This window comes from Caloenas nicobarica, chromosome 5, assembly GCF_036013445.1.
Source record: "Caloenas nicobarica isolate bCalNic1 chromosome 5, bCalNic1.hap1, whole genome shotgun sequence".
Lineage (NCBI taxonomy): Eukaryota > Metazoa > Chordata > Aves > Columbiformes > Columbidae > Caloenas > Caloenas nicobarica.
The window spans coordinates 12266718-12386672 of record NC_088249.1 but is presented as its reverse complement, the minus strand read 5'-3'; the positions used below and the strand labels follow the sequence as shown (position 1 = coordinate 12386672).

At 39.2% G+C, this 119955-nt stretch overlaps 3 protein-coding genes across 5 annotated transcripts; 2 read left to right on the top strand and 1 right to left on the bottom strand.

The window, feature by feature from the left end:
- The first annotated feature begins 7208 nt into the window (after positions 1 to 7208).
- On the top strand, positions 7209 to 16463 carry SLC25A47 (solute carrier family 25 member 47). Its single transcript, XM_065636610.1, has 6 exons — positions 7209 to 7369; positions 13114 to 13157; positions 13453 to 13524; positions 13785 to 13967; positions 15058 to 15331; positions 16177 to 16463. The coding sequence occupies exons 1-6, from the start codon at positions 7342 to 7344 to the stop codon at positions 16461 to 16463; spliced, it is 888 nt and encodes a 295-aa protein (XP_065492682.1). The 5' UTR covers positions 7209 to 7341.
- A 3434-nt stretch (positions 16464 to 19897) lies between these two features.
- On the bottom strand, positions 19898 to 39762 carry WARS1 (tryptophanyl-tRNA synthetase 1). 2 transcript variants are annotated; one of them, XM_065635412.1, is made up of 11 exons: positions 39710 to 39762; positions 35753 to 35968; positions 34464 to 34671; positions 33076 to 33184; positions 32092 to 32211; positions 30839 to 31021; positions 29472 to 29572; positions 28101 to 28213; positions 26856 to 27029; positions 23704 to 23844; positions 19898 to 22476 (listed from the first exon to the last, which is right to left on the bottom strand). In XM_065635412.1, exons 2-11 carry the CDS (start codon positions 35864 to 35866, stop codon positions 22318 to 22320), a joined length of 1422 nt encoding a protein of 473 aa, XP_065491484.1. In that variant the 5' UTR covers positions 35867 to 35968; positions 39710 to 39762; the 3' UTR covers positions 19898 to 22317. The 2 variants fall into 2 exon arrangements, with proteins under 2 accessions (XP_065491484.1, XP_065491485.1); XM_065635413.1 differs by having other exon boundaries at positions 39724 to 39762.
- Positions 39763 to 40026: 264 nt separating this feature from the next.
- On the top strand, positions 40027 to 102750 carry WDR25 (WD repeat domain 25). 2 transcript variants are annotated; one of them, XM_065636349.1, is made up of 7 exons: positions 40027 to 40071; positions 42642 to 43414; positions 74378 to 74525; positions 84221 to 84351; positions 98892 to 99062; positions 101357 to 101497; positions 101872 to 102750. In XM_065636349.1, the coding sequence occupies exons 2-7, from the start codon at positions 42698 to 42700 to the stop codon at positions 102091 to 102093; spliced, it is 1530 nt and encodes a 509-aa protein (XP_065492421.1). In that variant the 5' UTR covers positions 40027 to 40071; positions 42642 to 42697; the 3' UTR covers positions 102094 to 102750. The 2 variants fall into 2 exon arrangements, with proteins under 2 accessions (XP_065492421.1, XP_065492420.1); XM_065636348.1 differs by having other exon boundaries at positions 40071 to 40120.
- Positions 102751 to 119955: the final 17205 nt, after the last annotated feature.

Genomic DNA, 119955 nt, shown 5'->3' with positions numbered 1-119955 from the left:
GAGAGGAGGGTGGGCACTGAGTCCAGTTACCTGAATTAGTAGCTATCGACCAGCCCAGCAGCTTCGCCCATCTCCCTCTGCACATTACTCGATCACTCAACAAATTTACTTGTGACTGGTGACAGTGAGCAAAAAACTGTTGGGAAATCATTCAGGAAAGGAAGATAAAAACTCAGTAGCTGGCATCTTTATAGCATTTTCCAAGTCTGGATTTGCAGACAATATAGCCTAGGCCTCAGGCTGTTTGTGTGAAGTAAAAATATGCAGTTATGTCTATTTCATAGATAAGGAGATGGTAAAACTGATTTGTCAGGGAACAGGAGGAAGAGCTAGGAGGAAAACCTCCTCTGCCTGCTTCCTCTCTTCATTGTTAAGCTACCCTGTTCTTACAGGAACATTTCTGAGAGGCAAAGGATTTTTCACTGCCAACAGCTATACAAATATGCTTTCAACACCATTCATTTGAAATCCTCTGGCAAAGTTTGTATCCCTATGCAAAGTCAGGGACTGGGAGACCAGGTCTCCAGCTGAATCTGAATGCTAAGATATTCAACAGTGTAGACACACATTATAGTGCACCAGTCAGTAATGAATGAGGACAGCCAAAAAAGGCGGGAATATGTTGTGAGGCAATGCCACTAAGGTTTATGTACAGAGATATTTTTAATATCTTGGCCTGTCTTCAAGGCAGCTTCCTGCTGGGTCATATGTGGGCTTCCAGCTGTCACGTGAAGTATGTTTGTCATTGCATTAGTCATATAGAAAAGACACCCATTTGTTAGAAACTGAAAAACGGGCTTGGCAGCATGACTAATGCGCCTTTGCAGACACTTCTGAAGTGCTCTGCAAGACGAGTGCTCATACGCTCCTGAACTAAGGCCAGGGAAAGCAGAGAGTGATAAGTTAGGCTGTGAACTTCATATGATATTCAGAGACGGTCTCTGCTGTCAGTACTGGTGTCTGGGTATTCTTTGCTAGTGCTGGGGGTGCTAGTGAAAAAGCTATGGAAAGTTCTGGCTTAAACCCCATTTTTTTCTCCAGCTCAAGCCCATGGAAAAGGTCAGATTAATATTGGAGGCACAGAGTTGAAATTTTGCTGATGAAACAGGTCTATATTTCTACTAGAACTGTGTACACTGCTTACAAAGATTTATGGCAGAGATCCCTGAATTAGTATTGATCAAGTTAGAATGGGTATCAGTAACTCTTTGACCCCAATAGTATGGGGATCCTCACTGGAATGAAACTTGCTTCGTAGCAGAATTTTTAAGGGAGATGCTTTGTTTTTGCTTGAATGAATTTAGTAATTCAGTGTAATTTCACTTGTTTTCCACTCCTGCAAGATAAAAAAATCTTAAATTCTTTTGTGTAAATCCCCTCTTAACACAAGCTCATAATTACGCTGGTATTTTGAAAAAGTTCTGAACTCATTTGTGCCAAGATTGCCAGTTAAGTATCTTTATAACAATCTTTCCCACGTGATCTTAGCAGCTGATATCAAAGTCCTAAATAATAATGCTTTATAGTTCTAGAGCTGAGTTTTCTTCTAAATTGCCATGTAGCTCTGAGGTTGTTAAATCACATCAAAGAGAAGAAAGACTGTTGGCTAGTCAAAATGATGTAGCATCTTACACATTTTTTACTGGTGTACAGCAGAGATCTGAGGGTGACACAGTTTGAGAATATTGGAGAAAAAGCACTGATACTGCAACAGCATCACCAATGATTTGGGGCTTGTCACTGTACAGCTATGTTTCGTTGCTTAGTGCTTGAACTACTCCTGCTGAAAAGGCTGAGGGTTGTACATTAATATCATCACGACAAGTAAAGAGCACATTATTGCTTGGTGGGCAAGAGGAGGTGGGGAAGGTGAGTGCCTCCTTCTGCCCCTGGCTCTCCAAGCCTGCTGCCAGGTCACTGACTATGGCTGCTGTCCATTAAAGTGCAGAAAATGTGCAAGAGGTTGGAAAGAGGCTCAAAGTGCAACCAGAATGTCAATAAAAATTCTGTTATCCCCTTCCCCCATCACAGCCAGGAGTCCTCCTAAAGTGCTAGCAACATCAGCTGGCATAAAATCCTGTACAGGACCTGACTGAGGTGGTGCACAGGCACGTTCCTCTTATTGTAAAGACTAGGGTTTGTGGGGGAAAAAGTTACCACATGTTAAAAGAACCACGAGAGCATTTCCATTTTATATATATATATATACACACACATATATTTGTGTTTTTTCTTTTTTTTTTTTTTATTTTTTTTTTTTCCATGTGAGTGTTTATATAGGGTAGGTGCTGATGTTGTTGTTTCCACCTTTTCCCAGGATTTACTCCTGAACAGAGACTTCTGGCTCTCTGAGAAGTGCACTTCATGGCAGTGGACATAGAGCACACTGGTTGTGCTGATGAGATGATTAGGTATAGGGAGATTGAATGACTTGCCCAAAGCCAGAAAATCTGTGTTACTTCTTGAATTGCTGCAATCATCTTCAGTCCTTTTGGAAATGTATTATTTTCCCTTCCCTTGGAAATGCATGTAGAAACATTACAACGTTTTATCAGCTTTCCAGAGGTGAAATCACTGATCACTTATACCTGCCTAAAAGCAATGCAGTTGCCTGTGCTCAGAGTGGTTTCCTTACCTGTTTTATTTGTTCGTTGTGAAATTGCTGCTGCAAATGATTGAGTCCTTGGATTTTTTTTATTTAGTACCTGAAATGCAGGACAATGAGACACTTTGATGTGAAAATCCATAACACAGCTGGAGCCAGGAGGTTCCACCCCCCTTTCCACCCACCTCCACACAAGCCAAGCGCCTGGCTCTGCCAGCTCAATGTTGCTGGTGTCGCTCTTTCCAGTTCTGCTATGTGCAAACACCCAGGTGACGTAGTGGGGCAGTGCTGTTTGAACAGTCTCTTCAGTCAAGGATTTTTCTTAAATAAATTGGTCAGGAATTAATAGATATGCATGTGAGTATGATATTGCATAGCGTGAGGGGAATAGAAAATGCAGTCGGTTATGGCAGGAACATTTGGAACATATGAGGAGTGGCTAAAGACACTTGGTTTGTTCAGCCTGGAGGAGACTGAGGGGAGACCTCATTGTGGTCTACAGCTTCCTCACAAGGGGAGGAGGAAGTACAGGCAAGAAGATGTGCCAGGGGAGGTTTAGGTTGGACATTAGGAAAAGGTTCTTCACCCAGAGGGTGCTGGAGCCCTGGAACAGGCTCCCAGGGAGGCAGTCATGGCCCCAAGCCTGACAGTGTTCAAGAAGCAATTGGACAATGCCCTTAGACACATGGTGTGAATTTTGGGGTTGTCCTATGCAGGACAGGAGTTGGACTCAATGATCCTTGTGGGTCCCTTCCAACTTGGGACATTCTATGATTCTATGATTTTCTCAGCAAATCTGGCTTGACGAGCTAGCAGGTGGTGGCAGAGGCGAAAGAGGACAAGCTTCTCTTTCACTTTGCAGAGTGGATGGAATTGGTAACATCCTGGGAGTGATCTGTGGAAGGAGAGGGGTAAACAGATGCCCCTGCTTTTTTGCCTCACCTAAAAGATGTTATTTACAATTCATCACCTACCTAAAGTCTCTCTCTTCACCTTTGCCTTTACTCCATACACTTGTGCCAGTCCTCTGACCCCTCTGCCACTGTAGCCATGGAGCAGTTCTCTCTGCCTGGATGGGCAAACAGTTGCCTCCTCCCATGAAGCAAAAGCAATGTCTCATTCATCACGCGCTGTGCAAAATTAAGACATTCCTCACTTTTCTATCACTTAATTTCATAATTTCCAGATTGCTCAATATCATTAATTTCATAATTTCCAGATTGCTTAATATCATTGGTCTGTCTTTTCATCTGACAGCACCTTCCATGCTCTGCTTTCTCACAATCCCCTGTGAAATCCACTGATTTTGAACAAATTCCTCTTAAACAGTTCGCTACTGAAGGAAAGGACTTGTACATTATTCCTAGGGGAGTGCTATCCTTGTGGAGGCTCCAAGCATGCGGTTTGTGTATCAGACTTCCTAGAACATGCTTTGAGCAGACCGTCTAGGTGGAGACAAGGCACTTTCACTCATACCTTTGTAGACATGGACCATGGTGATTCTTTACAAGCTGGACTAGCCATGATGTCTGTCAGTCCTTGGACATTGTGTCAAAGGATGAGAGAAGTGACTTTGATCTGCTGAAAGCAGACCTTGAAGATCTTCCTGATAATTCAAGATTTCCTTGGGCTGTTTTTTTTCGGGCTGTCTCTCTTCACCTGTGTCATCGAGGGGCTAGGTTCTGGTGTTCCTAATGAGGCCAGTATCTGAGAGCTGGTGTATCTCTGAAACCTGAGGAAGAGGAGATGAAGGAGGAAGCTCCTTCAGCAAGGCATGAAGGACAGTGAGACCTTAAGGGCTCTGCGTCTCCAGGAGGACTCCTGGCAAGAGAGGCTGAATCTCTGCCTTGGGGAATCGCTACTCTTCCAGAAGCTCTGGCCTCACCACCATTGCGTGGTGGCCGGGCCGAGCGGGTCACACACAGCTGACGAGCACGGCATTGGATGTCATTTGCCTCTGAGTCCTGTCCAGACACCAGGAATGAAGGACTGAGGACAACAGTAGCGGTGACAGACAGTGTTTGCTTGGTTCTCATGTTACCCTGCTAAGCCCCTGTTGAGGCAAATGTCCCTGGAGTAGCTGTGCGCATGGATTCCTCCAGAGCTGGCTGGCCCTAATGACACCTTCATGGGTCGAGGCGAAATGTCTCAAGCACCAAAAGATTCTTCTTTCAGATGGCTGCCTTCTGAACGGCTTCTGTTTGCAGAGAAATTCCAGTCATGTGGAAAATGTGACTTCTCCCAGTATACCTCATCAAAAGGACTGAAAACATGATCGGAAGGTTATCAAAATGCTTGAATCTGGAATCAGCTTCATGCTATATAAAGCAAACTAATATTTTGATAGAAGCATTGGTGTGAATGAAGGTTAAAAAAAATTGAAAGGGTTAATTTTCTGTTGCATAAGGGAGGGGTTTGTGTGTTGTGGGGTTTTTTTGTGTGTGGGGGGGTTTGTTTGTTTGTTTGTTTTTATTTGTTGTTGTTGTTGTTGTTTTCCTACAATCTCAGAAGGTCTCATGAGGAAGATTCCCTTTGAAGTGTCCAGCTCAGATAGAGAAGACAGAAATTTTGCTTGGTCTTGCGCCATTTAGCGAGAAATACTGATTAGCCCTGACACATCAGTCATCCAGTGTGACATGCCAGCCAGTATCTATTTTCTTGCTGATATTGCACCAGCCACTGCAATATATAGAAAAATCCCACACAACACCCCTGGCCGTGTGGTGGAAGGGAACGCATGGCAACACGTTCATGTTGGGAATATAATGAGTTTCTTCACTTTTCCTGGAAGCAGCTCCCAGAAATGCAACATTAAACAGCAGTGTCCAAGCAGCGGTCCTGAAGGCACCAGTGACTGCTGCAGTGTGGGCTGGGGTGGCTCAGAAGGTCCCTGGTCCCTGCAGGAACCAGGAGGATTTAGGCTCCCGGGCTGGCCCTCCCGAGGGGACTGTGTCCTTGTCCCCCGTGTCACTGACACAGCAGGTTCCACACCCGGTCCTGCTGCTGGAGAGGTTCCGCAAGGACAGCAACCAGGAATGGCTGGTGGGAGAAGTGGAAACAGCACCTTTCCCTGCACTTGGCACATACAAGCTGTTGACGAACTGTTAATAACTCCTGTACAGTCACTAGGTGTGACAAGGAAAAGCTACTGAATAACCCGGTGTGCTTTAGCAGCTACATTGCTATCTCTCTAGATAATATTTTACTTCTGGTTTAAATTTTTGCTGTCCTTGCATGATGCTACACTGCAATAAACTGTTCTTTCCAGTGCAGAAAGTATTCAGGGAAGAACGTGTAAGAAATTATGGGAAGCAAGTTTCTAAAAATCCTTTAATGTTCAGTTCCTAGAAACTCTGAGCTTTGACAGTGAGCTGTGCTATACGTCACGGACACATCAGCCCATTCAAACTGTGCACTTCAGTGAGAAAGAGGTTCTTGTGAAATGTGTGAGAGACAGTACTGGGGATTAAAGTCCTCGCTCCTCTGTGAAGCTGACCCATGGGGGCAGCAGCCGTGAAATTTTCTTTTCACTTTACTGATGATGTGCCTTGGCTCTGACCCGCGGAAACCTCTTCAAGAGGAGTACAATTCAGGTCACGACTTGGCAAGCCCTTCACTGCATCGGGACTTTGGTTTCCAGGTTCACCCCTGGCAAAACTTAACCTCTCTGGTGTAGATGTGGCAGCCCTCTGGTGTGGGGCTGTTGTGCAAAAATAGGCAATATGGCATTTTCTAGCACTCTTCGTTCTCCTTGATCAGCAGGTCTCTCTCTGTGCTCTTCTCTTTTCTCTGCTGAGCTCACCACCCTGTGCTGGGTGTAAATTAGGAAGAAAAAAATTAAGTACTGGACCAACCTCCTGGCAAAATCCATCTCCTCTGCAGGGTGAAACACTGGAGCATGGGCAGCAGCAATAATGATTCCTACTCGGCCAATGAACTCAGCAAGGAGCCGACATTGGAAAGGGGGTTGGGAGGCTGAGTCAAAAGTGAAAAGCCGGAGCTCCTCTGGGCACTTGGGAAACTACCCTGCACCCTGAAAGGGAAACAAATGCTTTGTAGGTGGTTGAATTTATTTCTGGGCTTCACCACGTGTATACACAGTAGGTAATAATTTGTGGGGGTCTGGGCAAAGGTTTAGGGTCAACTGAGTGGGCTAGGAAAGCCAAGGAAAATTCCTTGGTAAGGGCTACAAGGAATTTTCCTTGCTGGGAAGGGGGTCTGCTCCATCAGAAGCAGGAAGGGTGCACTGGGATAGGGGAAAGAGGCATCTCATACACAGCCACCTGTGCCACATCTCCATGGTGCAGGGCAAAGGTGTCCTCTGGCAAACAAGGGTGTAAGGCTGTCTTCTGGGGTTAATAAGTGCAACGGGGAACGGCCCCATCACAGCTGGCATTACCCTGCAAGGCACGACTCCTCGTGATTTTCCAAGCAGAAAGGCATTGAGGACAGCAGCCCTGGCACAGCGTTGCTGGGTTTCACGGGATTACTTATTCACTGTGTTCCTGGAACAGCTCCAGGCTTCCCGTTTCCGCCTCGAGTGTACGAATTCATCCAGTATTCACAAGGCTTACAATCCCCAGAGGCAAGACAAGACAGTAGGAAGGTGCTTCATATTGCAAATCGCACTGTCTCCAAAGGACCTGCGGTGCTCTGGAAGGACCGAACCGGTATCCTCCTTTCTTCTACCTCCCTAACGCTTAATCAGGGTAATTAAGGCAGCAGACTCAGTCTGGATGGATTTCATTGCCGGAGCCGTTGGAGGTAAATACATGAAGTAGTGCTTGTTGATGAAAGCAGGTTGCTGTGTTTCTTTCTTGTTTAGCTAATGGGCAGGTCTCAATGGCAGAGCTGAGAGCTTTTCAATGGGGGCTGCTTGTTAAAAGTGCATTCTTCCTTATTAAATGGAAAATGTCATCAGAGCAGGTTCACAGAGCTACTGGAGAGGCAGAGCTGCAATTTTGTCGGCTGAGGTCATTGCCGCGCAATCTTCTCCAGCCTAATTGCCGCGGGACAGGACAAAACTCTGATAGGAAGACACTAAGTGGAATGCGTTGCTGCAGATACAAACTGGCGAGTAATGCCCAGACAGCAAAACTTCGCGTGTCTGGTGCCAGGGGGTTCTGGCAGGCTATCAGGTCACAGCTCTGGGGGGCTGAGAATGTGATTTGTGAGACGGGAGGGGTAGAGGCATGGCTTTTTGTAGTGAGGACAGTCTGAATGAACGACCTTTGGCTTAGTTTAGGTTGCAGCTGTGATGGTAATTTCAGTGCAGGCGAGCTGCGTAGCAGGCTTTGAGCTGGGAGAAAATAGGTTACTTATATATAAAAAAAGTAAAAGGAGAAAAATGTGATTTATTTCTAGACATTTTTAGGACATTTACCGCTCAAACCCAGCTTTGTTTTAAACAACAAAACTTAGTCACTGGTCTCATTTTTTTTCTGAAATCTTCCCAGACTTAACAGAGTATCGAATACCAAGACAAAAGCCTTGGAGTTGCCACTGCCAGAAAGGACAGGTAAACCTGCCAGATGGCTGAGACGCCCAGCCCAAGCTTGCACGTCAGATCTCACTTTGAGATCTTCTGGAATTTGGCAGTTTCCCTCACCAGGAGCAGCCTGTGGACCTGGTGCAGATGTGAATTCCCTGGGAAGAACCATGATGAGTTTTACACCCTTATTGCTCATCATGCAAAGTGTGCAAGTGGGGTGAGGTTCTGGCATCTCAGCGGCATCCAGCCCTGGAGGTGCCAGTTGCTCGGGGTGTTGAACTTCCCAGGGTGCTGGGGGACCCTGCTCAGGAAGGACCCTTCATGGGAGAGGGGAATCTAACCAGCAGCTCCATAGCAGCTTTCCCTTTCCCTCTTTCCTTTCTGACTTCAAAGTACCCAGTGGAGATGGTAGTCTTGTGCTGAGGCTAGCAACAGGACACCCATCCCAGAAGGATTCACCAAACCTCCTCTGAGACCTCCTGTTAATGACTGACCTCATCTCAGCAGGGCAGCAACAGTTGTGTTTGCTCCTTGGACTTCTTTCCTTTGTTGGCACAGTTGTGGTTAAGCTAGTTAAGGATAACCTTCTTTTGCAAGGGAATGTGGAGAGCTGAAAACACAGTTTCAAAGTGGCCATTCACCTTGGCCTTCAGCCTCAGCTCCCGTGCTAGGTCACGGTTTGTGTGATGCCTTGCTGTCGGGGTACCAGCGTCATGTGCCACCCTGCCATGCAGCAAGCATCTCCCGTGAATGCCCTGGAAACAGGCTGATCCTGGGAGGATGCAGGCTTGGGAGCTCCAGCTGGGACCAGAAATGTCTCTGCTTGTTTTAATGCACTTCACTTGTCCCAGGGAGTCAGAGAGCAAGATTTTCCATCCCGTCATCTGTGTCCAGCTTGGAGCTTTCCTAAGAGGGATAACGCGACTTTTCATTGGCAAACAGGGGTGTTTCGTGGCATGCTGTTCCCTGCTGGGAGCTTGCACATAGACATGTGCAAGGTACTTGGGCAGGGCTTCAGGGCCACGGTCCTTACCCCAAAATGAAGTGGATTCCAAGGGTGGGACCCTTAAAATTACCTGTGACAACTGGGGTAGTTTTGGTCCTGAGCTTATTTCATGGCTTGTGTTTGTTACAGTTGAAGCAGTTGTCGCTTTCCCAAGGAGGCTGCAAACTCAGCTGAAGTGCATCAGACAACTCAAGAAGCAGCATAAATAATAAGAGTTTCTGTTTAGTCAATTACATTCTTGTGACCTTGATCTGTTTTCAGAGTGTTTTGCACAAAACATGGCTTAAGCACCACAGAAAACCAGCAGAGTTGCTGCCCCTTTTGAATGTCATGGAATGATCCAGCCCAGCTCAGTCACCTGCACAAATATTGTGCATCTCCACTGAGTTATTGCTTCTGCGGCCATGGGACAAGCTCAGCATCTTCAGCCAGGGAAACAGTGATCTGCTGTGACTCCAGATGGAAACAACGTGAGAGAAACATGCTCAGTGACTGTGGAGACTTTCAGTAACTACTAAATGGGGCTGAATGTTGTGGAAAGCAGCTCTTCTGTAAGGATGTCCTTCTTGACCAATAAAGCTGAGCAGGAGATTGGACTAGAGACCTTCCGAGGTCCCTTCCAACTTGAATTTTCCTATGACCCCATATGTATTTTCTAGCCCTGCTACTACAGCAGCTCAGGCCATGGCAGGGGATGACTTGACTCTTGTGCGAGGTGTAGAGATTGGGGAAGGGGAAGCTGAGGTTCACCCAGCACTGACAAAACAGCAGGGTCTGCCTGGGCTTCTCCACATCTTACTGCAAGGTTGCACACCAGTCACACGCTGTTCAAGGACAGATAAAATAGTCCTCCTACAGAGAGAACATGCCGTCTCCTTGTCCTTACAGCTAAAGCAGCTTCTGCTGGCCACTGCCAGGGCTGTGTTACTGGATGGAGTTCAGATTGTTTAGGGTATGGGGCACTTCTTATGTTCCCAGCTCTTCACAAAGTAAAGGTCTTTGGAAGTTGCTGTCTCCCCATCCAGTGCAAGGGCTATGATTCCTGCTTCTCCCTGGGTCTCTCAACCAGGTGTTTGCCCACAGCCCAGAGCTGTTGAAGCCTGGTGGGCTCCACATGGCTGCGGCAAGCTCTCTGCTGTGACCATTGCAGTGGCCACGTTGCCAGGATCTCTCCATTTTTGAATTACCTGTTTGAAGTGTCCTGACTGGTGAAGAGACCGAGTATTCCAGTTTTGTCCTTGTACTCTGTGTGTGTGCAGGGGATGCTGCAACCACCGCACAATACCTGAGAATGTCTCCAATAAAGTAGGCATGAAAAATGGCTCACTACAACCCAACGAACATCATTCACCTGGTTTTGCCATTTACTTCCTAGTCACAGGGGATGCAGTGTTACTCAGCAGGAGTCTCACAAGATCCTTCTCCCATATTTCATGCCATGCTATACATTGCTGGCCTTGTTCGATTCTGCTGTGCAAATAGGGCATGTGTGGGTCATGCTATCTTTGTCTCAGGCTATTTATACTGTGTGACGTTGTGCAGAGCCCTTCTTCATCAGCCTTTGATGGACTTGGCTGAGCTCCTCAGCTCTGACAGCTTAACTCCTTGGAGTGCTTTGGCTCTTAAGGAGTGCAGTGCATGGCAGGCTGTGGTTGTTCAGAGGTTTGGAGTGGGAATAAAGTGGAAATGTTTGGTTCTTGGAGGACCTAAGGTGAGTGGGAGACTTTAGGACTGAGAAGCAATGGGAAATAGGATGTTTTTGGGCAAAACTGCTTTATTTTGTCTATGTTGCTGATGTTTCTGCATCTTAAAGTGTGAACAGGGCAATTTCTGTGGAAGGGAGGACACTTCTTGTCAAACACTGACCCAGATCAGCCTCGGTACCTGATGTGCACAAAACAAGGCTCCTACCTTTCTGAGCTGGTGGAACAAGCCAGGACTTAGCTGTGCAAGGCACATGGTTCCCCTGAGTCACCACGGTCTGCTCAGCTTGCATTTGCTGCCTCTAAGGTTCAGAAGTCTGAAACCCATGCGATGCCAAACTCTCTTGGCTGGGACAGGTTCTTGGGCCAGGGGACCTGGCCTCTGAGGTCAGCACGGTCACACTGACATTGACTTATGCGCTGCTCTTCGCCGGCTGGCGGGGCCCGTGTTTGCTGTCTGCCTCTGGCTGATGGCCGGGAATCTGGGACAGTGCAGGTGGCCCCGGGTGACTTTGTCCGTTGTCGCTCTCTGTTTGGACCAGAAGCATTTCTCCTTTGAGTCATATTACTCTGTGTGATCACTCTAGCTGTCTCTCTTCCAATCTGATCTCATTTTGGTTTTGAAATTCTTGGCCCCTTTTTAATCTTCATTGCTATTTATCTGGTGACAGATTTGATAGATGTTTTTACAGCAGAAACCTCATTTTTCTTCAAGCAAGAGGCTGCTGGTTCTTTTCTTCTGAGTAAAGCACCTTGAGATTGTCTCCTGGTGGCTCACACTAGCAGCTGCTGCTTTTTCCAGAAGGCAGTAGGGCTTTCCAGAGCTCCCAAGCAGCCGTGTAATCACACATGAACATGCCTAGCGAAGTGCTCACAGTGACTAATACATTTTTAAGTATCTTTTGCCTGGCTCCCTGAAGGGCTCATCCATCGCTTTTATGAGCTTGATCTCCATCTAAATAACTCACATGGATACAGCTCCATCATCCTCCAGCCTGATTTCGTCTCAGATGTCTTAAGCAGCAGATGTACTGGGAGGAAGTGAGCTAGTCAGCTCTTATCATCTGTTGTATCTGCCAACAGATGCATTTAGATTAGAGCTGAGAAATGCAGTGGACAGGCAGAGACAGTGGGTGATCTATCTGTTCCTTGGCCAAGAGAAGCCCATGTTTGAACTCTTTCACTCTCCATATCTGCCATCAAGGCATTAACTTTGATTGCATTTCCAACTCCAGCAGCTATTTTAAGGTTTCAAAACGAGCTTGGCTGTTGACAGAGGACCGACAACCCCCTCCATCAGGCTGGACATGCTGTCACTGCCGCAGGCAGGGAGTCGCGGTCAGCTGGCGCGCGGGGCGTGCTGCTGAGCATGCCGGCTTTGCGCGTGGCCATCGCTAATCCCTCGCTGCCCCGTAATCCTGCTGAGCCCCGAGCGGCAGAGGGCGAGTGGCCTCACTGCAGAGCAGCGCTGGTGGTTCTGCTGCACCCCAGTGTCACACCAGCCTGCCAGGGCTCAAAGAAACCTTCATTTTTGCTCCTTGTTCTGCTCTTGCAGCAGTCTGGTGCACGAAAGAGGTGCACCTTAGAGGCTTAGTCCAGCATGGTGCTGTGGGCCCTAACGCCCAATGAATTCTGCACCCAAGGCTCTAGATGTGCTTTGTAAAGTGCAGCCAGCATGTGTCCTGTCCCTGGAGTGCAGGATGCAGCAGAAGTACCTCTCTAGTCTTCAAGACTACAAGATTCAAGATTGCTGAGAGCCTGTAATGCCTGAGGACCACCTCTCTTTTACAGATGTCCTTGTGACTGCTGCTTTTATTCCTTAATATTTCCAAATCAAACATGGAGAACCAAAATTGCTCCAGAGGCCCTCTTGTGTGAATGGGGATGCTCTGCACCTCACATGAGGGTGCTTAGTCATAGTCCAAAGATATTTTACTGCTTCAGGTGAGAGAGGGAACAAAAACAGTCTGACATCATACAAGTCATCTTTTCAGCCTTCCTGCAGTGGTGTTCTCAGTGTTTCCCCAGTCCTGGCTTGTACTGGGGTGTTATTCCTCCTGATTAGTTTCCTGTGACACTTGGATTCCTCTCTGAGAGTGTCTTGGTCACAGAGAGAAATCTGAGCATTCTGCTTTGTCATTCTTGGCTCAAACTTCATTGCTGGAGCTTGAAAAAGGTCTGGTGCCAAGCATGGCAGGGCTCCGAAGCTGCATTTTTCTGCTGTTCCCCCAATGACTTCGCACAGTGGGGCAAAATGCTCTGTTGCAATGTGCCCTGTTAACCATCTCCAACACACTCTCTGTTTCAGGTGGTCTAAGCACAGCAGTGGGTTATCCGCTGGACACAGTGAAGGTATGGCATGGAGCTTTATTTCTTGACTACAGACTGAAAATGAACAGGCTCTTTTGCTTTCCCCTCCCCCTTTCTAGAAATCTAGTCCCATAGCAGTGCTTTCATCTTTGTTAAAATCAACATATTTCACTCTATTTGGTTGTGTTGTTTCTCTCTTAAAAAAAAAGTAAATCGCGTGGTCATGCTATTTTATGGTTAATTATCTGGTTTGCTCCTATGGCTTTTTTGTTTGTCTGTTTGTTTTGGTTTTTTTGAATCTAATATCTACATTTTAAAGTTGTCCCTATATTCCTAGGTGAGAATTCAGACCGAGAGGCATTACAATGGGATTTGGCACTGCATTCAGGAAACATACAGGACAGAAAAAGTAAGTGCCTTACATCAGAGTTGCTGACACCAGTTATGAATGACTTGCTGCAGAGAAGCAGAGCTGTTGGTGGGGGAGGATGGGCAGCAGTTACATACAACTATTTGTTGGGAGAAAAGTCAGGATGAAATTTAGCTTTGCCAGTGAACTGTAAGATGGAAATAAGTTTTGGCTCAGCAATGTAGGGACAGTGTTTTTGGGTAGATGCTTTGCATGCCATTCACTTTACAAAAAGTTGTTTTATCTCTGTTTCCAACTAGATTTGGGGATTTTACAAAGGTGTGTCTGCATCAGTCCTTGCAGTATCAGTGATTTCTTCTGTTTCGTTTGGCACGTACAAAAACTTCCTTTGTACCATCTGCAAGCTGCGATACGGGGCTGCAGACGCAAAGCCATCCAAGCTGGATGTTTCTCTTGCTGGAGGTGCTGCCGGTGCTGCCCGGGTAGGTCAACAGCCGAAAGGGAAAGCACAACAAGAGGTCTTGTTCACAAACATAGGAGCCTGGGAAAGCACTGAGTGTTTTCTGTCTGGGAGGCCACGGGGGAGCCTGCACAAACCCGGTGGGTTTGTTTTCAGAGGGGTCACACTCTGCCTGTGCTGCCCTCTCCCTTGTCGGCTCCACAGCGTGGCCACACTCTGCCAGGCAGCTCATGCCAGATCTGGTTTAGAGTTCCAAAACACTTAAGAACTCATTATTAAGAACGACATGGACCTTGGCAGCAAACACAGAAAAAGGAAGGAAAACAACCTGGGCAGCAAACTTTCCAAGTGGCTCTGACGATATATTTATATAAGAAAGACGTAACTCCGTGTGTTAGAGCTCAGGCTGGTGCTCTGACGGTGGCTGCACAAGCCCGGCACAGTGTTGCTGTAGCAATGGGCAGTACACAACGTTGCCTCGCCAGGACTCGAAACTCAGCGGGGCATCACTAAGAGGTGACGCTGCATGGCAAATGTGCATGATCCCAGAACAGGGAGGTGAGGCTGAATTCAGGAGCACTTTCTCATCAGCAGATGGATTTCTGTCAGCATCTGCAGGAGCTCAGCCCAGCACTCTGATGGCGTGCTGGGCAGAAACATGCACCCAGTCACAGGCAATCCTCTTACAGAGCAGTCCCGATGGTCACGTTTCTAGGTGTTTCCTAGCAGGCAATGACTCCATTTAACATAGGTTAATGTTTTTAAAGTCTTTATGGCCTTGGTTCCAAATACAGATAAATAGAAGAGCCTTGATGTATGCTACCCTGTAGCTAAGGACATTCCCTTTCCATGCTCACCTGGTTTAAAAAGTTGTTACAGGTGTTTAATATACCCTGCTGATTTCTGCCTTGCCTTCCACTCCTCACTGTGCATCTCACATAGGTGTCCTGTGGCTGCTGGGTGGGATTTAGCACAGACGGAGGGGAGGAGGCTGGAACTTGCAGGTTTCACGTAATATTTTTGCCTGAAAGTACGGGAGAGAAGGAATTTGCAGGAGAAGGATCAAAACACTGTTTAAACATGAAAGGTTAAAATATCGTCCTCTGTTACAGGTTTTGTTGATGACCCCAAGTGAAGTGGCTAAAGTTCGCATGCAGACTCAGAGGAACCCACATCCTTCCACTGCATCTCCCCAGTCTGTTTCCAAGCCCAAGTACCAAGGATCTCTGCACTGCCTGAAGGTGATTGCCAAGGAGGAAGGTTTCGGGGGTCTCTACAAGGGCTGCTCTGCATTACTCTGCAGGGATTGCTCCTCTTCTGCGATATATTTCCTTACCTATTCTGCTCTGTGCGACTGGCTCACCCCAGCTGGGAAAAATAAACCAGGTAGGTATTGGAAAGCATCTGGCCTTATCTGCAAAAATGGCTTATTTAGTACCACACTGAGGGAAACCAGGCTCTCAGCAAACATCACTCAGCACCTGTGAAACCTCACCCAGATGTGCTCCTCACGTGGGTTGCTGTGTGTTTGCTTCCTGGTGTCACGGGGCCGTTTGTGCCCTCCTGGCATGGGTGCCAGCAGCCTGGGAGTGCGAGCTGCGCAGCATGACCTGGTCCCTCAGCAGCTGCTCCTCTTCCTGTGGGAGGGGCGTTCATGGCACGCTCTGGTGCCTGGTATGTGGAAATGAAATCCTCTTCATGCAGAAAAAGGGTACGTAACTAGAAATGAAACACGGGAAAATCCTCCCAGGAGCCATCACGGAGCATGGATCAAGGTGAGTCCGGAGCTTGAGAATAAATCTCAAGTGCAGAATGTAACAACACTTAAGTTTCCTTGTTGTGATTTGGCTCCAAAAAACAATTATCCACTTTGAGAAAAGATCAAAGACATGACATTCAGAGAGAGCATCTTCCTGAGAATTATAAAAATAAGTAAACCCAGCTGGAGAAGGTGTGGGCGCTCTCAGGCTGCATCACATCTAGTTTGTGTGGTGTTAAATTAGATGCTGCCTCTGCACGAACCAGTATGATATGTGCAAAAATGAGCATGCTGTGAAACTGAGAGACCATGCAGTTTGTGTGAGCTCACTGAAAACCTCACAACTGCAAGAGCTGGACAAAATAACTGCTGAAAGACATGAAAGTTAACCCAGTTACTTAACAAATCTGAGACACCTGCAGTCGTATCAGTGCAAGGCTCGAGTTAACTGCTCCTCCCTTTGCTCCTGTAGGTTTCCTCGTTGTCCTGCTTTCTGGTGGCTTTGCTGGAGTCCTGGCCTGGGGATTAGCTACTCCCATGGATGTCATTAAATCAAGGATGCAAACAGATGAATCAGATCAGCATAAGTACAAAGGTCTCATCCACTGTGCTAGAGAAAGCGTGAGAAAGGAGGGTGCAAAAGTGCTTTTCAAAGGACTGGGGTTGAACTGCATTCGTGCCTTTCCTGTGAATATGATGGTGTTTGTAACGTATGAAGCTGTGCTGAGAGTTACAGATCATTATACAAACAAAAAATAACTTGTGCCACTCTGTTCAAGGGTGTATTTTGTTTACTTTGTTTTGTTGTAACACAATATCCACAATTGCTGAACGTTGTCTCCTTTGATGGGCAGTGTAAGAAGCATAGACATTTCAGCACAAAACTGGATGGCTGACGGCTTTGTTTTATTCTTATAGGATTACAAACTCATCAGGGAGTCTCAGACTTAGATACAACCTCCCTTTTATCTCATTAATATATTTAGACTGTAGCTGCTGCTCAGGCCCTTGAAACATTGGGAAATATTTATGTTCTAAAAAGCTGATAGTCTCACCAGAATTTTTGGTAGAGGATTCATTTTATTTTTTACTGGCACAGGAAATGATCTTCACAACCAAGGGAAGAGCTGGGGGAGCTTGTGTAAGATTTAACACCACCCAGTGCTATTTACACGTAATGCCTGTATTGCATTCCATGAGTAACTGAACAGATTTGCACTTTGGGCTGCAACTTTTCCTTCCCAGCTGTAATTTTCCCAAAGTACTCTACAATTATATCCCTTTGGTAGCCCCTGAAATATGAACCTCCTTGCTTTTTCCTGTCATTATTTAATGACTGGCAGACATAGTCTGTTTACCTAATCATGCTAACAGCCTCACGGAAAGTGAAACCAGGCAGGGGTTCTTGTAAACTGAGTGATTTTCTCAATGTGCAGCCCTGAGCCGCTCCCATCATCCGTCCCCTCCGGGAGGCTGAGGCACCGCGGCTCTCCGGAGCTGGGCACGGCTTGGCACGCAATCTGTTCTCACCCCAGAGGGAGGGGAGGAATAGATGCAAAACCTCTTTGCTTCTCAAAGGAAGGGCTGCCATAAAATCCATGCGCTGCGGGGTTAGGCAAGTTAAAGGAGAATTGCAAAGTTGTCCAGTTTAACTAAGATTTACTACTTTTAAAATGCATATACTCTTCTCACTTAAGTGTTAGGAGCAGCCAAAAGTTGTTTGTTTGTTTGTTTTCAAAGGTGCATTTTGATAGTTGTTAGGAGCATCAGAAATTCTATTTATTTTTCACAGAGGTACAAAGTTACATTAACATGTCAGTTAAAAAAACCCACGCCCACACTATTGCTTCAGAAGGAAAATCCCTAAAGCCAGAAATACTTTAATTTGCTCATCCTGCCTCAAGAGCAGCATAGATGTTTTCTATCTCCATTTTAATCCCTGGATGATGACATCTGGAGCAGACTAGATCCAGCCCCTGTCAGATTCTGTTGCAAGAGTGTCTTCTGGAGGTAGAGGAAGACTATATTTTTAAAGGAGTTCTTCAGGGTTGATCCCCATCTGGTCCACAGCCACGTTTACCAGTTGAAAGCAAGGCCTTCACTACACTGACAATAATTTTGCAGCAGACAGGACTTCTCAGCTACGCTGGACATATAAGAAAGGATCTTGTATTTAAATGACAGGTGCCGCTAGACAAGAATAAAGGGGACCTCTTCCACTCCAGAGAAAGACTGGTAAAAAGCTCCAGAACTGTCCTCCTGAAACCTAAGCCTTCAACTGGCTTTTAAAACGTGTTCACAGCCATGCTATCAAACCACCGTCATAATTTTTCTCTCAGGAGTCTATCCAACTCTTGCAGTTGAATCATGAGCAGGGTTAAAAGACCAGGCAGGTGCAGAGTATCTCACCTTAAAGGGGAGTGAAATGAAAGACCCAACGCTGAACTGGATTCTCTCCCAAAGTCCTTATGGCCTCAGCGACCTACCACCCACGGTTACGTCTTGGGGCATCAGCATCAAAGCATCAAACTTCCTTTAGTCAGAAAGTCCTTATAACAGAAGATTTAATTAAGTCCTCAAGATCTGGAATTCCTCTTAATACAGTCTACTACCCTCACCTCTTTCTACAAGGGACACATTTGACAGAGTGCTGTCCCAGCTGGGTAGTGATTTATCCTGGTTCTGCCTGGGTGTTTTCTGGAACCAAAGTCCTTCATGCTGTATTGTTCTCAGCCAACCTTGTTCTCGGGCATTACATCCTCTGAACAGAGGCAGTAAAAAATGCCTGCAAATCAGACTAAACAACCAGTTATCATTAGGCAGCATTGATACCATCCATGGTCAGCCCAAGGTTTGAAAATAAAGTAGCTCAGCTGTCCTAATAGGCTCATACATTCAGATGACTAAAAATGTCCCCTCCTGTGAGTGTAACTGAAATACAACTGGTTTGAAGAAACAGAATTACAGATGAATTGTAAAAATGAGTGGGAACAACTGCGAAGCCAGTGGAGAGGCTGAGAACTGTAAGCCTCAGGGTATTCAGCACCATGTAAAAGTAGGTTCTCATGTGGCCTGAACAAATGCTACATGAGAGGCAAGCTGTATCTTCAGGCAGCTTATTTCAGGAAGGTAACTGCTTTGCAATCCATCCTGTTCACAAGCCTTTACTGGAAATAACACATACACAGTATGTGGATGACAACCTGCCCTAGAGCAAGTATCCACAGTGAATTCCAACTGATACAAACTACCAACAGGTACAGGAATTGACTGGGTAAGTACTATAAACACAGGTACATAAATATGAACCATTTTTTGTTTAATAACATGACACATTGTACATATTAAGTACTTTACTACATACATACCAGGTTGGGTGTTTGGCTTCTGGATTTTAGAACGTGACTGCTTTATTTTCTGGTTTCTTTGTATTACCTTGACCTTCAGCTACTCTGATAATCACAAAACTATTTATTATGATAAATTAGCTAGCTGAAGGCCAGCTAACAGAATAAGACACCACATTTGCTGCGCTGATATTGGATTTATGTTGCTGTAGGGCCTGCAGCTTGTTGTATAGATTATTCCTTTCAGTAACAAAGTTGGTGGCCTTGGAAAAAAAGAAAGTTTTCTTTAGAAGGCATATTCTGCTTCGTGTTTTCATGTTGCTGATAATTTCTGTTTCCTCTGACAATGTTTATGAATATCCTAGTAGGCTTCAGCTTGCCTCTTGGTGACTGTGGAAGAGCCATGTAAAGCTGCTCAGAACCTGTGCTCTTCAGATAACAGCAATTGTGGAGTATCATGTTTCCACTTCAGTACCGGTCTTCAAGCCAAACCTACTGAAACATCATTGTAAATGGGTCACATTGACCTTTCCCTATTTCTGAGCTGCCTGCTGTATACTGGGAAATTCAACATCCAGTCTCGCCTGAGACCGGTTAATCTTCGGAAAACTGACCCTTACTAGCTTGCTTTGGGAGCAATCCAAAGTCCACCTGGCAGGACTGGGTAGAGTGGGTTACAGGGCACCTTGTGTCACTGCCTGAAAGGCACTGGACAGCAGAACAAGGACCAGCTCCATCAGATGACTAAATCAACATCTAAAAGGCTAAAAAGAGAGGTCAAAACCAGAGTATGTGTAAATTAAGCCTCTTAAAAATAAATTTTAAAAAAGAGTAAAATCAAATAGGTTTGAAGCAGACTTTTATCTACATTTTTATTACAGCAAGATGAACAAAATGCGAACAAATTGAGGAAAATGTAATGAACATTGCCTGATAACATTCATACACACTTCACACATGCTTTTGAAGAGTGCCTTGTCTTAATTTTTAAATACCGCTGGGACACGAACTATAATTACAACAGATTTAGGAATTTGCCAAGACTCCTCTGAGAAACTGTATCATTTCAGAGCACATTTGTAAGAAACTAAGGGAGTACTTGAGTAAGGTGCTTGCTCAGTAAACAAATACTGAATAATTTTGCTATCACTCTCCTTTCTAAATTTTCAAAACAGATTTTAATTACTGTCTTATAAAACTATTCCATATGATGCTTTGTTAGAATAGAACATATCACTGTTTCTCCTATAGCATGTCTCCCCTTTCCTGAATAAATAAAATAAGTCCTGCAGGACAGATCTGCATACAATATTTTAAAGAAGAAATTTGCATTACGAGTTTGCAAAAGCCCTTTAAAAGTCAATTTAAGTCTTGTATTTTATGTATAGCTTAAAGATGACAAAGAGTGAACTGCAAGAACAGCAAGGTCATCGTTAAAGTCTACAGTGAGCAAGAATTAGTTTACTATTGGATTTAAGAAGTAATTTTTCTAAGAATTGCTCCACCACTTAAAAAAAAATGTTTTCTACTGATTGTTAAAGGTTTGCTGGCACTGAGATACTACGTCTGTGGGTTATAGAGATATAGAGAGACAGCCGCTGGTAAACATTTACTTTAACATGCTTAAATCATTGGCGTTAGATTAGTGATGCCAGATCACGTAAACCATAAAGGAAAAAGTTAAGCATTGCTATTTGCAGCACAAGTTTGAAACGCCTGCAATTCAGTCTTTCCTTGGCACTTCACATGCCACTTGGCACACGGCGTTTCCATCTCAGCAGCGCGAGGTCACGGCCGGGACACACACGCGCTGCGTCACGGACCCGCTGCGGGTGGGGGGGCAGCGGCACCAGCTCCAGGCAGCACAAACTGCCCCGCACAGTCTCACGTGCCAACGGGATGGTCCGAGGGCTACCCAAGTCCATGAGGAGTCTCACCCTTGAAATGTCTCCCTCAACCCAAGTGTAATCAGCCGATTTCAAAAGTTTACAGTCAAATTAAAATTATTATTTTTTTAAACCAATGCTACGGTCATTATATGTCCACTAGGCCCCACAGTATAGAACTTGTTAAAGTTTAAATCTTTCACACCTCATTCAAGTGCCTTCTCTATATTTTTTAATGATTTGCAAAATACCACATATCAAGACCCACCTGTGCTATCAAAGGTGTTTTTATTTGATGTAGACAAGACTATGTTTGGGCTAGCAACTTTCCATTCCCCATAAATACAAGTCAGATCTAACAGTTTTCATTCAGCACTGCACATATTGAAACACATTAGCTGATCATTTGAATTTTTCTTCCATAAATCATAGCATAGACATTGAAGTTCTTTTTAAGAAAGGAGATAATTAAATATCACATGAGGTATTTTACAAAGTATATTTTCTCACTGGAATACATCTTAAAATAAGTACTCTTAGTTTCAATGACCTGGTGCAGCAAAACAGAACAGACAGTACCAGAAGTATCCCTGTGTGCAGCAGCAACTTCATTTTCACAGCATGATTTAACACTTGGCATTTTTTTCTAACTAGAAACTAAAATACACATTCCTGCACTATCTTGCACCTGAGAATATGAAGGAAGTTTACAACCTTGTGATAACCTCCTCCCTCCAGAGGAGTCAGACCAGTTGAATAGCTGCAGAAACAAAAGTACAGTGAGATTTCTGAGACTTGCCCTTAGGTCAAAGAGGAAGACAATAGCAAAACCAGCTTGATATTCCTTCTCCTGTGTTACAGATTTCCATTCTTTCAGTATTGATCCCAGGGCTAAGTCACTATGTAATCTGCTTTGTAACATTGATAATCTTTTCGTGTGCAGCATGTTCCCAGTAGCCCAAAAGGACATACAGTCTAGTAAACCAAGGTACACAGGGCAAAAGAAAACGGAACAACTAGTTATTACTTTGAGATATGACCTCTAATCGACGTATCTAAAACAATTTACAAGTTGGGCTTTATCATCAAAATGGAAGTTTTATTTATATTTTCAACATGAAATACAATAAAATACAGTGTTATGCTGACAGACATGCTTTTCTGCAAGATTGGGCAAGGCTGTCTTGTATACTCTGATTTTAAATAGATACAAGTCCTATTTTAAACTTTTCCTGTACTCTGACATTCATTGTAATTGACTCATCAAAAGCAATATTTATAAAGCACCGATTGCAGGCTGTACATAACTAGGGAGTGATGACATACAAGAGGAGACAACAATTGCTCAGTTTCGGTTTATCAAGTTCCAAATGTATTTCTTCAAAATTCAAAAGCTAGCTTCCGTGGAGTCATGAATTGCTTCACCATTTCATCTGTAACCTGCTTCCGTCGCTCTTGATGAGCTGCTATCAAGGGCTGCAATGTTTCAATAAGAACCTTCTTCAGCTCCCCCGTGAGCAACTCCCCACTTGTGTATGCCTGTCAAGAAAGTGTCGATTGCTAAATATGGTGCTATATGGAAAAGGACTCAGTGACAAGCATTTCCTTAAAAGCCTGGCCCTAGCAAATACAGATTTGGATGTCTTAAAAATAAGCATACGCCTTAGAAGCTCATGTGGTATCACACTGAAAATGTAACTTGCAAAATTGCTTGTTGCCTTTTAAAAGATTGAGGCAGTTGGGCAATTTTATTTGTGACAAGCTTGATGGACTGAATAAGCTGCATTCACAAGAACGTAACTGGGAAATCCTGTAACTATTTGCAGGAAACTGCAAATTTTTCTCCCCAGAATCCTGGTTCAAATAAATAGACACTCTAAGCTGTTTTTTGCAATGAGAGGTACAAATTCTCATATTTTTCTCTCCTTGCATTTGGGTAAGAGATAAGATGTGATTAAAATACCCTTTTCACAGCAAAGACACTCAGCATCTCCACTCCACAAGCAGTCATATTCACAGTCGGTAACTCACAGTATGCATGGGGATTAGCAGCTGCCCAGCCCTGCTCTTGGGTGGGAAAGAGTAGAAGGTTGGAGGAGAGGTTGCAGCTGTTCCCAGCAGGGGAAAGCTGATAAACCAGTGTGACGTGGGTACAATCAAATACAGACACGACCTTCCCAAGAACGTGTTTGCCTGGGATTGATGATGGTCACGTAGCTGAAGGAGTGAAATGTCTTTCTACCGCCCCCAGGGACAGAAGTCTGCCAGATAGTTTTAAGGAAAATGCAACTTATATGAAGCAGTTTTCACTTGGGACCAGTGAATCAGTTTCTCATAGCTATTGCATTTCTTGTGATGGTAAGAAAAAAAAAAACCAAGAACAAGCTTTTGGCATGAGCTTTTGGAGTTTTGCAGAGTATTTAGGTATCATAAAGAACAGGCAGAGTGTATTATACAATTAAAAACAACACTAATGCTACGGTGGTCTCATTTGAAAAGTAGGGCAGATATTGTCCTACACAGTGTTGGAAATCCTTATCAAAATAATAGAGAAATTTTTTTTTTTTTTAAAAAAAAGAAGAGACGATCTTTGAGAAAAAAGAACATTGAAACAAATGCAGAGGTCTTAATATTGAAACTTGTAAGGGATGGAGAGTGCAAGAATAACAGCACAATTACCTTCCTGGAGAAGGTTCACAGGAGGACTTAGTGCCAGCTTTGTCCTCACAGCAGGGAATTAATAATATCTTCAACTTGGCTACTCACCTGTTTCAGTTGTTCAAGCCTGTCATCATCTTCTAGGAAGAACGTCAGGTACATAAAAGACACGTCCACATCACAGTTACCTCCGTACTTCCTGTGCTCTTCAATGGTGTCTCTGCCTCCCGAGAAGGCATGCTTGTTAATCTGAAACAACATCATGATTTTGTGGTATAATTTCTACTAAATTCTGGTTCACTATATTGTAAACAGAGGTGTATCATGATCCTCTGAATTCTATATTAAGGACAAGCTGAAGGGTGAGCGGGGCAAGTTAATGCAGAGCCTCAGGACTGAAGCAGGGAGGCAAAAGGTGGTCATTAAAACCCGGCATGGAAAAATGGCTCTATACATACTACCCCAACTGCATAACCAGAACAAAAATGAAGCAAAAATTAAAAATAAACCACCCAAGATTCAGTCAAAAAAGTTGTAAGTCCCTTTTGCTGAAGCTGTTGTCTGTTGGACAGAATTCGTGCTTACAGGAAATGTATTCCATGTAAGAAAAAAGATAATCATCCCAAAAAAGAACGGTATGAAAATTTCGAGGAAATCCTAGAGAGAACCCAGGCTCCTCTTGTTTTCAGAGAAAAGAAAAAGAAGAGAAAGCAAAGTTAAAGATTAAAAAATTCTGGCTAGAATGGCTAAAATTAGACAAATGCCCAATTGTTCACTTTAAAAATTGAATACTCGCTGACTCACCGCCTCTTTTTAAGCACAGCTTCCTGTGGGGAGATGAACTGCACTGGGGAACACACCTACCTGCTCATCCCATTCCCAGTAAATTCAGCAGCCACCAGCCTATTTTAAAAATGTATACATGTGTAGAATTCTCAGAGCATACTAACCTTCCTACCAATCTAAACAAAATAAAATGCCAGGAAAAAAAAATTCTCAATCATTACCTGAGCTTTCATTTGGCTCTTGTATCTTTTCAGATATCACCATCAACCAGTCAAGAGACACACATGCATATAATGTAGATTTTTTTTTTTTTTTTTAGTTCTGGTATCTAGGAACTGTTAAATATTTACAATTTCTGAACATGCCTCTTATCTGTATAACTGTCTAGTGCTTTTCTGAATCTTTCAAACCACCATGTTACAGATGATATCTTGTGGCAATGAATTACATACAAAAATGATGCACTGCTGGATATCTTCAGAAAATAAACTGCCATCTGTCACATTACATCTATTCTTATATTGTAGGACAGGCTGAATAGCTGTGTCACTATCTGTAAAACTAAGTTTTTACACAGTGTTTTGCACTTCCCTTTACCTGTCTCCTTACTAGATTTTGAAAGTCTTTGTATGAAGTTTTTCCATGTTCCTCATCTCTACAGTTTGTCTTCTTACTAAGGTGAGAGGGACTAAACACAGTACGTCAGGTGAAGGCGCGTTACTGTTTATACAAAACACTTTCTATATGAATCTCATTGTTACATATTCTGGCACCTATTTGTTGACTGAGGGTTTCCATGATTTACCTATAGTGATGCACTGACCTGTTCCCTGAATTAGTACAGACTTAGAATCTAAATAACAGTTTCTAGGAAAACAAGTACATAACCGAGCTGTAATATGGTGCTGATAGGTGAAATAAGAACAGTTTATTATAATGTTGCCATTCATCTCCATGGATTTCCCAGAAGCTTCTCAGCCTTTCCCAATATCTAGCAATTTTTCATCTTCTATTACCTGTAAGTTTTGAAACTCATTACTTAGCAACGTACTAGTGATCTGAAAAACGTTGTAAGCGGTATTTTTTTTTGTGCAGCAGCAGCACTCTCTTTTTAACCTTCATCCATCACCACAAATCACCTTTCCTACTCTATTTTTTTATTTATTGGCCATAACAATATTTGTTCTTTCACTCAAGCTCTATTAACATAAAGTCTACTTTTCTGATGGGCTTCAGAAGCTGAAATAAGTCTCGGTTTGTCTTCCATTTCTCAATACTTTACAAGACGTTCAGAATTTTCTCTTATAGCTTTTATACTCCAAGTAGCTAGAATTATTTTGTTATTTTTCCAACTAGTTTAAGGATAGCAGAAATAAGACTTATTAACTGGACACAAGGCTTCTTGGATCTCTTTGCAGATTACTAGCTACTTGCCAGGAAAAAATGGAAGAATATTACCAATATTGCCACTAAGCATGCATCCTCTATTCTGAAATTTTAGGATTTTTTTTAAAAAACAGCAACTGTGTAACTGTGCGAATAAACTGGAATTATTATAATCCAAACACATGAAGAATTCCAATTTGTCAGACCAGTACTGTTTAATCAGCTTCTACATAAGATAATGAATCATTATGAGATGACTGCAGAAGAATCTGACCTATACACGGGTTTGTCGATCATAAGAGAACTAATCCAAGCCCACCCAGCAGAAATGACATATACATATTTTTTCTGGCTTTGACAGATAGTTGTTTCATGTCTGGTTATCATGCCTATAAATCCTTTTGCAAAGATTGATTTTTTTTTTTTTAATACTACAACACAAGTGAACTTTTGTTGAATTAAATGATCTGACACTGAGTAAGAGGGATTTTCTTTTGAGCTAGAAGGGGTGCTAGAAATATACCCAGATAGGAGAAAATGCCCCTTCTAAAACTTCTGTGAAATTCAACGTAACATTTATCTGTGAATGGAAGGGAGGAGTGCACAGCAGCAGCAGATCCCCAACCAGCAGCAAAAGTCTGACCTGTGTTGTAACCGACACTGCAATGCTTGGTGCTCCCGGCATTGAGAGGCAGTCAAGAGAAAGAGCTGTTTATTTGATTTACATCATGGACTGTCAGATTTCAAAACTATGGTAACATAATATTTATTTTTAGAGCATCAGCCTCCAGAGGTTTTGTTCTTTCACCAATGCTCTGCAGACATCAGATAAACAAACACAGTGTTTTGTACCTTATTCTAGCTAATATTTGTACTGTTAGACTAGCTGGCAAGGAAAAATATTATATTTGATAGTCTCGCTATATTTGCATAACTAAGTCAATTCCTGAAGCTGCTTTGCAATGAAAAATATGAAAAAAAGATGCAGATATGCTCAAAGAAAATATTAAAAAATTGCCATTGTAACCATGAGGACCACCACTCTTTGTCAAAAAAGCTTTGCACTCCCAAGTTTTGCAGGTTCTTACCTTTGTCTTGATTTGTTTGGGTGTATCGGTGAGGAAGATGGAGGAGTTCGGGTCACTAGCGCTCATTTTTGTCTGTGCTCCTTGCAGGGCTGGGAAGAAGACTGAGTGCAGTAAGGCTGGTTTAGGCTGCCCAATTCTAGGTGCTACATCTCGGGTCATTCTAAAATAAGGATCCTAGAACAACCATCAAGAAAAGCACAGAATAAAGTTGCAAAACGTGAATTAAAAGCTGATTAATGCTGACTTGTTCATGCCTTAACAGGTGGTCTCAAAAGACAAATGAAACCCAAACCCAAACAAACCCAAACCACAAAATGTTCCAGAAGCGACTTCCAATCCAGTTAATCCAGAGAAACAAACAAAATCCCTTTTTTCATTTCCATAGTTTTGCTGTATACTCCGATTCCCTCAATTAATAGCCATATTTACAAAGATTTCAAATAGTTGTGAAAATTATGCTTAGTAGGCCTGGAGATAGATGCAGATTTAAGATGCAAACTTCTTCCCAAACCATTTAACAACCAGCATAGAATCTGAATTAAATAAGTGATCAAGCTGGCAGTGCTGTGCTGCTGATCGGACTTAAACCAACTGCTATAATATTACTATGTAATTTTGTGGCTGATGAATGTACTTACATCATCTTTCAGTGACTGTCCCTGTGACTAAAAGAGCTAAAGATTCAGACAGTACAGAATCTGATTACTAGAAACAATGCTCATTCAAAGTAACGACACTACCACTGTCATTTGTAGCCGATGTTGTTCTTCCTTCATCTCTATATAGATGTGAATTGTTAAGGTTCTGCAGCCTTTCTGACAAATGCTTCTTTATGTTCTTCCTATGGTCCAACATAAATCTCTTGTGCCTCAAGTTAAGCTCATTACATCTTGTCCCAGTTACCATGGAGATGGCCAAAAGCTTCCTCCTACCCCCATGCCAGTAAACCTTTGCACAGATTTTACTGTCTTTGCTTTCACAGACACCAGCTCACTGTGAACTGGGTTGAGACCAAGACAGATCCAAGACTGGCAAGAACGAGTAAGGCATGAATACATGATTGTTGGGTTAAGCCTTCATAATTTTTAGGACTCTGCACAACACCCTTTTATCTCTTCCAGCTTCTGCCCAAGAGAGGTGCTTGCAGGAATGTTTTACAGATGTTCTGATACAACCATGAAGCTTGAATGGTACATTACAAAAACAAACCAGTGAAAACCAAGTTAAGTAAGATGATTTTCTTACCTGATCGATAGCACATGGGATAAGACACTGAATGTTCTCCTTGCCATTGAAGATCTGTGGAAATGACGAACTGAAGGATGGAGCAGCCTGAATAGCAGGAAAACTGATCTTTCCTAGAAAACATGTTTGGAAAAGCTGAAAAGCCAATATAAGCAATGATAAATAGAGGAAACTTTTCGAAACCCACAAAATGCACAAGTGAATCATTCAGATACTCACTTGAAGGCTAATATCTATCTTTATCAAGCACTGATGTCTTATCTGAGAAAACTTTATCTTTACCTTCTATGACATCAAACCTTCAAATAACACAGAAGCTAATGAAAGAAGGCAGGCTGTGATCACAAAGGTTCCAGAAAAGGTTCATCAGTCCATACTTTTTCATCACTGAACTATCTACCCATCCCAGAAATACAACTGACTATATCATCACTCTGAGCTGCTCATTTTTTCTCTCTTTGTGAGAGAATGACTACAGAGCTACTTATCAGGCAAGTTCCACTCCACGATCTTAGAATCATCGCTATATGTACGCCGTACTCCTGAAGCATCTCAGATGTGTCTAGTTTTCTGTTTTAATCATGGGGTCACCAATCTCCTTCCCTGATCAAAATCCTCCCAGAAGAGAAAGCAAATAGCAGATTTTTCCAAACATGTAATGAAACCATTAACACAACACCAATTTGTATCAGAGCACTGCTAAGTCAGAAGTAGGAATCTGTTCCTTGGTTACAGTGAAGGCTGAGAAGCTGTCACTGGCCCAATAAGTGGTCAAAGAATTATGTTACTGCCAGGAACACCAAGGTTTTAATGCCATCTTTGACGCAATGGTTTTTTTGGCTAATGCAACAGAAATCTGCAATTGCAGTAAAATAAATGGAAGACAGAGTTATCCAGCACCTTGATAATTAGGCTTTTGAATGCTCCTTAACTCTTTCATATATGTATATGCATGTGTGTATTAATGTAACTTTCTGAAGAGAAAAGCTTCTATATAATTTTGTCATAGAAATTTCTAGGAGGCATAGTTGACTATAGCTGCAATCACTATTTAAAAAAAAGGCAAAAACCAAACCAAACAATCCAAAAGACTACTTCTCTATCCTGGGCACTTCGATGTTGGTGTATTGTACTTTGCTGTTACTAAGGCAAAAAAGGTAGATATCATGCAAGAAATTCCACTGTAAAGTGTTTGTTATCCTGAAGGAGCCACAATAACATCCTTTTACAATCAGCCTAGAAACAAGGATCTTCTTGCTTTTTCTACTGGTTTCATGAGTGGCAGATACTTATCTTTTTAATTAACTACTTAAATAGTGCCATAGAGAGTAAAAGCAAGCATCACTTCTAGTAACTCATATTGTTTCCTACCAATGCAATCACTGTCTGTAAAGCCAAAGATTCCTTTCACTTGGTTAAATGTGACATGCTTCTGAACTTTGACAATGTTTTTGTAGAATCCAGTACTTGTCCTGTGACAAAGAAAGTGGAAAAATAAAAGAAGTCAAGAGCAGAAAAGTAGTTAGAAACATTCACTCCAAAAGCTGAGAATGTAAAAAAACTGCAGGATTAAATCTCAACATTTTTGTCTTTTTGTGGCCCAATAAGATGATAATTAGAGAATTATTTGCAAACAAGAATTTTATGTCTTGAAAGTTTAATTTATTCTTCTCTCCTCCCAAAATTTACTGCAAACATTTTTTGTCACAACTGTCTTAAACCCAGGAATATTTTAATCTGGAAACGGTGCTGAAATGCCTCATGGAGCCTGAAGTTCACTTATCCTTATGCTTCTCTGTGAACTCAGACAACCTGAATGAATCCTGTCTTCTGCATTGCTTGGTATCCCCAGTGTGTATCCCAATCCTCCAAATTCTCATTTTCTACAGACTAAATTCACTGGCTGGACTTTTTCTGTCACCAAATACAGCAGCAGCATTTCCAAATTGAAAATAGCTCAGCAACTTCTTCCTTTTTTTATTTCTGCTGAAGAGCCGAAGCAAAAGAAACAGCAGTTCTGACCTGCCCTTGTTCAGCCACAGGGCAGATGTGTGTTAATGCAACTTTTCAAGGCAGGAATGTCAGGGGAGTGAAAGGAGGAAAAACTGTAGGTTCCACATTCTGAGGGCTGTATATTATACAGTGCATCTCTAAAACATATTCTCTCATCCAAGTCTTTAAGGAAGCTCATCACGCCACATGGAGGAACAAAGCTCACAACTTCAGTTCTGAACTTTGTCATGAAACCTCTTCTTTCTGAGAAGGCACTTCCAACAGCAGTTTATTTTTCTTAAATCTTTAAACTCAAGTAATAATCTTTCATGCTGTACTGTTAAACTAATTCACTACAATAAGTTGCTGAAATGCCTTTTGTTAACACAGATAAAGTGTAAACACATCTCAAAGATTTTGATACCATCTTAAATCAACCTGGAGGTTTCTTGGTCTTTTAGGTATTTTTACAATTTAGCTCCTTCAATATATTTTTTCATAATTTAAACTTTAAGCATCACACACACAAGTATTTGTTCCTATGTTATACAGAAGAATGAAAATACGATATACATAAAATGTTAGACAGCAGAAAAATCAATAACTTTATATTTTAAGAGTTGCAAAACTTGTCTTGAAGCTTTCAAATTTAGATGCATTTATTAAAACACTGCTGGCTGTCAAAGTTGGAGAGAAAATACAGACACTATTTTTCATTGCAGTATCCTAAAAAGCTTTATACTTACCCCAAATAGTCTAAATCAGAAAATATAAAGGTTTTATTGACGTCAAAACCACATGCGATGATGTCTTTTGCATTTTCTCTAGCATATTCATGTGCCCTCTCAGTTGTCAGGTCCTTCCAAAGGTACTTCTCATCATCAGTTAACTGTATAACTAAGGGAACATCAAATACTTCTTGCAGCCACCTAATAAAAGCAGAAATATTTTATCTCTAAGTTAGTTAAAATGAAGACATAAGTCACGCAGCTAAAATACATTTAAGCAAAAGGATACAAAGAGATCCGTTTGTCTCTTCTTTGTATGCCTATGCAGTTATGTTTACATGAACAGAATAAACATTTCATATAGATGAAAACGGCAGCTGACCTGGAAACAAGACTCACACTTCTTATTTCCTGTATGTATGACAGCGGTCACCATTTGCAATGGAAAGAGAATTCAAAGAGACTTTCACAAAGACATTGAGGTGCTGGAGAGAGTGCAGAAGAGGGTGACAAAGCTGGTGAGGGTCTGGAGCACAAGTCTTACGAGGAGCGGTTGAGGGAACTGGGGCTGTTTAGTCTGGAGAAAAGGAGGCTGAGGGGAGACCTTATCGCTATCTGCAACTACCTGAAAGGAGGTTGTAGGATGGAGGGTGTTGGTCTCATCTCCCAAGTAGCAAGTGATAGGACAAGAGAAAATGGCCTTAAGTTGTGCCAGGGAAGGTTTAGACTGGATATTAGAAAAAAATTCTTCCTGGAAAGGGTTGTCAGGCATTGGAACAGGCTGTCCAGGGAAGTGGTGGAGTCACCATCCCTGCAGGTGTTTAAAAGGTGTTTAGACGAGGTTCTTAGGGACATGGTTTAGTGCTGGAGTTAGGTTATGGTTGGACTCGATGATCCTGAGGTTCTCTTCCAACCGAAACCATTCTATGATTCTATGATTCAGGTCTGAGTCCAATGTCTCTGTGTCCTGCTGCGGCAGGCACCGCATCATGGAGTCGTGTTACTGAGTCTCATCACAAACTTGTTTTTAAGAACAAAAATTCTAAGGAGTGCCACAGGGCTAAGGGTGCAAGGAAGAGGGCTTTATGGTGGCAATGCAGGGATTATAACTTTAGTGAAAAGGTAAGATTGCATTGTTTAAATTCATTAATATTCACCTCAAATAATCATAACTCCTTGCAATGTATCATTTTGGCAGTTACATAAACCACACCTGATATTTCCTTAGGAAAAAAATGTTTTGATTAATACAAATGGTAGAAATAACTTACTTTGTGAATATAAATGGGATAAGATGACCAACATGCAATGCCTGAGAGGATGGCCCTCTGCCTGTATAAAGGTAAAAGGACTTCTTATTTTCATAAGCATCAAGGATTTGGTCCATATCTCTAAAGACAAAACAGAGAAAACACGATGCAACTCTTTAGGAAGAAACATCATCAGCTAAAAGCTTCTATTCAAAATTTGAGTGCTTTTAAAGCCAAACATATTTATAAATAAAATATAGTATGTTAAGTGTCCTAGAAATAAAAATGTTTTGTTTGTTCATTTTTTTTAATTTAAGTGTCTCCTTCAGTCTCCAGGAAAATAACTCAAAGAAAAAATAAATTAAAAAAACAAAAACCAAAACCAAAATGTACAACTTTTAAAATTACTTAATTTGATCATAATTTCTAAGGCCCAGTAGAACAGAGCTTGGAATCATTTCCCAAACAGGTTCAGACAACCAGACTGGAATGGTTTCTGGTGGAGGTTGTGCCCTGAATCATGCTCAGGCACTTATTTGAAATGTGCCAGCTGCCTTAGTTCAAAATCCCACGTATGTTAACAATTCAATAGTGTAGATGACTGGCAGGCTGGTGCTTAAGATTATTCTCTGAGCCTTTTTTATGTAGCAATACAGATGAATAGGTCCACAGGTCACGTGGACCCTTGTTGAAATCACATGAGCTCTGGACCTCCTTGCCAGGCCACTTCCTCTGTTGGGCTGCTACCACAGCGTCAAAACAGAACCTGTACAAAGCAAAGACTCCCCACATTTCTTCAGTTTGGGATTAGTGAGGACATATCAGGAACTGATATAACCAAGGGTTTCAAATGTTGCTGTGGAAATCTGCAGTAGTTGCTAATTTCAGATGACACACTTGCTTTGCCTTGGTGGTCTTTTACTGGTCCTAGGTTTCTCCCAGTAATGCTCACAGAAAGTCTACCTAATCAGACCTGTTTGAATTTTAAAACATGAAAAAACTCACCTGTGAGAAAAAAAGATTCCTCTTCGTAGAAAGCGGTGAGGTTTTTGCCCAATAGCTCTTTCTATTCGATTAATCAGATCTGTGTCAATTTTACTGCTGCCAAACCGAACTACAATAATAAAACACAATAATAATAATAATTAAAAAAGCATAGCTGTTAGGCTTTAGCATGGCTTTAGAAAATTGATTTACATTGAAGTCATGCTAGTCATTATCAGAAGATCTTGAGATCGTGCCAACATAAGTACTGTACTCTTTCCACTTTTCTACAAGACTTAGAACTCCCCTCCTCCAGAAAATAAAAAACCTTCTCCATATCTCCTACACAAGTAACAAGATGAGAGATCTTGTCCATTTCTAGATTTTAACAATTCTCATTCTTCCTTCTCCCCTGCCAACATGTATCTTTCTTTGCTCACTTCTCCCTTTCCAACATTATCTTTCTCCTATTACCTTCTGCAGACTAAGCCAATATGCACATACATTTGACAGGATCTTATAAAAACATCACACTGAATTGAAAGAACTCTGACACTAGCAACTGACCTCTCAAAAGCAAATATATGGTTATTGACACAGAAGGGTATATGCTCTGCTGTGAGAAACAAGCTGCTAAGCTGACACCAACAATGTACAACAGTTAAAGAATCTTCACTGAGGTACTAAACGTGAATCGAAGATTTACAATAATTTAGAAAAAGCAAAATAGTAAAAATTAATAAATAGTTCTCTCGCCTATTTCTATGTTAGACCCAAGCAAGCTATAGAAAGTGGACTGTGAAACAAATAAGGAAATTAACTAACCCCCTGTTTCTTAAATTACAAAACTTCGCAAGTTTTGTAACATTCTTGTCTAAAATATTTTCCATTACATGCACATTTTTTGAATAAGCTGTATCTTTTTCATCCCAGCCAGCACATGGCTGCTTGATAGCGTGTCTTGCGAAGGAGTTATTACACTTAAAGATTTCTGCATTAGTTTGGATCAGCCCTGCTCTCCCTAATTTGCCACTCAAGGCAGCTGTGGGGAGATGGTATGAAGAATCCTACAGCCTGGTCAGAATGCTCTGGGCTCCAGCTGTTCTGCATCACAGCCACAGAAGATGCAGATACTCACTCACAGTGTTTTCATTAACATAACTTCTAATAATAGTTCTTATGCCAAAAACTAAACTGCGAGTAAAACTTTTACTTTAAACTGAAAAGTTCTTCGCAAAGTATTTAAGTCTTCCATAGGAGATCCCTGCCTGGGACATTTTCAATTTCTACAGCAAATTCTTTAAACATGCAAATGCTAAAATTAGACATAAATTGAATTATATCTATGATGTTTTTTATCAGGATCATTTGGCATAAATTTCTTAGTAGCAGTCAAGAAAGAGGTGTACCTATGAGTTTGTCATAATCCACGCCTTTAGCATTTGATGTCTGTACGGTCCAGGGGTCCACAAAATCCTCATCCTCTTCTTTAGTTGTACCGTTGTTTATTAGTACAAGATCTCTTGGAGGCAAGCCTGCCTGATAATCTTGCCCTGTTGTTGTTTTATATGACAGTTTTAATGACAATAGCATCCTCACTGCTGCATCAATTTCATCCTGAATAAAGGGAAAAAAAAAAAAAGAGCTGTTTGGCTTAACATACTTAATATAAACAATTACATTAATGTCCCAACACTTCAAAATCCTGCACCCATGCTTTGACTTGAATTGCGTTATTCATAAATTCTAAGTCTTTAGTTACATGTTTGCAGTATCACTGCCAAAGGTAAAAGAAAAGCAAATAACAGGTGACCGTTTCCTAACTGGCAGAATTTAGAGCATCATCATAGTTAAGATATTTAAAGCACTTCTGTCTCACTTGTCAGTTTCTGTCTGAGGAAAAAAAATGCTTGCCTGCTTTTCACAAATATAACAAGCTTAAAGGACAAATTTCTCAGATATATAAATATAATATGAATTATTATCTAATTTACAATGCTTTTAGTGGCTCACCTTAAAGTAATTGATTCATTACAATTCATTGACAGATTTGAAGACAAACTAGAACAAAAAGTTCTTTATGACTTTCATCGATATGACCTTTTCAATACAAAACTATTGTAACATCTCATGCAAGCAATAAATAGATCAACACTTTATTTGACTCCCAGTTTTCAAGGCTTACTCTCACAGGCAACACACTAAGCCCAAATTAAAACAGTGATGACAGAATAGGGAACTTGAAATTATGGCAAATTACTAAATTGCTTAAGGGAGATTAAGCAGGGACTGTCAGGACAGTTATAGGAAGACATATTCGCTAATATGTACAATAACACATGGAGGAAAAGATTTTAATGAAGCATCTAAAACCAGTGAAGAATGCAAGTGATAAAAATTTTACTTGAAAACCAAATCCCCCGGATCATGTCACAGAGCATGGCAACTAGCTGAGCCAGATTTCTAAGCCTATGACTCTCTGTTCTTACTTCATGAGTAAAAACTTTGCTCTTCCTAGTGACTACCTGGCTCCAGGTATGTTCCCAGTTCACAAAACTAGATATAAATATTTTTTAACAAGATTTTTTTCTTACTGCAATACAAAATAAACCTCAGGACAATCATATTCTTCAGCACTCTTAAAGAGAGACCTAACTTGAAAAGGGATGGGTTCAAAGCGTGAAATGGAAATAAATACCTTTGGTGCTTTTCCTGCTTTCAGTGCTCTGACTTTCTCTCCTTGTTCAGTTACTCTTTCAAACAGCTGAAGCGGACTCAGAGATTTCAAATCACAGTTCAGACTATCAGCCATTTTGCCAGACTTCAAAGGATCTGTTTATTTACAATGCAACTAAATTTAACGTCTTCAATTCTTTGGCTTGTAGATTCAAAACAGAAGCAACATCAAGGAGAACTGCAGGGCAAAAAATAGTGGTTTATTCTTTTGTGTATATCTTGAAGATTAGATGAACAGAATAAGAATACAAAAACGATACTGACCCCATACCTAATTCTACTCATATCAGATTGATAAATGTGGAGGCATTAACACAATGACCTTCAGTTTCATACAGGAATGGACTCAGACTGACAAGAGTACCAAATACATTTAGAGATCACTCTTAATGTTGTTCGTCTATGCATTTAACGCTCGAACACCTTCCCAAAGTCACGCTTCTGACAAAATTAAAAATAATTAAATATCTGCACGATTCAGAACATCTCAGAACAGTTGGTAGAGGTTATCTGATTCCTGATTTTAATGTTTTTGCTCTACTTGATACCCTGTCAAATTCTGAATCATTAGATTTTATAACTATCACAAGGAATTATATCTTAATATATGTACTACAGTACTTCAGCCCCAAAACATAAAAGAGAAAAGCTTAGTCATCTTCTTTACTGCTTTCCTGCAGAGGTTACAAATCACTGAGGATTAGTGAGAAATGCTGCTTTCTAAAGAACAATCAATCCTTGGGTAAGCAATAGGCTGTAAATGTAAGGAACTATTTGTTTCTCAGCAGTACTTAGGAAAAATAGCCCTGGGAGATGGCTTAGGATGATGAGAAAGCTGAGAATAATAACACAGCCGTCTTCCTATGTGCAACATGTACCTTGATCACTGGAGCCTCCTAGCACAGAGGGCACCTGTGCTTCCACAAATGGGCTTCTCTCCCAGGCTAACATCTATAACGTTGTATATATTAAGAATAACATCATCTGAAAGTTTCTTAGAAATCTATGCATTAACAGCAACTGAGGCTTTGGAAAACCACAACTGCACAGTGTACAGGATGCTAACACAGAAAGTACAGAAACTTAAATAATGCTGTTAAAATGCTAAGTAGGCATATACTGTCTGTTTTCAAATGCATTAAAATAGTTTTCACCCTACATAAGAAATATCTTGATCTTTGTACCATCAGTTATAATCTAAAATGTTATAAATAAGCTCTGCTGTACTTAATTTCAATGAATGCATTGACCACCTCTTGGTTATTTCCAAGGCAGGAAACGCCTGTAAAAGGGACTGCATTAAATTAATTCATACTTTACAACATATGCCTTGCATAAAGACGGCACAGCAATTAATGGTATCCCAGCAATTCCTTCCTCCAGTTTTTCTAAAATAACCTGATAAATTGTCTTCAGGTAATCTCTGATCTAAAACCAGAGTTTTATTTATGTCTAGGAAATCCAGTGAATCTGTTATCAACCTGCCATGAGTGAAAACTCATTTCAACTACAAAGGCAGAATTCCTTATTTTAAGAAATCCTTATTTTCAAAAAATTATTCATGCTCAGCAGCTCTCTGTACAAAATGATGAGGTCTTTAGAAGTACTTATGTTCCGAATATTTTTTTTTTTTTAAATTCAAGCATCATGCTGTTTAAATATTCAGAACTGAGGATAAAAAGACATCAATTTGATTTGGGAAGAGAGTTTTAAAACCATTATGGTTCTGATTATAGTAAGCTTGTCATATTTACATAGAAGAAAATAAGTGTTAAAAATGGGTAAGGAGGACACCATCTGTCAGAAAAACACCATTCTAAGTGAAACTGAATCTATATCAAATGAATCCATTTGGGATGAACATACCACAACAACAAGGTACACAGAGAAGCCGACAGAGAATTAGAAAATAATTTCATAAAACCTGAGGCTGTTAAAATGAGATAACAGTGCAGATCCTAATGACAAAAGTGAACTAAAGGTGAAGTAAATTTTCCATGAAAACCATCCTTACAACTTGGCCAGGGTTGCGAAGTGCTGCCTCACGATCTGATGCAGTCGATTTATGCAACCACCCAAGCTATTGTGTAGCTTTTCTGCTTGAGGAAAGTGATGTCATCTCATGCATAAGCTGATGCTTATTTTACATGCACTGTGTTCACATGTGACAGTGACAAATGCAATGCAAGCTGAAAGAGTAAATTAACTTCATACTGAGCTGCAAACAGTGGTGTGTTGGAAACACAACATTCACCCCAGGCATCCTCTGTCACCCTGCGCCCATGTCCACGAAGAAGAACTCTGTGCCCATGTAAAGTCCTACCGATTCGCAAAGGAATATGTTTCTCTGGAAAGTCTCCTCAGCATATTATTGATCCACTGCTACACATGGAGTGTGAATAGATTGAGATTACAAGATACACAAATAACTGAAGTGAATCATAAAAACTGTTAATAAAAAACATGTTCATTTGCCTCCCTTTTCTCAGAATTAAAAAAGAAGAAACAAAAGCATATAATAACGCATTAGCTGTTCAGCAGCATTTCAAAGCCTTCCTTCTACAAAATAATCAGCCTAATCATAACCTTGGTTATATTTACATAGTATATATTTAAACTGCCACAGTAAAAAGCCTTCACCTGCCTAGAAAACTTCAGAAGGTTGCTTTGGTAACTCGCTGGTTACCAAAACATATATATCATTGAGGCTTTATTTGTCAGACAGCTGCAATATTCCCAGATTTCAGCTTCAGTTGAATACCCTGAGAAAGCTGAGAAGTGTACAGATCTACTTGCTAATTTAATTCACTTAGTCTATTAGCCCTGATACTGTACTTAGATTACATAGGACATTTAGGATCAGAGTCTAAGATGAAGTTAAAAGCCATTAACTGTGTGCCTCTTCTATCTACACAATGCACGGTGACTTGTAATGGGTACTGCTCCAGCGACTGTTTCAGAATATTAAATCATCATGAGACAAAGCTCAAAAATAATCCTTGACATAGGTATCAGAAAAAAATTGTATTCTCTTTTCTTTCTAGCTGGATGACAAACACAGGAAACAGTGAAAATTATCATTGATCTATCTGCTTGCGTAAGTTAGAGACCTGAGAATCAAAGAACAGGGTTTCACAGCATGTTAAGAAGAGCTCTTTCATTACAAACATTGTGCGAATGTACACCAAGACTTCCAAAGCTAACACTAATACAAAAGTCACTCCCAAATTTTCATGAACAAATGAAAGAAGGTGAATTTAAGTCTAACACCACATACATTCCTGAAATCTGCTTTGTTTCCTGAAAATAAAACAAAAAAAGAGAAGTGAAATTAAAGTTAGCAGTATGCATACAGATGTAGGGTTAAACATGCCTTGAGGGGTACTCCAACATACGCTGCATTTTATAGCGGACGCACCTTCCTAGTCACGGTAATCATCAATTTATCTACGAAAATACACTCGAAGCATGCAAGATGATTCCCTGAGACGATAACATGACCACTCAACCACTCTCATGTGAAGAAAGTCCAATATGAATACTTCCTGTGCTACAGCTGTTAAGAGCTAAGCTCTTGTGCAGGAACTGTTATGCACAAAATTAACGAGAACGCTGATGTTTCCAACCCCGGGGCCCCGCCGCAGTCCGCGGGCAGGGCCGGGCAGAGCCACCCGCCAGCTCCGCACCGACCAGCGGCGGGACTGTCCCCGCACCACGCCCCGGGAAAAGGGCCTTTCTGTCCCGACGCACTGGCCTGGGAGCCACGGGGGCTGCGGCGCCTGGCAAAGGGCGAGAAAGAACGTGTCCAGCAGAGACCCCCCCAGCCCAGCGCCTCGCGGCGGCAACGGCCACTCAGCCAACCCCTCTCCCGCCCGGGGTCTCTCAGCGGCCCCGCCCGCCGAGGCCCTGCCCGGCTCACCCCGCTCTCCTCACCGCTCCGCTCTCACTGCCATTGCATCACTCTGCAGCCGGCACGGCGCTCACGACTCCCGGCTGGGAAACGCGTACCCCCCGGAACCATTGCTTCCCGCTGCTCTCCCTCCTCTCACAGCCACCAGCCCAACGAAGCGCCCCCAGACCGCCTGCAGCGCGGGAGGAAGAGCTCCTGCGCGCCCAGCGAGCCTCGGCCTGACCCTGCCCGTCCCTGCGGGAGGACGGTGGCACACGGAACTGTTGGAGCGGCACGCCTTGTTTCCACCCGGCGCGCTTGTGAAAGCGGAGCCGCCGCGGGCCGGCGAGTGAGTTCCGGGCTGCGCTGCCGGCGGCGGCTGAGCCGCGCAGGTACCTGCGGAACGGGCGGGGTCGGGGCGGCCCCGGTGCCGGGAGAGCGGTGAGCGGGGTGGAGGTGGCCCCGCGAGTGGCGTCGGTCGCCCGGGCGGGGAGCGCGCGTGGCTGGGGAGCGGCGATGTCCCCGCTGCCGGGGGAGGGGAGAAGGAAGCGGCCTCGGTGCCCGCGTCCTGCGGCGGGTCGGTTTGGAGTCCCCTCGCTGTGGCGCCGGGAGCGGCCCGGCGGAGCGTGTGGAATCCCGGCGGGGCGGCCGGCAGCGCTGCCCTGGGCCGTGTCGCAGCCCTGGTGACATTTACCGTCAGCGGGCGGGCGGCGGCGCTGTGCGTGCCGAGCTCAGCGCTCTTGGCTTTCATGCGCCCGCACGGAGCAGGCGTGTGAAAAGGAGATAAAACAAAAACCCCATAAACTTCCTTGTTAGCTTAGTACGTTGTAAACCATACCGTTAATAAGTTCACGATCTGGTATGTTTCCAGTGAAGTACATTGTGGTTTTTTTCCCCCTACGTTTTTCTTTAGTTAGGGCAGCGTAAGGAGGTTCAGGGTGGCGTTTCTTTAAAAACAGTCTTAAGATAGCAGAGATGCTTTGCTTTTACAAAACCACTAATGCTTATAGGCGATGCGTGTGATGGGATGGCCAAATTTAATGGTACAGTTTTTTTCCAGTATCCCATGGGAAACTTTTTTAGCCTGGTATGTGCAAGGCACCATCTTCCACCTACCCCTGAATCTCACCTTGTTGGTTTTTTTTTTTTTTTCGTGTTAAAACGAAGTAAAGTAACTTTGAAAGTCCAACCCAATCCACTTGTGTGTCTCCATTTATAGCTGTCAGCCAGAGGTTGAACTTCGTGCTGTGATTGCTCTTTGAACATCAGGCATTTTGGCTGGGGCCTGTTTTCAGCACTGCAATAACAAATAGGAACTGCTTGTTGCAATTATTGTCCATCAAAGTTATCATTTATTTGATAAGAGGTTTCAATTTACTGCTAAAAACCTCCATTTCCTGTTTTGGAATTGAATTGTTAAGTTTTCCTGAAATGCTACTTATTTTTTTCCTTGATGCTAAGCAAAATGCTGTATTATTAAAAAAAGAAATGTCTTCGCCCTCAGTTGCTGTCACTTACAGCTCTCACAAACTTCAGATAAAGGCAAATTGTACTCTAGGGGGAGATATTGATGCTTTTATGTGCTAAAATGTTAGTCACCTCGTTCCAGTTAAATGTCTTGATCACCGATTTTGGAAAGGATCTGTGATGATGAATGTGTATGTCTTGAAAGGAGCCCGCCTTCTGGATCTGTGCTTGGAAACTTCATTACAGAATACAGTGTAATGTAACACTTCTGTAGGTTAAATGAAATGTGCTTGTTTCAGTTCAAGAAGATATAATTCTGAAGTTAAGTGAGTAGTACTTACGAGTTCCAGTGTACTACTCCTGCAGTAGTATTTGATAGGACCTACATTTGTGGCATTAGTTCTGCACATGCTTACGTAGATACTGACTTTCACATAGCATTCTCATTTTAATCAACATGCTTTTGAGAGCGGTTTCTTCACTGACCTAAAGCAAGAATTTCAGCAGCTGATCTGAAAGTGGTGTGTGTTAAATCCCTGTAGCATGAGGAGTGCTAACAGCTGGGCAAGGAAACAACACAGAAATAAAATGTCTCATTTAATCAGTCTTGGCAATTGAAGGGTAGCAGTACTTTTTGACTATAAACAGCAGAGGCTGAAAGATTATTTTTGCAGACACATCAATTGTTTGAATGTAGTTAACCTTGCACTCCACATGCTCTGTCCAAATTGGTGGGATTGTTACGGTGGTGAGTTATTCAGCTTGTTATATATGCAGTCTCAGCATGAGATTTCTTTCTCACAAACACTTTGAAAAAGTTTATTACACAGTAAACAAGGCATCTGCGCTCTTATTTTTCTGTAAGTAAATGCAAACAGTGAATTCAGGGTAGCTTCTGGCACAAGCCTGTTCTGTAAAACTAAAGGCGGTGTGGGACTTTTTCTGTGGGAAGAGTTGGAAAATTTCCTCATGCTGCAAGACCACTGAATGGGTCAAAAATATATTTATTTTTTTAGTTGCCAGTTCAACCGCTTCATACTTCTTTCAAGTCATCTGTACTGTTAAGAAATAGACATTGTTAGACTGACTTCAAAATAGTTGTAGGATTTCTATTCTTGTTAATATACATACCCAAACACTGCATAATTAATTACCGTCTCTTCTGTGTGTGGGGAAGTGCTACTGCAAGTAAGGTTAAAGTGATTTGCAGTAGTTATGTTGCAAGTTTGTTTTCCTTTTCATACTCATTTCCATTGTTTTGTGGTATGCAAATGCTTCTCTGCAGTACATTAAAAATGTATGCAAAGCGCTTGGAGACAAATGGTGTTGCATAATTGAATGTACAGATGTGTTATAGTAGAAGAATAAATTCCATTAATAAACAGGAATTAAAGTTATGGATTTTGTTTAAGAAAAGCATATTTGAATCCTTAAGTTACTCAAACTGTAGACTCTGTAATAGATTGTGCTTTGAATAATCAATTCTTTATTGTAGATCATAATTTTGGAGGATTCCAGCACTGAGATTTCTGGAATTTGCTGTGTCTAATCATGAGTTCATCACTGGTCGCTTATGATGATTCAGACTCTGAGGCAGAACCTGAAAAGACTGAAGTCCCCAATACTTCCAGCAGACAATCAAGCCTTCCAAGTTCTTCTGTGGATCGTGTTCAGTACTTGGCACCTGGTAGTTCGGGTACAAAATCTACATATGAAATGCATCCTACTGAGAACGCTGGCAGTTCTGGCACAAGTGCTGTTGGTGAAGATCCCCCTGAGCATTATGCACAGAATAATAACACTGATTTGACATCTCCTTATTGTAGGAGAGCGTACTCCGGCCATACTGCGTTATGTGTGTCCTACAAAAACTATGAACAGACATCAAGCTCTTCAACAAACTCTGGAAATGGTGTTTCCCAGAAGAGAATACATAAAGACAGTACTGGTGCCATAAAAGGAATTAGACCATATATCCCTAAAAGGTTGCGTCAAGAAAACTCCAGTATGCCTGAAAAAAAAGAATCTGATCAGAGAGATAGGTCAGACTATGACGTTAAGCTAGACATATCAGGAGAGAAGACTTCGAGAAAGATCTCTGAATTTATTAAGCCGTATTTGGGATCCAAATATAAATTAACTGAAGTTCCCGAAAGCTTAATATTTTACATGTCAAAACACAGCGGCCCTGTTAATGAAATCCAGTGGTGTCCTGTGCGAGAACAAAGCCACATGCTTCTCTCTGCTTCTATGGATAAAACAATCAAGGTAATGTAAAATGAGATGCTTTGTGGAGCAATCATTGATGTATAACATCAATAAAATTTACTGCTCTCAATTACTTATCTTTTATTCTCTCAAGTTATAATAACTTCACTGGTTCTGTAGTCAGCATAACCTATCACACCATCAAAGTCTGAATCGTTTGAACTGTAGGTAATTCTCCCTTCATCATCTTTCCGAAGCTTTTTTTACATCTTTGTCTTAAAGATTAAATGGGGGAAAAAATACCTTTGTTTTTCTTTGCAAGCGTTCTTTAATATATTGAATAAGTTAAATTTTAGCTGCTACTTGAAGAACAGACTTAGAAGGAAAAGGCTAAGGTATGCGAAAAGTGCTGATGGATGTTTCTAGTCAGCAGCAATTTAAATTTGGATTGTACAAAATTTATCTGAATTTGACTTTTTGTCCTAAACTGTCACACCATATGCTTAATGTTTGATAACTGTCCCAGAGCCTCATTTTACTAATGAGTGAAACTATGGATGTGTTAAATTTGGTAAAACAATCTAAAATGAAAGTTGTCATTGCAATGTAAAAATTATTTAAAAATATAAATAATAGCCTGTCTGTTTTGTCTTCTAAGCAGAAAGAAAGATGAGTTTGTTTTCTAAAGCAGCGTTAATAGTCCCTGATTGGAAGCAGTCTTTAACAATAAAGCTGTTTTTTGAAGGAATCCAGTTGTTTTAGGTGCCCTAAACCATGTAAATTCAATATAAATATTACGTGTCGATGTTGGCAAAACTTCAGAGCATACGAATCTAAAACATTAATAATCATGGAACTGTTCCAGAGTATATTAAAACACACTCCCTTATTTTGGAAGGTGGCCCGTAGTGAAACACCTGTGGAGGGTTCTGGGGGCGGTTTGTCCCCGGCGCAGTCGCAGTCTGTCGCGATAGGAGCAGCAGCGTCTCTGTCGTGGGCCTTTCCCGCGCGTCCGCCTCGGGCCGGCAGGGGGCGCGCTGCGATCGGGGATTGACTCCCTGTCACCCAAGTGATGTCACTAATTTCACTGAGTTTCCAGGGTCACGAGCCCAGGCACCTCTAATGCCTGTGACAGCAGTAGTTTGTCTTCTGGGGATCTCTGGGCTCTCTGCCCTTGCCTGAAGTTCTCCATGAAGCAAATGATTGCGAACGCAGAGGCAGATGTACTGTTGGTTTTTTGGGTTTTTTTTGGTTGTTGTCATGGTGTTTTTTTTACCAATTCCGCAGCTTCCCTTTTCTGTTGTTTCTTCAAAAAACACCTGCTTGGAATTGCTAGTGCAAATCCAGGCAGTGGAAACGTGTCCTCTTTCCCTTTAACGGGAATATGCAGGCACCCGGGGTGTTTGAACTATTTACTTTGAACATCTGATTCAGATAAAACACAGAGCACAGTTAGAAGCCTAAAATCCCTGTATGATCAGAGAGAGCAGGCAATCCAAAGCCTCTAAACTCTGTACTTTCATTTAGTCATGTGAATAACTGTGACTGAATATTTTAATGTGTAAATATCTTGGATTCAGCCCTTACATGCAGCTTATACATTAAGACATTTATCTTTTGAAGAGCCCAATATTAGTGGAGATTTCTCAGAACTGAGGTTTCTGTCTAAGCAGATCTGACTGACTGCGATAGTTTAAGTTGTGCTTAAATCAAAAGATCTATAGCCATGTGTAATTTTTGTAGTATTTAGCCAAACCATTTTACAGCTTTTATCTGTTCTTATGTGCTTAAATATTTTCCTCCTAAATTTTTCATCACAAAGAATTCCCTTTCTGGGGAAGGATTTTTTTTTTTTTTTTTTTTGGTGGCATGGAGAAGGAAGAAATACTTGGTTTAGTTATCTTAATTTAGTGGTTTTAATTTCTTTAGTCACATCTACATTGTCTGTGTCACACAGGAATATATCTAAAAATGTATACATAGAACTGATTATGGGGTCTCTTTTTAACTGTGTGTTTGTATCCAGTTTAAATCAGGGGAAAAGAACAATCTTCATTTTGTGATCTCCCAGATTAACCAATGTGCACTTTACCATCTTCTGTATGAATCAGTGTAAGTCATACTAAAATCTGCAAAAAATGAGTTGATGTTTTCAGTTTGTGTTGACTGAAGAACAGCTTAGTGTCAGGAAAGGTCATCTGAAGCAGTTTTTATGGGTACCTCGTGTATTTAGGAAGGAATGCACCATTTCAGAGGTTTTTATATTTTTTACTAAAAGTATTTGCTCTTAATTTTTTCGGTATGGCTGCATTTTAAATAACCCAAACAGTTATCTAGTGGTACTGTTGAAAAAAACCATCAGTTATCAGCTAAGGGGTGTAATTCTTTAGAGAAACGCTTCTACCAGCAGATGGGGCTCCCCAACATCTTGGAAAGGGACAGTGACTAAACTCTGCCCCTAAAGACTGGAAGACTTCAATGTGTGCCTCCATGAGCATTAACAGAAGACTGTTTCATGCCAAATTTTAAATTTGTTAGGAATGGGGAAAAAAGTGCTTAGATTTAGGCTTTGGTATGTCTTTCACCCTCTATTTTCTTAGGATTTTGAGCTTCCCCTTTGGAAGGGGAGCTGATAGTACTTCCAGCCTTGGTAGCTGGAGAAAGGGGCAGGAACCCTGATTCAAGTTAGGGAAAGTGCTGTTGGGAGCTCATACTGTGGCACTGCTCTTCTTCACTATTACTGTATTATCAGTGGCTTATGTTTCTAGTTTAACTGTATTTTAAGGATTGTGAAACACGTTTGTCTGAACTGATTAAGTTTGTTTTCTTTGGGTAATACTTTTTCTCTGCCTTCTGTTTGAATAGCTGCTGTAAATGAAATTTAGGCTACTACTGCCATTTTTAGTTTTGCCTACTTAAACACTGAAATAGTGTTCATGATTTTAATATCTCGTCTAGTATTTTTTGCATAAATTTTGAGATTCAGCACTGTTATTAAAGTTGTGTGGTTTCTATAGTGTGGATATACAACACATTCAGAACATCAGACCTTGTTTAGGTGTTTCTGGTTTAGAACTCTGAATATAGAATCTGAAATCACAGTTTACCATTGAATACAGCTGTTTACCTTAGGTGGCAGGGTAGATAAAAAGTTATGTCTTGAAAGACATGGTTACCAACTGCAGAAATAGCTATACAGCATTCACAATGGCAGTCTCTTTTATTTGGAAGACCTTGTAATTGCGTAGAGCCACAGAGTTGTAAACATTTTCACTAGTTACTTATGCTTGACTTAGCTTTTTAACAATTATTCATGACTTCAAGCTTCTCCTACCGTTATTCTGTATTTCCTATTTTGTCTTAAAATTAACTCAAGGTAACGTCTTTATATAATCATCTGTAAACTTTTAATTCTGTGTTCCTGGTTTTCTATTTAGAGCATCACAGCAGGTATTCTGTTTGTTGCAAAGTATTTCTTCATTTTCAGCACTTTCGTGCTCTACTGATGAACAGGATCAAGGCAAGAAAGTACTGTGATTCTTCAGTATGCAAAATGTATATTAATAGCACTTTGGGATGACTTGTATTGTGACACATTGTTGGAAGTTTTTCTTACGCATTATTTTCCCTACTTGCCTAGTTGAACTGTATCTCCATTTAGTCATAGCTGAATCTATACAAGGAAAGTAAAAGTTTTTAAAATCAATTTAATAATGTCAGCCTGTTGAACAGAGGTGTTGCCTACTTCTCATGGTTAAGAACACAAGGACAGCTGTACGGGTTCAGACCAAGGCTCTGTCGAGCCCAGTGGTCAGTCTCTAGTAGTGTCTGTAAGCAGATCACCAGAGAAAGAACAAGTCAAAGGTGCCTTTAAGTCATCTTCTGGTATCTGCTTGTTTTCAAGTCTGGGGATTTCTGAGCTCCAAAGCAGTTCATCTTTGTAACTTGCTACCTCAAGAGATCTCTTCCAGATACTTCTCCAGTGTTATGAGACTCTCTTGTGATCATTAAATCTAGAGTGGTGTATGACTTATACTGGTCGAATTTAATGTACACATTTTGCTTCCTGGAGTATATCAAGTACTTCAAGAAATACCATTTTTATTCATATTTTCAGAATATTTTCCTGTTTTGTGGTTATGTGTTTGTTAGGAGAAAGATAACATAGTATATTCCAGGAATTTCTTACTGTTGATCATGTTGTATTGGGCTGAAAGCGATGGAAAATGGTAGCCTCCGTTCATCCATATAATGTGCATAGCAGCGATGGTAGCAATACAGATTTCATAGATACTGCTCTTACCCTGCCTCTTCCTAACAAACTAATGTTTCTGTTTTCAACCATTCTGCACACAATTCCCTTGAAATAGGCAGTGTTTCTTGTCATTTGGTCACATTCATGTCTGTTTATGAAGGAATGAATTGAAGCTGCCAGCAAGTTTCCTATAAACTCATGTGTAGCTGTCAGGTGGCGACAGCACTGTCACTGCTAGGCTAGATTCAAACTGTTCCCTATGCGGTATTAGGTAATGTGCTGCTAGTCCCAAGTATTGCAATTCTTAGATTCATTTTTAAAATCTAATTGTGGCAATGCTCCTTTAACTGTAGCTGATGCATAAGATGAGAATTTGGGGAGTCGTCCTATTTAATATGTATATTCCACTTTAATTGAAATGTTTTAAAAAAAATCTCTCTGATATTAGTACACTTTTAATATTGTATTTTAAAACTAACAAGAAGTTCTCATTACCTTGGAAGTGGCAAGGAGATGCTCATATTCTGGAGATTGTGTGCTGCCTACCTAGAAGTGTGAGAAAAGAACTGTCATTTTCTTGTTGAAGAGGCTACTAAATAGGCTACTCTGAAATAATGAAGCTGACTTTTCTTTACATGCCTTGCTCTGACCTTCCTGTGTCTATTTAGAGCTATGTGTATTTTTTTGCAAGGACTTTAAGCTTGCTGATTATTAAGACAGCAGTACACTTATTATTTAGTAGGTATATGCATAGTAATACCAATTTCCTGAGTGCTGAAAGGGCTTCTTTATATACCTTGATCTTTTTCTAACAAAACTGTTTCGTGTGCTTCAATGAGAAGTGTCCTCCATAATGCTTGTTTTGTAAGAAAAGGAACATCATGCAGGAAGGAATGTGCTTGACCATCAATGAAAGTTTCTGACTGTGCTTAGGCGTAGATGATAATAGGGGTCAGGATGTAATCGCCAGCTCTCACACCATTGTTCTGCAAAAGCCATTAGCACAAGTTGGCAAAGAACAGTTCACGAAGGTGGTGAATTTTAGTCTTTTCATCCGAAAGGTATGTGCAGGTAAGGGTTGTTCCACATTCAGTATGTTAATACCTAGATATGTTTAGAGATCACTGTTACATAGAGAGGTATTTTTTAAATTATTTTCTTGTTTCCAACAATGTTGTTGTCAAGGAAACAGAAATCCTTGTAATGCCTTTGTTAACTTTCTCACAATCCACAGCTGGAGATGACTTGTATAATTTTTATTATGTTCTTAGTAGTTGACACACTCTTGTGCCTGAAATGATTTTTTCAAAGAAATATGTTTCTTTGAGTATAAATGGCACCATCCTGATTTCTACGCAGTTTGATAGGCCATTGTTTTTGTTCCTTCTTCACTAACAAGAACTAAATTCAGTGCTGCTTTGGATTGGAATTTATCTTAACACTTGTGTGAAAACTGACAGTAAAAAAAAAAAAAAAAGTGGCAAAAATGCAGTGAACCTCTCAGCTTCTGGGGTAGGTTTTCAGTTCTGTAAGGGCATTAATTTTTCTTTACACTTGGAAATGTCTCCTGAATTAGGATCTCCTTAAAGAATACTAGAGTAGTATTGCAAAGCATTTTTGACTGCTTTATGGCCCTGTTACAGAATGCGGCTATGGGGAGAAGAGGGGGAGGAGATGGATATTTTGTGACACAGCTAACATACCTATGTTTCCCAACAAAATTGGGAATTGTTTAGAGAAAAATTCAGAAATTAAAGTTGTCCCAATAGCGGTAGAGTTAATGGAGCCTGGCTGTATCCTGAAGCGGGCTGTAGATCCTCTTCAATTTCTCCTTGGGGACTTCTGCAGTGTCTTTCCCTTTTATTCAGCTGCTTAGCTTGATTAAGTCTTGAGGGAAAAATACTGAGACCTCTGTGAAAGGTGGTTAACATTGACCAATAAGTGCGAAGTGGCCACATGTGAGATGCACAGAGAACATGGCTGTTGTGACAGTCTTATTTCACAAACCTCTCTGCAGAAATCCAAAAAGATGGAGAGTGACTTTTCTATATACCTACCAATGATGTGGAAGAAAGGATTCTATTTCCTCTTGCTACCTGAAAAGAGTTTTGGTTACTTGTGTCGTTACCTACAGAAATATCAAGAATATTAAGTGTTTATCTGACTTTTTTCTTAGAAACCCATCAGTCCTTCTTTCTACTGAGAACTCTTCCAGCTGTTTACTCAGTGTCTCTGAAGTAGCCTGTGGCAGAGAAATAAGCAACCTTGTCCTCCCCCCAGCACAGCCAGCCTACTAAGGAAGAAAAAGTCAGGGCTAGAGCTGTGAATGAAGTAGTGTATCTAATGAAGCTTAACGGATATAATCATAAATGAAGCCCTCCAATTCTGCATAGAGCCTGTGTGGGCAGCTGGTGTGCGGTGTCATGTTAGAATGAGATGGGAGAAATGTGTGGTGCTGTTACCCCCTTCTGGATGCTTCAGTAAGATTACTGGTGAAAAAGTCAAAATTTTGATACTTGGAAAAAAATGAGCTAGAGTAGTTTTAACTTCTTAAGTGACTGTAATATATTATGGGAATATCTCTCTCTTTTTTTTTTAATACAGTTGAGAAATGCTGCATATTTTTACTGTTTAAAAATGTAAATAACACCAGTCTAACTTTGCTTCTTTTCTAGAAGTCTAGCTTTCTAGATGCATCTCCTATACAGATATATATATGTATATTTAAAAACTGCTAACAAAGCTACAAGGCATCTTACGACTTCAATTCCTTACCTCTCTTGGTCTGCTGATGTTGTCAAGGAAACAAATTTTTGAGAAGCTTTGCTCTACTTTTTCATGTTCTATAGAGAGATAGATGACTTGTGTAAGATTTAGCCAGTATCAGGAGTAGAAACAATTTGCCTGAAGTTTCTATTCTTTTCAGTATGTTCATGTCCTTGCTTTTTAAAAGCAAATTTTATTTTTAGCATGTATGAAATAGCTGCATCTTTAAGGTCATAATATCAGTGAATCTACTAAAGATTTTTGACACTTGATCTTTAGATGAAGCCTGGTAGAAAGAACTTTAATGACATTTTGCTCTATATTTATGCTATAAAGACAACCGTTAGTTATAGATTCCTTTTACATTAAAGGGGAAAGAAACATTAAAAATACCCTTGTTCTTTAGAGGACTTGCTTCACTACTGTGGAACTAATGATTTACCATCCTTTATCAAACATCTCATATTTCATTGCAGTAATTGTCCCTCTTCAAAGAAAAAGCATTTTGTGGTTAGTCTGGGGCTGTGTTTGACGTCTTCCAGTATGTACACGGTTGACCTGCTGGTTGGGATATTAGGACTGAGCTTTATCTTCAATGAGCTTGTGGAGGCTTTTTATTTATTTATTAATTTAAATAAAACTGCTGATTTTCTTTTAGAACACATCTTAAAATGTAGTTGTAGAAACTTCTTTCTTTCTCAAATGTTTCACTTGGGTAATTGATTAAAGATATTGGGCATGACAGATAGTAAAGATTACATGTGCTTGTACATTATGCATGTGCCAACTGTGTAACACCTCTCTTCCCGAAGTCAGATTTTGGAATTGGTCCTGTTCTCTAGTCATCTCATCTTTTTCCATATTATAATTTCCTCATTAAAATATTTTTTCTTATTCTGAACATTGTGACTAGTGGCTGGAATTGTATATTGTTATATGCTGAGGAAGGAGCACAGCTGGTTCTCTATGGAAAGGGTGGCAGTTAGGGATGCAGGTGGTTGGGGATGATATAGTCATTATAAACATGTTAAAGCTTGGCAGATATGTTGAAGCTACTGCTATGTTAACAATGCAAAAGAAATTAAAGTTAATTAGGTAGTTCAGTCTTACTCTGCTTGCTAGTATTGAAATAGTACTGGTTATGAATGTCCTCATTGCCAGCAAAACACATAGCTGCTTGACATAGATTAATAATTTATTTTCTTAAATACATAGTTCTGCTCATGTTTCAGACTGGGTTATGTCACTGGCATCAGTGGGTTTAAGACTGCATTTATATTTTCCATAGCCTTGGATTTTTCTTTTTTTTTTTTTTGGTCAGTTATTTACATTCCAAATGGCCTTGGGAATAATAAAAATATTTTTTAGTTGAAAAAAATAAGAATTGTAAAGAAAATATTACTTACCCAGGCTCACTGATAAATGAATGCAAGATCGAGTAAAGCTTTTCAGATAGCTGTTCTAAATCACTAACTGTATTCTGGTCCTCATACTTAGATATTACTTCAAATCAGTGTGGGCAATAAGGCTGCAATAACTACTTCTTAAAATAAGAAAGCCACCTGGTTACTGTTGGGGATGGGACAGAATTTGCCCGTAAATTTGGCTTAGGTTAGTTCTTACAGACAGGAATTTGTCTGTAACTAAAACTGTTCACCATTATTTCTAGAACTGTGGTAGCAACGTGTCACTCTGTGCTATTGCACAAGTACTGCCAGTTGTGCACCCCATGGATAATGTGCAAGAACAAGGCAGCTTAAATTGCTTCTTTTTGTTTGTTGTGTTTGTACTTATTTGTTTTATTGACTGTATGAACAGAAGAGGTGGTTAGGTGATTTTATATATGCACATATATCAATATAACACTGTAAAGCACATGAGTGGCCTTAACTGATTCACAATTTTGTATTAAAAATATGATAATATTGAGGTGCAGTACAAATAGATATGTTTTGAACAGCCACTGTTTAACTGAAGCTTAAGGAAAAAAACCCCAATATCTTAGGAGTTCATCAGTGTTGTTTTTCTCCCTCCTGTTTTCAGAAATAAATTGTAGGTCAACAGCAAATAGATATACAGTGTTTCAGAGGCTGGGAAGTGCAGTTACTAAGACTGTACTTTATGTTCTGAATAGAACAGTGTTTCTTACTCTAGTAGTGGATGTTCAAAATCTGTGGGATGCAAGTATCTGTGAGATACATTTTTGTCATTATATCTATCCAGTCCTTAGTTACCTGTAGTAATTAAGGACACTTAAAACAATTTGCCTCCGAAGTGCTGTAAGTCTGAAATTGAGGTGTTTAACATGAGAAATCTCCTCTTAACAGAGTATAAATGTATGTGACTTGGGGAAGTGATTGATGCTAATGAACATGATACATAGAGGTGAAGGGAAAATCAGATTATTTAATAAATGGCTATAGTAATTTGGCCAATTATCTTCTGGGGAGTTGCAGTACATTTGAAGTTCTTCTCCTTTGCCTGCTGGTAAGATATTAAGTGTTTTTTGGGCACAAATACTAACTACTAGTAACCCTACTGTGATTGTGCTTTTAGGTGTTCTGAACATGTTTATGTCATCCTTAACACACTACTATTACACTATGAAGTTGATGAGAAACTGCCAAATATATGCCTTGTTATTATTCTCCCACATAGGTTCAGCAATAGAAAATTTAGCGTTTTTAAAGTAGTTCTTAATAGCTACCTGTCATTATATGTTGGTTTCTCTTGAATTACTTGAATATGTGCATCAAACTGCTCTGCTTTAACCGTGGCATCCCAAATATACCTAATACTGTCTATAAAGTAGGTAATTTATCTGAAGTAAATGATGGTGTATTCTTTTTCTCAAGCCAAATTTTAGTATATGTAGTATACAACCGGGGCAAGGATTTAAGTGTCTTTGCCATACTCGGCTTCACCTTCTGCTAAAATAATTATGGTTTTTCATATTGTACAACAAACCATAGCTTAAATCACTAACTGATTTATAAGTACACTGTAACTTCTTTTAATTTCTTAATATTCCAGTAACTTACCATTTGAGGTACATCCACAGGGTTAGCCATATTACAATGATTAGTCACAAAACACTTAAAGGTTAACTGCAAAGTAAGTGTGAATTCTTCCCTTTATTTTGGTGTGTGTGGGACGTTACTTCTCTTGCACTGTCTGCTCAGCATGTGTGTACAACTTCTATTTTGTAGGCACAGAAAAACTAGTCACACTCATGAATTTTAGCTGGCTGAAAATGTGATCTGTATGAGCATCTTCCTTAGAGTCAATGGTTTATGGGGAATTTGTGATTTGCATCAGGTGTGAATATCCCAGAATCTTTCTGCACAGTAAAAACCACACTATGTTAAAAGGTGGCAATTGATAGCAGAGACACTTTGCTGTTGAGAAGGACAGACTTGCTGATAACCGATGATTTTAAGTATCCTTTACCGGATATATATACTTACTTATAAATTGCCTTTTTGTGAGCTTTGCTTGTAATGTAAAGGTTGCTTGTCTTCAGAGTAAATAATAATACATATATATATAGTTCTCTTTTTTTCTCTTTCTTTTGTTTTTTTCTTCCCTTGGCAACTTGCCTTATTTTTCAGCATTTGGTAAGCAAGTATTGGGAATTAGCTAAAAATGATTGATTGGTACAGGTGACTAAAAGATCAGATAAAGTCTCTGATTGTATGTATCTTATTGTTTGGCCTGATTTGCCTCAATTGATCCTGTAACTGTTATTTGATATTTTGGCTGAGTATTTCTGATGTTTCACTTGGACTGCCTAGTACAGAAGGTGTTCAATTCTAGGCTGTGTTAGTACAGAACTCTGCAGTAATTCAGGGAATACTCATTTTGGATTTTAAAATGGTTTGAGAAGATAGCGTGGGTAATCTACATGTTCAGTAATGAAGTATATTATCTAATACCTTCATACTATCTCTGTAGGACAGATGAATTCGTTTGAAAAACATGTTTTAAAATGTCGTTTTCTTCTTAATTTTTCTGTAAGTTCAGTGATGAGCATCAGAAACATATATGTTTTTTCCCCTGAAATGTCAAAAGGCATTATCTTGTCATGCTTACACAGAAATAAAATAGAACAATACTAACGACATAGTTTTGCCTCTTATTTTTTCCTCCTATTCCCTGGTTGTGTCGTTCTAAAAAGCAGTACCCCTTGGAGAGTGCCCAGCTGCTCTGGAGGGATTAAAATCTGCAGTAGCTTTGAGGACATGTACCACAGCAGTTGGCCTTTAACTAATGACTCTTTGACAGCCTGGCTTGCTTTAGGACTAACCTTTCATGTTTGTTAACGTTGGTGTAATGTAACTTCTCACGGCCTGTTTTATTCTGCTGACCACTTTATATGGGGAACAGAAGTAGTTCTCGTGAAACTTTCCGAAAGTGACTACTACTGAATTTTGGCTGTAAGAAAGTGTTTCAGCAGTATTTTTGGTGTGCTTACACAGAATAAAGAGAGGGATAAGAAAGATCTATACTCTTTTACTCCTCCACTGTATTTCTTTTTTTTGGATAAGTAGGGTTTTTTGGGTTTTTTTTTGTTTTTTTTTTTTTGAAAGACGCCTTGAGCATTTGTTCCAACATCTGTGCTTTTATTGACTAGTTTGATTGAACATCACTTTTATCTGAACTTGTGTCTTTAGTAGGAGTTGAGCAACATGGTTGTAATTCCCACTGTTGTTCATCTCCAGAGACTTTCTAAACTTTTTTTTTTGCTTTCTCAGTTGACTTACAGTTTAAGAAAACAGATATTGGGGAAGGTGGTGTTAAGTAAGTTTCTTTTCCCTGAGTTTCCTGAAGCAGACTCAGCCATGGATTCCAGAAATTCTTATTAAATAAATAATTTATTTATAAGGTACAGCGTAGAAAGCAGCATGAGCTGGGTGCCTTCAGAAGGGGGACCTAGAATAAAGACAAGTTTGGGCAATTATACCCTTAAAATCTAAGATTCCCACCCCTTGCAGATCAGTTTGGGCCAATTATAAAAACAGAGTCTGGGGTCTTCCCATTCTTCACTGGATCCCTTCATTTTTTAAAAGGTAGGCCATTTCTTATCTCTGTGGATAACTGTTGGTCTTTTACTGACTATTGTAGATGTGAATCAAAGTCCTGACCTTCAGTTGCTATTTTCCACCTGCAGCTGGGGAAAAAGAATAAGTCATTGGCAATAAACAAAACATTCTTCTGTTTCTCGTCTTCTTTTAGATGTTCTGTTCCATTCCTTTACTTATCTCTAGGGATGTAGCTCCTGTTGATGATCAAAAGCTCCTTTATCTTTTGCTTGAACAAATTCTGGGGCCCTTTTTTGCTTAACAAGGCAGTAAGTTCAGAAGTTCACAGCTTGCGGCCTACGTTACTTATGCTAAGCCAGTTCTTCATAAGCAATTTCTAAACAAGTTCTATAAGAAACAGTAAAGCAAATAATTCCATGAGCTAAGGCAGTCTATTCCTTAACAGGGGGTAAGGTCTCTCGAGGAAGTTCTTCCCAAACCTGGAACTGGGAGTCAAGGATGTTTGTGCTGTTTGGGGTCAGGTATTGTCCTTTCACTGGTGACAGAAGGACCAGCGCTTGCTTGGAGGATGATGTCCTCCTGAGCGAGGTCCAGAGAGCTGCTGTTGTAAGCCAGGTACAGACTGGGGAGTTTATGACCCCCAGCACGAAGCGTCTCATCCCCTTCCCTGTTCTCCAGGCAGTCGGTGCTGCCAGCGCCCGCGATGCGCCTTTGACGCCGAGCACTAAGGGTGCACTGATGCAGCCAAACAGTAGCTCGCTCTGTCTTTTAGACAAAGTTAGGAGTTTCTTGCCACTATGAACTTTCAGAACATTTCATTTTTTAAAAAAATTTTTTTAGAAAGATTTCACCTCATTTTTGTCTCCGAAGATAATTCATGACAAAACTCTCATCAGCAGAGTATTTTCAGGGATAGCATAAAATGGCTAGTCAAACTGGGTTGCGAGATACAGACCAGTAAGACATCCTTACAGCATATAATTATTCACACTGTTATTTTGACTGATTAAAAGTCCTCTATGTCAAATAATTGGAGAGCAATACAGTAAACTTAATCTACTATACTTTAGAATGCTGTCTGTTTTTTCTCCATCTTGGAGCGCATTATTCATTAATCTATTTTCTAGTGGAAAGAAACTTTCTTTACTCTTAAAAGAATAACGGATAAAATACCAAGGCATGACTGTCTTGACACCCTGTTCTTGGGGTCAGTTTTTTCCTGTTTTCAGGGTTTATTTCTCCAAGAAGTCTTGATTGGAACCAAGAACAGTCTTGATGATCGAAGTCTCCTTCCTTCTGTGGAGACAGTAATGGTTATAACTTTTTTCCCTAAACAGAATCGTGTCAATACATTTTGTGTTTTTTTTCACATTTTTACATTATACATCGTATCTCATCCCTGTAATTTGGTTGAATTTTTCCTTTTGTAATGAATTTGACTTTTCTGCAAACAAGATGGAAGGAATAGGTATACAACCTCCTGTGGATAGTATCCATAGCATGCACAGTAGTGGTACCCTTGGCTTGATGACGAACACCTTTGAGCAATATCCCTCATGTCAGTCTTGTCACCTTGAGTTCAATTAAGGAAGCTCGGTCATTTTTTTTTTTTCCATCTGATGGTATGAGGAATTTATTTTTAACTGTCTCTTCTGAGAAAACAAACAGAATTAGTGGTGTTTTTGGTTTTTTTCCCTCAGCTTTTGACTGAAGGAGAGTTTCTTAACAAAAGCCATGTAGTTGCGTTTGAACACATACCCCTATATTAGCAGGTAAGCAAAGGTATCCAATTTTCCTGAGCAACAAAATACTTGATTACAGGTCTAATGATAGTTTAAGAGGTGTTTTCAGATGTGCTGAAATCAAGGACTTGAAGCAGATGAACTTAATTATCTTTGTGAATATTCACAATCACATTATGTGCTTTAAATGTCACATTTGGAAATAGTGCCTCATTGCTATTTAATTAACAATAATTACTCAAGGTAGTACTTATGTTTCTGGAATTTCTTACCTACTGTGAAAAATATACTTTGCTTCTAAACGTTTAGCAGTATAAAAACCAGATTTTACTGAACTCATTCTTAAAGTGCTACTGTTGCTTAGGCCATCTGTACTTTTTACTTGTAGCATTGGAGAATCAGTTATTCCATTCCATTTGCTCTGCTACATCTGGGCAGTATTTTTAACACCTGAATCGTGCTCTATATAATATCTTTTTCTTTTTTTTTTTTTTCTTAAGAGCAAGGAGTTGATTTTTTTCTTCAGCAGAATAAGAAGAGAGAAGCAGTAGCAAATTAGACTGGCAGTCTAGATCCATCATGAGGTGTTACAAAGGTGTGTTGACATCTTCAGCTAAAGAAATATGGCTTATGATAATACCAGAAGGGTTTTTCAGTTATAGCACCTATGCTCAGTGTGTTTTTCTCTCTGTAAGGATGATTTTTCTTGGCAAAGAGTATTACACAACCCAAGACAGCTTACACTGCAACCAAAAAAAACTCTCATATAATAGATCCTAGAAAATCCTGCCTGTGTTCTAGTTGCCAGCTTCCCTCCTCTTTCTTCTCTGCATTTATTGTAGAAAATTCATTGAAATGTCAAAGGATTCTCTTGAATTTTTTTCCCTTAAAAAATAAATCTTTCTTCAGCAATGATAGTCTCCTTGTTTGCAGCAGCACACTTTACATGTACTTGTGTGTGTATGTGTTTATATATATTAAAATATATATATTTATATATATAAAGAGCTTAAAATTATCAGAAAACCTATATTGTCAATTACTTGTACTTAGAAACTGGGTATTTTCTTTGCCATCACACTTCATTCACCTATGTGAATGAGGTGTCCATTGAAATCCTATAATAATGCATAACTTATATTTCATAATCATGTTTTCCTGTAAAGTACATTAAATGCTTTGCAATAAAGTTTTTAATTTTTGACAGCACTTACAACATACTAAACAATGTTTGACGTCTCAGACATCAATTTAAAGCTAATTCAGAGAACAGCAAGAAAAGCTACTAAATTTTAGAACCAGTCATGAAGATTAATTAAACTAATTATCTGTGCTTTGTGCAGTGGGAGTGGAGATAACTCCAAACAATATTCTTCACTTCCTTGGTTATGCCTTCATGTACCTGCAGTTATGTAATGATAATATTTTAGTGATCGCAACACAGATGGAAAAGAAGCCGAGTGATAGGAAGCTGACATAATAACATGAATCTGATTGTGGAAGGGTCTTCAATATGTTCTGTGAAAATAGTGTTGGAAGTGGTAAACACTTCATTGGGGAAACTTCCAAGAACAATTTTTCAGTTGTAGAATGACTTGGAGAAAAAAAGCTTTTCACAACTAAAAGTTTTTGTTTTAAGATTTAGAGAACATCATAGACCCATTCTAACTTAACGGTAATGTTCTGAATGTCAAAAAGCTTTCCCCTGTATGTCTGCTATGTCAAATGGGTTGAAACAAAATAACACTTCATGCTTATTTTTGTTTTCCACCTTTATACATGAAGGACTCTTCTCTTTTCTTTGGAAGGACTGATGAGAAATCTACTTTTGGCTATCTCAGTACAGAGCCTGGCTTAGCAAAAAAACTCGACAAAAGCTGCTGACATGATGATTGTTTATTTTAGAAATTGTTAGTGTTTATGTGCTTACATAGAAATTAAATGCTCCTGAAAAATATATTCAAAACTGGTCGCTAATCTCCTTACATTTTTGTTAATATGCAGAAGCCTGTAATACTACTAGAATTTTCAAGTAACCCAATCCCAAAATATTTGCATTAACTTTTAATTTTTAAATTATTCATTCTGTAGTTCTACAGTGATAGTGAAGTAAATGCAAAGAGATACTTCTAGCAGTGAAATAACACTTTCTCTAGGCGTGTCATACCGCAGTGAGAAATCCTGAACCAAACTCTGCCCGATTTGTGGTCGTATCGCTTTTATGTTTATCCTTGGGGATGAGCGTAATGGTGGGATGTCTCGTGGTACCACCGCGCTGGTGTGATGGCTGAATAGGTTTGCATTATCCGAATGTAATCAGCATCAGCCCCTACTAATAGAGTACAACAGTTATGCATTGTTGCTTGCTAAAATGAAACATGTTCATCAGGCTTTAGAAAAAAAAGCATGTAAGAGGGGCCGTGGTGTGTAATTTTATGAGTATCTAAATATTACATTTACTTAAATAGTTAAAAATAACTTAATTGGGTCTGATGTAAATGCCATGTAATGTTTGGGTCAGTATGTTCATATGTGCTCCTTGGTAACTCTGTCATTAATTCATAGTTTCACTTCAACATCCAAAGCTAACTTTTAACCTGGTGCTAGATTTTTAGCATGGAGTATCATTATTTTCATGTCTAGCTTCAAAGGTATGCTCTTACACCCCCTGCAAAATGAAAGTTAGTAACACTGTCTGCCTAGTATGACTAACCACAATTCTGCAACTTTGTTACTTAATTTCTAAACTGTTCCCATAGAGTAATATAGTAGATACTTTTTAACTTTTACAATTCTGAGTATTTACAGTGCTTTCCCTCGCACTTCTGCAACAGGATGTCTCACTTGAGCTGTACTCCTAGTTTAAATTAAAAAAAATAGTTACATCTGGAAAATAGCTTTGAAACACTTGGACTACAGTAATAATAATAATCCCTCTTTAAGGTACACCGTCTTGTATCTTTAATTGCTGTCATTTTTCTCACCATGTGATAGGTAGGTAAAGCAAATACGTATTTTTTAGATGCTTGTTAGCTTAAAGAAAAAAGTAATTTAAAAAAATGAATATTAAGGCTTTGTTTAATGTTGTTAAATCTATTATTAAACAGCCCTTTGATGCATTAATAAAGAAAATGCTATTTATGAAAGTCGTTTGGAGGATGTGAAAGAAATACCTAGCTGTTATTTCAAGGTTATTTTTTGAATCTTAAAATTTGATACAAACTGTTCTGATTTGTATTGATGAAAAATATAATCAAAGATCCATTGTTCAACTTCAGGTTGATTGTATCGCTGTACTACATTATAGGAATGTAAGCGAACATAGAAAACCCTCTGCTGACTAGATGTACATTAGATTTGCAAATTACCTCCCAATGCCCTTTGGGATAAAGGCCTCCATGAAATCATTGTCAATAACTTACTGTTCCATTGACTTATGTAATAAGTTGTTCTTCAAGATTTCGCAGGAGAGAGATTAAATGTTATAAAGTACAAAGTACAGAAACTCCATAGGGCAATCTAAATGATGTTATAGGAATAAAACTATATTGCCAAGAAGAATATTAAATATATCTGCAATCTTCTGTTATTTGTCATATGAGTGCCAGGCCCCTTTCTGTCTAATGGGTTGCATAGACATGCAAAGGAGAAATAACAAAAGCTAATCAGTTTTGTTTTATGTAAAGCTGTTAATATGTAGATACTTGAGTTCCCTTGAAGAAAAAAAAAATCTGAGTTTTCTAATGATGCACGTTGACATTGTGTAAATTGCATGGAGAAGAGGAGCCGCTGTAATCACTTCACTTGAAAAGTGAATATACTTAAAAAGAAAAGAGGATGACACAGCCAATGTTGTACATCTGTGCTAAAATTGCTATGAATTAGTCAAGTCTCAGTTAACCTGAGACAATTGGTGTAAAGCTGATGGGGGCTTTTAACAGCTGGGGAAACAAACCAAAACTGTACCCCTCTCTTTAGTGTGGAGACACACGGATGTGAAGAGATGCAATCAGTGCAATGGCCTCAGTATGCTGGAGATAAATATGGAAGTGAAATATTTTTGCCTGTAACACAGGGGAAGGTGGAAGGGAAGCTGGAGAGACTTCTGTTGGTCACAGGAAGCTTCTCAGTGTGCTCACCAGCCCTGCGACTGTGCAGTGCCCTCCAGTGGGCCAAGGAGTAGTGATGGTGACGACTGCCCTGGGTGAAGAAAACTGATTTGCGGTGTGTGTTTAGAGGGAAATTGCAAAAAAAAAAAAAAAAAAAAAAAAAATAAAATTTTTCAAGTTGTAATACAACCGGCTTGTTTCCTAGATAACCACTGCAGAGCAGCATTGTCTCTGCTACATTTAAATGTCAGAAATATGCTGAGGGAATACATTTTGTGTGCACTGCTTGCACAAATTAAAGAAAACCTGGGCTCTGTGGAAGATGACCATCCCCTCTGTGGTGCAAACTGTTTGCTTTGAGTCAGCAGGTCTTATAGGAGGCACTGAATATCTTGGGAGGCAAATGCGAACCTTTGAGAAGTCCTGAGGTCTTTGAGGCATCTGCCTCCTACACTTCCAACTACTAGAGACACTCCTTCTGAGTGGCCAGGAAATGCAAGCATCCATCATGTAATAATCACTTGTATCTCACCATGTTATTCATTCTGTGATACTCTTCAGCTTCCAGGATTTAGCGGTATTTTTCTCAGACTTCATTCGAGATAAAATCATGAGTAAACTTTGTGCCGCTAGAACTCAAAGCCTGGTGCATGTCTTAACTAGATGTTCACTGGAAGTGCTACAAAACAATGAACTGGAGTAAGATGGTCCATGGTTGTGTTATGAAACCCACTTTAAAAAACCAGAAACATCCCAAACCCCCTCAAACAAGAAACTGTAGATTGTTTTTATTTACAAGTCAATAGGTAAGTACTCCAGCATTTAAAAATGCTCTGAAGTTTTATTTTAGAAGGATGTATTTAAAAAGACTACCTGAAATTTAAAAGCCTTTTGTTTAAATAGTGATCAAAGATGTTAAGAATTAAAGCAGATATTGATCCTTAAAGGATTATGACACAAAAAATAGAATGCTGTTTTAACTTACCCTTTAATGTGGTATTTAACATCAAGCATGTGCAACACATTATGGGATACTCTTTCATTTGTAGGATCTAGATCTCTCTCTATGCTATTTTATAATACTGTTGTCACTATTCAAACTCATAATTTATTTTAAGTGCATAAGTGGTTCTAGTTACTCCAAGTGTTGTTTAAACTGTATATATAGATGTTTGATTCTCTGACCCTGAAACATTTATTTTGAGTTGTCTGGGGAAAAATTTTCACTTCTAAATAGCGTGGAATAATTTATTCCTCAAACAAGATACACCGGTTCCAATTCTCATGCCCCTCCCCCTTCAGCCTGTAATTATCAGAGTTGAAAAATCAACTACTGTTGAAGTTAATCAGTTTTCATTTATTTTGGGTGAGAAGTTCGAAGCTGAAGTGCCTTCCCACAAACGATAGGCCAAAGCTTGCACAGAAGCAATCATACTTCAATAATGTAATGATAGTAGTAATGTCTTAAGCCTGTGAATACTGGATCTGTGGGAACACATATTACTTCTAAGGGATCCATAAAAAGGGATTAAGAAATGGCATTACTTGACAGTTGGTTCAAGGTAGCTGCATAGCTTGTGTCTCCTCTGGAGGTTTCTTTCAGTTCTGGAAACTGAAACAGCTTGAAACTCACTTTTTTGGAGATGCTGTTGATTCTTGCCATTAATAGCACATTCCCTGCCAGTACCCTTTTAAAACTGTATTGGGTAACACAATGTCTGGTTCTTGTTCCCCTGAACGCCTCTCCCAAGCGCTGCCTGTGTCAGGTTCTGCCCTGCTCGTCTGTCGGGAGCCGTGGCTGATCCCTGGGGCTGTGCTGGGCTGTGTGGGTGGAGAGAGGAGACGATCCGTCAGCATCTCCTGTGCTGCGAGGTCACCACGCGCTGTGGCCCGGACAGCTCTGAAATATCTCCTGCCTTGGAAATTATTCATCGTCACTCCACTGTGGCAGAGCCATGTCAGAATAATGGCTAGATCAGCCTTGTAAGTGCAACTTAGCCCAAACTTTTTGCAGGAGTGGTTTATTCTGATTTTGAGGGAAATGGTCTTTCTGGTGGTAAGTGAAGCAAAGGTTAGAGAATCTCTAGATTGAAAAGATAAGCTATTTTCAGTGTCTAAAGGTGAAGCATCACTATGTATCTGAGGAATGTAAAAGTCATTCTGCAATATTTTTCCAGGCCCAGATGCGTATTAGATGGTCACAAATATATTTTCTAATTGTTCTTAACTGCATACTTATGCAGTATATGCATGAAACTGCTAATTGGTTAATCAGAAATCAATAGTGGTGTTAATATTCCCTCATACACAAGGATCAGTTATAGTAGATGCTATACTATTGAGAGATTAAAATCCAAATTTTCAAAATCCATCTAAAGCTTAAAGTTTATTAACCCGCTATCTTCAACTTCCATTGGCATTAATGACTCTTGTAAGTGCCAACACGTCTGGAAATTGGACCACTTGGATCTTCATTCTTACATAAGCAAGCAGAAGGTTAACAAACCTTAAAATTGCAAATAAAAGAGCCAAAATCAGAATGATGTAGTTATTTTGAATTAGAATACATCTTTTTGGTGAGAATTGTGTTCCTCTCTTTAAAATGATAGTATGACTTGTAATGAGGTAGCTTTACTGTTGAAGTTAAACATTATAATGGTCTTTTAATGGCACCTTAATGGCCTCTCTGAGGACTTGCATTGAAATAATTTTGCCTTCTCATAATTGCACTCCATAATGGACTGTAGCAGCACAATTTAACGTCTCCTTAATTTTTTCATTAGTTTGTTAAATATAACAAACCCTCTAAGTTACCATTCTGTCAAATAAATGAAGTATCAGATATTTTTGATTGTTTTATTAGGTATGTCTTCCACACTTAAATATTTGTCTGTCTCAGCAATAATAACGTAGTAACTGATTTTCATAAAATTCTAACTATATAGTAAAATAGCAGTCGTGTGTATATTGAATTGATTTACTGTCCAAGAGAGGAATTTCTCCTGATACACTCTTTATTTCATGTGTATGTGTGACTTAGAAGTTCGGTGTCATGAAGAATTATTACATATTCCATCCTTATGTTATTCTGTGCAGATAGCCTGAAAGAAAGTGACTGTTCAGCTTTGTTATTTTTGTGAAGCCCAGGTGTTGAATGGAAATAGCTCACTATAAATCTGGCACAACTTCAGCTCAACCAGCACAGCTACAGATATGCCATAATAAAAAGAAGATTTTACAATTTGTTGATGTGTCATGAAAGCACTCAAATATAACTGCTATTGAACACGTTTGAAAATTCTAACTGTGTTTTCATGTAAATGACCTGGCAGGCCAAGATTTCATGCTGAGCTCGTTCATACTTTGACAATTTTATTTCAGTTCTCATCAGAGAGATGTTAATTTTAGGTAAACATCCTCTATAAACTAATACTAATCTGTAGCTTCAGTTTATAAAGGCAGCAGGGCCTATTTCTGAGTGATTATGTAATACTCTAGCATTTATTTACTTTAATCGAGCATTTAAATATGTTATTAGTATTCTGATATTTCATATTGCAACATCCATGCATGTGTTACTTGTCACTGTTTAGCAGCATTTCCTCGGACACCAAATGTGTGTGTATGAGCTTCCAAACAACTGAAAGTGAACCGTCTGAGAGGGACGTGAAACACTGGAGGATTGAGCTTGTTTGTCCAGAAACTGCATAGAATTAGCAGGGGCAGAATGTTGAAAACCATCAAATGAAAAGAATGTCTTGTCCCACCTATCCATTTTGTCTGTCTGTCTTTAATTCCAGGCATGAGTAACATCCAAGAAACAGGAATTCACTAGTGTCAATGCTTTCTTTACTTTTCCCGCTTCCGAATCAAGGGAATGAAAAAAATATTATTTGCAGGTGAGATTAGTGTGTCCTGAGAAAAATATAGCATGTGGGGTAAAACCTTAGCTTTTGATACAATTGCATTATGTAATTAGAAATTCTCTAGTAGAGACGTCTATGAAATGTTTGTATCAGACTTGTTCAGTCTCTTGCCATTACCTTTTTTTTTTTAATATATATATATATATAAAATTTACATCTTTCTTAAGAGTTCTGTTTGCGAGTTTTAACTTGAAAAGCTCCCATGGACACTGCATTAATTATTTATATTGGCAAAACCACAGCCAATTTGTATACTTTAAAATTATTTATGTTTTCAATTTTGATTGGCTGATTAGATTTTCCTAGGGCTACAAGTTACCTTTTGAAGTATGGAGTCATTAAGGTATACTTCCAGGAGAAAGACGGTCAACAAACAGGCTTAGGTTAATTGTAGTAGCTCTTGTTATTAAAGCTTTACTAAGAACATTCCCTAGTTGTACATAATCAGATGCATAGCTCTTGCCATAGTGGTTTGGGGGTTTTGTTTTCTTTTTAGAGCATTCTATTTTACTTTTCTTGTCTCTCCCGTTGCCAACTGAAAATGTCAATGTTTTATCTTATTCTATTAGTGTTTTCTTAAAACCTTTTTATAGGATGCTGCCAGCTCAAAGTATGCGTTTGATTAGGTTTTTATTTTCCTTAATGGCAAAACCACCCAAATGAAGCTTTGCAATTAACAATTATGGAGACTTCTTTGGGGAAAGGACTACTGAGTTTCTGTGAGAGGGAAGATTAAAATAAAAGACACCAAATAATTGGAAAGGTATTTCATAGGCATGCTTAGTATGTTAGTGCTGCCTCCTGAAGGTAAATGTAGTGCTTGAACTTAACTCAGCCTTTGCTGGATTCACCAGGATTAAAGCTTGTTTACATATTTGCAAATTAGTTTTCATATCACCAACTAGTCTCTAGTAGTACCGCTAACTTGGTTAGCAGTATGCCACTGGTATTATAACTTAAAATGCGTCTGCCTGAATAAAGCCTCCTACAAAACAAGTGCTGTCTTAAGGTCTGATGTATTGTTCTATTTTTTCTTTTTTTGTAAAAGAGAAGATTTTTCACCTCATTGGTTTGATAAATGTACTTAATTTTAATATTAAAATTTTTGGTGAAAAAAAAAATGAAGTGAGACCTTATGCTGGCTGTCTCAGCTAACTGAATTTATTATATTTTGCTACTTTCCATTCTCTTTGTTTCTACAGTAGTGAGAGTAGTCTAGTAATAAACTATCCAAATACAAACTCTTATTCAGATATTAGAGCAATAACAAAGGTGGCTGTTTTTTATTTGTCACTAGTCCTGTGCTTTGGATTAGTAAGATAATAGGGTTTTGAGTTACGTCTGCTGCAAGAAGAAAGCTAGTGGAAATCTGTAAGTGCTTGCTCAAATGACAGCGCTGATATATACTTCTTACACCATGTCTAGATTAGGAAGATGGATGTCATTTAAAATATGTTCCCTAGCACACTTTTAAACGTTCCTGGAGCAAGTGTTCAACACGTCTGAAAATGTGTAAGCTTTATCTAGCTTTGCAAATCCTACTGAAAACCTTGTTTTTTGGGACACTTGGTTTACCAAAAAAGATAGTATGCCCAAAATGTCATCAGTCATAGTCTATATAACAATCCGAACATCTATTTACATCCTTCATAATTGTATGAAAATCAGTTTATTAACACTTACAAGTTATACACTAAGCTAGACCTTAGCTCGTAGTTAGTTTTTACAGTTTAACTACATGTTTAGACAAAAGAGTGCAAAGACAGTGATCTATTTTGAAATTCTCCTTTCAACATATTTTACATTCTACTAAAACCTTCTTAAATCTTCCTGTAGTTACTCTAGGATTTTATACATATTACATTACCTGCCCATTCAAGATCAGAGTTTTTTCAGTCACGCAATAGCTTGGAGAGGCTTAGGTACAGCTACTGACTCTCATGCTTGCCTGTTTATTGCTTTTCAGCTATTTGCTGCATTTTTCCTGGCTTTGTCTTGCCTCAGTTGCATGAACAAAAGAATGTACCTGTGCGACCTATCCTTCTGCTATTGGTTAGAGATACCCAAGGGGCACTTTTAACTCTTGCAATCCTGCCCAAAGCTGCACCTTATCCAAGTGGGGAATCTGAAGAAGCAGCAGCAGATATCTTTTTGCAATTTTTCTGCGGGACTACTTCTGCCCTCTGGCTCATTGACTTTCAGATAACCTTTTAAACAACAGTTCTGAGCCTGCTTTTCAAACTAGAAAAGACATGATGTTCTGTAGATAGTGTGGGGCTTCCTTCTTTACTGTATTTATTAGAAATTACAGTATTTAGGTATTGATGAGATCAGAAAAGCAATATGATTCAGGGAGTACCATTCTCTTTAATCTGTGCATGGTAGCAGACATGATGTTCAAATTTCAGAGACAAATTCTGTTCCGCAGTTAAAAACATAGAAGAAAACAATTCAAGTTTTTTTCTCCTTGAGACACACCAGGGAACCAAAAAAGGAAAGGAGAAGTGTCATGTCTCTTCAGGCTCACAAGTCTGTGGAGCAACTTGAGCATCTTTTGGAAGGGAGCAGCATCTGTTCTAGTGAAAGCACAATGCTTCCTGTAACTCAGTACTATCCCACATGATCCTTGAACAGGGCTGTTTCTTAAATGCCATCTTTGTATTTAGATAAACTGGGAAGTTGGAAAGGATTTCTTGCTGTCGTTCATGTAGTAGCAGCCATTGACAGATGAAGCTGGTAATTACAGAGGAACAACACAATGTGGTTAATCTGAGGGGGAAGAGTTCTGTTATTTTAGTATGGATGTTATGTTGAAATTAACTTGGATCGATCCGTTGAAGTTTTTAATTTTGTTATGAATGCTTCAGAAATTAGTTTCTTGTTTAGTATTCTTGATTGGTTCCGCTGTTGTTCCTTTATGCATGCAAATCGAAAATGAGTACAACTTAATTCCTGATACTCGCTTCCAACCTCTAGTTTATCACAATTGAATCATTGTTCTTGGGTTCACTGTGAAATTGGTGACTGACTGAATAGATGCACCTCTTTCTAAAAGTAAGGCTGGTATATTTATTTTCTGCAGTCTAATTTGCTGGGAGGCAAGTGCATTATAGATAATCATAGAATGACAATGGGGGAGATGTGCTCAATTCCTAATTTATCAGTCTTCATATGCTAGATGAGTTCTCACATTACTTTGGTTACTCTGCTTATGTTGCTGTGACTTTTTTTTAGGAAGGAATGCCAGTTTGGATGGTCAGAAAGATAAAAGCCTTTATTTTGTGTCCTGTGAGCTGGTTGATAGCATAGCAGACCCCGGAACATCCTTCTGTGGCTGCTATTTAATTATGGAATGCTTACTCTCTCCTGCTTTCTTTTGTGACTTACCAAGAGAGTTTTTATTATCTTCAACTCAAAGTACTTTATTTTCAAGTGTGGTTTTCCTGAAAGCTTTCAGTCAGAAAATAGGATCTGGAAACATATAATCTATAATAAATCTCATCTGTTAGATTGTTTAGTTGCTTGTGTGATTTATGAATTTTTGATCTTGAGGGCAAGGAGGTGTGGTTATATTACCTAAAATGCTAGTTACAGTATTTTCACAGTGTTCCTAAGCTATAAAGGAAAGCAAGCAACTTCTGAAACCTTTATTTCGAGATATTATAAAGAATGTAAAAGAGCAATTGAATTACAACATGAAGTACAGAAGAGTAAGAACTAGTAGTGAAGTATGAACCAACTTGACATATTAAAGCCAATTTTAATAAAACTGGAAAAAATTAAAGAGTTCATGATACCTTAGTGCCAGAAAGGCATTGAAGAAAATCTTTGAAAATCACTAGTCAATTTCAAAGCTTTGAGTCTTGACTGTATATTTGTTTCAAATACCGGACAATTCATTCATTTATAATTGTAGATTTAGGGGAGGCAATACAGTAATATGTACCTTTGTCCTAATAACAGTTGCATATTTCACTGTTTTGGGGATTCTTTATAAGAGGAAACAATGGGCTGGTTACTGTTTATAATGTAATACATCGTTTGAATGTGTGGCAATAAGCAGTATTTTCAGAGCAGAGGGCTGAAATGTGTGGTTTTAACTTTTTAGCTCAGCAATTAAAATCACATCTGACATCACAAGATAAAAGAACAACCTCAGGTTTAATGAGAATTTAGTATTTCTTCTAGAAGTAACACTGAATGTCTGTAAAAGCTGAGTTTTGAAGTCAAGCAACAACACTTAAAACAGTTGATCTCTTGGTAAAAATAATTGAATATAATTCTGTCTTCCTTTGCTGGATGCATGGTAGCATCTTGTCCTGTAATATTTAATACACGTTTAAATGCTTCTGAAAGAGATATCTCAGCCTGTGTATTTTTTAATGAACTGTTCCCCCACCTTTTCTTAAAAACACTTAGCTTGAAATTAAGGCTGTAGTTGTTACAAGCATGACTTTTAAAATTATAGTGTTGTGGACTTTGCCTGCAGCCTTAGACTGTTCTTGGATACAAACCCTTTTCCTGAGCTCATACATAAATGCCATTCAGAAGAAAGAGCTTGGGATCTTCTGGTAAAGAGTCTGCAATTCATGTTCTTTTGGGGAAGAAATGATCAACAATTTCACTTGCTTGAAATAGGAAGTTTTAATGACCATAATTCTAGGGGACTCTCTTGTTCCCTGTTTTGTACCAGGCCCTGAAAAGTATTTTCTTTTGCGAACGAGGTCCCGTGGCTGTAGTGTAACCAAGTCCTGTCTTCCTTGCGAAATTGCCATGCTCTAAGCCGGTTGATTAGCATCTGCTTGTTTATTATTTATCTTGGTAATTTAGAAGAAGTGCTTTTTGGTTCAGGCATCATGTTGGATGCTCTTTGGGGGTGCAGATTATTTCATTGACTCTGCTTGTTACACCCATATAGTCTTTCAGTCTTATTGTTCCATCTGTTTTGAGCCAGCATATGGAAAAAGAGAAGAAAGAAACACGGGAAGAAATAATTTCCACACAAGTTATTTTTGAAGCACTCAGTTATCTCTGTTGAAAGAAAAACTCTGAAATGTCTTTCATCTTGGAGAATCTGCTAATCTGGTATCTGAGTGTTTGGCAGAGAGAGGCAAACTCACCTGCAAAGGACTCATCCCTTTGCAAGACCCATCCACTTTTGTTGGTGCTTTTTTTTTTTAAATGGCAGTGGCTGCCTGTACAGAGTAAGCACCAGCTACTGAGTAGATGTTCATCTGAAGCTTTGGATGGAGTATGTTGGAACTCTCCCTCTGACCACATTTTCCTCTCATTATGATTAAGGAGTAGAAATGCCATACCATAGGAATAGGGAATTACTTTAGAGACTCTAAGAAAATACAGACCTGACGGTGGCTTTGTGATTATCCTTTGATGGGATTTCATAGAATCACAGAATAGTTTAGGCTGGAAAAGACCTTTAAGATCAAGTCAAACTGTTAACATAGCACTGCCAAGCTCACCACTAAACCATGTCCCCAAGCACCACATCTGCACATCTTTTAAACACCTCCAGGGATGGTGACTCAACCACTTCCCTGGGCAGCCTATTCCAATAGGCTTGACAACCCTTTTGGTGAAGAAATTTTTCCTAATATCCAATCTGAACCTCCCCTGATGCAACTTGAGGCATTTCTCCTTGTTCTATCACTTGCTACTTGGGAGAAGAGACCAACACCCTCCATGCTACAACCTCCTTTCAGGTAGTTGCAGGCAGCGATAAGGTCTCCCCTCAGCCTCCTTTTCTCCAGGCTAAACAGATCCAGATCCTCAGCTGCTCCTCATAAGTCTTTGAAGCATCTTTCCTTGGTAAGGAAATACAATAGATTCTCTATTTGTGAGCATAACACGCTTAACATCTCTGTCACTTCCAGACACAGAACAGTGTTTGTAACTTGGGACAGACACATTCTGTTACAGCTGAGAATTCATAGTTCCCACCTTTTCATAATTTTTTATTTGTACAGAAGTTGCATAGCGTGTCCTTTAATTGCCTTGTTTTGGGTTCTGCACACTCATTTCTGTTTCTTGATATGCAACAGCTCACCTTTATATGACTTTCAGTGGGCATCGCTGCAAGTCTTAAGCAACTGCTTAAGGACTAACTGTAAATATCAAATACCTCTTCTTGCAAATCGCAAGTAGATCTTCCCTTTTCCTGTGGAAGATGAATATTGAAACTCAAAACTCTGAAATTGTTCTGGGGATGCACTGCACAATATCCTCCTTGCAGCAGGACACTTTCTAATGTATCAAAGTTACACTGACCTAAATTCACCAGATGTGAGACTTGAAGGAAAATACCAGGCAGGTCACACCTAGGAATGAATGTATTTAGGTGAAGCTCACAGAGCATTGCCAATGTACAGCAGGTCAGGGTCTGCCATCCTCTTCTGCTGCCTTATTTGATGTCTCTTTCCATTAAGCTGTGAAGCCATAGCAGAAGTGGTGCCTCTAAGCATTATTTAAAAGCACATTTGTGGGCTCCAGTGAATTTGCATTGGGCTATATCTTGATGGAGGTCTGAACTGATGCCTTGTTTTGGGCATTAACTGTGGGGTTTGGTAGCAGGGCCTGCAAGGGGTGGCCTGGGTGGGAGAAGGTCATGAGCTGCTCTGTACTACTGCAGCTGCTTGTGAGGAAACTTGAGGATGCATGTGAGGATGCACGGAAGGCATTGGGTGGAGATAGAGAAAGAGATGTGCATTTGGAGAGAAGGAGCAGAGAAGCAGTAAGAAGCAAAGGGCAGGGGATGGAGAGAGTAGGAAGCAAGGAGAGGCAACAGGACACCTCTAGGCCTTGACCCCGGGCTCTGGGGGTGGCCGTTGTCTCACGGAAGGGACCAGGTGTAATGGCTGGTGAAAACAGGGGCAGCTGGGCTAGGAGTAGGGGAGGAGAAATGCTGGACTGAAGTGGAGCCTGGGGAGGGAAGGTGCTCCCATAAGTGCTTGTTTAACTCTTGGTCTTTTTTTCTCAATACCTGAATTGGTTATTAAAAGTTTACTTTGATTAGCAATAAACTAAGTGAATTTCCTCAGTCAAGACTGCCTTGCTTACGCAGCTTGAATTCCAGAAGCATTGCAGTGCTGCTGTTACCTGAGCAAAAAGAGCTGGTGGGAAACGTGGTGTTTGGGAACTTGTCTCTTGCGCGTGGTCATCCACAAGAGTCAGTCGTTCGTTCCATTTCACATAATGGAGGGAAACGTGCAGCTGTAGGGGTGTGCTTTTTCCATTCATACAGCTTTTTTTTTTTTTTTTAATTAAAAATCAAGCAAAAGCTCAGAAGTGCTGTTGAACTTGCTTTACTTCATCCTTCTTGTGAAAATTGAGTTTTCATACTTAATCACTAAAACATTACAGAAGAATATCTGAAGCATGTACCACCTGTTTTTCCTTTCATCTGGATTCATTCATTAGCTTCCTCATATTAAAAACCCTCCAAGACACAATTAACCCTTTTTTAATACTGTAAAGCTTGAAATGATCATTAGAACTCATTAAAGCAGTGAAACTTACTTTCAAAAGCAGTTTAATATTAAAATTTTCCTGATTTCTTTTCTTGTGGATAGGGTAGAATACTTAGGCCATGGCCATCACAGTTCCGGTCTTAATCGACTGCTCGAGTAATTAATGATAATTGGTTGCTTTGCATTGCAGAACCGTGCTTCATGCTAGAAGATGCTTTGATGAAAAAATTTTCCATGATGGAATGTTGTCTTCTGAGTATGGGCTATATAATAATGATATTGTCAGTGAGTCCTTTTTGTCCAGTAAGAAGAAAATATAACTGAAGATAACAATACATTACCAAAAGTCTTGCTTTTTTCTCCCCCTTTACATTCTGCTCTATATTGAATTGTGCAGTTGCCATGAGAAAGCAAACTTCTACTTGTGTTTTCTGATTTACTGAATTGTTTTTCATCTTAACATCCTTTAAAATTCACAAACATGCAATCAATTTTATTTTGGTACTAACTTTAATGCTCTTGTGTCAACAGGATGAAAATGACTAATTGCAAAGAGAAGTACTGTGAAGTAAAATGGTGACTTTAAAGCAATAAACTGCCTTGGGTTTAGTGAAACTGCAATAAAAGTATCATCAAGCACTGTCAAAGTGTTGATTTATTTATACTGCTAATATTAGAAAAAATAAAATGTAGGATATACTGGCATGGTTATAGCATTTGGTTTCCATTTTATTAGACAACTCGGCAGGTATTACATTATATCATACAATCATAAGATACTGTACAATCTAGCTTTTCCCGAAGCAGAATATTCATATGGAAAATAGTTTTGATATTTAGCCTTCTCTCACAGAAGTGAGCATACTGGATATTTAGATTTGTCATTTTTTGCTGAGCTTCTAATTTTATCTTAAAACTATGATAAAAAGATTATTGTGAACTATATTTGGTAAATGAAATTATAATTCAGACTAGTTCTGTTTTTTAAAACATTATTTGGAAACAACTGCCTTTAAAAATATGAGCAGGACTATTTATGTTCTGAAAATATTAGCTGTTATATACTTAAGAAAAATTGCATTACTAGTAGAACAGGATTTTCAGAAGTGCTCAGCATCAACCTAGTTCTGTCTAGAAGAAATTGAAAAATGAGGGGACTTAGACCAGTCTTTAGAAATCTCTATATATCTGTGTGATTATATTCTTATCGGCCTCCTCAGTGAAGTTAAAGTAAAATTCTACCTAAAATTGCAAACTGAGTGAGAAATATGACAATAGCCTTACTATGGGCAGATGTGAAAACTGCAATCTGTTCTCACTTGATGGAAAGCAAGGTACGATCAAGACAAAAATTTGGAAGAAAAATGATTTAAAGGGAAAATGTGTATGGATACATCCCTGCACAGAGATAGGACAGCATTATGAATGGGAGACTGTAACTTGAATTGCCATTGAGAGCAATGTAGACATTTCAAGAAATAATACAACTCATTAAAATGTATTACTGATTTGTGCCTTGTTAATTAAATGCTCTAATGCTAATCAACTGTGCAATTATTTCAAACAGACTTTTACAGCTTAGCAGATGCTTCAGAATGCAAAGCTTGTTCAGCCACGATGATTTGGTGTAGCTACTTACCAGTACATGGAAAAAAAAAAAGTGATTCTTTATAAAGTTGTCCTTATCCTTCTTTTTAAGGTATGGGATGCTGTAGATACAGGCTGCTGTTTGAAAACATACTCCTGTCACTCCTGTGCTGTTCGAGCTGCCCAGTGGTCATCTTGTGGAAGAAGGATCCTCAGTGGGGGCTTTGATTCCATGTTGCATTTAACAGATGTAGAAACAGGTAAAGTTCATGTAAGGGTGCTTTATAGCCCTATCTTTATTGAGTACAAATATCTTTGGATCTCATTAGCCTTATTCTTCCTCCTAAAAATATAGATCAAATCTAGAGATGGAAGTTAGAATTCTTGAAACAAGTCCTCACAAAAAAAAAAAAAATCTCAGCAGTTAAGAGTATTTGGAGATATATATCTTTAACTTCGTGATCACGTGTAATTTCTTTTGTCAGATTCTGCACAAATGAACAGAATGAAACATGTATTTTTTAAGGCTCTGTCATGATCATTCATTAAAGTGTTTGAAGAGCCTCTTAAGGCTGACTTCAGTAACATTTATAAATATGATTAATTTAGACACAGGCTTGTACCTCATTCTCAATTGGGTTGGTTTTAAGTTTGTGCTTAGTTAATTAGGTCTTTTTTTTTTTTTTTTTCCCTGAATAGGACCTCACTTAGGAGTATAGCAACATAAATTCTGATATGAAACCTTGAGACTGAACCTGTGTTGTTTTGATGCAGTTGTGAATTTGATTTGGGATTTAACTGTTGTGACCTTAACAACTAATCTTCTGGATGCTGTATCTCCTCATGTCTCCTTCACAAACTTAAGTACTTCTATCAGCTGTATTTCCTCTCCCCTTGATGTATGTTATCAGCATTCATACGGCAGCATTCATGGAGGCTGTGTGTGTGTAAATGAAGGATTATGCCTGAAAGAAGTACCTTGTAAAGTGAAGAGATGCAATTTTATTTTTTCCACTTAACTTATTTTTAAATGTTTAGCTCCTGCAAAAGCACTTTTTAAAAATTTTGTTTTGTTTGTACAAAAGAATTCCTTACAAAAATTACAAGAACTTCTTGCCTAGGAGGGTTTTCTCTTATGTAAAAGAAAAAAGTATATTGCATGTGAGTATCTGGAGAGTACAAGTCCTATTCAGATGAACTGGGAAAGTGGCCAAGGAAATTTGTGAATATTGTTCACATGAAAAGAAGATTCTTTTCCATGCTCAAAGAATTTATTTTTCTCAACATTTGTCATACCAGGAGTATTTGAATTCAATGGTGGCTGGAAGGGAGCAGTTGTAGTTTGGGAATGTAAAACATGTGACACAGTTATGTAATATGGATGTTTCAAGAATATTCAGGTTTTGTAATGGGAAAAAGTGCTTTATATATCTGATGTAGTGGTACATGAGGATAATACACCAAGTTGTTAATTTTGTCAGACTTGTCTTTTTTTTTATTTTCAGTCTCATTGCAGCAACCTTCTTATTTCTAGTATTCCATATAACTAAATCTTACCAATCCAAATGGATTTAATTTTGACTGTAGTGTTTATGAATGCTAAACAGAATGGCTACTGCTGTTAATGGAATTTATAGCAGTAGAATAGATTTTATGTGCCTGAGTCATTTGAAGAGACTACTGTGGGGAAAATCTCATTTTATAAAATCATAGATCAAAGTCCAAAGATTTGTAATTTTAATGATGTGCTTTAATTTCTAACATCTCTTTAATTTAACTATCCAGTAATGGGATAGTAGTCTGGATTAAGTTGATTGTAGTAGTTTATTTGCAACAACGTATTTCTAGTGTTTTAGGCAATAACAGTAACAAATCATATTTAGCAAGTTTCAAAACAAATAACTTTATAAATGGTTCTTTCCTTACTGACTTGTGAGTTATGTAGCGTTTCTAGCTAATTAAATTAACTGTATGTGTAAAGGCAAAATGAATGTTTATAGTCCTTGAAAATACCAGATAATCATTATTGCCTTATTTTGGGGATGCGGGATTCCTTGTAGCTCCTGTGAACTGCACTTGTAATGTTGATGTTTAGACCCAACTTCCGGTGATACACACGTCATTTGGAAAAGTGTGGTATGAGTGACTGGAATTTTATTCTGATTTCCTATGCAGGCCAGTTTCTGATTTCCTTCCCTGTTGTAAAGTTACTCTTTTTTTCATCCATTTAAGTCAATTCTTTTCAGAGAAACAGGGCAAGCAGTTTGCCTCTAGAATCCAAATAAATTTTATATAAAAAGCCTCATTTCCATTTGAAAAACACTAAGGCAGCTATAAGATTTTGATTTACATTAGTTCACTGAATCATTCATTCCTCCTCACTTCATCAGTGCTGGGATGATTTCTTCTTTGATTAACTTCAGATAGATGTTTGAACTATTCCTTCACAGAGGACTTTTAGATACTTTTTTAGACTTTGGTCTTAATTACTTGCCATCACTAGACTGAACTAACTACCAGTGTGTTTAAATGCAGTAAACGCATGCTGGTGGGATTTTATAAATAAAAATGCTGTTTTTAAGGCTCTGTGCTACTGTCTTATGTATGTGTTGTTCTGGTTTGATGTTTTTCTAGTCATGTTTGCTAAATTCTAATCTTTCTCATCTTTCTTTTTAGAGTAGATTTTATATATTACACTTGTGTTATAAAAAATTGCTACATGTCCTTCACCAAAAGAAACCTAAAAGGCTTAAGAAAATTACTACGAAAAATTGAGGAAAGATTGCAAATGCAGCTGAGTACATGTATGGTATTGAGCTGCTCATTTTTTTTTTTTCTTCCCTTTTGTCTTGCTTTTCTGTTAGGAAAATAGGTTCTGCCGTATTAAATCAAAATTGTAGTCTAGCTAATTGTTTGTTCTGGGTCTGATGACAGGTATGATGAGATTCTTCAAAGGAATGTGCCAGCATTTTTGCAACAAACAGTACTAAAATAAATTCTCCATGAATTTTTTTCTAAGCTTAGACTTAAGGTTGGGTAGGACATTGCATTTTTCATTTTCTGGAGTGATTTCCTTTTTTTTAGTCTTTGTGATTGGAACAATATCAGAATAAAAGCAAACACTTTTATTTGAGACTTATTAAAGTCTCATAATAATGCAGAATTTTTGTTGTTGTTGGCATAGAAATCCTGATGCAAAGGTAGAAGACACAACCACCCATCCTGCAGTTTTACACCACCAAACCTCTTTCCCTTGTCAAGTGTATTTAATGGAAGTTCTTATACATAAATAGATCTTAGATGCTGCAAGTGGGAAAAATAGGCTGATAGGAACCTCATGAAGTTCAGTAAGGATAAATGTAAAGGCCTGCATCTGAAATAGAGTAATCCTGTGCAACAGAATAGGCTGGTCCTAAACTGGCTAGAAAGCAGCTTTGCAGAAAAGTACTTGGGAGTCCTGGTGCAGAATATGAAGGTCAACTTCATCCCAGGCCAGATTAGCACGTGTTTACCCAGTGCATAGAGAAGATGATGCCAGGCCCTTCTCAGGGGTGTGCAGTGAAAGGATGAGAGGCAAAGGGCAGGTGTAGGAACACAGGCAACTTTACAGCTCAACTCAAGGGTCATCAAACACTAAAACAGGCTGCCCAGAGAGGCTGTGGAGTCTCTACTGGAGATACTTGTAACTTCAGTGGGCAGACCCCTAAATAACCTACTGCAGCCAGACCTGCTTTGTGTAGGGATTTGAACTAGATGACCCCTGGAGGTCCAACCTACATGATTTGTTGATGCTGTGATGAAGAAAAGGAAAAGAGAAGAATTCAAATGATTGAGGTACAAGGAGTTCACTTGTCCTGGTTTGGTGAAAATAGATGCTATTGTACAAGTCTTCTTTTTGTAAATTCATTTTTTATAGGTCACCATTTATTATCTTAAATGGTCATCCATTGTCCTAACACCAGGAGGTCAAACTAAGACTCTCCACAAACATGGTTTTCTTGAAAACCATTGCACCTATTCTGCAGAGTATGGATCTGATCCAAAATATGCATAAAATGTTTAAGGAACTCAAAGTTATTCACACATTATTCCCATGAGTGGTTCTGTGGCTGCAGTTTGCAGGGGGCAAGTTCAGTACTGCAGTATGGGCTTTCATAAATATCAGTAGATCCAAAAACTGCAGCTGAGCTGCCTGTAAAGATTTCTGGTTAATATTTTTTTTCTATTGTTCTATTTTATATACTTTATTTCTTTATAAAAATAAAGCTTTTTGAAAGGTTTCACTAATGTGATAATAATGCACCAGTCTGAACCAGTGAGACTCCTGTTTTTGTTCACCTCTACTAACACCACACTCGCAGTCATCTTCTACTGGTGTAAGTTTAGACACTTTGTTATTTACAAAGTAGTAAGAAGTGTTATATGTAGAAAGCACTGAAAAACCCCTGCTTTTTAAAACAATTCTAGGTCAAGTATATTTGACATTTCACTTCTATTATGTCCAGATGTAAAGGAGATGCTCTACTAACTTTAGAAGGGTAACTGTATTTTTAAAATGTATTTATAAATATTTTATTTTTGGAATATATGTTTTATTCATCAGTGGATTTTTCATTAGTCACAAATGAATTGGTACAATAGCATAGGCAGAACAGTGGCTGGGTTTATACTGTTTGCATATTGTAGATACTTTTCATTTCTTCAATATTATGGCAGAGGGATTGTTCCAAGAAATTTTGGCACATTTCCTATGTTGCCAAATGCTGCAGTTGTATTTTAGTTCATGGACTGAATTTGATTTCAGATAAAACATCCTCAGGGTTATAACAGGGAATTTAAATTCCTCATTGCTTTGAAAGTTTTCACATTACCATGACCAGGATACTGAAATTAAGCAAAATTCAGATTATATCTAATGTGGCCACTTAAGTATAGTTTAGGGGGTTTTTTTAAACTGTTTTATTTTACATTATTTTGAGAATTTCGTGATGGAAAGTTTGCACCTCCAAGAGGATGGTGCAAATTCACTTTTCTATATTGTCTTTTATATTCTAATTTGGTAGTCCTATAGATATAACATTATTATTGTTAATGTATTTGTTCACATAGGAGTTTTAGTGCTCATATGTAAACACCACCTAAGGATGGCTGTAACTTTCTTCTCCTATTCCTCCCCTTCTCTCCTAATACAATGTAGATAGTGTGTTATTTTAATATGCATGAAGGTTTTATATGACACATCAAAAAAAAGCTCAGATGATTTTTTTTTTTAATGCGATATTTTTCTTTTGAATCTATGCAGGCATCTTTGATGTGAGGTCATAAGATTCCTTCCAAAATTCAGCAGTTTTAAGTAATATGTTGAACATGGTTTAGTGGTCGCTTTCCAGCTAGGAGGTAACAGCATTTTAATTTTTATATTCACTAATGTAAAGTCCTTGCAATAAGAAGAGAGAAAAATGCTTATTTTTGGGACATTTTCAAGGGTAAAAGATACAATTATTTAATATTTTGAGCACATTTGCATGCCAGAAACTTGTGACTGCGTAGGGGAAAAAATTAGGAAATGCATATAGTCAGGAGAACTTTAGTTCTTGGAAAAATAATGAAGCAATTTGTAAGCATGGCAAGATAAAATGGATAAGTAACACCCAACATTGATTTGTTAAGAACCAGTTATATCTGATCAATCTAATTTCCTTCTTACTGTTGTGCATGAGAGAGATTGTAACTGTAATGAGATTTTCTTTAAATATATTATCTCATGTCTTTTTGTAAACACAGTAGGGAAATCTGTTCTGCTTATCAAGATTACTCTCATGTCCTTGTAAGTCTTAGGCTTCACTTTTCTTTGCAGATTAGCATGAGGAAGTTAATGTTTTTGGATCGTGCAGGTAGGGGTGTGAACCTGAGGACCACTAAACACAGTTACAGAAGCATCCTGTGCTCAATAACTGTGCTGATGTTCTGTGAAAAATTCACAATGTTAAATAGCCTTTAAAATATCTGATTTCATAGTTGAGCAGTTTCACAGCAGGCTGCAGCATAAAGGAGAAGAAACATATGTTCAAGATCTTTTAAAATATTTTTTTTTCGTACTGTGTATGCTACTGGTGAGCCTTTAATGAATGAAGAATTGAATTAAAGCACTTTAGAATATAAAACACACTGCATAGATGTAGTAGATATTGTTAATGAAATTGTGAAGATTAAAGATGGAAAGAACCGTTTGCTCTCTTCTTTGGAATAACAACCTCTTATACAGAAAAATGGTAAGTGGTATGGATTTTGCCTCAATTAGCCAAATAGATTTTCAGAAGATGTAATTTTCTACATCCTATGAGTTAGTCGAATCTTTGTTATGCTGCCTTTAGGAGCCAAAATACAATAAATATATACACAAGCTTACTAATTTACAGCCACTGTACTCTATTATGAATAGGGGAGTCTTCTGCTCAAAGGACATCTTTTGCAACATATAAATTAATGCCTGAAAAGTTGAACGTGTTTGATGTTAATAAACTGAGTAATTGCAGACAAAAATATGCAGAACTGTAAATATCAACTGCCAGGAGCGGGATCTCCCCAAATCCTGCAGCTGGATTTCCCGAGCACGGGGCTGGCTTCTGTCACAGCATGGGAAGCAGCAAATTCTGCTCATAGGAGTAAATCACACTAAATAAAATTTGTACAGAAAGGAGCTAAGAGTTGAATTCATTGTTTTAACGTACTGAACTGCATGAGCTATTTTGCCCCACATCATCTTCCACAGTGACCTGTTCCATCCCTTAGATGGATATTTTTCCAAAGTTTCCAAGGTTCTGAAATATTTCTGGTGACAGAGGTTTCATAACTGTGCAGAGAGTGTGCCTCAGCACTTCAGCCCTGCCGTCCTAACAGCTAAAAGGGAAGGTTTAAGGGATGTATCCATAGAAATGTTAGGAAAGTTCATTTTGCTGGATTCAGGCATGTTTGTATGGCAAGCAGTTCAATTTAGATTCTACGTATTGTGCATAAACTTAAATTATAGAAATAGAAGGGTTTCCTTGCTGTACTGGTGCGATCCTTCCCTTTTGAGTATGTTATCTACTGCTTTGCTCCCATGCTCTTCTTTTCTACATTCCAGCCTTTTTCTCATTTTCTGTGACGTGGCAGTGGAATCAAATTCATGTATGCATCTAATAACACCAAACTCCTCAGAACGCTGTTTACTGAACTTCCAAAAAGAGACATTTGCTTGAATTTCACTTGGGGGAGTGAGAAAATGAGAGAGTTGTATTTCAAAGTGTTAACTGGAGAGCCTGAGCTTTTAAGATTAATGTATCCTGGTTGCTCCTCAGACCAGTCAAAAAGCTAGCATGGTTAATATATGCGTCAAACAGGTTAAAGTGGGAAAAGGAAGGGGTTTAAAGAGTATAGTGGTGAATAAGATGCTCAAGTTCTTTGTATTGGTTTTATTGGTCATTACACTGTAACGTAGAATTCATAGAATTACACTGTGGTGATCTCAGTGCTATGAGAGCTTTTTGATAAATAACAGACTCTAGAAGACAAGAAAATGGCAAATGCAGTACCCATTTCTATCTTAAAACAGGGGGAGATGGAGTAGGGAATTAGAGAATTTCAGATTCTGGAGAAAATATCAAGCAAATGTTTGAATTACTCGGAAGTAGCTGGCGGTGAGATTGAAAGATAGACTAGTTAAGAACAAATTATGTTAAATCAATCTTCTTTCTGTGGAAAAAGTAACAGATATTGTAGTCAGTAGATGAAATGCATCTTGAATTTAGTGCAAATCTTTTTTGATTGTGTCTTACGTGGCTTTCTTAGTCTCAGGCCAGAGCATTTGTAGAAAATGTAATGACAAGAAAAATTTATTGATTATAGAAGAAGCAGTTTTCAGAAGTCTTCAGGAGGTAAAACCAGATCTCACTGAAGTCAGTTAACCAGTTAGTGTGTGTTGGAAGGTTAGATGATTAATTCCACTGGATCACTTACGTGTATGTCTAATGCCATTTGGACAACACACTTTATGGAGAACTACGACTGCCTTGATGTGTCCTTTGTCAGGCTGTTTGACAGGAATAGTACAGGTAGGCTGCAGTTTTGCTATCTTCTGGCTGCAGTACAACTGAAAACTTGATGATTGTACTCGCAGAGTGTTTATTCAACTGGGTACTAGTAGGAATGAAATTCCCTGGAAGCAAAGTGCTATTAAACTGACTGATGAGCCTCCATGGGGAAATTCAGTATTTTTCTCAAGTGCTGTGGATGAGATTAAGGTGCATGTGTTTGTGGTTTTTCTAACCCCTGCAAATGATGCCTGGTAGTGGCGTATGTGAGAGCAGTATCTTGTTGCTCATATAACTGATGATTTTAATACTTTCTTCCTTCCCTGTGGAGTCGTTTTTCTTTCCGTACCTGTTGGGGTACTGAAAGCTTCCATGGTGAGAGATGGTCACTGTTGCACAAGACTTGTAGTGAGAATCTCTGCTGCCCTTGTGACTTTTTTCTCTTTTTGGGGAAGAATATTGTGGACTAAAGTGAGTCTTTCAAACAGTAGTGACAGAGAGAGCCTTTAGGTCTTGCATGGGTAATCAGTGGAGAAACCATTAAAAAGAACAAAAACCCTCTACGAAAACCTGTTTTGACACAGAACAACACTCACCCCTCCCTTATGCTCCCTACAATCTATTTTTCCTGACCCCGCTAGCTGGAAGAGCACACGTGAGCAAGTGAAATCTCTCCCTTCTTTAAACTGAAGAAATAAATACTTTGACAAGTCTTAGCCTCTTAACTGTGTAAGTTGAGTTCAGCAGATGGGGAAAATGGAACTGATGACAAAATCAAATATATCAGCTCCAAATAATAAAATAAGCTTTAAAAATCTATATGAATGTTTTTCAGTATTGTTCACCTAACAGTATTTATACCCATGACTGATGTTTTTAGCTGAAGTATTTTCAGTTTTTTAAGAAAGCCTATCTTAAGACAACTCTTACTTGCTGGGAATGTAAATTAATGAATATTTTAAGAAGCTTTTGTCAGGAGTATTTTAAGGTTGTGGTTTTTTTTTTTTTGACTTCTGCAGTGCCTCCTTCACTATGGCTTAAAGCAGTAACTTTATTTAATGTAGATCTTTATATATGACATGTAGAATATAAAGCACAGCTAAAGTTGTGAAACCAAGTAAATGTCCATGCTGCTCTTCCAAAAAATGATATTTCAGTGAATATACATTAATATCATGAATTTGTTAGGATGAAAGGAAGCAGTGGACTGTGCAGAAGTCCTATAAATTAACCTAGCTGAATTCTATTGCCTTTGAAAATGTCGACAATCCAACTGATACTAACCACAGGATCCTGTGGAGATTAGTGTACACAATTAAATGTTGGGAACAGTGTATCCATGGGAACAGCTATTGCCTTCACATGATGGTATGCAAATTATTTCCTACTTTCATGATAAAGTTTCACTCCTACCTTCACAGAAAGAGAAGTAAACAACTCAAGAGTTGTAGTATAGTTTGGGACATGGTATTTCTGTACAGAGTATATTTTGTTCGAGTTATTTTTATCCCACTGGAAGAAAGACTATGACTTCTCTGTAGGGAAACATTCAGCCGTTAGATCTGTAGATTTAGTCCTGCATGCCAACTGAATGGGGACCTTGGTGGAGCTCCTCTCCTTAGTGTGGGAAACCAGTTGTTCTCCCCTCTCAGTAGGAAGCAGTCAGTTGTGCAGAGGCCCATGACCAGAAGCAATTTCACACAGATAGAATTAGTGAGTTCAGTCTTGTATTTTCAGTAAATCAGAGTAGCCCCAGAGGCTTTAAATGTGTCAATATAAACATATTCACCTTTGACAACCTTGATGTTTTTGAAACTAGGTTGAAATGAATAATGTTTTGTTTTCTGCTCAAATTTAAGTTACCACTTTTCACTTTATTTTAGGAAAGCAGATATTTAGCAGCAAAAATGAATTTAGGATCAGTGCACTGAAGTTCCACCCTACAGAGTCAAATATTTTCATTTGTGGAGGCTTCAGCCCAGAAGTTAAAGCTTGGGATATAAGGACTTCTAAGGTAATGGAACTATTTTTTTCTCTTTCTCTTTTAAGATGTTTCCTAGGTTGGATGTGCTGTGCATTACTGAGCTGCTGGATGTACTGGTCGTTCAATGCAATGTTATTTTGAAGTATTTTGCATTTGTCAGTGATTGTGTTGCCATTTGTTGATATGAACCTCTGTAATGTTTTTGAAGCATGAAGGGTAATGTTGTACACACACACAAAAAAAGATTTTTTGGTTTATGTAAATATGAGTAACATATAGTTGAAATAAATTCAGTCAATAGCTCCAGGATTGTGAAAAAGGCAATTGTATATTAGGAAGCGAGACAACTAACATGCTCTTCAAGCTGTTACATGTGGGTCAGGATGTGTGTGCGATACCTTTTGTGTAGAAGCCCGGAGTAATTTTTACATTCATGAAGGGCCACAGAGGGGCATGTGTAGCCTCTGCCTTCACTTTATCCTGAACCGTGCAGAACGATGTGCTCCCAGCTGCCATTCACAGCTTGGGTGAGACCAGAGCTGTGCTCCGCCAGTGCCGCCATAAGGCAAGCTCTTCCTCATGCACAGGACAGCTCAAAGAGCAGCGCTGCCTGTAAACTGAGTGGTTCCCTGTTTTCGTTTGAACTTCTGTGTGGGTAGATCCTACTCATTGTAGTTAGCCATCTGTTTGCTCTTGAGGGTGACAGAAGGGATGTGAAAAAGATAAGGCTGCTTATCCAAACTCTGACTTAGGTGTGCTAGTAATAGGTGAGAAATGTAGACAGATGCTTTTCGGGTATGGGGGGGTCTAACAGGAGACCTCTAAAGTAGTTATGGAAGTTGCTTCATTAAGGAAACGTAGTATTATTGTGCAGTTAATCTAATTCCTGTGCTGCGATTGTTCCTTTGGATTCGTCACTGATTTTTGAGAAAATAATTTAGTTGTGTAGATTCTATACCACAGTCTTCCCTCACATGAGTAAGTACCTGAAAGAAAAACGTTAGTAACTACATACCAAGACTGCTAAGTCAGAGGCTACTCTGAAAATAAATTTATGGTGAGTTTACTGTGAGTCACAGTGTCAGCTTGAAAACCTTTGTAAAAAGTCTGATGGGATTTATTCCATCCATCACGCTTGTATGATGGCCAGTTTTTCTTAGTAAGGATATGAAGAGATACTCAGAGCACCATTCTATGAAGGAAGATGATTCTAGTTTTAGATTGCCAAAATTGTAAATATTTATGATAAAGAATACCTATGTAATTTTTTTTAAAGTTACAAGATTTTTCCACAGTAACTCTTCCTTCCCTCTCCCAGTCCTGCACTGGTATACAATATTCTGGTGTTGTCAATAAGTGATTTTGGTAGACTGTCTTTAGTGTAGGTGAATTATAGAACGTGAAAATATGTATTGCACAAATAGGAAATAGAACCAGTTCAAAGGGTGTTTGTTCCAGGTGATCAGATTGTAAATTTACAAAGCATTCCTTTTTTTTTTCTGGCAGGGGACTGGAGAAGAAAGACTAATAGAAGTCTTCTTTCCTGAACTGCAGGGTCAGTGCTTTCATAGCATGCAAATGAGGTGGAGAATACAAGTGTTCTTTCTCAAGATTCTCATAAAAGTAGACCTTAATTATGGAGAGGAGGTGTAGTCTGTAATCAAACACTTAGCTGTCCTTTTTAACACAGAGAAGCCATTGTGTGTCATAGTAGGTTGAACTTCCTTTAAAAAGTACTACAGGAATTAAATGGGTGTAATCTTTGTAAGGTTTAAAGATTGTTGACTGTAGTGTCAAAATTTGAGTTATTTGGTCCTTGCCAAGGAGAAGATGGTAGACGTAGGTGACAAAACATTGTTTCTGAGGTTTTCTGAATTGGTGCAAGGGGCAATGTGCAATTTGTGAGGTATTGGCCTTTGTAAAAGTCATTGTAAGAATGTGAAGGAGTAAACCCATACTGACTATGTATGTAGTCATACTACATACAACTGTAGACTCCAACAGCCCACCCATTCATATCTCATGTCATTCTGATAAAACTACTAGTACCCTGGCTTGAGATGATGTTCTGGTATATTTTAATTCTAGTAACTTTTGTGTAAGCTACACATCTGGCAAAACTGCAGAAGAAAACTGCAGTTTTCAGTACTTTACCATTGCACAGTTATAAGAAACAATAGTTGTGCTTGGAATCACCTTTATGTAGATTGCAGGGGATGACGTATAAGCTGCATGTGTGTCTGCATGCTGAGCCAGTAGTGAACACTTTTGGTGACAACATCAATGATTCATTTCCAGACACCTTAAAAGCCATTTATGTCCATGTAGAAGTGAACCATGAATGCTTAACATTTTATTAATTTGACTAGACATTCACTCTAAAACAGCCCTTGTTTCCTACTAACTAGGGAGTATATTATCATATGAGATTCAAACAGTATTTTATTGTATCTTTGTGCTTTAATGCCCATCTGTGTTTTTTTTCCTCTGAGCTTACTAATCTGGTTACGGTGCCTTTTTCAAATGGGTGCAATGAGGTATTTGTCTTTCCATGGGACATTCTCTGTCCACTTATAATACTGTTGCCGAAGTAGATGGAGAGAGTCCAGCGCAGGGCAATGAAGATGATTAAGGGAGTGGAGCATCTCCCTTATGAGGAAAGGCTGAGGGAGCTGGGTCTCTTTAGCTTGGAGAAGAGGAGACTGAGGGGTGACTTCATTAATGTTTATAAATACGTGAAGGGTGAGTGTCAGGAGGATGGAGCCAGGCTTTTCTCAGTGACAACCGATGATAAGACAAGGGGAAATGGGTATAAACTGGAACACAGGAGGTTCTTTTAAATTTGAGAAGAAACTTCTTCACCGTGAGGGTGACAGAGCACTGGAACAGGCTGCCCAGGGAGGTTGTGGAGTCTCCTTCTCTGGAGCCATTCAAAACCCGCCTGGACGCCTTCCTGTGTAACCTCATCTAGGTGTTCCTGCTCTGGCAGGGGGATTGGACTAGATGATCTTTTGAAGTCCCTTCCAATCCCTAACATTCTGTGATTCTGTGAAAGGTTTTAGGCTCAGTAAAATAAAAATCCCAGCCTGTTTCTTTTGTACACATCCTGTATTGGGTTCTCTCTGGAATTTTTTAGATGCCATTATATGCTTTGTTCATTAGGAAACAATTACATTCATATAGAAATTCATCAGTTGGAAAACTAGCCAATTAAGTCGCTCTTGAGGAATATTAATTTTAATAACAAGTAGTGTCTAATTACCTTAGAAAGTAGAAGACGTGGGTTTACCCTCGTAACAGATATTGATCCTTTTTTGTTTGTTTGTTTGCTTGACGTTTGTTCATTTGAAAACCATAATTTTGTATGTACTGTGATTGTCTAAAGCAGCAGTGTGATGTACTCTCTTACTCTAAAAGATTGCCAAAAGGGGAGGGAGTTACTATTATCCTTTGATTTTATTTTTTTCCCCCCCATCTGAGGTAGCTGTAGCTCGGTGATGGGTGTAGACCGTAAGACAACTGCATTTATATTAGTTTTAGAATTTGAAGAACGATGCGTGTGTACTGAGTGAATATGCAAGGTCATGGCTGAGTGGAGAAAAGTGGAAAAATATCAAACTCTTATTTAATTACTTGTGGTTTCTTCTTGCAGAATGGCAAGTATCACCTGTGCATCATTACTGCAAAATAACATAGTTACATTTCAAACTCTCAGCCATACAACAATATGTTGCCTAGTCATGAATTCTCAATATCATCAGTATCTCACGTCTGCTTCTCCCTGGTTTGGGGGATTGTTGTGGTTTAACCCTGGCTGGCAGATAAGCACCATGCAGCTGCTCAGTCCATCCCCCAGTGGGATGGGGGAGAGAATCAGAAGAGTAAAAGTGAGAAAACTCATGGGTTTAGATAAAGACAGTTTAATAGATAAAGAAAAAGCTGTGCATGGAAGCAGAGCAAAACAAGGGATTCATTCGCCACTTCCCATCGTCAGGCAGGTGTTCAGCCATCTCCAGGGCAGCGGGGCTCCATCACATGGAACTGTTACTTGGGAAGACAAACACCATTACTCTGAACATCCCCCACTTCCTCCTTCTTCCCTCCAAATATATACTGAGAATGACATCATATGGTATGGAATATCCTTTTGGCCAGTTCAGGTCAGCAGTCCCGGCTGTGCCCCTTCCCAGCTTCTTGTGCACCTGCAGCCTTCTCACTGGAAAGTCCTTGACTTACTATAAACATCACTTAGCAACGACCAAAACATCAGTTTATTATCAACATTCTTCTCATGCTAAATCCAAAACACAACACTATACCAGCTACTAGGAAGAAAATTAATACTATCCCAGCCGAAAGCAGGATAGGGATTTCAATGGATTCTCCAGATATTCCTGCTTTCAGCTTATATTGTTATCTTTATTCACAAGAAAAAAACCAGCTGACTCTCTACCTTTTCCATCTTACACAGTTATGAACATGTTCAAGATTGGATAAAGTGTCCTGGCCAATATTTTGAAATTTATCCTGTTCTAAAAAGTGCCACTTGCTCTTAACAGAAATAGATGTCTGATGCCTCTTACCACCTTGTTTCAGTTTTGATACAAACATCCTTAATATCTTTCAAGTGCTTTCATCCTAATTCATTACAAGATTTTCCTGTTTTGCCTGTCATTCAGCTTGGAATGATGTGTGGGTGAACTAATGATTCTTTTTGTTCCCATCATCATACCCCTGATAGCCTTTTCAGGCTTTGCATCATATTTCATGAGTAGAGCGAGCACCCTAAATGAAGAGCTTGCATCTTGTTACTCATTGCACATTGAAAACTCAATTTCATCATTCACTCGTAATTCAATTTCAGAGGTCATTCTTTAGGATGTACTCCTGTGTTCTAACAGGCTATCCACTTGCACATCTTAAATTTAACTATGTGAGGCAAAATGATAACTGTATATTAGGAAACGAGGAAATTTTTGGTGGAAATTCAGAAGAAAGCATTAAGCATCACAGAGATGGGGAGAATGACTAATAACAAAAGTAATGTCCAATTACACATACATATGTGGTGGTTGAAGTGGGCTGCTTTGTGCCAGTGTGTGCCACATTGGTGGTTTCTGCTGATGGAAAATGACACAGACTAGCTGATAGTGGTATTTTTCCAAATTAGTACTTCTGAAATCTCACTTTGATTATGATGGGCAACTAATTTTCAACAGGAGCATAAATTTATGAGCATAAATCACTAATATTTATTCATGTCTTGAATGTGATATAAAAATTAGATTTCTGAATCCCAGAGACAATGTAAGAAGATAAGTGTGAGGCAGCCTTTCAGCTACTAAAACACAGAGAAATGTACAGTAGGCTATTAATCAGAAAGGCAGATATCAAAAAAAGAGGAATGTTGAAAGACATTTATTGCTAACCCTGTTCTGTTGTGCAAATAGGCAAAATTATTTCAAGTGTTGCATTTGGTATTGAACAAGATAAAGAGTGAACGAACAATATGGGAGTTAAAATCTTCAAGATAAAGCTAAGCAATATACTTCAGAGGAATGAATGGATGGAACAGCTTGTTAACTGCTCAGTGAAATATAAAGTATATAGGCTTCTCAAAATTACAGAGGAAAGTAATCAAAGCCTGAAATAAAAAGAAAAGAATAAAAGACGCAGTTGAATAGCATGTAGAGATTTATTATAGTGGTATTGCTTTCTGCCCAGTTTTGTCTCTAAGAGATTATTCTGAAGATCTTATATTGCTGTATAACAGATTGATTAAATTTACGAAACATTCGGAGAATGTTTATAGAGACTTTATGAAAAGACCAGAAAACTTGGAAGTGAGCTGCTATGTTTAAAAAAAAAAAAAAAAAAATCTCTGCAGTGTTGACTGAGGAGAGAGCATCATATTGAACAGCTCCCATGGGATCTTTTCACCTCAGAGCTGAACCTAGAAAAACCATGTAAAATGCTCTGTAAAAATAATTGTGCAATAACACTGAGACCTTAAAGTAGTTCTGTATTTTAGAAATATTTCCTTTCTCTGAGCTGTGGAAGAATTTCTTTAGAAGTTCAGCACAAGCCAGTTGAGTTACACAGTCGCTCTCCATTTTGGCTGATCTACATTCGCTTTTCAGACAGGAGACAATATATGTTCCAACTACTTATTCTACCTGAAATTTTAATATTCCTTGAAATACCAAAGAGAACAAAGGATTGAGACTTGTATCCTCTAGCTAGTGTTCACAAAAGAAAATGTGACTACAGCTGATTTTTTTGTTTTTAAATTGGGTTTCTAAGCTTCCACAGTTGTAATATTGAACAAGACTACAACTGTGACTGTCTTGTACTGATAACACTTTTAAAGGAGCTCAGATTCCTTATACCATGAGTGAATTGTCAGACTGAATTGGAAAGATTTATTTACATTTTTCGGCAAGGTTTGCATAGTGTAAAGCAGGGATGCCATTAGCTCTGCTGAAAGGACATACAGTACTCACGAACTTGCCTCTGAATATATTCATTTAAATTTTCTAAATGTATCCATATAATTATTTCTAAGTTTTGCATATTTTACCTTTTATTTTCATTCTGCTTTGATTGATGAATCTCTTAATATTTTGTAAGCATTCAGGAACTGGTTCTTTATCACACCCACACAGAAATGCAAGGAACTCTAAAGGCAGGGAGATCACTAACATTTTTTTGGACTCTGCTAAAAATAGAGGAATAATTTATGCAGCTGTTGGATGTACTCTGTTTTTGATCTCTTGTCTGTTGATGTTTGTGTGTTCTGTCGCATAAAGCACCCAGGGCTGCTGCAGCTTTGGCAAGAGGTGTCTGCTGGGGCTGTCGGAGCAGCAAGTCCTGATGAAGCACCATCCAGTAATCTGAAGGCCACGAGGCTGTGGCTCTGATCTTTAAGCAATACTTGGAAGTTCTTAGACCTTCATAAATGCAAATCCACTGCTTATGTTAAACAGAGGAAGGACATGGAGCAGTAGAGATCCGGTAGTATGACCTGACACAGCCATAGAACAGACTTCGAAGGAAAGATTAAAGATATAGGAATAAGTGAAATACTAATTAAAAAAAAAATCGTAGAATTATAGAATCATTTCAGTTGGAAGAGACCCTCAGGATCATCGAGTCCAACAATAACCTAACCTAACTCTGACACTAAACCATGTCCCTAAGAGCCTTGTCTAAATGCCTTTTAAACACCTGCAGGGATGGTGACTCCACCACTTCCCTGGGCAGCCTGTTCCAATGCCTGACAACCCTTTCCAGGAAGAATTTTTTTCTAATATCCAATCTAAACCTCCCCTGGTGCAACTTGGGGCCATTTCCTCTCGTCCTATCACTTGTTACTTGGGAGAAGAGACCAACACCCTCCATCCTACAACCTCCTTTCAGGTAGTTGCAGACAGCGATAAGGTTTCCCCTCAGCCTCCTTTTCTCCAGGCTAAACAGCCCCAGCTCCTTAAAATAATCATAACAATTAAGCAAAGGTAGACTGTGTGAAGCTTACTTGATGTTACTCTATGATTTCTTCATTGGACTTTGATAGAGCAATTCGAGAAGTTGGGGAAAGCAGGGAATAACCTAAGTATTTGAAAATGGGAAAACTAACTAGAGGGGATATTGCCAAAAAGGAAACTGACTGGGAGGAACTTAGTGAAATGCTTCAGGAATGGCTCCAAATGGACACCACATTCAATATTTTATTTTTGAAAAATGCTTGTTACAGAAAGTAGTGTGCTAGCACAATCAACAATAATAATAAAAAAAAGAATATAATACCATGCAGGAAAAATAGGAGTGACCTATTAAAAATGGGATGGGTACCAATGAATGCAAAGGTCCAGCCTTTTGGGCTTAATAACAAAATTTTGTCAGGACATAAGATGATTTCAAAAAAGACAAATACAAAGCCAGTCTCCAGTCTATTGGAGTGATAGAAAAATTTAAGGAAAACTTAGATTTGAAGATTTACACAAAATTCCCATTTTTGAAACTGATGTTTTCTAAACTGTACAAAAAAAAGAACTAGAAAAATGGTAGAATCTGTTGTTTTGAGCTTTTAAAATTAGTCTGGAAATGCACTGCAGAATTTTTATTATTAACAGAGGCCAAGACAGGCCAAGGCAGGGTTATTTTTTTTCCCATCTTGGTTTATTATTCTTGATTGAACATTGTTTAGCTACAAATTTGCAACTATCATCTATACCTTTAAACTTAAAAAGAAAAAATGAGAGAGATGCTCTTTATGTTGTTAAGCTATTTCTCCATCCTCGAGTTTATAAAGAAATAAGCCTAAGCCATTAAAGCAGACTTAAAAATTTAATAAATTTGGAGTGCAAGTGCAGTGCATTTGTTCCCTTGGAAACATTCTATTGCAATTTCTTTCAGATGAGATGCAGTTTTTTTAAGTAGCATGTATTTAGGAGACCTAATGAATTTGTCTCTGGATAGCATAAAAATATGAAAAAAGGCTGTAGAAATTGGTGGAGCTACTTGCACTTCTGGTTTCTATAGAAACAGCCAATACACTGTCATGTACCGGTGGTATTAGAAAGAACAATGTAATTAAAATAAGATGATTTATTCAGTGCTTTGGAAAATAAAAGTTATTCTTCTCACACTGTCAGAGAAATCCTTACTGAATCTATGGACAGAAAGTTCAAAGAAACATGGTGAGGGTGCATTTGTACTTGTGTAATGATGTTTGGTTTTAAATGCTAACATTCAGGGATCCTTTCTGAGCGTGAAGGCACATTTTATGTGGCTGTAACACATACGTGAGCAGTCCTGCTGTGTTTATTTGGAAACCTCACGCAGTAGCATCGCAGATGAGAATCATAGACCTGTCTGTGCATACAAGCTCTCTGGGAGCAGCTGCTCCTGGAGAGGCTGAAATGGACCAGGAACAGAACGTGCCTCCTGGAGTGTGAGCATCGAGTGAGAAGCTGTCGGTGAATAGCAGCTCCAGTTTCAGCCCATTTCTAGACAAATTTTACACTCCCAGCAGTGACCAGTATGCACTGAAAAAAAACAAGAGTGTGAAAGCACAGAAAACTTCTTTATCACAATTCCCAGCAATGGTTACCCAGGCCTTTCTGACTTACAGTTTGGGGACCTCCTGCATCGCAGATACCGTCTGTGTCTTTCAGGGCTCTCTTTGAGGCTTCATGCTGTGGAATTGGTTATTTCTTTCTTACATACACAACATGTAAGGAATTGATCAACTTAAAACCACCTTGTGTGAAGAAGCATCTCTCTGCATTTTGAAGCTGCTTTCTGCTAGTTTGGAGTCTAAATTCTTATAATGGAAGAAACCATGCACATTCTCCATGCTGCTCATACTGTATGTCCAGTTCTTTCATATCCCCTTGGTACTCTCATTTCTGGACTGAAAAGTCCTTGATTATTGCTCCTCATAGAAAAGCCATTCTGTAGCTCAATGTTCCTTGTTTCCTATATACAGATTTCACTTAGCCTGTTTGAGATGAGAAAATTTTAAACAAAAATATCTAATGGGAAAATATTTTTTTCCTAATAAATGGTTGTTACTTTCCATCACAAGATTCTTGTGCCTTCTCAAGCAATCTGAAAGTGACTTAAAAAACTACAATGTACATTTTTCATACCTAACACCTTATAGGTAAACACTAGATTAAGCTCAATCACGTGTTCATTGTAATCAGTCTCCCTTTAATTTTAATTATTCTCAGGACCTCTCAATAGTCTTGAGCTGTATCTGAAAACAGAGAAGTTACAAACAGGAAAAAACTGAAATTGGAAAGCAAAATAATTTTTTTTTTCAATAACCTAAAGAGAAATACACCAGCCTTATGTTCAAATACTTTGAAAGAACAGAAAACTGTAGCATGCTTGATCTTCCTGTCTATGATATTGTCATGTGTTTTGATTAAAACTGCCATTATAGCTTTCAGATGGAGATCAGAGACATAAATTGAATTTGTCGTGAGGTTGTGGTTTTATTGTGAGCAGGTAGCTAAAAATCAAGTAATAGTCATCTGCCTCAATACCTTACCCTGGAGAATAGATCAACACAAATGCCTTGCACTACAGTAGGTAAAAATGCTTCTGTTTTGTGCAAAATAAGCTTTCAGTTGAAATGCACTTTTTATTACTAGTATAGGTGTAGTACTGTTTCACAGAGGAAACTTAAATCAGTTCCCTGTTGCATTAATTACCCAATCTGCCAGTAGGAAGAAGCAGTTTCATGCCAAAGCACTGAATCTGAAAAGGTAGGACAAGAAGTAGAAGAAAAAAAATGGCCATTTTACAGGTTGGAAACCACAGCACTGATTGACCAAGGGGTTTTTTTGATGACCAACCGAATTGCCTGTAGTCCTGTTAGATTTCTTGTGAGACCTTATCTCCTAATGCTCAGGGCGATGACTATAAAAGCACATTTCTTTCTCATCACTTCCATAAAGCCTGAGGAGGTTTTAGGAGAGCGCAGTGCACGTGGGTTACAGGTGACCAACACAGAGCTGGTGCGAGCAGCAGCTTCTGAATTGCTTCTGTGGCTTTGAGCTTTCTTGACAGACAAAATACCAGGCATTGCATGTGCTTTATGCAGAGAGGTATTATGGAACACCCATCTGAAATGTATACCTTGAATTCAGCATCACAGCATGCTTTTCAAATCACCAGAACCTTAAAAATCTGTTTGAAACTGATTTAATTTGCTTAAATTACCTTTCTAGTCAAATGCCTGCAGCCATGAACTCTTGCCTTAGTGAAGAAGCTTTATTATCATGTTGGATTTTGTTGATACTAGAAACTATTACACCTTCCTTTGAAATGATTTCTTTTATGTCCAGAAAATGCTTAGATTGAAGAAGTGGACTGTGGTTTTCCCATGCTTATGTGTGATAAATCTGTAAATAGAAAAAGAGCAAAAGCTGTTATTAACAAACTAAAGCCGCCAGGGTAGGGAAACTGGTGCTTTCCCCAAGCCGCTTCCTCAGGCATGTCATGAATTAATTGTCCAAGGTAGAACAAAGCAGGTTTAATTATGAGTACTTTTCTGAGCAGGGGTGCCGCAATTAGTTATTTTTGAAAGCTATCTTTATGGGAGAATTTATATACTACGTATATCAAGTTCCCAGCTGCTATTCAAAGTGTTAATTTATTGTCCTCTGAGTCAGTTCTTACTATGTGGTTTGAAGATTAAATGACATCATTTTTCTGAGATATGTATCAAACATGTAGAAAAAGATGGTCTTTTGTATTAATTTTTATAAAGGCAGTTTCCTGTTGCAGAGCTAAGATACACGGGTAATTTGGTTAGATATCCTATTAAGTAACAGACAATGAAATATACTTAATGATCAGCAGTGAAAATGTTTAAATTGACAGTGGCAGGTTATGTAAAAGCCCAACAGGATTTCAGCAAAAATTAAAAGTATGTTCACATTACCGACTTTACAATCTCTTCTTTTTCCTTACTGAGAGGTGTATGTTGCTCCAAAGCCATGTTAAAAACAAGTCTCAAACCTAAACCTAACCAATTAACCGTGCTGGACACAATGTATGTATGGATATGTACACACATACATTTCCCAAGGGTTTTTTGGAAGCTATGTCAGAGTTTGTTTCATCTTTAAAATTAGAAAACATCAAAGAATCACTACTTTGAATCACCATTTGGGATTATCTTTTCTTGCTCTATATTGTTCTTCTTCATTTCCTGGCAGCAGTTGGGCTTTGCTTCTGCCTCTCTGTCCCTTTTTCTACACGTTTGTGCTCCTCCACTCTCTGATCTTCCCGACTCTCTGGGTGGGATTTGTCACTTCTGTGAAGGTGCCTGCTGCTAAGTAGCTGCTGCCTTCAGTCTGTCAGGCTGGTAGAGCCTTTTGTGTCCCCTCCTCTCAATTTAACTTTATTTCAGTTCTGTGTTTCCTGCAGTTGTCAGGTTTCTGTGTGGTTTTCCATTTCTCATTCCAGACAGCTATTATATTTTGTGGGCTTTTTTTAGTTTGGCTTTTTTTTTTTAATATTTATTTTTAATTTTTGCTCCTATAAAATAGCTTCATTTTCTACTTTACTAATGAACTACAGGTTTCCTTTTATAACTATGTGAAGAAATATCTATGCATAGTGATTTCTCCATAGGCAAAGTGGAAGTTATAAATATGCAAATGTCACTTTTGGCTTTACAAAGTTTAATTGCTTTGTATGTTATGCAGATTCTTAGGCTGGAAAATCTGATGAGAGCAAGTAACACATTTGTATATTCACTATCTTAAAAATGCAGGCAGATTTCTGAAAAGTGTGCCAGTTTTTTTGAGTCTGCAAGTTTACATCTTGCTGATGTTATTACAGGGTGTGTAGGGTGCTTGAATGACCGAGATTCTTCCCTGAATGCAAACGTCGCGTTTCTGAACTGTACGTTTCACAGAGTCTGTGAAAAGCAATTGGAGCAGCTGCTGCTGCTGTCCTTCCACATGTCGAGATCACAGACAGCAGAGCTGAAAGGGACCTCAGGAGATCACCTGGTATATCTCTACTGTAAAGCAGGATCAACTAGTTCTCAACAATTCCAAACAGAGCTTGAGGCAAGAAATCAAGATGTTCTCATGTTATGTGTGGTATTTGAAATTATTTTTCTTTTATTGGTTAAAGCAGAAAACAGAGTAATAATCCAGGTTACTTCACTGTGACACATTAAAGTTATTCCTTTAAAAAAATGTATGTGCATACAGCGTCTGTAAAAGGTCTAGGCCCTGAGGTCAGTAGTCACATGCCATGCTAGGGCTATGAGGAAGGCACTGAAAGGCCTCACAAAATTTAGAACCATTTCAGGATAATACTTCAAGCACTCTCTATGCTCTCTTGGTTTTTCTAGTGAGGTTAGAGGAATGACTAACCTCTGGACACCCTATTAGAGGTGCAGGCTGCTATGTTTTAGCTATCTTGGAGAGATTTAGATCTTAATAACTAGGAGTCTTCCAGTGTCCTAGTTTTAAGGATCACCATATTCAGAGAGAAGGAGTGCTTTGATCTGGCCACTCGCCTTGAAGTTTCTTTTCACTGGAGCCAAATCAGAGAAGAGGAAAGCAAAGGTATTGATTTGCAGAATTCAAAGCAGACAACAGAGATGCAGAATTTCATGAAGAAAGGTGGAAAGAAAGGAAATTCAAATTATTCATATATTCCTTAGAATAGTTCAAAATCTCTTACTTTTTAAGATCCAACTCACAGGCTGCTAAAATATTCAGAATCCTGTGGCTGAGGCCCACTCTGCATGGATTCAACCTACTTCGGTATAAGGCCTGAAAGAGGATCTAGATTTGGGAACTGCAGTGGTTTTAATTTGGGAGAAAATTTAGGAACTTCGATATTTCCTTTTACATCACAAACTGCTTTAGAGATTGTTCATATGCATTAATTATGTGATGGGAACTAGTTTATGGGGCACATTATTTACTCTACATACTGCAAAGTATTGATGATTTCTTTCCCTGCTGCCCTTCATTTTCACCAGAGGGATAGAAAACGCCTCTGCTTCAGCAGAAGCAGCAGAGACTGGCTCTTGCCAGGGCCGCCCATAGGCAGGTGAAGTGGCAGGTGTGGGACTGAATCCCCGTAGACAGAGGCATGATCCTGGCTGAGTCCTTCAAGCATGGAACTGTCTGACAGCAGTGCTCCTGTCACCTCCACCCCCCATCTCTGGCAGCACCTTAAAAGAGCGAACTCTGCTGGGGTTTCTTTTTTTGGGAGAGTGTGTGAGACCGAGTCCTTAACGGAATTGAGGTGTCTTCTGCAGGATGAGTGGGGCATTCTTCTGCTGGGGGTGTCCACGTTGGCCTCGTAGGCAGCTTCTGACCGACCGTGCCAGCTTTGCTTCCTTGCCAAGCGGTCCTGGCGCCAGGGTCTCACTGCTTGCAAGTTAAGCAATGACACACAGCAGCATGGGACGGGGAGAGCCTTGAATCATCAAATTTACTCATCCTCAGCCATAAACAATGATTTATAATGAAGTTTGGAATGATCAACAAGAATATTGACTTCCTGCCGTGTCCTTTTCATACCTGTAAGTCCCAAATCCCCACTAACCTAATTCCTTCCCTTGGCTCTATAACTAATGGAAGAGTTTGAGAACAAAAAGACCCCAAACCCACACTTCTGAAGTTTCCTGGCAGGAGGAAGAAGAGATCCTCAGAGTGTTCTGAGTTCATAAAATAGAAGGGAGTTTGGTGTAGACCCAGCTCCACAACACTGTGTTGTCTAAAGCTCTTATTGGATCTATCTTTAATTCTTTGGGAATTTATAACAGAATCTTATGTATATATAATTGTACAAACTGATGTTTTCTTTTATCTCATTTAATTTTCCTGTGTGTGGACTCTTTACATAAATTAACAAGCTATTTATTACACTAGTACTTCAACATTTAAAAATCAATTACTTTTTCACATTTTAAAATAATATATGATTTGTTGGAGATAGTTATTAATACAAAGAGAGAAAATATCGGTTATAATGTTATTCTAATCTGTCAAAAAATAACAAACTTTTTTATTCACTAGTTGTTAAGAGTGTACAAAGCTGCAGTACAACAGACTTTGGATATACTCTTTCTCCCTGAAGGAAGAGAATTTCTTACAAGCACAGATGCAGTAAGCCGGGACTCAGCTGATCGTACCGTTATTGCATGGGACTTCCAAAGTGCTGCGAAAATCTCCAATCAGATTTTTCATGTAAGATTAACAACTAGTATTGTTTGGGTCATGATTTAGTACTTCATGCTTGTCAGTGTTGTAAAAAAAAAAAAAGCTTTTGATTTTCTGTAAGATCATTGTGTGATGTATAAAATGCTCTTAAACTGAGGGTTTTCTTTACTTTTATGTATTAAAACACTCATTCTTAAAAATACCTTGAAGACTGGTAGGTCTTCTTGTGTTAAAAGTATTTACATTTCAGTGCTCATTCACTGACATCTAAGCTATATTCAGGCAAGGCCACTGCAGTGTCATTCTAGTTGCCAATGGTGCATGGCAGTAGTTGCTATAACACCACGTTTCTTTTCCCACACTTTTCCTAGGACGGCAAAATGATACATTTTTCATGAGCTGCAATGAAGGCTATTGACAAATTGAGTTTAATATTCACATAATAATAGCAACCTGGTACAGGCATATAGATATCTAGTAGAGCGTAATCACAGAGGAAAAATTTACTTTTATCAGTGCAGGTGCAGTATTTCTCTCAGTAATCTATCCAGGCAAGATGTTTAATGGACTAAATTGTCTAGAAAAGCTGACAGCTTCAAAGGAGATTACCAAGGAAGTTAATAGATAATTCCAGCTCCCTAGGTCTTTTTTTGAAAACCCAAGTCTAATATCCTATGTAATATAGTATTGTTGGATTGTATACAGATGCTTTCTGTCTGAAATGAACAGTTCTCTACTGACAAGAACATGTAGTTGATGATCTAATGGGATTGTTATATGTTTAATTTTCACTGTTCTGTCTTTGTCCATTATTGCATCTATTAACATCTTGGATAGGCAATAGGAAAAAAAAAAGACAAAAACTTATGAATATATGAAGTACAGACCAGTCAGGTTCAGTATAAAGGAGTAAAAACCAAACAACTCTTTTCTCCCTATCCCTCACCAAACAAACAAATAACCCACACAATCTACCTCCTCTGGACTAGAGCATCTCTGAAATAGACAGTTTTCCCCCTCTTCTGTGCTGCGAGTAAACAAAACTTGATCACGATTTTGGAAACTCTGCTTCACTTTTCTGAATTTCACCTTTGAACCCTTCAAAATGGGAGAGAACCCTGAAATCTCCAGACAGATTAGATCCCAACAAGACTTGATCTATTGCTTGCCTGCATTAGCAAATGAATAATTAAGAACTCTAAAAGAACCCATTGCTACAGTATATCCAGCACTACACAGTGCTCCTGCAGATTGCGTTGTGCTTTCTGATCCCTTCATCTTACACGCAGTTTCTCCCCAGAGGCAAGCAGCGCTCTGCCATGGAGCACACCCCTACCCCTGTTTTGGTTTTTGTGCCAAATACCTTACAATACGCAGAACTTCTTTCCCAGCTAATCACTTCCAAATACATAACAAAACCAGTCTGATGCTCTTCCCAATCTACCACATGGCCCGTGGTCTCCAGTGGTCACTGTCAGCCTGGTGTCCTTCACATGCAGGTGCATCCTACAGCCAAAGCTCTCTTAGTTTGTATTCCTGGCATCAAAATTCGATACTGTGTCTTTGGGTTAGGCTCAAGCTAGAAGAAGTTTGGACCTGGTGGAAACTTTGTGAGAGCTGTTGATTTCTGATGCAATCGCACTGTGAAGTTTTGAAAGTAATCTTAATTCAGTCTTAAATAGCAACACTAAGTGCTAGTAATTTTTGAAGATATTTAGCAACAGTCTACAAATCACTGTCATAAGGAACTTCTGACTTAGTAGGCTAGTAACGATTGCTTTCTTTTTTTCTTCTTTCTTTTTATAAGAGTGGGGTGGGGGAAAGCCTCTGTATAAATGGGATGATTTCTATTCCTGTCAGTGTAGCCAGAACTGAGAGGATAGAGGATTTGAGAATTGTACCTAGTAGCATGGAAGGCACAGTTATTGCTGTAGAGGAAGGGATGTGGGAGAAGAGGATTCACTTTCACGTTGAAACTATAGTTTTCTTTGGGCAGGAATAGGATGACTGTGTACCATCAGTTTGGAATTACCTTTCTGCAGCTGTTCTGCAGTATAATTACGATTCAGAGGGAGATGGTATTTTGGTCAGTATCTAGGAAATCAAAGCAGAGATTTGATTTGATTTGATATCTGCCTTGGTGTAAGATTTGCAGTGGATTGTAATGAGTTAAGTATCTTTCTTTATATAATGTATTCAGTGGAGATGACTTATGTATATCTTGCCTTTTATGGTCTTTCAAATATGTCAAAAGATAACCTGATTCCTTTGAAGAAACCTTTTGTTTCATACAACAAAACTTTCTTTAAAATTATTTTCAGGAGCGTTACACATGCCCAAGTCTGACTCTGCACCCAAAAGAGTCTGTATTTGTTGCTCAGACGAATGGGAACTACATGGCTTTGTTTTCTGCCCAACGACCTTACCGAATCAACAAAAAGAAAAGATACGAAGGCCACAAGGTATCCTTTTTCACCAGGAACCTAGTATCTAAGTCTGTAAAGAAGACAGATAGCAAAAAGTACCTGTGCTTTTTAATATGTCTGCTAATAGTCTTTGATTATAAATCAGTGATAGATATTAATTAGCTTCATTTGCTTTCCCATGTGCCAGTCTATTTTAAATCATGTGCACTCTGAAGAAAATAGTTATTAGAAGACTTTATGAATACTTAATAGCTTGATTAAATAAGTTTGTGTTGTAGCTGTGTCTTACTAAACACCTGGAGAAGTCCTTAGTGTATATTTATTTAAAGATACAATTTTTTTGGTACTATATTAATTTTCAGTAGATCACAATGAACTTTTCTAATCAGCACTGTTATTGATTTTCACAGGTGGAAGGATTTGCAGTGGGCTGTGAATTTTCTCCAGATGGAACGCTTTTGGTGACAGGAAGTTCAGATGGCAAAGTGTTTTTCTACAACTATCACACTGCTAGGATTATTCGCACTTTGTCTGCACATAAAGAAGCTTGTGTGAGTGCAATATTTCACCCAGTCTTACCATCTCTCCTTGCAACATGTAGTTGGGCTGGAGAAATCAAGATCTGGCAATAACAAGCAGGGTTACTTTTCAGGATGTCTCCTGTTCATCTGCCAAAGGCGTAGGAAATAAACCACGGTATGCAATGTGAAATTTGGTTGTGATGTGTTGTAAGGAGGAGAGACTGTTGCCTTTTCTTCTATGACCTCAAAGTGTATGCCTTCGCAAGGCAGTTCAGATAGTCTTGTGGTTAGCTGCTGAGCAAAGAAGTGCTCTTACTGTCTCCCTTGGCCCTGGTGACAAATTTCTGCCCCTTTTATGTCAATCTGCTGGTGCTCATCTAGCCCCACTCCACTCTGAGCAGCTAAACTTGAAGAAAATTATTAGGGTTTTTAATGTAGCTTTTCAATGCAGCTTTCTTAAACCAGGTTTTCAGTAGTTTAACTCCCTGATCTGATCACTGAAGGGTTAGACAACCAATAGTGTAATTCAAGGCAAAACAGGTTCTAGACACAAAGAGAGGGAAGACCGCTAGGCAGGTGGAACTGATTCTTCTGGAAATGTGTAGCTGTTACCAGCTCAGCTTATTGTAAAATGCCTTCTGAAAGTTCCAGGGAAAGGTGTGCCAGATAACTTGAAGGTAATTTTAAAGTCAATACATTTGTGTTCTTGAAATCCCAGTGTTTAAACTTGAGTTTTAAACTTACATTTATGACTGTATATAAACAAAGCAAAACTATGTGTAAATATTTTTAATGAAAAAATAAACATTTTTTTATACCTGGTGTCTATTTCACTGTTTTACTCCTGTTATTCTTGACAAGTTAGTACTCAAGTCTATCATGGAATTGATACTTGGGGGGAAACAATTAATATGCTATCCTCATTGATTGTGAACACACATGCATTTCTCCGTACTTGTTGATGTCTCTTTGGCACAGAAAATTGTCATTATCCTTTTCAGTGCAGGGGATGTTCTTTGACATTCAGACAGGAGTTGGGCTATTCTACAGGGAACAGAAAATTCATTAGGCCGTAACTGTGTATTTGCATATATGTAGATTGCTTGTAAATGTGTTTCAAATTTGCATTCCCTGCATGCGTGTTGCTTGGTTCTAGGAATTATTATAAGATCCATTTTATATGTGTGTGTATACATATATGTATCACTGAAAAAATATATCTATGCATCACATAAACCCAACCTTAACTCCATATGGATATGTAGTGCCTAGCAGTGTATGCTATAAGTTTGGCTTATGTTTGGTCTGATTAATCTATAAAGATATTTTAACACGCATGGGATAATTGTATGGAGTAAATTGTCTCTGTCATAGAATCCAGAAGTCATGTATAATAGCAGCTTTTTCTGTGTAGCATCTTTTTGTTCTTCTGTTTTTTTTTTTTAATTGGAACAAACACAAGGGGTTTTTTAACCATTTTTCGCATACATTCTTTGGGAATCATTGCACATATCGTGTTGAAAAGTAACTGCATTCTGTAATATTACCCATGTTGTTGCTTAAGTTTAATTTCAGTCCTGAGGCATGATTCTGGTGTCTGGTGTTTATCCCTCCTGAAATGATCTTGCAAGTAGAAATTTTAGACTATTTATAGAGGAGGAGGGAAAAGCTTGAATTTGATTAAAGGTAGTAGAGAAAAATAAAAGCAACTCGATACTGTATAATCTTAAAGAATATTAAAATTGGAATTGCATTTGTGTTAGATTTCCAAGATGGCTGAAATTTTAATTACTTATGAGAACCAGCCAAAGGTTTTATAATGCAATGAAATTATGTTCACAGCATTATCTTGTTAAAATGTCTTCCTAATATAAAACTGATTAAGACACAGACTGAAATTTAATAGTTGGAAATATTTTAGCATAGTGGTGTCAATTAAGTTTTCATTATGATTCAAAGACAAATTCTTCCTTGTAATCTTATGTAATGAACTGTAATCAAAAAATATCCACATTGCTCCATCATTCTGCAATTACCAAATACTGTTTGGGCTGCAAACAAGCATTATTATGGTCAGATAAAGCTTTTTGAGTGTAATGAATTGTTGGTTAATTAATTTTATTCATAAAATTGTAATCTAGAACGGTTTAAATCTTGCTTTAGGAGCAGTTGTTCTAGCTTTATATAGAACTCTCTAGGGCATCATATACTAGAGGCAAAGCAGAGATCTTCAGCATTTTGAAATGGTTTAGGCTATGTAGATAAACAAACCAGATTAATTTTAGTCTATTTTGTACTGTACCAAAAAGTAATAATGCCAATCTCTAGCACTTTATTATTTGCTACTGGACCGTTATTAATTTGGGGTGTCAGAGGATGCAAGCTATTCAACTGTCTTTATCTCACAAACCTGCTAATTAACAGGCAGTTATTAGAATTATTGTGTTCACTCAGCTGAAATACTGTTGGTGAGTCACTTTATATTTCAACTCTAGGACTAATCACGAAAATATGGTGTGGCATTACAATGGGACAACTCTGTAGGGACAGGCAAGTGTAAAGCTACAAGATTATGGCATAATAGAATAAAACAGGAGGATCAAAAAATAGGGGGATCTCAAATTTCCTGTTATCCTGATATACGAGTTTGGAGCTGCATTCGACAGAAAATATTTGCTCAGCTTTCTTTGGCTACCTTCATCTTGTTCTCTTAATCCCAGCTCCTCCTAACCACTGCTCACATCCGCACCATTTAATTTTCAGTTTTTCTATCCTTGTTTCAGCACCTTGTCTTCTACATTTTAATGTATAGTAGCCTGTATGCTTGGACTACCTTCATCTTCTTTTCAATAGATTTCACTCTGCTGTGCTCTGACTTGTGGCTTTCAGGCTTTTGTTGCAGCTGTCATTAGAAAGGTAGCCAGAAATCCCAGAGCACTTTGCACTCCGTTCTTGCCTTTCTCTGTTTTCCAGTTTTAATGAGGCTTATTGCTTTTGGAGAGTCTCAGCTCTTTCTTAGCCTCTCTTCTGTCTGCTTCACTTTCTGCTTTTGATTGTTTTACTGTCTTGCAGATCCTTTTTATTATAGCTGCTTTTACAAGGTGTACCTACCTCAGAGTTTTAGTTTGTCAGGAGTGCACTTCTTGGGAAAAAATAACAATAACTAAAAAAATCTCACAGTGAATGCCACTTGTAATGCTTTGTTTCGCAGAGCACACAAGTTGCACTTCTTTCAAATGGAACTAAATGAGAAGATGTGCTCCAAGAGCCTACTTAGTGTGTCCCAACTGGTGGGACTGGACTGGAGATAGTTCAGAGTATCCCCTAACCCCAAATGCATACAGGTTAGATGCTGCATTTTCAGGAGTGAGACAAACTCTACAAACTTACTCTTATTGGGCCTTCATACTTGCTAACATAAACGTAGCTTCAGGAGTTTCAAAGAGTCTTTGGCGCCTTCCCCTTTCTTTGAAAAATCTCTCACCTATCTCTTCGTGACTCACCGCTCTGTGCAGAGTCCTCATATGTCTGATGTTTTCACACTTCAAAGAGTGGAAATGCAGGAAATTAAATTAGTCTATGAAGGAAAAAGAAAGCAATTTTAGAAGCACTTGGTCTCCAGTGGTAGTAAGACAAGCTGGCCCTTGCCCAGAGCTTGATGAATTCTGCCACGTGTGCGGAACATCTCTGAGTTGGGACAGGGCTGCCTAGGCTATAATGGGAATGGTGAGTCTCTAGATGGGAGTGGGAGCTTAGTCACCTCCATTTCCCAGTCACTGGATATCTTTCTACACAGGTTTATTTATTATAGAAGCCTACCAGAAAGTACCCAGGTACTGCACAAACATGATAAAGCTTCATCCAAATGTAATTCTTGCTACATTTTCACGATTTTGAATTACTGCCTCTTAAAATCAATCTAAAAACTCTTGCAGGAATTCTTTGGAGAAGATTGAAGTTCACCAAGGTTGAAAATGCCTGAAGTTACAGTCCAGACAGCTTCAGCTAGATCCATTTGTCTCCAGTTTCCATCAGCGGGGCCACTAAACTCGTGTAGTGTTTCTAGTTCTGAGTAAGATTTGTACTAACAAATTGTTTGAAGTGTGTCCTTAGAAGAACAATTTATTTAACAGCTTGTAAGTGTATTATCCATGTTACAGACTTGATTACCTTGAGAAAACCATTTGCTTGTGTTCAGATTGTTACTACTCTCTTATAAACAAGCAGCAAAGAATTGCCTCAGAATATCATTTAGATATATCCTCACCTGTGAACTGTATTATTTTTCATGTTTTAATGCATAACCACCTCCTTTGTTACCTTCTCATTAAGTAAAACAAGTAAATTCCAGAACCCTTGCACCGCTCTGTGCATAGGAAACTATTTAATTTGAATATGAGGTAAAGAATATCATATCTTATAAAGCAAATTAGTTATTTTGATTTCTTCCCTTTCCTTGATTTGTTTATCCTTGGTAAGGAAAGCTCATCTTGTTTCCAAAGAGAATGTCTTATGAGTAAAGATAAAAGATCCATTAGCCCCAGCCAGCCTAGGTGGTTAATTTGCACATCTTTGCGATTTGTTTCAATACATACAATTGCTTGAAATGTAGTAACCATTTCGAATCATGTACTGCTTTTAGTACAAAAATGAAAATGCTCATTATGCCATTAATATGAAAGATGCAATCTGTGAACTATAGACATGACATGGGCTGATTTTCTTTTTTTTTTTTTTTTTTCCAGCCTCAGAGAGATAATATTTTCACAAGATATATGGCCTCTGAATCTGGGCAAAAGCAATGAAGTGAAATCTTAATCATATAAAAAACCTCATCTACAGATCTTTACTTTTCTCAAACATCAAACATGAGAGTTTGTTGTGGGGTTTTCTTTAATTTTTTAGGAGATTGTAATACTGGTGATGGAAAAAGACGTGGGGTTCAGTCTACAAGTACAGAGGAAGTAACACTTCTATTCAGTTCACTGGTACTAATCTCAAGCTCTCTTCAGTGTGTGTTCTTTCCTAATTTTTAATGCCTCAGAAACTAAATGGCTGTTGATGAGCACTTAGGTGAATCACACACTAATGTAAAAAGATATCTGAGTCATCGCACACTATCCATAGGATACATGGTATGCACAGATTTGAATATACACCGATATTCCTCTTTTTGTTTTGTTTTGTTTTAATCAGGCACCATTTGTATATCACAAGTCGTAGAACAAAGACTAATACCAAGGCCCTAAAATCCTATAGTCCAAGACTCAATTCTGCAATACTTTCTGTAGCGCTTACATTGAGTATGTGCATGACTGTTCAGAGATGCGCACAGGAGGGAAGGGAGGCAGCACGCAGTCAGCAGCACAGTCTGTAAAGCTTTGTAGAATAGGAGGAGATTAGAAGGGAAAGGGAGAATGTGCTTGGAGGATGAGTGGCAATGTCAGGTGAAAAATTGTATAAGAGAAGATGAGAAAGGCGAGATGAGAGCAGAGAAGAATGGATGCAACTAATCACAGAACATGAGGAGATTAGAAGACCTCAGTACTATTCACAGAGGTGTGCACAGCACGGCTGTACCATGGAAAGGAACTGGCCTGGCCGTGAAAGTGAGAGCAAATACGAGATGTGAATAAAAGAAGCTGAGGGATCTAGCTCTGGGAAGACCTTTAGATTTCATAAAATCATAGAATGTCCTGAGTTGGAAGGGACCCACAAGGATCATTGAGTCCAACTCCTGTCTCCGTATGTGACAACTCCACAGTTCACACCATGTGTCTGAGGGCATTGTCCAGTCTCTTCTTGAACACTGTCAGGCTTGGGGCCGTGACACCTCCCTGGGCAGCCTGTTCCAGGGTTCCAGCATGCTCTGGGTGAAGAACCTTTTCCTAATGTCCAACCTGGACCTCCCCTGGCACATCTTCCTGCCATTCGCTGGGGTTCTGTCATTGGTCACCAGAGACAAGAGATCAGCGCCTGCCTCCTGCCCTTGTGAGTTGTCTGCCAGCGAAGAGCCTGTTGTGCCCTTGGCCAGGAGGGTGGCTGCTTGGGAAGCTTGAGCAGGCTGGGGCAATGCAAGCTGAAGTGGGTGAAGCTGGGAAGGCAAGTGTCAGCTGAGCACTCTCTCCAGGCAGCGACCTCAGTGGAGCCTCCATTCCTGTCAACACCTCAAGCTACTATACCTAGGGAGACCTCAACGGTCCTTTTCCCATGTTTTTCCTTATTTGCTGTGTGCATACTGTGAGCCTGCTAGAGCAGTGGAACCGCAGTAGACTGGTGACAGCCTCTAGCTAATAATAATAAATCTGCCTCTCAGCTGGTGTTGCTTGCTCAGGCTGTATTGCCATGCTAGCCAGAGCAGAGAGCTTTTCTTTGGCTCATACTGCACCTACCTATAAAAGATAACATAAATTTGCCCCAAGTTTTTGTCTGTGCTTGCATGACAACCCTGCAGCACTTTAGTTTTCAATTAGTAAACCCTGGCACTGCTACAGCAGTCTGGTCACGGCTGCTGCAATGTCAGGTGAATTGCAAAATTCACCTGAGGACCTGTGTTCTTCCTTGGGTAATTGGCATTTTGAGGGCATTACAGAGAAGGCAGTGGAGACACTGTATCATTATTAAAATGAAACCAGTATTTTTTTGGGTTCTAGCTTCTGATATAATTTACGTTTGGACACCTGGTCTCTACTTCAGAAGTGCAATTTTTAATAACCGTTTTATTAATGGTATATAGAATGTTTACCTTGTATGCCAACATATGAGCTGAACGTCAACATTAATTACGCACCTATAGGGATTTTTGCTGTTTTGTGCATTTTGAATGCCTTTCAGAGAGAGAGAGGTTTGCAACTCAGAAGTCTGACAAGGTTTCTCTGAGAGAAACAGCAATTTCTCCTCTTACTTTTCCAATTGCTTGTATAAAGTCGCATGCTTGCTTTGGTGCAAATTAACTAAATGCCACTGGACTAACTAAAAATGTATTCTTTTTTTCAAAATAAAATGTAACCAGGATCTAAGAAGAAACAATCCTTGGCTTAAATATTTGCATTTTGGCTAATAGTTATGGGTCTTTACTACGAAAATCCTGTGTTCAAATTTGGGTGTGCTCATACAAATACTTGACATGCAAAGTGGCCTTTGGAAATGATGTTCCACCAAATGAAAACTCTTACATTCCTTCTTCAATATGGCTCTTTGGTGAGTTTGGGCCTTGGCACTGGAAATATTGCTTTTTGGTTCATGTTATGTTGCCACAGGAAGGAGTGACAGGTATCCCTGAAATGACTTCCTTTGCTCCACTTTTTCTCTACCCTCCCGTTTTCCATATATTTTAAAGGATACTGAAACATTCCTTCAGGGACTGCAGTCATTAAAAAAAATAATATATATATATACAAATATATATATATAATATCCTTTTCAATGTGTTTTAAAATGCCTTTTACTTAGGTGTCTGTCAAGGGAGACCTTTGAAAGAAATCATATTGTTCACAATCTGTACTGACAGCTGACAGTAGCATTTTTATTCAAGTTAGGAACCCTATCTGTACTTAACTTTTCACCAAGCTCCTCTAGTTTGATAAATTACCATTAATTTTGCATTAATTATTCCTGAACCTGAGATCTTCTTCGAAGGTGGCAACTATACGAGGGAATACAAAATAGTTTAATGAGAGAACTTGTCAGAGGAAAATTTTGGCAGTAATTTGAGTAAATTACGGCAAAAAAATATCGATGGACTCTTCAGATATTTTCTAGAGGAATGCTATTTTTCTTCATAACATAAGGGCTCATCATTTGCTCCTGAAATTAATAGTTCTGTTTTTATTTTTAGCATTCATAATTAGACATTAATTTTATCTCTGAATGCTTACATTTCAAATTCTGCAATCATTCCTTTTTGAGCAAGTACTACTCTAAATCTCTGTGAGAAAAATTCATGACGATTAAGTACATTTGAAGTGTTACTACGTTATCTGGGTGATTTATTTTTACGTTCATGTGGGACATGGTTCAATCAATACTGAAGTCACTGTCAGTCCTTGATGACTCAACAGGAATTCCAACAAAGGCTTCCACAAACGTCACTGTGCAGATCTAACCCTCACAAGCTCCTACACAAACCTCTTCTTTCTGCTTTTAAGTATAACTTCTACCACATTTCTCAAGAATTCTTTTAAATTGCCTCATGCTTTATTGTTATTTTTTCCCTCTGCTTCTATTATTTTCTCTGCTTCTCGGTCCTTAATGGCCCCTCAGGACAAGGACTACCACATTGTAGAATGCCTGTAGTGCACCTGTCCCACCATGGACACAACCACAAAGAAACCTGGTGTTGGAAGACACTCAGCCATTGCTTTATCTGGCCTGTAGAGGACATGCTAAAGCATCATGGAAGTAGCTGTGGCTGAGAGGTTATTAAGTACATATTAACACAACAGCAGCATTGTTGATCTCTCTATTTTGAATGCCATCTTTGATCAACCAAATAATATGATGATTTGTGAAAAAGGCATACATGAAACAACTTATTTTCTGTTCATCTAAGTGTGGTGCCCAGTTTTCCAGAAACAAGCCTTCAGAACAGCCTGTCATCCAGGCACCTGTTTAGGAACATTTTCTAGTGTTATGATGTATGCATCAGTGAGATGGTAAAGCTTGTTTTTTCTCTAATACCTCTTTGCCCTATTGATGCATTTATGACATAGATGACTGGCTTGAACCTATTCTGCTTACTCCCTGCAGCCCCTTGTTAAGGTAAAAAGCGTATGTTCTTTTTATTATATTGGTTATAGAACAGGAGGTCCTGAAGTCTTGCTCGCAGAGGACCACTTCACAGGAGAAGACATCAGGGTGAGAAATGCACTTACCAGTTCTCTCTGGAATTTCCTAGGAGAGCCTCACCTCCTGCAGAGCCCTGTGGAGGGACAGGGAAAGCAAAGGAGCCTGTAAGGTGCAGCCAACAAAATTTTTGCTCCAGGAAGGCCGACACCTTTGAGTGCTTAGCACTCACCTGCATCCTCATGCAGCTGAAATACCCCTGTGGCAGCCACAGAGGAGACAGCATCAACTGGACCAGCTGAAGGTCTTTGTAACTGGAAGTGTCTCTTCTGTATTGGTATAGGACTTATCAGGCTGTACTTTGGAAATTGCTCTTACAGGATTTTGGAGGATTTGGGAGCAGATGTTTTCAAAGGATGTGCAGGCCTTGCACTAAACATTTGACACATAATATTGTGCATTTGCAGAGAGAAGTCTCGCTGGCATTGGTAACCCCCACTAGTATACATGTAGTCTACAGGGTCCCAAAGGATGTGCAGGCAGTGCGGTATTTACTTACACCACCTCTAACTGAGACGTTGGTCTTTGGCTCATCCAAGCCTGTGAGAAAACTGTCCCTTGGCAGAAATGCTGAGAAAGAGGAAAATACTAGTATTTGATCCTGAGAGTCTGTTCCAACCGGAACGATGCTATGACTCTATTTGGGGAAGGAAAACAAACTGCTATGCACTTTTGTATTGTACTAGCATTTTTAGGAAGTGTTTTGAACAATTTAGTGCAATAAGTAGAAGAAGTAGAGCTAATAGGTTGCCTTGCACCTTTATTGTGAAGAGGAAAATGATCAGTAGATCCCATACTCCAGGAGGCCGAACACAGTTGTCAACCTGGCATAATGAAATCTGTGCCGTGGGCTGCACAAGAACCACCCTGCAACTGGCAGCCGTCTCGGGCGAGAGTGCCTTCTGCAAGGAGAGCTCTTCAGGGGAACGACTTACTCATCTTTCAAGAAACTACACTGTTTACCCAACATATTTGTTCCTCGCTGTAATGTTATTGTACGGTTTTGCATACTGGTTAAATTCTGTCTTTAAATGAGGCTTTTATTTGTGTGCTAGTGGCCTGCATTTAATGTCTCTTCTGTGGCTGGGAGAGAAAAGTACATCTAGCTTTTATAATGCAGCCAATTTGCTTCTCAGGTTTCAGATCAGCTCTTGCTGTAGGGGTGAAACTCATCTAAATTGGAAAGTTTTTAATAGTAAGGAAATTGTCACAATTTAGGTATCGGGAATAATACATATAAGTTTACAAGCTCAATGGCAGAAAATATCTTTGTCATAATCAGGATGTAGGTATACATGTAAAGAAAAATGTAGGACCCAGCAAAAATCTCTTCTATTTTTCTATGCAAACAATATAATAGAGCAGTCAAATTGGAATTCATTCGTTAAATAGAATTCAGAGCAGGTTGCTGTAGCTGCTGGGGGGGTTATGCTGACAAGGATCAAGATGAGTAGTTTATCTGCAGTTTGTGTCCTAATTTGTTTAAATTCCTGAATAATTTTAATGTGATTCAGATGTGTAAGGCAATTAAATGTGACGTTCCACAGCCAGATAGTTCACTCTGTGTATCATCAGTAGGTTTAAAATAAGCCTTAAAGCCTTTATAAGATTTGGTGTGTGGGATGTCCCTAGGATGGCTAGAGGCATGAACTGAATGTACTGTAAATAAACTATGGCATGAAAAATTTCACTGTTTCCCGGAGAGGAGAGAAAATGCTGATGGATGTCAAAATGATAACATTTGAATGCAGTGGGTAACTCCTGCCTGACACATGCATAGGGCTGGAGCAGAGAAAAATTAATTGATTCAGCCAGCACGGTGAGGTAGAAGCCTGATTCTGACATCACCACTAATTAGGAAAAATTTTGAGAGGTAAGTCCGGTTATGCTATATATTTTTTTACCTCTATTCTGCATTTCCAAGGAGCTGCTGCCCCGGTGTCTGCTCTGCAGATGTGGGGCTACAACACAAGGAGACACGATGATTTTCTCTGGTGTGCCCTGTCAACCTGTGGGAAAATTCAGAACTGATCCTCTCCTGCTTTCCAGGCTCTATTGCCTGGACAATGGGCAGCAGGCCCAGCAATAATGATGGTAAATCTCACCGTAGATCCTGAGGCTCTGGGAGGTCCCCAGGTTTGGCTGCCGGTTTCTCCCTTGTTCTCTGATGTGTCTCACTTAATTCTGTTTTTTGTCACTGCACAAACCTGGGCTATGATTGTGTATCCCAAGACATGAAATGTAAACATACCTTTTTCTCTCTTGTGCTCTTGCCTTATTTTTTACATTTTTAACATATATATGTATATATCCCCTGCCCTAGTATTCACAGCTGTGCACTCCCCTCGCATTGTTCATTCCCCAAATGTCAAAACCTGCCCAGATAGCCTGTGTTACCTTTATCACCGATGTAATGAGGAAATGTTGCTGTGTGGAGTACAACTATTGCAACAGCATCTGTGTAGCTTTAAAGGAATCATCCTAGATTTGTACTGGTGTAAATGTGACCAATATCTGACTAACTGTCACCAGCCTCTGAAAGAGCTGCTGAAAAAGAGACTTTGCTTGTTGCCATCTGTCAGCAACATTACATTTATGAGGCCTCTTGTAGACTCTTGCTAGTTAACCACCTGCTGAAGAGAGTGAACATGCTCTGCAATGAAGTGGGTTCCTCTGGAAAGTCTTTTCAGATGGTTGGTACTTCCTTGTTGCCTTGTTAATAGCTGTATCAGTCCAATGAACTCCCTGGACAGTCCTGCCTCTTTGAAGCCTTCCCTTTTTTTTTTTTTTTTTTTATTTTCCAGGAAAAGCTATTTCTTTCAACAGTTGTGTGAAGCAGTATTCACTCAGCAGCAGAATATTAAAAGATTCAACTCAATCCATAAGTATTGATGTCTAGCTAGTGCAGACGGCACTAATGGAAGAAGGTGCAGATGTGTCAAGGTAGTTCGTGGCAAGGATGTTGCCCTTTTTTATTAGATCCTTTGCGTAGATTGATAAATAGCTTTGGCTTGCAAGAAAGTATGATTATAAACTGATGAGTGTTAAGAAATGTGATACATGCGATGTCAGTGCCTGTAGAAACATGAGGTGAAGCCCAGCTGCTCCATAGTAATTTTGGAATACTGTATGCTGAGACATTTGCTCTATTTGAGTTCAAAGGCTCTGTAAGGAGAAAGGACTGGCAGAGGAAGGAGTGGTTCACGGTCATGGACTTTCTGCAAATACTGGAGGGCAGTCAAAAGTCAATGCTAGATCCTCTGGTTCTGAAGAGCTCTGTCTTTCATCTGCTAAGCCAAGCCTAGAGGGCTGGAAGGACTATGACTGGGATCACAGAGGCTGCAATGGTTCCCACAAAGGGTATCTAGAGGCAAGGGGGGTTTCTTAGGGGCACTGGAGGGATGTGTAGACAGCCACATGCATGTTGACAGAAATTATTCTAGCTTAGGGGGGTCCATGAGAAAAACGAACATATAGCTGATTAATTGCTGTTTTCAGATTTAAACAATATACTTGGCCCCAGAAAGCTGAAAGTCCATATTTTTTCTCAGTCTTAGAGAAATGAAGGGGACTATTTGAACTTCATCCAACATGTAAGGTACGTGAAGCTCTGCAGTGAGGTATTGCTGCGCAGGGACTGGGCTATAAAGAGGAAATTTTAGATTTCACAACCAAAGGGAAAAAAACCTAAAGATAAGAAAACATGATATTTGGTAAATCTAGGCAGGTAATGCAATATGCACGGCCTATGCAATTACAATCAAGAGACTATTATGTCAAGTACTGTATAATCAAGTAATAAGAGACGATCTGTCCTTCATAAGCTTACAAGATAAAAAAGATAGAAAAAAAATCCTAAATTTTTATAAGGATAAAATACTAATGTTGAACAAATTAACTATTTGGCAGAGTTTGGGAATTATGTATGTATTTTCATGAGTTGCAAGTTAGGTTATTTGAGCAGGAGCAACACTTTCTCTTTAAAAAAAGCAGAAACTTAAAGCTCAAAACAAAATAATCTTAGAAGTGAGAGACAAGTGGAGTTATGTGAAGCTCGAGAAAGAAATCAAGTTTAATTGGTGCCGTCTAGAGTGCCAAAAAATGCATTTCATCTTCAACATCAATAGAGAATGAAAGAAAAGTAAAAGGCAGTCTAAACCTATTTTAAATAAAATACTTGTTCGGGGTATTTGCTAAGTGTGACTTCAGTGGATTTGTTGTGTTTCCATACCTTGGCTCTCTGGAGTCTGAGATCTCAGTAATGAGCTATTTACTGACATTCTTTTAAATTAGACCATTTCTTCTGGAGTAACAAATATTCTTCTGTTAAACTGATTTAGTTTGGGGATTTTTTTTTTTCCCTACTGACACAAGTCAGGTCATTGTAGGCATGGCTGCCAGCTCTAGCAAAAAACCCCGTGTCACTGTAGCTTGCAAAACTTGATGTTTTTTTTCTCTCTGAAAAAGAGAGGGGAAAAAAAGTTAAAATGAGACTGAAAGAAAATAGTCTGTGTTGCTAAAAGCCTTTTCCTTTTTCATAATGTATCCTAAAGATCAGGGAAACACAGTAAATGTCGTGACTGGAATGTTTTGCTGCATTTTGTGCTGACACAGCCATCATCCTTGCTCTGCCTCCATTCTCTTATCTATCCAGCGGCTTGTCAGGAAAATTCAAGCTGGTCCAAAAAAGCAAGCTGCAACGTTCTCCGCTCAGTTACGTATTTTCTCTGGGAAGCTCCGTTGTGTGTGTTGTCTGGGAAAAATATGAAAAAAAACCCTGTTTTATCATACATCAGCACTAATGTCTTAGAAATTATTTGGAATTTTAATAGTTTTGATGTACAGATTCATTTTTGAATTTTCTTTCTTCCAGTTTCACGTCTTGCCTTCTTCACCTTCAGGCTGTTGTGGACTCTGAAAGCACAGGTAAGTGAGGATGAATCAGAAAACAATGACTCAGTTCCTGTGCTAAGACAGGGCTTGAGAAATCAAGCTTTCATTCTTTATCTGTTTCTCAAGTTATATCACAAACACAAGGCCCAGATTCTTAAAATCTGCTAGAACTAAAGTAGCTAACTCCTCACTATCTAGCTGGGATTAGGCATCTCATCTTAGTGGAACTCTATGGGCTTTGGGGATAAAAGCATTTCCCTCACTTGTGGAGGATAAGGACTGTGAGGTTCTGAAGGTTCATTGAAATTAATTGTCAAATTATGGTCAAGTGAATCGTAAACCCCGACTTATCTCCCTGCCAAAAATAAGCCTACCAGAATCAATGCTCGTAATTTCTCAGTTAGAAATGCTGCTGCTGTTGTCTCTACCTCCTCAGTTGGGTGACACACAAACTTCCTTGTAGTGAGAAGCTGTGTGCTCTCTGGCTATTTGGTAGAGGGCTCCCTCCTCATACCACCTCACACACAACTGGTGTCCAGACTAAGAGGCTTTCTACTGCAGGAAAAAAGCTAAATGAGGGCTTGACTGGGAGCCCACTGAAATTCATAACCCTTATGTGCTGAGAATACTTTTTATTCACAGAGTCACAGAATGGTTGGAGTTGGAAGGGACCTCCAGAGAAGGAGATTCCATGTAATCTGTTTTACAATGTCACTTGTGAAGAACCGGAAAGGGAAAGGATGCTGACATTACGAATTTAATTAATCTAGGACTTGCTGCCATTTCTCTTCTTCTAAATCATAGAGCTGCCGTGTGTAGTAAATATTGTTGTGGCTCTGCAGCTCTTATGTGTGTCTGCTCTGATTCATAAATTACGAAGAAAAAAGCTAGATGGGTGGATAAATTTAAATATGAATTCATTAGCGCTGTCTTCAAAAATAAGAATTAGTCTGAATAATCATAGTTAGAGTATTAATGTATGTAAGTTGGTGATGGGCATGCTGCTGAGAAGGTATTTAACTCCCGTCAGGGGTCTTTTCCAATGATTGCATCTTGTATCAATCACATTTTTGGCCCTTGCAGATAAAGATGTTCTCCCTACTCAGGGATGTAATAACTGTCTGCAGGGATGATCTTTGCCACAGCAAAAGAGGAGTGGAGTGGGAGGGACCTTTTCATCTCGCACAGATGTAGGATGTGGGGCTGCCGGCAGCTTTAAGGAGCTCCCACCTGGCAGAGAGCAGAGTGCACTTCTCTGCAGCATGGGTGCCGCAGAAGGATAGAGGAGACGAAGATCACGGGCTCCAAACAGAAGCCTTCCAAAACCCACGAGCAGGTTATCAGAAAGACAGTGCCAGGCTCTTCACGGTAGTGCCTTTGACATTAAGCTGGTGTCTAAGCCAATATTGTGAGGTAAAAAGCTGTCTGGGGACCACTAATGGTTGTTCACCACCTGAGCCTCCTGCCCACCTCTGTTGCAGGTGGACGGGATCTCTCTGGGACTCTGACCTGTATGGCCAGCTGCAGTTTAAGTGACATTTTAAAAAGCTTTAGGAATCCTTGTTTTAGTGTTAAATGGCACTAAAGATGACATTAGGATCGTGTTTCTCTTGCGATTCCTTGAAAAAGTGGAATTCTTATCTGCTCTGTCTTATTAATCAGAGGTTTCACTTTGCGGGTATTTAGGGATAGTTACTTGTCTTATCTTTTAAAAGAGAAAGTATTAATAAATGTAAGATAATTATGGATTAAATCTTAATAAATCTATTTGAACTTTGAAACCTAAATTGAAGACCTGTTTGTTAAAATTGTTTTATTGTGGGGAAATGTCATTTTAACTATTCTGAAGCAATTAAGAGGTTATGAGCAAGAAACTTACATTTATCTGCTTTTCTAGTTAACGCTCAACATCAGTATAGTTTGGCATGAAAATGGTTAGTAGCTATTCATTAAAGACAGAATATATATATATACACTTAACTGTTGTTGTAAAGGATAAGACTATATTGCTAATACTTAGGCAAATTCTCATGGCGCATAGTGGATCTACATAAAATGGTGCGTCCTCTCCAGCCATATCATATAGGACTTTGTTCAGCAGAGCACTTAAGTACACACTTCTGAGGTCAAGTTTCTCCTCAGGCACTTATTGCTTCATTTAGAAAACAAATATGGAGGAATTAAGATAGACTGAGGAGTGATAATTGTGGCTTTGTAAGCAAGACAGCCTTTGGATCTGAGTGTCGTAGAAGATCCCACACTGGAGAGGTGGAGAAGAATCACAAGAGAAGCTTTCTCAAGTGAGGGGAGAAAAAAAGTCATTTTTTCCTCAGAATAAAAATGTAAAACCAGCAAGTGAAAAGGGCAAGACTAAACATCAGTGGAAGCACATCCAGTGCACAAGCAGCAAAGCCTTTCATTGCATGAGAATTCTGGCTATTCTTTTTAGCTCCAGCTAAACAAAAGCTCTCAATTCCTAAAATAGCTTTACTAATACAGTCAAAAGAAAATACCAAAATACCACAATGTGAGAGGGGAACTGGAATTAGTGACAGGCTATTAAAGAATGACTGAATTAGTAAAGATGATTTATAACAATGAGGTTTTAAAAAAAAAGACATGGAGGAAAGACTGGGAAAACAGTTATAAATCTTCTGATAATGTTGATATAAGACCACATGGACAGGAACATGAAAGATTTAACACGTACAGATCAGGATGTCTGGCTGAAGGTCATTAGCAGCTGCTGCTTACACTGAGGACTGTTGTTAGACCCAAGGTACTTCTGAAAAGTTGGCTTAGCCCTTTTCTAAAAAGTGACATAGATCTCTAAGGCTGGAAATAGAACTGCTGTATGGGGATTAGAGACTTAGGAAACCTGGTACTAAGACAACTCAGATCTATTGATTTTGGGAAAGACATTAGAGTCTAACAAACTTGCAACTAAAACTGTGCAGGACTTGAAAACAATGTAGCTGAAAACATACCTTCAAACTCAGCAGAGATGGAGGAACAAGAAGAATACAAATCAATTCTATAGGGCTCAAGCCCATCATGAGCAAACCCAGAGTTTCCTCAAGAACATCCAGTACGCTACTGCATAATTGCTGAGGAAATTACAGACAACATGAAAGGGAAGCATATGAAAAATGCTCGCTTTTCAAATGCACCCATTTCCAGGAGACAAGCTGCCATTCTAGAAACATGGCCTGGCATTCTTTGCATGAAAATTCAAACCTTTAAATTTGGCTATATGAAAATACATTTCTCTGGGTGAGGCTTTGCTTGTGGATCACTCTGACCAGCTACCTATAGTTATTGAGAATTTCCGTGCTGGGTACATCCAACATGCAGTTGCTCTGGTCCGTGTAGTCCCCCCTTTCCTTGTACTGCTTTTCCATATAGTGCATTTGAACAACTCAGTGTTCATATTAAAATATTCTGGTGTTCAGTAGTAGAAAGGTGAGGAGCGTGTTCCTTGAAAAAATCAGAAATAGTCCTGAAGGGAGTATCTTCCAAGGAAAAACTGAGAGGACCACATCTGCTCAGTTTAAACAATATTTAAGGAGAGACATCATAATAGTCAGTAAGGATTACAATATTGTAAACATGAATGGGGGATAAGAATTTTATAGGAAAGTTCAAAAGATGTTAATTAGTATTTTAAAATTAAACAAGGAGAAATTAAGTAGCTGTATAATCATGCTCTGTGATAGATGTTGGAGTGAAAATTCTTTTAAAATAGAAGTGCTGGAAGAGGAAAAGATTAGTTTGATAAATTTTCTAGTTAGCTTCTGAAAAGTTTAAAAGAAATTTGTATGTGTTATTCAAAATTGAGATTTTGCCTTTTTTTTTTAGCTTTAATTTTGAATGAGAAACCTATTTTCACATCTCAAAAATGCATTTGCTTTGCATGATTTCATAATACTTATGCACTGTTGTTCCTAATGAATCGTATCCTATTTCCCCGGTATCTTTTTTGTATCTGTTTTGTATCTCTTTTAATATGTGATTTGATATGCCTCACTCTGATCTCTTTAAGACTCCTTTGTTTTCCCCGATCATTGTTCTGTGTCATGCACATTTTGCTTTCAATTTTCATTCATTAAAATGACATTTCTCATCTTCTGCTTCGCTGCACTGCTGAGGACTTGCCACTTATTTTCCTCACCCTCTCTGTTCTTACTCATGGCAGATGAAATAATTAATCAAAGCAAAAATTCTGCCGTAGGTACC

Coding starts and splice junctions, on each gene's coding strand:
- WARS1 (XM_065635412.1), bottom strand. CDS start 35,866: ATGGCTGATAGTCTGAACTGTGATTTGAAATCTCTGAGTCCGCTTCAG. Junction 34,672..35,752: donor AAGCAGGAAAAGCACCAAAG/GTATTTATTTCC, acceptor CCCTTTATTCAG/GATGAAATTGATGCAGCAGT. Junction 32,212..33,075: donor GGAATCTTTTTTTCTCACAG/GTGAGTTTTTTC, acceptor TTTTGTCTTTAG/AGATATGGACCAAATCCTTG.
- WDR25 (XM_065636349.1), top strand. CDS start 42,698: ATGAGTTCATCACTGGTCGCTTATGATGATTCAGACTCTGAGGCAGAA. Junction 43,415..74,377: donor CTATGGATAAAACAATCAAG/GTAATGTAAAAT, acceptor CTTCTTTTTAAG/GTATGGGATGCTGTAGATAC. Junction 99,063..101,356: donor TCTCCAATCAGATTTTTCAT/GTAAGATTAACA, acceptor AATTATTTTCAG/GAGCGTTACACATGCCCAAG.
- SLC25A47 (XM_065636610.1), top strand. CDS start 7,342: ATGGATTTCATTGCCGGAGCCGTTGGAG. Junction 7,370..13,113: donor CATTGCCGGAGCCGTTGGAG/GTAAATACATGA, acceptor TCTCTGTTTCAG/GTGGTCTAAGCACAGCAGTG. Junction 13,158..13,452: donor ATCCGCTGGACACAGTGAAG/GTATGGCATGGA, acceptor CTATATTCCTAG/GTGAGAATTCAGACCGAGAG.